Source organism: Ischnura elegans, chromosome 9 (genome assembly GCF_921293095.1).
Source record: "Ischnura elegans chromosome 9, ioIscEleg1.1, whole genome shotgun sequence".
Classification (NCBI taxonomy): Eukaryota; Metazoa; Arthropoda; class Insecta; order Odonata; family Coenagrionidae; genus Ischnura; species Ischnura elegans.
This window is the reverse complement of record NC_060254.1, coordinates 6,770,006-6,914,184: the sequence shown is the minus strand read 5'-3', so window position 1 is coordinate 6,914,184 and position 144,179 is coordinate 6,770,006. Positions and strand designations below refer to the sequence as shown.

Below are 144,179 nucleotides of genomic sequence, written 5' to 3'. Positions count from 1 at the left end.
TCTAAGCAGATTAAATTTGATATGTCTCATCTCCTTAACTCAACTCAAACCTGGATTGACAATCTTAATCGACCTTAATTTTATGCTGTTATAAAGTCATACTCTGGATGAGTTTACATCAACCAATTTTAGTTTCCAATTTATCAATGAGTTATTCGACTTTAAATTCATTTTTTTGCCACATCCTAAAGAGTTGTTTTAATCGTATTGCATGTTATGCCATTTATAATTTTTAAATTATTTTTTTGACTCATTTGCCTCAATACCAGGTGATTCTACTAGTTATAAATGAACTTACATTTATTCCTTTATTCTACAAATCTCTTTGTTTTGAATCATTCGTTAATTAATTCAATTATTTCCTTAAATTTCTCCCAAAGCGTTTCGTAATTCAAATTGTGTGAATACATTCTTTGTAGTTTCTTTCAATTGTATATTTTTAATTTGAAATTCATCATGACAGAAAGTGATTTTCGTCACTTGATAGATATATATATATATATATAGTGCTCTTCTTATTAATTGATCAATTTCAATGTGAATATTATTTGTTTCGGAATTCTAGTTCAATATTTACTCAGAAAATCCTAATTTGATAATAATATAGATATTCTTCCGCTTCTTTGCCAACGATAGCGGTCCCTTCCATTTTATCATTTTATTTGGAAAACATGTTGTTCTTTTAGCGGATGAACATCATGGCACTGCAATTGATTTTATGAATATCTACGAGAGAAATTCAAATATGTACCATTTTTCTCTCCTCAGCTGCAATTCATCTAGAAGGATGTTGTCAGCAAGCATGTGGACTAATCACGCGAATCCGGATTCTGACTGTGCGCTGACCTCACCAAACGGTAAGAAAATCATTTCATTTACTCTTTTCTGTAGATTCGTTCACTATTTAAAAAGTTTCTCATAATTATGAAACATTGAAAAGATTATATTTTCGTTAAACTCAGTTGCATTATGTTGTTGGATTTGTTTTTTTTTTCCTGTTGTTTCGCTATTGTGCTGCTACCGTTAGAACGAGAAGTAAAGTGTTTCTGGCAATAGTGGTTTATCTCTAGTTTTTTTTCTCGTTTTTTTGAGGTAACGGCAACTCGATAAATTAATTAAATAATAATATTAAAAATCCCAATTGCTCATTCAATGCTTCTTGAGTATCCTTTATGATTACAGTTAATGTTACTATATTTTCATTCAGACAGGGTCGATATCCGAAAAGCTATTTTCAATAATGTTCGTAATATTACAATCAGCTGCTCCAGCAATCTCAGAATCATTTCCTATTATTAATGAATGTGAGAAAAAGAAAAGAAAAGTATGAATTTTCATTGAACCGTAAAATTTCTGTTACTTTTTTTCCATTTGTTTTCTTTTAGGATTGATTGATCAAGTGCCTAATACTGGTCATAATGTCTACAGCATGATTTACTTTTTTATTGAGAGTATCACTTCGAATCATATTTAATTATTTCACAAAGCCCGGATCGCACGCATTTTTACAGCCATTCTTACTTCGTAATGGATAGAAAATTATAGTAAATTGCTGTCCAGTCACGAGAGTACTTTTTCTAATTTGCAATAGTAAAAGGAATAGGACTGAATAAGCTAAGCATATATTCGACTTCTATTATATCCATTTCTAAGACGTGTAATCCGTCGATCAAAAATCACACTGCTTTTCCATTGGTTTCATCGCAATTATGATCACAATCAATTTGAATATTGGTTTCACGCAATTCCGCTCTCCTATCCTGTATTCTCTTCATGGTGATGATTTTCATCCCCCTTACTTCCTTCACTTCAGGACACCATCCCTTCTATTTTATCCAGTCTACTCTACCCACTTCTTTTTCGAAATCCTCATACCTTGCATACACACGTCTCCGTTATTTTCTAGATTCGTCTCCACTAGTAATCGCGCTACCATTATTCCATTACGAGGTTTATTACAGAGACTCTTCTTGAGACATTTCTTCTATGAAATGAAGCTGATATTCGCCCAAATATTCGTTTGCCCTCACTTCTATTCATCTGTGTAATATTCTCATTGCAACTTTCGCCTTGTCTTGCATTGAGCTAATAGTCCCACAGTGTCCGCATTCTAGAGCCTTCTTCTGTTTTGGTAGCAGACTTGGATAAGTTTTCATTAAATCCTCCGGTCAACATCCCTCCTCATAGATCCTATGTCCTAGTTTTCATCGAAATTCGATCTCTCCGGCCTGTTCCTGCTGTCATTCAGGTTCTCTTCACGTTCCTTCATCTACTCTACAGCTCGTATCACTCGATAAGCATCCTTCCACCCTTAGCCTTAATTTAGGCTTGACCTTTTTTGCCGCCCCTTGGTGACTTAGCCTTGTCGTATGTAGAGATTACTGATCAGGCAGTGGATATTTTTGCGCTTGTAACAGAGTCAAAAAGAAACGCACTAACTTAAGTAACCATCACCGGGAGACGATAGTCTTTTTTTTCTACCAACACTCATAGTATATAGGTGAGAAGAGCGCCAAAGTTCAAGCAACACATTAGCAACTCGATTTCATGAATAAATACTCGCTTTTGCCCGTTGGCATACCCCCTCGCAAAAGACCTGCGGCCTGTTATGGCCACTATAGAAGGTCTTACACTTCCAATATTTCACTAACACCAGAAATATTTCCACTTTCAAGTTAAACGAGCGCATGGTACATAAGTTACGATATGAAAATAAATTTTTATAGAAGAGCAATGATTTTCTGAGGGACTTAAAAAAACATAGTCGGACATAGTCGCTAAATAATTCAATTCAAACTCGAAAAGTTCAGTGGATATTCCACAGTAATACTAATTTATACTTAATATCATAACATACAGAATTTACGAAATACAATGAAGTACAGTTACCTAAATTTTAATTTATAAGGCATCCCATACAAAAAAATCTGTGCTGCGACGGTACTAAAGCTGCACTGTAACTGTGCTAAAGGAATTGTACTGTGACTCTACTTAGACTGCACTTAAATTGAAACATCACAGTACAGTTATAGCACAGTCACAGTGGAGTTGTCATAGCACAGTCACAGTGGAGTTGTCATAGCACAGTCACAGTACAGTTGCCTTAGCACAGTCATAGTGAAGTTGCCATAGCACAGTCATAGTTCAGTTACCATAGCACAGCCATAGTGCAGCTGCCATAGCACAGTTTTTACTGTAATACTCTTTCCATGAATCAATAATTGACAGTCTTGATGTGGCTATTGCATTCCCTGTAGATCTTATTGAAAACAAGAAGCAGATTAAATCAAGATAGGCCAATTAGCAAATATATATAATTCCCTTTTTAGGGGTGCGTTCCGAATCACGCATCATGTGCATCGATGCGCATCAGGCCGTTCCGAATCAAGCATTGATGCGCATTGATGCGGCCCTGCAACGAGCATATTTCGAGGTTTCGGAAGCATCAACTCGCATCGGCTCGCATCAGAAATTCTTGATGCAGTTGATGCGAAGGCGAAAATGGGCGCAACCTTTAAAATTTTGACTGGTGTTTTGTGTTTGCATAGGGTGTTTACACGACTATATTGTGCTTCTATTATCGTAGGAAAGAGTTTAAGGAGTTATAGATATTAGTTTTTGAAATAATTAGTCCATATAAAATTGAATATGGGAAAATGTATATCCGTTGCGTTGAAGTGTGCGTGTATGTAACTTGTTTACAACCGTTATTAATTTAATTGGTGGTAAAAAAATGCAAAATACGATCTTTAATTTCACACACTGATATGCAGGCGTGGTAGTTTTAACCGTAATTTTGCTTCTGTACACTAACTTGTGGAAATTTTCGACACTCTAACGTTATATTGTGAAAAGATAAGTTGAAAAGCTACATCAGGGAGTGTTTATAGCATAGAGACTGTGGTTTATAGTATAATAGTATCTAAGACTTTGTTCGTCGGAATATTAGAATTGCTTACGCTTTGCATAATCTCACTGGTCTATCATTTGAAGGCATATATGTTGCAAATTATTGCCATTTTGCCAAACGTTTATTAGCTATTTAATGTGCGAAACTATACATTCATTGCAAGTGAATTTGCTCGGTAGGTACTAAAATTATTTTCCCCTGCTAAAGAGATCAGTTCACGTTATGGTACCACACGTAAAGGGACATTCAGGGTAGTGATGCCGTGATAAATTAACATCATCAATTAGTTTATTTATGCAAGGATCATGGATGTGTGCTTGATTTACATGTACACTGCAGTGATGTGTGCTTGAAGAACCCCATCGAGTTGATTGAGTATTCAGTGCAATTGTTTTGTTCATAGCGTGTGATTTGGTAAGCCCGGATAAATACGTATTGCAGTACTGCAGTTAGTTTATAAATTGGCTCCAAATACTCTTTAATCGACGCATTGATGACGCGGCCAACTTATTTTCAGTGTCCTCCTAAATGCTATCCAACTAAAGGCACACTTCTATCAATGTTTTCAAAAGTAATGGGTTTCCGAAATGGTTCTCAGTTGAACTTGGGTATTTGTCTTAAGAAGCTGCATCATATGATATCAAACATTGAAAAGTAAACAAAAACATTGAAAATCGGAAATCGCCATAACTATATAGTGATTACCGGTTTTCAATGTTTACGTTCAATTTTCAGTCATAATTACACCGTATAAAATTTTGTAAAATCAGGAGGAAATGCTAAATTCTATTTGATGAATGCCACTCTAAGTTAATGGACAATGCCCAGCTGCCTAACTTACATACTCGCCTTCTATTGTATACATAGCCACTGCACAGCACTGCTTTTTGTTTTCCCAAGCTACTGCTCCATTAACTAACATCTGTTCTGCAACATTTGATCTGTCATCTGTTCAATCTATTTTGTCAATGGCAAAGTCAGCATTTTTGTATCCCTCCAGAAACTTTCCTTACTAAGAATAAGATAATTTATAGTTCCCATTAAAATATCTTAATATACTCTTTGCATATGCCCAGTATTGCATTGTAAAATCATCAATAAACCTTCTTAAGTTCGACACTGCAAAGACGCGATCTGGCCTTGTACAAATCATTGCATACATAAGAAAACCAATCAAAATTAGAAATGGAGCATCAGGAAAAGTTTTTGGGTCACTGCAGGAGCTACATTCAAACCTGCTTCTATGAGACAAAGGTTGATTGCAGGTCAAGTTAGTAGATGACAAGGAGATTATGTGATCTGGTAATTTTCGAGCCACTCCATTTTTTAAAGAAAACATCTCTTCTGCTTCCTCGCTTCCAAACACTGACTCATTTTCTTGATTACTCTCAAAAATACTGTCTACATTAGTTGGAACTTTGTCATTACCCTCACAACTTGATTCAGGGATGGAGTCTTCATTACTTGATATTCTGATATTCCCCTCACTACTTGGGTACCTTTGTGAGTTCAGCTCTGCCATTCTCTCCACTGCCAGGTTGAGGCTAGTACCTAATTATCCCTTATCCCCTAAGAGCCTAGGTAGAATAAAAGAGTTACCAAGAGATATTTGGACTGGTTTAAGCTCCCTAAACATATTTACAAAGAATACTATATCACATGCTTCGATGAATCTTCCCGCAATATCAGGGTCAGTCAAAAAATACCATTTTTGACTCCTCACAATTGCCAATACTTTTTGCATTTGGCATCCAGCATCTTTCATTGCTCTGTAGCCACATAAGCATAGAAAATACATCCAAATACTTTTAGATGTCTTCGATTAAATTTTCGTTCAGACCATCTCTCCTCAGGTAATGCATTCCCTCCTGCTTTGGATGTTACTGTTTCGAGATATACAGCTTCTCAACAAGCTTCAACCCAATAATATTTTAGTAAATTGATGCCAGAGAGTTTGTACCTAGCTTTCTATTTGCTCAGCGAATCATTTCTGCTTGAAGATTATAAGATTTTGTAGTTTAATCTTTTATCACACATGCCCTTAACCTCCCCTGTTATGCCTGTCCCATATATTCACCCCCATTATCTGTATGCAGGCATTTCATATTGTCCCCTGTCTCATTCTCCATGCTTGCCTCAAAAATTGTATAGCATTGTAGGACTAAATGAGACTCCTTACTTTTAATAAAGAAAACAAAAACCTTTCTTGTGCAGTCATCAGTTAAGGTGAGCATACATTGTCCTCGTCCTTTTTCTATTCCATGTTCCTATCCCTTTCTTTCCTTACCCCTGAATTTATATGTATATTTTGCATAAATAATATAAATATATTTTCACCTATAATACCATCAGACCACACAATTCTGAGAGGATCAGACTTAATTTATTACATACAGCTTCCATTCTAGCACTTATCTTGAATCATTTCTTTGCTAACATGCCATCAACATATGCTATACAAGGCTGAAATTAATTATTAGGGGTACAATCCACACCACTGACAACCACATTATAACCTGCATGTTACTCTGTCACAAGTCTGCTACTCTTGTGCCACAGACTTAGTAAACAGTCCTCTACTGCTTTGACAGTCAATCCTACGTAACAAGTTGCATTACTTTTACTTTATGAATTATATTGTTTCAAATCTTGACAACATATACCATTTTCTTCATAACTAGTGGCTAGATCACTCCTTTTACTTCCAAAGATCTGGCGTCAAATAAGCTGTACCCAGATGCATTAAACAAGACAGCTGTGTCTTTTTAACTAGCTTGCTTACAGAAAGTACATTGGTTGATAAATTTGTAACATTTTGATCTGGAGTATAGCACCTTACAGTGTGGGAACATGGGCACTTAGGGAGGAGAATGGGAGAGGCTGGAGGTGTTCGAGATGTGTGTTAAGGAGAAAGTGAAGTGGACTGAGAGAAGAAAGAAGGTCAAAGTGCGAGACATGTTGAGTGAGGAGAGACAGCTTCTGGATAGCATTCAAAGGAGACAGGAAGTATGGATTAGGCGAGTACTGAGTTGGGAGTGGATGTTGAAAACACTATTAGGGGATAGAATGTTGGGTAAACAAAGGAGAGAATAGGATTTTTAGATAGCATGAAAAGGGTGAAGTTGTGAATTCAGGAGGGAAGTCAACGAGGGCAAGGGGGACTTTTGGAATGCTCCATGCAAACCTACCTTAATAAAAAGCGGTAGAATACTTAAATAAAAATATCTTGGAGTTAATTTTTAAGCATTATATATGCAGTATGACAAAGTATTTGTGAAAATTTTATCGATGTATTAAGTATTCCTTCCCGATTTTTATGAAAAAAATTTGTTTTCAAGTCGGAAAGCCATAAATTGATGTCTAGCAGCTAAATCTACGTACTATTGATCGTAAAAATCGTCTCTTCAAAACAATTTGACCCGTAAAACTCACTGATGGCTGAGATATACTATACACTACGCTTCCTTATTGACCGTTTTTCGAGTTAGCTGCAAAAATTCCCGTCAATTCGCTCAGTCTATCGCTATTTTAAGTAAATATGAGTTGCAAGTTACGACTTGGAACTTTCGATCGACCGTAATGAATATAATTAAGTTTTAACATACGCATCAATAAACGTTTTTCGTCATCATAAGTACTATGCACATTAAATTTTGGCATATCAATCATTGTGTTATCGCTTAACCCGAACTATCTTCCAGCACGGGTGCCTGCGGGTATTTTGAACGGGGGAATACTTCCCGCTCATATCGCATCAAGCCGTTCCGAATCACGCATCAGCATAAGCGCATCAATGCCTTGATGCAATTTCGGAACGGCTGCATCAAGGTCATGCGTTGATGCGCATGATGCGTGATTCGGAACGCACCCTAGGTGTTTGTGAAGATTGGTTGCCTGATCCAATCAGAAAACGGCAGAGATATAACATTGGCCAAAACGACTACACCCAATCGCATGTTGACTAGTCCTAGACCATATTCCTAACAGACACTCACTGAATTTGTTACGTTCCATTTCCTTAATATAAACAAAGTTGATGGTACTAAAAACATTGCTATCGAAGCACTTAGGTTCTATGAGAAAAATTGACAAATCCTATTCTGCACATCAACGGGCACTTAACATAAAAACTACCAACATTTACTTCAGTGCTATTTGTCTAGTTGACACACATATGCCCACCTCGATAGTTTTTGTTGATGAAGTTCTAACGCCGTGGAGATAAATGACAATAAGATGTGAAAATAGAAGAAATTTATTAAATACAAATATACTCATGATTATAAACATAAAAATGAAAGTCTTGTTAAGGCATGGCCGCTCAATTCATTTGCCTCATTGGCTTCCTTCCTGAAATTAAAAGGAAAACACATTACATACTTATATCTAATAAAATGTTATGTCAAAATTTGACTGTTTAAATTTGTCTGAATTTAATTTTAGAGAAGTTCAGTACTTACCCCCAGCAGCCACGACGGAAACTGCACACCATCGTGATAACATAATGTCATAATATGCTATTCACCCAATTTGAGGTCAGTTTTAATAGAATACCGAAGGTCTTTAGTCGTTGATGTGCTCTTCACAGAGTAAATAAAAGATCCGCCTTTTTTCAACTCTATCGTGCTTCGCAAGGAGTAGATAGCGAGTCGTCGGAATCAATCGTGGAAAGTTGATTCATCGCTAACCACACGGATTTCAGCATAATCGACAACACTTCACCCGCAAGAAAAACTCCCGGCTAACTACCTAATTTTGATGCAATTGATGTTACGTTCACTTCTTCACGTTCTTATCGATCGATCTTACATCGACGCATCCATCATACATCGTAGAATTCAGAGGATGAGAGCACGTAACCAAGTAATGGTACAACCGGTACAACACCAATGCTGTCCAACAAAGATGGCTGAGTATCGGCGGAAGTTGTTCTTTTGACCATACTTTACCAAAATAATAAGCAAGCTGGAGCTATGCATTGCCGCAGTAATGTCAATATAATTTTTTTAATATAATTTACGCATTTATTTTCTCATGGAAATGATAGTTGATCGTAGTATGAAATAATATAAGAAATACTTCCTCCCGTCAATGACTAATAAAAGTCCAGCCCTGTCACAGTGCAGTTTGAGCCATAGTACAGTTCCAGTCATGTTATCTAGCCCTGTCACAGTGCAGTTTGAGCCATAGTACAGTTCCAGTCATGTTATCTAGCCCTATCACAGTCCAGTTTGAGCCATAGTACAGCTCCAGTCATGTTACCCAGCCCAGTCACAGTGCAGTCTGAGCTCTAGCACAGTTCCAGCACAGTGATTCAGCTCTGTTACAGTACAGTTCTTCTCAAATTCTAGCTGCCATAGTAATATTACATAAAGGGAGTAAACATTGCAAAAGGTGTAGTTAGAAACACAAGTTTCTGATCGGGCTCATCGTAATTTGGATTCAAATGGACCATTGAATATTTCTGTTACAACTGTTAAATCAACAAAGATCTAACGCATAATAAACCCGACGTAGCGTGAGAATATGAAAGATTTTCCTCCCAGAAAAACGTTGCTCTGATTGAAAATCATAAAATTATGAGTTAAATGTAGGGGATCTCAAAATAAATACAAAAAAAGGAGAAGAAATGTTAATGCATAGGGTATTGAACACGGGCACCCCACGTGTAATAACTGACTGCATCAAATCATCAAATCCGCTCATCTAGTGCTATAAGGGCTATCTAGATGAACGGATTCTATTCGGTGGGCGATTGTTGAGCGTTTGTGCAAATGAGGTATCGAAATTCTATCGACCAGACTAATCGGTTGCCATGATAAAAAGCACGTTTATTAATTAGTTTTCTCATAACTCAACCAAAATCTTAAAATATGAATGAGATGTGGCTGCAGTTTCCCATCGTAAGCTTAAAGCCCGTATGACACTTCCCAATTTATTGGCCAATCCATTGGATATTGGATTGTGGACCCACTGACACACACCAATTTCCAGCCCAATCTCCGTTTCACAATATTGGGCACAATTTCTTGGCCAATCTAGATTTTAGAACGGGTTCTATTTTCTCGAGGCCAATCTCCAATCAGAACTCAGTCTTGTCGACTCCTAGTGGCCAAATCTAGAAGCTCTTTGCAAAACATCTTTCACCTCGGAATTTTAATATCATATATAAAAACTTTAGAAGCATAGCAATCCATGGAATATCTCAAATAATTAATATGTACTTTGAGAGAACATAAATTCACAAACATCAACTGTCTAAAGTGGGTAATTCGGAAATAACATTTCGGATATTTAATGAATAAAAACGTCGTGATTCTCCTCGATTGCGTCTATATTTTGTTTAAATTACAATTATTAAACTATTTTTCATGATTTGAGCGCTAAAGTTTCGGGTGAAAGTCCCAATTGATGACACAATCTCTGTTTATTCGATGAACATATTCCAGCCAAAACGAGCCGCTACGTTATCTTGGCTCACCTATGAGATCACAATATTTCCTATCTCTCATCATTCAAGGAACTCACCCGAATGAAATTTCGAGCAATTCGAAAATATCTTTGCAGCCCCTCGAAATAGTTATTAAATTTACAATTATTATGCCACCTCCCATTCTGTAGCTCATTTCTGCGTCTTGAGATGCTCTTTTGTCATTTTGTGTTATGTGGCGTTCTCTAGTGGGGTATTAGAACACTATAACGGCCAATATTGGTGTAAATATTGGTACGTGTCATACGATGCCTAAAGCCCAATATTTTAACCAATATTGCGCGCCGATATATTGGCCAATAAATTGGCAAGTGTCAAACGGGCTTAAGAGAGGATGATGCGCGCTACAGATTTACGTAGGAGCTGAATTTCAATATCTAGTGCAAATGCGGAAAGTGGAGATCCTTAGCATGAATTGGGGCTTGTGTGACGAATTTCATCGACACATTATTTCTCATGACCGCGGAAGATACCAGCTCAGGAATATTTCTCTTTTAAGTTTTGTAGGAGTCGTTGTAAACAAACAACTCCTTGCAGCTATAATATCCAATATAATGCGCAGTAAAATCATTAGATGAGTAGCAGATGACAACTTTTGATGAACATGACATTATAAATATCATGATTTCGAAGATGTTAAATAACTAAGTTATTCAATGTGTAATATTTCTAAACCTGCTGCGTGAACGACGGTGAAATATACAACAATTGCCATGAGAAAAAAAAAATAAAAAATAATTGCCATGGGAATTAAAGAACCTGGATAGCGTAGTGGTCTGCGCAGTGGCCCGGAAAGCCAAAGGTCCGTGGTTAGATTCCCGGTCCAGGGAATTTTTTCTCATGGCAATTGTTGTATAAGTAATTCAATGAAACGCGATTTTCGTAAGACAGTAAGATAATTGAATATGAAATTCCTATAATTTCACTTATCCTCCGTATTCCATTATTCACTGCCTTTGATGCACCACCTCACGGATAACAGTGCACATTAAATTGGATAATAACAGAAAAAATAACGTAAACAAAAATAAAACGTTGTGGCCATCACAAACAGTGAAAATAAAATAATTTTACGTACCTATCTCTTAAGCCTTCTGACAAGCCATATGGCTTAGAAGGACCAAGTTGGTATATGCAAATAAAGGCAATTAAAATAGGAAACAAAGGAAATTTTTCCTTAGATGTTTCTCTACTGCAATCGTGTATAGGCAACAAGTCAGGAACTACAGTCAACAGCACGAATCATCTTTTAAAAATGACATTATGTGCACTTGTTAACTGTTGAATTAATAACAACAACGCCCTCGATTTGCACAACACCGAAATTTTATATACAGAATGTAATTTTTCAAAAATAATATGTAATTTCTATCTTATCTTTATCCTCTTTTTGTTTTAGTACACTTTCATATAAAGACATTTTTCTTCACATGGAAAGAAGCCATGAAGAAATTGACTTTTCAAAAATTACATTGTAAATTTCCTACCTTAGATTTGTCATCTTTTTGTCTTAATTCGTTCTTTATCAAGTATCATCCTCTCGTCTTAATTTTCTTTTCCAACTTCGCTCCTTTTGTTTGCATAAAAAATATGCTGCTGTGATTATTTGTTTTTATCTTCCTTCCAACGATCGCCGCACCGTTATTGTATTTTGGTGACCATTTTTTGAACTAATCCCACACTCAATTAAATGAATAGACAGATAAACATTGGGAAATTAAGTGCTTTGACAGTTTTTTCCTGGGGGTTTCAGACAATTTTAAAGGGTACCGTTGCAAGATTTTTTGTCGTATCTCGTCTCGTTCACCCCACAAATTTGTATGAGTGAGTGGTCGGAAGAGGGCTTTATAGTTTATCTACCCTCTCATATATTCGGGATTTATGTTTAGTATTTGAGGGCATGAACATTGTACATGCCCTCAATATTTTCAGATGTTTGACTTTAACTAGTCCTGCGGTCATTATATCGAATACCACATGACTTGTAGGAGAATATTTCACCATCACATTATCGTACACGTAATTTTTTTGCAAAATGATACTTGATGTCTAGGTGCATCTCTCTCTGATATCTGGAGAGTTGGCATATTTCATGGCAGGCCGATTGTCTTTTTATAACACAAACTTTCCACATAACGCTCGGTGCTCATCATGACAATTTTTTGGTTCACGTTGTATGTAAGTTGAAGAATATTACACGGAAAAAGAGATTTCATTAAAACTATCAAACTGGTGTGATAGGGAGTATTTACGTTAAATATACTTAAACTTCGATGTAAATTAATAAGCTATTGATATATTTCATCATTTTGATATTTCATAATTTGGTAAACAGTACGAAAGAGTTTGGTAAAAATAACTGAATTAATTCAATACTATTCAGAGTTTGGCAACTCTTATCGAATTTATGATTAATTTTACTAAGGTGCTAGCTTGTTTGGTAAAAATTATCAAACTCTACATTGTTATGCAAATTAAGTTTCCCATGCTCATCAACTCGGAGTCAATCTCCGTGAAATGATTCACTAATTCCTCCATATCATCGAAATTCACGAACTTAATATCGAACAACTGACCAATGAGAGAGCTATATGCCGGTTGACATTTTTTATCGTAAGTGGCCTCCTGGTGCATTCACATTACATAGGCCATCTGCTCTCCCGTCACCTCCAGAAGTTGTCTGACTCAATAAGCATGTAAATCTTTGCTCTCGCTTTTTGAGCTACCTTTTTTCTGCCCCAGTGGCACTTGTAGAAAATGGTCCACTTACAAAGTCCAACATTTCCTCATGGATGAAGTACATCTCCATATCCATGGCCCATGTGTCGTAATTCGTTGTACCACGCAACTTATCCATCTGCGGCAACGGCGCAGTTCGTGATGGATGTCCTTCGCCCATTTTTTGATGCATAGATAGAAAAAACATAAGTTCGCCGCAAAGTGTTCTCGCGACGCAGGCTTAAAAAGTTATTGTTATAAAAAAACTCACACTAACTTTTCATTACATAGAAAAGAAACAACAGCGTCAAACGTGCATACCTCTCCTTCCTACTGAAAAATTTCCATTTCCTCACACTGTCTTTTCCTCCACCCTCTTGCTCGGCTCTCTACCCTCTTTATTTCACTTCATTCTGTCCTCCATTTCACTTAGCATTTGCTCCATTGTCCACGGTTTCTTCGTCCTTTTACGGTCAGCCTAGCAAATTGACTTCTCGGTTGCTTTCACTATTCCTGCTTTAATATTATCCCAGCACCTCTACGGTCTGCACATCTCTCGGATTATATTTTCCACTAGTTTCAGGTATTCCCTCCCCGTAGTCTCCTTCAGAGCTTTTGCATTCCATTTCCTCTCCTTTCTAATCTTAAGTTGCATTTCTTAAGTATTAGGTTGTGTTCTGAATCCGCATCCGCTGCAGGGAAGCTGCGCGACTTTTTCACATCATTAATATACCACTGACTTACCATATTGTAGTCTACCTAAGTACCCTGGAATCTTCCATACTATGCTCTTTTGAACTTTATAATGATCTCACCGTGAGTGTGATGAATAGCTTTATTGGATATAATTCTTCTTCTGCTCCATACATAACTATTAGACACAGTATTGATGTATATAATGATCTTATTAATCTCAAATGATACACGCCTTTCTCGTCTCTTTGACTGATTCATCTTATCATGTAACTAATCAACAACTATTTACCCTTGGAAACCCTTTTGCTTATTTCTTTTGATTAAAATTAGCAATTGGTTAATTCACTAACTTCAACAAGCTTGTATCTCCTGCGTAATTCCGCTCCTTTCTCTTCCCTCTTGTTCCCTATTACTAATCCATATTCTTCAATTTCGTTTCCATCCCTCTCTTCTCCAACAGAGCCGTTCCAAACCCACATCACAACTAGATTTACTTATTCTGCATTTCCCTTATTATTTCTTACCGCCGTCAACATACCTCATCTACTTCCACCCTATAATTACAAGAGGCCATGTAAACTTCAGCTACCACAGGGTTGGTGGGTCGCGAATCAATTTATAACACCAGAACCCTAATACTACCTACCACTCCCTTACCCATCTTCCCATTGAATACTAACTACCTCGTAGAATTTATTCTTCACCGAAATATGTATAAACAAATATTCTACTCTTCAGTATTCTCCACAATCTTTCCGTCACACTTCATATCGTTGGCGTGACTGGATATATGCTTTGGGGGGATGGGGTCACAAGGTGGTGACCCTCAGGCCCCCAAAAAATTTTGGAAAAATGACATTTTCCTTGAAAATACATTTCACATCAAATTGGAACCTAAAGTTTTCCTTTCCCACGTTATTTTTCGCGGTAAATAACCACAAGAGGAAAAAATAGTACACTATTCGAGACTCAAATCACCGATGGCGGCGCTGCAGGCGCTGACAATATGGCCGACGCAGCGAGGTTAGGGTTCTGATAATAGCATAGGCGTAGTAGGAGCACAACTCTGTGGTATTAAGTATCGTCGAGGCATCCCGCTGTATCAATTGAAATATGTCGAGGAAGATTTTTCTTGGTTATGAAGAGGTATATAGATACCTAGGGGCAACAACGAATAGCGGCTGTGCCACGCAGGGAGAGTGTATTTTAAATGAGGGCGGAATTGTTAATTTCCGTTGGTTGCCTTAGCCAGCAAGGCGGTGAATTGAAAGTATTGGCTATTGGTAACGCATAACATATATTACTTACAACGTTATCATAATACTAACAAAATAACACTGGACGGCATGATTATCGGCCCTGACACCATTCCTGCTGCTTCTACTGTAAAATGACCTCCTAAATCCGAATATGAACTCCGTTTTTTCCCATCACCCACCATTTTCGGGGGAGCTCCCCCTCCATTTTTTATCACTTTTCAGTCATTTGGAGGAATTAAAACGATTACTTTAGCATTTAAATTTTTTCTAAGGGTTTTGAGGGGTACAAATATGGTAAGGAGGTAAATTCGGGGGGAATAAGTCTCCGTAAATTGTGTGAAAACGCATTAAGAATTATCAATTTTGCCATTTTTTCGCAAGTTTTCACGTATTTTTTTAATTTTCCAGCTCCCATTTCACGTCTTCCTCCACCGAATGATAAAAATATATATAAAATAGAAACAGCAGCAATAATAAAAATATTTTGCTGCATAGCAACAATGATTAAAATTTGTATCAATACCTCGGAAGGTTCACTTTACTACGCTGGCCCTCACAATGCCTCGCCCGCTTAGCCTTGGACGGCAATTCTCTTAGCTTTCGCAGCCAAAAAGGAAAAGTAATACTTCCTTATTCCACGGAAAATATAAGACTAAGATTTTATATTCTCATTTCAGTTAAAAAGTATTCTTTCTCCTTAAGAATGGAGTTGCACAAAGTATCAGCCTCTCTAATCAATTGTGTGTATTGAAGTTGTCGTAATCTTCCCTCGGTATCTCTAGCAATCGCAGAGTCAACATTTTTCGCTGTTTCGGACAAGGATGATCCTTTTTTTCCAAGTAGTTAAAATTGTGCAAAACAGTAGAAGTTCAGCGTGGAGGTTTTCGGGGTTACATAGATTCATCTCTGCAGACAAATCTGATCGCAAATCAATCTACAGAATCTACGCGGTAGTAACCCCGAAAACCTCCACGCTGAATCCTCACCACACCGCGAAAGCCTACACAAGGATTACAGTAGAAGTTTTTTCACTCCGGCTTTTTCCAAGTGAATGTCAGTATATGGGCTTGGGTTGTGATCATTACCGAGATTAAATGTGTAAAAATTATCCTCATCGCTTCTACTATGTTTGCGGTGAATTGACTTAAGCATCGCAACAATTACCTCTTCTTTTAATTTTTAAAACTGCTTATAAATTTTACTTTGGCGGCCAAGTTGGCGGTCAGGACTAGGATTAAGCTCCAAGTGTTTGTTGCACCACTTGTTACAGTAATTTAAACAAATATTTGGTCATACCACTGTAGCATATGGCACATAGTTTCGCGTAAATGAATGACAATCCCTTAGAAAAGGCATAAAAATCTTTTCCTGTCAGTCAGCACTGAAATTACTTTTATGGAAGGTAAAGGCTTGTTTTTTTCTGTAATTAAATGCATTATTGATAGAACTGATGATGCCATGTGACCCAAAAAATGGAGACTGTTTATGGATTCGTCAAAGACAAGCTTTAAAGTGGACCTGTTGGCCAATGGGAATGAGTTACCTTCTGTCCTGTCTGCATACTCTGCTGATATGAAGGAGACGTACAGATATTTCAGTTGAATCCTTGAAAGAATTAATTATCGTGATTATAATTGGTAAGTTTGCGCTGATCTGAAAGTTGTCGCTCTACTCATGGGACTGCAATCAGGCTTCACGAAATGGTGCTGCTGTTTTTGTGAATACAACAGCCGCGCCCGTGAAAATTCATTACATAGTACGGAATTGGCCTCTGCGAGAAAGCTTTACTCATGGTTATAAAAATGTTGCTTATGTTTCCCTGGTTTCGACAGAAAATATTCACTTGCCACCATTGCACATCAAATTAAGACAGATGAAATACTTTGTGAAGGCAATCGAAAAGACAGGAGCTGAATTTCAATTTCTAACTTAATTTCCTCGTCTTACAATTAGTGAGGCTAAAACCAAGGAAGGAACTCGTGGACCCCCAGATTAGGAAACTTTTCAAAGATTCGACGTGCATGAAACACCTGAATTATAAATAAAATCGAGCTTGGCTTGGATTCTGAAACGTGTGTTAGCTGTGAGAATGAGCTCAGAAACGTGTGAACTGCTGTCAGCGTATTAGGCCACGGGGTTTAACGTGTCACTAAAAATGCATTTCCTTCATTCACACCTGGATATTTTCATAGAATATTTAGGAGCAGTTTCAGATTAACACAGGGAAAGGTTCTATAAAGACATCATCAAATTTGTGAGGAGATTTTCAGGGATTTTGAATGCGGGCATGTTGATATATTAGGCCTACTGCTGTTTTTGCATGAGAAACTTCTACTTCACTTCACACTGGTTATTTTTTTCTTTGTTGATGCGCGTGTGGTATTGAGGGCACCAGCATGGTAGCGTACCTTCTCAACAGTTGGCACACATTTTCATTATTTTTTCTATGCCGTGTACCTAAATATTTTTATTATTGCTGATATAATCTGTTGATATGTATATTTTTCCATCATTGTAGGATATTTGGGGTATGGGAAAATAAAATAGGAGCTGAAAAATGAAAAAAATAAGTGAAAAAATTGCGAAAAAAGGAAAGGTTCATCATTTTAATGGGTTTTTTAAATCATTAACGGAAATCAATCCCCCCAAATCTACAACCTTACCATTAATTATCATGTTTTAGAACTTTTCACCTCTAAAAAACCTAATAAGAAATATAAATTCTAATATAATCCTTTTCATTCCTCCAAGACATATGAAAGTGATGAAAATTAGAGTGGGGGCTTCCCCCTGAAAATGGTAGGTGATGGATGAAAGCGGATGTCATGTTCGGATTCAGGAGGTCATTTTGCGTAATAATTAGCAGGAATGGTATCAGGGCTCAAAATAATTGTTTTTGCCGTCGAGTGTAATTAGAGAAAACACAATATACCCAACAATGCCAAAGATTTCTCAACGTGGTTTCCCACCGTCGGGGTTTACCGTCAAGGGGAATGATGAATTCCAGTGATCAAAATCAATTAAAAGACCTCACACACATTTATATAAATGCATAAAATACATTACTAACGAAGTTATCGAAGCTTAACACTAACAATTTATCCAGAGAAAACTGACTACCTACCCTACAATGCCTATGATTTCGCAACGTGTTTCTATATTACCAACGTTGTGTAGTTGAGTAGAAATTCTCTGAGGCTTTGGGGGGGGGGGGGGGGGATCTATCCCCCCATCCACCACAATCATACCACTGCTTAGCAATCCCAAGATATCTATCTTACCATTCTTCATTTCCTTTTTAATGTTTTCTAGCTTGCCTGCTCTTATCATAATCTTACATTCATTGTTGTCTTCTTCTCCATCTTCGTGGTCTTCTTTTCTCTTCTGTTGGATGCTGCTAATTAAGTCTCTCCAAGGGTTTCGCATGTTGACGATCTCGAGGACCCGTTTGAAAGGTTGTAAAATATAAACACCAAGGTTGATGTACACAATGAAAAATTATTGACCTAACCGGGAAATCCGGGTTCGAATTCCAACTAAGTCAAATATTTTTTCATGGCGATCTTCACCCTTGGTGTATGTAAAGTTGCACCTGCACGCGTGACTGCGTACTAAATATCTTGATCAGGCAGTGCTGTTGTAAAATAATTATCTCTCCCAAGTTTTACGAACTATGATTAATTTTTTGAGGGATGTTCAGGTAAAATATCTTTCGTAGATAAAACCATAATCATTTAATATCATAAACGATGAGTATTCGTGGCAACTTAAAGTAGTTTGAAGCGAAATGGGGCGATAATAAAACCTTTGCCACACCGCAACATAAAATCCATTTTAGGCACATTTAGGGTTGTTTTCAAACAGGTATTGTAAGTCTTTAAAACTCAGCACTCCGCGGAAATCTATTCTCGGGGTCATTACAATCCCGTATGCAGTCCTTGTCTCTCTCCTTCGCTTAAGTGATGAAGTGCTCAAATGGCTGGACTATAAAAAATGAGATATATTTTTAAGGCAACCATGTTTTCCATACCTTCTTTGAGCCGGGAAGATGTTTCACTCCATATGGTTTAGCAAAGAAATGAATTACGGTGCTCAAAATGTGATTTCGTTGAATTGACGTTTGCCCCATCTGGGTGCTCAAAGGTGGATGTGGTTTTATCAGCATGTTCACATTCCTCATTTAATATATATAAAAAAATGGATTTATCATTGAATTTTTTAATGTTATCATCAGTATGTTATTAGTGTCACATTATCTCACTGTGTATCAGTGAGTGTTCAGTTTCTTCGTCAGTATACTCCAAAATACGTTTTATAGATTTGCACGCTTATAAGTGCTAATTATGCATTTCTTCAAGCCCTTTAAATGGTGAAAATTTACACTCGCGCTCGTCAAATTTGTTTTCTACTTCATTTTATAAACCCATACGTTATGGCATCGATGTAAATGTAATCTCAGATACCTTCCCATCGAAGACCTCCAGTTATAAAGCTCTGTCTCATGGTAGCGTGCTCATGTTATATCGAGAGTTATTTATTTTTACGTCATAATCCTTCGCATGCAAAACCCATTCGATAAAATTGGATCTTTGAAATTGCGTTTTCTCCCTGTTTTTTGAATAATGATTTTTTCATTTTGGGAAATCTACTATAGTTATACTTTAATAGAGATACTTTTACTTGCCTTGCCATGAACCTAATATACAGCAACTTTGGCGCATCAAATGTCTTTATTACTGATCGGTGTAATCATTTAAATCAAAAACCTATATTATTGTTAGTTCGTAAGTTGCTTTTTTCATGAATTAAAACTTTTTATGCCCGACAAAGAGACGTTTCTATCTTATTGTTGAGTACATTCGATGTTGTTTTTACAATAGGGAGAGTACGGCAGCTTGCAATCATGGACCTTGAAACAGCAGCATAGGAATAACATAGAAGTAGACTGCCTCTACAGTGAAGTGATACAGGAACTCGGAAAACTGAAGAATGAAACAAAAACATTGTAAGATTTGAAGAGCTGAAGCCTCAAGAGTTGAAGACACAAGAGGAACAATCACTTCTTAGCATCAAGACGTGAAGAATGGCAATCTGAGGAACTTGATTTTATTTTGTGCTTGATATTTTGTGCCTATTTCAATTGTATATGCCTTTCTGTATTTTTTTGATGATTGTGGCTTTGTGTGATATGGAAAATGTGGTTTTGTGTGAATATGATTTGTATGAGCTTGAGAATGTGAAATGGTTTGAATGTGAGAATGTTATTTGGTGTGATTGAGAGAGCGTATTTTAGTTTAAGTCGGATAAATTTATTTCGCGTGAATGAGGATGATTTATTTCGCGTGAATGAGGATGTGTTATTTGGTGTGAATGTAAGATGTAATTTGGTGTGCTTGGAAGAGTGTATTTAAGTTTAAGTTGCTGAATGCGGTTATGTGTGAATGCTATTTTATGCTATGGTATGCTACTTTGTGTGAATGAGGGTATATCATTAAGTGCGAATATTACAGCGTAATGTGGCGTGAATGGTGGTATTAATTTAGTATGAAGGTGTGTTATTTTGTTTGAATGAGAATGCTATCTAGTGCGAATGAGTAAGGTATTACGTGTGAATGACAGTATGTTGAGTGTTAGTGTGGGTATGTTATTATGCGAGAGTATTAAAAAGTAATTTTGTATGAATGAGGGTATTCATCTAGTGTGATTGAGAGTATGTTGCTTAGTGTGAATTTTAGTGTATAATTTAGTGTGATTGAGTGGTTATGTTCCTTCGTATGAATGAGAGAGTGTTATTTGGTGTATTTGATTATGCTATGTGGCGTGAATGAAGGTATTTATAATGTGAATGTTAGAGCATAATTTTGTGTGAATGATACAATAGAATTTAGTGTGAATGAGGCTATATGATTTAGTTTGAATGAGAGTTATTTTTCTTGAGTTTTAGTGTGTATTACAGAGTGAATGAGTGTCTCTGGTTATTTAATATAGTGTGAATATGAGTGTGCTATTTAGTGTGAATGACTATGGGGGTATGTAATTTAGTGTGACTGAGATAAAGTGCGTATATATTTTTGTGTGAATGTACGTGATATCTAGTGTACATTTGAATGAGTGAATTTACGTAGTTGACAAGAGTTAATTTTAGATCAATTGTCGAATGTGATTTATTTTGCATTTTAATGCTTGTTTTGGTATGCTTAGCATTGGATTTTGGGATTATGAATGAGTGTAATATGGTCTAATATAGAAAACTTGGTATGAATGAGAGAATTTTAGTATGACATCAAGTATTGTTATTTAGTATGAGTGATGGTGTGATTTGGAATGTATTTATGAATGGTGGAAATTGGCGTGTTTGATCATATCGTAGAATTTTGGTAGTGTTGTGTAGAAAGTAGTGTAGTGCATGTCCCCCTCAAATCCAACTGCGTCCTCAACGTGGAGAGGGGGTGTAACAGCGGACAGTCATGCTTAACTGAAGTTGCCAAGGAGATTCATTCCAAACTGCCACATTATGTTCGGTGGTTTATTGCTTATTTTCACAGCGTTAGCTAAGTATACAATGAAAACGGCTTGGACGTTTCCCAAATGTAAAACTGGCTAATTAATTACATGACTTTCCGCTGGCTAATGCAGTTGGTCTTTATGTGTCAGAGTGGATGCTTATGTATCAGAATTATCAGTGTCTTTTTTTAAATGTAGATTTTATCTATTTGTGTAATCATATAATTTTAGTAAATCTACGTGTGAAATCAGTCTGTAATAATTTTTTTGTCGATTAAATTTGCAATAAATTATTTTTTTTAATGTGCCTCTTGGTCAGTAACGCGGTGTTTCAATTTTGGAATTCCATTTGCATTATATGCCGATATTTAAACTTAAACATCCTCTTAGTTCGTGTGTTACCGAGAGAAATTAAAGTTTAAAATAAAATATTTATATTATGTATTTGTCGTAGAAATATCGTATTGCCATGTTTCTATTTACTATATTGAATTCACTAATCAATATTATTTTTATTCCAGAAACTTTGTGTATCCATTATTTTAATATATTATAACTTGTTACTTTCGATGTATTTTACTTTTAATACATACCTATTCTATATGCTACTGTGGAAAATAAAACTTGAAAAGATGGTATATTTTTATTCTTTGCGTGTACGAAAACCAGTGACACTCTTATCTTTCAAATATTTGAATATTGAGTGATATATAGTTTGTGCTGAATGTCATAATGTGCAAATATGGTGTTGTAATTTCGTTTGTTGAATATCTGTTGTTAAGTGGGAATGGCTTTGCGACTTGGTGTGATAGAAGTATGCTGTTTACAGTGACTACTACGTTGTAATTAAGTGTGAATGAGGGTATGAAATTTAATGTGGTGAGAATGTGTAATTGAGTGTGAAATGAGATTGAGTTTAGTGTGAATGAGTATGTTATTTAGTTTTATGCAATTTTGTGTGGTGTAAGTGTGTTTTCTTATGTGTCAATGATCATATTATTTAGCGTAATGAGTGTGTGTTACTTAACGTAAATTTGTGAATGTAATTTTGTGTAAATGAGAGAGTTCCTGTTGTTGTTAAATGTAAATGTATAGCAAATCCTTCCCCATCCCCCTCGTATAATTACACGTTTCTTTTAACACCTACATTTTATAACATAGAAAAACAAAAAAATGGGACACTAACAAATATTGTTCGGACCTTTCCCCAGTCTTCTAGAACTAGAGTCTGAGAGAGTGAACTGGTGCAGGCCACTCTTGTAGCAGTCTTCAGCGAAGTAGAGTAAATGTATGTGTGGCGCATTCTTCAATGCAATGGGCAGGGAAAAATTGCAGGATAGGCGGTACACCTCATTGGAGGATATGGGGCAGAGAGAAGAGTATGAAATATTAATCCCTGGTAAGTAGGAGGAGTGGAACAAGAGGCAGCATTTGCATCTTTAGCGGTTACAGGGATGGAGAAAGGAGGAGACGAGCGGGTGGATCTGAAAATGTTCCGCAGGTAGGGTGCCCGTCTGTATGTGGTGGGAGGGAGGACATTGGATGTAGTATGGTTTGTGTTAATGATTGGATAGAGGTCTGTGAGGTTATATTGTATTTTTTGGGTGCCAGGAAAGAATGTTGTTGAGAGGAAACACTTCTGAGCTCATCCCGTGCCTCCCGCATAATTTCCTCAGTATAAAAATGAAAAATCTGGATGGAAAGAGGGCAGCCTTGCCTCACACTTCGACCACTCCGATTCTCCTTTGACTTCCATAACTTGTGCAGCCTTGGCCATTCACATATTGCGAATGCATCGCCTATCCCAATTCAATATACGCCTATTTACTGAAGAATGCCATTGAATTTCTCTCAGTGAAAGGACTAAGCAAATCATTAAGTGGTGGGGAATAAATTATACCATATTTTGAGTAATAGCTTTTGGAGTTGGTGCATCCTCTCTGTATTCAAGCAGTCTTCCAATGATATATTTTCCGGCGCACAGAATCTTGGAAGTCTACTCGGGTTTTCCACCGTGTAATTTTTGACATTGCTCACGTCGCGTGATAAGAATTTCAGTTTCATGTTTCGGAATGGCACTTTTAGTATGTAGGTACTTGAAGTAAACTTTGGAGTGATTTGAATTACAAGTGTTATAGAGATATAGCAATTAATATTAGTTTTGTGTTCTTATTTAATAAATCTGCACTGTAAGTTGCCCAACTTGACCTTAGGTGTTGGTGGGCGTCTACTCATCCTCCATCACAATGCTTTATATACCATTGTCTGGCGAGGTATCAGAGAAAAGACCTCCTGAGAATATGCCTCCTGATATATCATACGACACTAAGAGCTGGCTTAGAAAATGCCCTCTTCAAAGAATAAATGACGCCTCAGAGGTGAATAAATGACGCCTCAGAGGTAAATATCTGATAGATTTGAATCTTTTACGTCCACGGCGAGAATAACTTATAAGGAGGTACCCCTGTAAGTTGCCCTACTTGACGTAGGGTGTTGGTGGACGACTACTCATCCTCCATCACAATGCTCTATATGCCTCTCAGCGAAAAGACGATAACCGGAGGGGTTGCATTACGACTGGCCATCTGTTCATGGGAGAGAAAATCAAGTCAGCTGTTCGACAGGCAGTCAACAATCACGAAATACGCTGGAAGAACGTAAACAAATTCTAATGATACCATTTACGAAGATACCTCCTGATATAACATACGACACTAATAGCCGGCTTCGAAAATGTCCTCTTTTGAGTAAAAATGAAGTCCGAAGGTCAAAAACATCGAGATTTGAGGCTTTTACCTCCACGGCGAGAATAACTTATAAGGAGGTATCCCTGTAGGTTGGAAGACCCTACTTGACGTTAGGTGTTGGTGGACGACTGCTCATCCTCCTTTACAATGCTCTGTATGGCTTTGTCTGGTAAGGTACTCACTAGGGGAGACCACGTACCTTTCTCCGCCTTTTTCAGTGCCGTATTTTTTATGGCATTCGGGATGGTGAACACATCTTTGAACTGATAGTGGTTTCATTGCATTTCAAAACAGTTCAAAACAAACAGTTCAAAGCCTCTGCCATCGCGGAGCACGCCTGGAGTGAATCCGGACATTCAATTTTATTTGACGACGCCAAAATAATTGCGAGAGAAGACAAGTACTTCCCGAGAATAATAAGAGAGGCCATTGAGATAGTCAAAAGACCAGCGAACTTTAACAGGGAGGATGGCTATCCTTTGCACAGCGCGTGGAAAAGGTATATTCGACGCAAATACGAGGACGTTCCCTGATTGGTCGAAAGAAATCCACCGAATTGGCGCCAAAAATTGGCTATATAAGAGAGGACTAAAAGCTTCACTTCATCCTTCACCTGAAGACGCTGGCAGGAGAGCCGGCGAAACTGTTGTGGTTCTTCGACAACGGACGCGGATGCAGCCCGAAAGAATGCTGAACTCACTTACATCAAAGGTCACCTCTTTCATTAAGTTCCCTATTAGCATTTTTGACCGACCTTAGAATTTGAAATATAGTAATTATCGATTTTTTTTTCTTTTCATCAAGTTCATATAAACCACTAAATCCGAAGAACCTGGGCTCATTTTTTTAACAACTAAGTTGAATTTAGCAATAGGGTGGTTTCCTGTTATTTTTTTATTGCCTAGGTCGAAAGATTATTACTCATGGAGTACGTATTTCACGCTTTTTGATTTTTAAATAACGATATCTATTTTTCGCGATTAAATGAAAAGTGAAAATTTTCAAGTGCGCGAAAACGGGACGGGTAAGTATGAATGCTGGGAAAACGCCGTGTGACGTCGTTCTGGTTCCCGCTACCGCAAGTGAGGTGACCTTGGGGCGAGGCTCTGAGCGCTGATACGACGCAGGATGCTAGCAGGTAGCAGAGTACCATGCTAGCTGGTAGCGCTTGGCTTAAATAAGGATTATTATTACCTTATCAAACGAGGAAAACTTTCCGACCTTAGCCAGTTTTAATAGGTGATTATTAAGACATGTTTCCCTGAGCTCTGTGCCTCATGCATGCATTGGTAACCTCAGACGATGTAAAACTCCTATCTACTCGTATAGAAACAAGGTCCCTGGGACGTCACGTGGAGTGGCATCGTATGGGCGCCAATCTGGCCTTTTTCAAATGAGGATAAAATTGACCGTTGCCCTTCGTCTAAACCGGTATTTCTAAAACCAAATAATTTTTATATTATGAATACACTAATGGTGGGTAACGAATCCCAATCAATGCCTTTCGTTTTCTTTGATGTAGGAAACTACCCTATTGTCGGACAAAATACTTAAAGAATTTTAGGAGAATGTTTCCCAAATTATTACGACTTTTTTGGAAAAATCAAGGGGAATTTTCTGTCCTCTATAAAAGTGCAAAAAACTTTATGACATGGGTGACTGCAACGCTGAGAAAATATCAGATAGACATTGAAGTATCACAGCAAAATACACCATTAAAAATAATACCAGTGGATGACAGAGGGAAGACAAAAAAGATACAATCAGTCGCTCTAGTAATACGACATGGAATCTGATTTTCTTTTCGCAAATGGCTCGAGAAGAAGGCGGATCTCAAAACGGAAAACTACGGGTCACTAAATCATTCAAATTATATCACGATTGGCGGTAAAATGTAATTGCTGAAGTGTCCAATCTTTGGAAAAGAATAAAAATTGAGCAAAATTATGGCTGGGACACACTAAATGGGAGCCATTAATTGAATAAAAATGGTAATATAAATATTGACTAAAAGTACTTCTCCAAAGTACTTTTTATTGGTGGTGAAACCGGTTTCACTACGCAGGGGCATCTTCAACTACAATCAATCTAAAATCGATGAAATCATACAAATCATTTTTAAGTATTTAAATATACATCTGCACAGTAGATGATATATTTAAGACGCCGTATGTAATACACCATGAATAATCGCTCGCAGGTGGAATTGCGAAAATGACGAAACAATGTAATGCATGATTAGATTAGATTAGATTAGTTTAGTTTATGTGGTGGGAGATCAGCTCCCAGGACACTTAGACCTGTAGGTCCATTGTGCTAACTACCGATAATGGATCACCCAAAGAGGCCAATGTCCTTGACGATGGACAAAAGGTCCCCAATGTGAAGATCTCTTACTTCCTCGGGCTCTATAAAAGGTGAGCCCAGATGTCTGTATCGAGTCCTCATGATTGCGGGGCACTCGCATATTAGATGGGTGGTTGTTTCCTCTCCCATCTCGCACCATCTGCACCTATCTGAGTCTGTTACCCCCAGCAGGTGCATATGTCTCATTACGTGATAGTGACCCGTAAGCAGGCCTACTACCGTCCGCACTTGACTTCTGTTCATAAGGAGAAGTCTTCTCTCGAGTCTAGGAGGGAGCTCTCCTATAAGAGTTTTTGCCTGACGTAGTCCCGGTGTTTCTCGCCAGATCTTTGAGTGTTGGGTAGATCCCCACACTTTGATTGCAGCCATCCCCATTGAGGGGGCAACTGGCACAATTGGTTCTGGGCCAAATGGGTTCTGTTCAGCGCCGGCCTTGGTCAGTTCATCTGCCTTCTCGTTTCCGGTGATATCTGAATGTCCCGGTACCCAGAAAAGTTCTATTTTGCAACGGCTGCCCAAAATATTGAGTGCATTGTAGCATTCAGCCAATAATTTAGACTTGCACCAAGGTGAGTTCAGGGCTTTTAGAGCAGCCTGACTATCGGTGCATATATGGATTGGATTAGTCTCTTGTAAAGACCTGTCTCCTCAATGGCGTGCACACAGGTTAGGATAGCAAAAATTTCTGCCTGAAACACTGTGGCATATCTTCCTAGGGGAACATGTATGCTCCTAGGGGGGGATTGGCTGTAAACACCTGCCCCTGCTTTCCCTTCTTTCATGGAACCATCCGTGAACCACACTTGGGCTCCACTATGAAGGATTTTCCCCTCTTCTTTTGGCCAGCTTTCCCTGTTTGGAAAGTGGGTTTTAAAAAGAGACGGTGAAGAATTGAACGTAGCCATCATGGAATCCAACCCCATCTCAAAAATGGTGCCAGACTCCCTCAGTTTTCCGTGTCCACAGTTGTCTGTGTCCAGAGAAACTTCCTCTGTCATACCACATACCTAGATTTCTTAATCCGTGTATAACGTGGCTTTTGCATGAACCTCCACTTCCACATAGAGTGGGGGTAGGTTCAGCAGAGTTTCGATCGCCAAGGTTGGAGTCGTCCTCATTGCTCCTGTGATGTCCATACAGACCATTCTTTGTAGGTGGTTAAGCTTGTTACTAACAGTAATTTGTTTGGTCTTCTTCCACCATACAATTGAGCAGTGGAGGAAACTGGGTTTCACCACTACATTATATAACCAGCTAATGGCTCTGGATTGAAGGCCCCATGATTTACCAAGGGCTCCTCTACATGTCCATAGTGAGGCACATGCTTTTTTGAGTTTGCTATCCATGTGCTCTCTCCAGTTGAGCTTGGAATCTAGAGTGACTCCAAGATATTTGACCGATGAGGACGGCGTTAGTCTCTTTCCCAAGAGGTAAGGGGAAGTAAATCCCTCTCTCTTCCTCTTCTTAGTGAAGAGAACAAGATTGGTCTTCTCTGGATTAACAGAGAGTCCTGTTTCGGAACACCACTGGGCTGTTCTGTCCAGGGCTTTCTGCAAAAGCTCACATACTGTGTCTAGGAATCTGCCTGAAACCAAGATCACTATATCATCATCATATCCTTGTGTGAATACCCCAGCGTTGTGGAGGTTTGACAGTAAACTGTCAACTACCATATTCCATAGTAATGGGGACAACACCCCACCCTGTGGACACCCTCTAGTCAAAGTCACCGTCAGCGAGCTCCCTCCAAGGCTGGCGGTAACAGTTCTCTGCTCAAGCATGTATCTAATCCAACTCACAATGTGTGTATGGATTCCATGCCTGTCTGCTGCCAGGCAGATTTGTTCAAAGGATGTATTGTTGAAGGCTCCTTCTATATCTAGAAAGGCTCCAAATCCATACAAACCATGTTTCAGTACGTTCTCTAACCTGCAGACTAGGTTGTGGAGTGCAGTTTCCACAGACCTGCCCTTCTGGTAGGCGTGCTCATGTGGATGCAGAGGATCATCCCTAAGGGGACCATCTCTGATATATCTATCAACTATCTTCTCCAGCGTTTTCAGCAGGAAAGACATTAAGCTAATGCCCCTAAATGAGCTGGCCAAAGTGTAGTCCGTCTTCCCTGATTTTGGGATAAAGACAACTTTGGTGGCTCTCCACTTCTTTGGGATATACCCATATGCAAGGCAGGAGCGGAATATCCTTACCATGAGGAGCAACACCAGCTCCTGTCCCTCTTGTAGAAGTGCCGGGAAAATTCCATCTTCGCCGGCCGATTTGTAAGGGCTAAAACTCATTATAGTCCATCTTGTTATATCATATTTAACGATGCTGGAGGCCAATCTCCAGTCCGTCCAAGCCGGACGGGTGGGAGGCTTCCTTTCTTGCATCTCCTCCGACTCTTTGGAGCCAGGAAAGTGAGTCTCCAACAGAAGTTTTAATGCTTCCTTGTCAGAAGATGTATATTCTCCCGAGGGAAGCAAAAGAGACCCTACTCCGGCTTCTGGGTCTTTTGCAATGAATTTATGAAATCTTGAGAGTTGTGGAACTGACTCCACATTCTCGCAAAAGCGCCTCCAAGGTTTCTTTTTAGTGCTTTAAATCGCTGATTTGTACCTACGTTGGGTGTCCTTAAAGGTTTCCCAATTTTGCGGTAACCTGGTTCTCTTTGATTTATTAAAGAGTTTTCTTGTCTCCTATCGGAGACTTTCTAACTCTGCTCCCCACCAGGGTGGATTACCACTCTCTTTCCTGGTTTTTAACGGGCAGCTGACTTCATAAGAGGTGATGATGCACTTCTGCAGATGTTCCGCAGCAGCATCAATCTCCTCCACTTTGTTAAATTTATTGGCAATACACTGTACACAAGCTGCCCCTTAAATAGTCTCGGTACATTACCCAGTTCGTGCTCCTGGGAATCCGGTATGTGGTTTGCTTTTCAGCGGCGAACATAAGAGTTAAGAGAATATGCCTGTGGTCTGACAATGAGACCTCGTTGGACACTCCATTTAACCACTGAGCTCACCAGTGTATTGGTGCAAAAAGTGATGTCTAGCACCTCCTCCCTCAAACTATTTGGGAATGTGGGTAAGGAGCCCCTGTTGAGCACCTGCAGGTTTGTTGACATGAGGTACTCCACTAGGGCTCTACCTCTACCGTTGGAGTCACTGCTCCCCCACACAAAATGATGTGAGTTATCATCACACCCCACTAGTAATGCTATACCATTAGATCTGCAATAACTTACCAACCTCTCCAACTCCGCAGTCGGTGGCAGCTCCGGAGAGTCATACGGTAGGTAGGAGGAACAGGTCACAATCCTCCTCATGCTGACACCAGTCCCCAGAGTCAGCAGGACTGCTGTCTGGTCCCTGGAGGTAAATTGAGGTAAAAGCATGGCTCTCAACCCATTAACAAAGACACATGTCCTTGGTCTATCAACATTGGTACAATGAAACATTTTACCAGATGTTGTACTCAGGCCTCTGATCATCCCTTGGAAAACCCATGCTTCTTGGATCAGAGCAACTTTGACCTTACCTTCATAAAGGATCCTTCGCAGGACCCCTGAGGCGGTCTTGGAGTGCTGGAGATTGGCCTGGAGCATAGGGATGCCTGCCATGGCTACGTCTTCACTCCCTCCTTGCTGGTTGAGGCAGCTTCTTCATCAGGGGGTTTCGGTTTATCCGTCCCCCCTGCAGTTCCCAAGAAAGCAACCTCGACTTTGCTGAGGCCGATATGCTTTTGGAAGTTGGGCCCAGATATAATGTCGGCAGATGGCTCATCGACACCCAAAATGAATCGGGTGCCCTTTGCCAACACCTGCCTGTCGTATGTTCTCCAAAGGCTGATGTTAAGCCCAGTATTGACACGTTTAAGTCTCTCTTGTAGAGGCTTGACCTCTGGCTTGCTGTGTCCCGGGACCCAGACCATATGTCTCCTCCTCTTTATGAGGGTGTCCGCCTCAACACATTCACAGATGGTCCCTTCTACAGGTCCCATCTGTTCCGTGGCGGTCACCAGCCACGACGCCGAATGGCCGTTGCAGCAGGCAACCTCCATGGCACCGTTGATAAGTCTGGTGCCCATGAAGATCGGGAGCTCCTGGCCCTCTGGGACAGCGTCCCAGAGTTTTTCCAGCCGCCTCTCAATCTCCGACATCCATTCCTCCGTCACCACCCCTGTCGGGTAGTTGTGAGGAAGGATGGACATCCTCTCTAGGTCCTTGGTGACCTCAGCATATGAGGGTTTAACCCTCTTGTTTTCTCTCACCTCGCCTGAAGGAGTGTCGCCAGGGGTTCGGCTCCGTTTTGCCGCGGCCTTCGGGGTCTCCGCACCAACCGCACCCCGCTCGGGGCCCCTGCTGGGTACATTGTCCCCAGCAGTACACCCTTTCGCAGGGGGTGCGCAGATCCCACGGCAGCCTTAGCAGCCCTTCGCCTCTCCCTCTTCCGCAACCTCTTATCCCTCTTAGCGGTGTTCTTGCTCTCGGTGAAGAGCCTCCTCATATCAGAGGCCACACTCCCTAAAGTGGAGTGACCAGGGTCGGACTCCACTGCCATGGGAGTATGGGGTGCCTCTTTAAGTGTCGACTCCGAGGAGTCTGATAATAAGCCCTCCTCCTCCCCAAAGGGGTTGGAAGTAGGGCCAGCTTTGGTGGGGATCCCCGAAGGGCCCCCCGTTGTCAGGGTGGTTGAGTTGCTCCCATCTCGATCCCCACAGGGGCTCATCAACAGGGCCTTCTCCTCCTGCCCAGATAAAGGCAGAGACCGCCTTGCGGCAGCCTCCGATGAATTTTTAGATTTTGATTTTGTATCCATATAAATCCCACGAGTAGCTAGGGAATCAAAGGTCCACCCATACAGAGCCCCGCTTGTATGAGTAAGGCTAAATAAAACCGCAGGTCGCCTGGTTTCCGGAGTCGCCCCTGCTAGAGACTTCTCACCCTCCGCCCCACCTACCGTGGTCACCTTGGCGCAGGGGCCCACCGTAGTGAAGGGAGCAGTTTATCGACCAGCCAGGTCTAGATCCGTCATGTTCTGCGAAAACCAGGGGCACCTCGCGGAGGATGTGGCTCTACACCACGCATGACGGTCTTGGCAGTCAGCAATTCCGATGGCCCGCTAGCCTCCCCTAGGATCACTTATCCTTCGCCCCCTTGTAATGCATGACTATTTGTCAAAAGGACTGTTAAAGGAGTACAATTTTATCATTATTTATACTTCCATGAAGTCACACTAATTATGGTACATTAAAAGGAAAAACTTCTCCATCTCACCGAGGCTGATGAAACATTCTGAAAATCTTTATAAAAAGGGTATTTATAATAACAATAAAGTCAATATTTATCTATCTTAGCTAATTTTACCATGAAAAAATATGGGCACATTTTCAAAACAGACGAAAAAAGGTGGAAATGATTTATTTGATTTCAATTATGAAATGTGTTTATGAATAAATACATTCAAACTCACATTACCCCCCATTCCAGACGGCACAGGAATTTTTCGTATCCGAATACGAGGGTTGACCATCAAGATACAAAAATCGCTCTTAGGAAGTTACTAAAAAGGTTTTGTTTCTTTATTTCCTTTAATGACGAAAAAAGATGCAAGAGGACTGGCAAATTCATATGCATCGATAAAATTGTATCTCATCGATAAAACTGTATTCGGTCTGGGACTACCCGATCCAGCCCGATCACATGCCTGCACAAGCTGGCACAAGCCTTTGATGATCGCGCTGTTTACGTTACGTCTCACCACATTTCAGGGGTTTTTGTGGTTAAGTTGGTGAAAAATAGAGTGTCTGGTAATGGTGAAGTTTCCCTTATTCTTTAATTTCATTCACTGGGCTTCAGAAAAGTGTTTGTGAGGTATTTTTGTTAAAAATGCCTTTCGTGTGTGTATTGTCGGGATGTAATGGAAACTCCGGGACATGGTTCAAGTTTTTAGCTTTCCAAAAGATCCTGAGTTGAAGAAGAAGTGCATTTGGGCGATAAGAAGAAAACATTTCACCCCTACGAAAATCTGTAAGGTATATACTCTTTCTCGCCGTAATTATTTGGATGTAATTTTAAGTTAAAAGTGACTTCGGGATGTTGATGCATTACTTCGGTACTGAAAATGGTGATTCAAAATATTGTAGCAGCAATTCATTTGAAAATTCTTGCATTTTAGTCGTCTTTGTTGTATTAATTCATTCGGTAAACGTGTGGTTAAAGTAGAAACTAGGAATAAGCAGCCAAGTTAATAGAATCGAATATTGTTTCTTAGCTTGCCCTATCGTGTGTTATACGTCGGCTTTCATCATTTCAAATAATCTTATGCTATAGTTCATAATAAAAAAATATTCAGGTATACAATTATTTACTATATTTACGAGCTTAGTAATTTGATTTCTCATGCAAAAATACCAAAAATTGGAAATGATGTGACCTAGTAAGTGGCATGGTATTTTATTATTTTTTAATTTTAGGTGTGTGAGCTTCACATCACAGTTTGTGATATCAGAAAATAATCTGTGGCCTTGAACGAGAAGACTGGGAGAAAATTCTTGTTGAATTGAAGGTGCCCTAATTGGAGTAAGGTACCATTGCTTCACTGTTACCTGTCGTCAAGAAGATAGACATTGTGGCAGAAGTTTTTAATCCTTGCAACGCTAAAAATTGATGTAGTGTCAGCCGTAAAACCAAAACGCAATATTTACCTATTTGATAAATGTAACTTCACTAAATTTGGCGAGATGTTTAATGACTCCTTCAAAAAATTCGTTGTTACATCAAAGGACCAAAGCACAGATGTAATATGGACACGTTTCTTAGAAATTCTGCGCCAACGAATCAACGAACATTTTCCGCAAAAACTGAAATGTGATAATAAGGAACCTCGCTGGTACAACAACGATGTCAGAAGAGAATTTAGGAAACAGAGAAAACTATACAATTTGTACAGAAAGTCCATTACGTCACGTAATAAATCGAAGGAACTTGAAGCTAGAGAAATTTACGCTGCACAACGCTCAATAACCAAGAAATCAATGCGAACTGCAATGCGAAAGTTTAAGAAAAAAGTTCTCGGTGAATTACTCGAAGAAAATCCGAAATCCTTTTGGTCGTACGCGAGAGAGCTTCAGGGAAAACATTCCACCGTAGATTCGTTATTTGATAAAGATGGTAAACTTGTCACCGAAATTATTGACAAAGCTAACACTTTAAATTCCCACTTCGAAAGTGTATACACTACTAACGATTCTCAATTCAATTTAGACATCCCACATTCTGACGAATCGATGGAAGAAATATCTATACAACGTGATGGGATAACTAAACTACAATCGATTAAGAATAGTAAATCTCCGGGTCCGAAGGGAATACCCGCGCGTGTCCTCAAGGATTTAGCTCCACAGATCGCACCTTACTTAGAGATCATATTCAAGAAGTCACTCTCCGAAGGGAAGTTACCGCCAGACTGGAAAATTGCAAGCGTTACACCCATATTCAAAAAGGGAAACATACATGACCCAGGGAACTACCGTCCGATTTCATTAACATCGATTATAGGCAAGATACTCGAGCATATCATCGTTAGCAATATCATGACTTTCTTGGACAGACGTAACTTCCTCCATGACTGTCAGCACGGATTCCGAAAAGGTATATATCATGCGAAACTCAGCTCGCGCTCTTTCTTCACGACGTTTTGAAATCTGGTGAATCAAAAAGACAAGTTGACGCACTATTTCTAGATTTTAAGAAAGCTTTCGACACTGTACCTCACAACAAACTTTTATACAAATTGCAGTCATGCGGATTAAACGAGACAGTTGTAAACTGGATACGCGACTTTCTCAGAGATCGTAAAGAAAAAGTAGTTCTTGACGGAATTAGCTCTGATGTTGTAAAAGTTACATCAGGTGTTCCACAAGGAAGCGTAATCGGCCCCCAGTTGTTCATAATATACATTAATGATCTCTGCCCCCGCATTAGTAGTAAAATACGTTTATTTGCTGACGACGCTGTCATCTACCGCGAAATTATTGATCACTCTGACTATGAAATTCTATCATCTGACTTAAACAGCGTACATTTGTGGAGCCAAGAGTGGGGAGTCGAACTTAATCTGAGCAAATGCATGGCGGTACATTTCTTGCGGAATTCGTCCAATTCTAACCATGTTTATGCAGTGGATGGTATTAACATAAAGGCAACAGACGAAGTGAAGTACCTGGGAGTTACGATAACCTCGAACCTCACGTGGGGAACACACATAAAGAATATTTGCGGCATAGCCCTGAAGAAATTAGGATTCGTCAAGCGTATTATGGGAAGATTTTCGGATGGCAGAGTAAAAGAAATGTGCTATTTCGCTCTCGTCCGACCGCACCTTGAATATGCATCGAGCGTATGGGATCCGGTGCAGAAAGACTTAATCCGCGAAATGAATAAAATACAAAGGAAGGCTGCGCGTTTCGTCAAAAACTGCTACGGGCGTACAGACAGTGTTACCCAGATGTTAAGTGAATTAGGCTGGGAGCCGTTGGAGACTCGGAATGATATCTTTAAGAGAGACACAGAGAACATATTATTAGAGCCACACTATATCTCCAGGTCCGATAGAAGCGATAAATTAATAGAGATGTTTTGCCGAACGGATAGATATGGGAATTCGTTTTTCCCCCGAACCATAAAGGACTTTAATAAACGCTAGTCCCAACCTCGTTAGAGCACTTCTTTTTTTATAGTTGTAAACGGCTGGTGTCCTAATACCCCCTGCCACACGCCTTTTAGGCGGCTTGCGGGGTGTTGTGTAGATGTAGATGTACATACTGCCATCAAGTCACTTTAAGTTCTTCCCACGTGTCTTATTCAAAGAACAACTCGATGAGCTGTTATTATTGGCTATTGGTTATCAACAACACGTGAATACCGAATCATTAAGCTTCCGCCCAAGTCTGTTTTCCACACGAGTTGAGTCTCAAAAGGTAAACACAAAGTCGGCCGGATGTTATTTGAATGCATTGCACGTGTGTGGTACACTACGTATAGTTGATGCACAGATCCTTCCACGACCACGATCCACGACAGACAAAGTTTTTGTTGGTCGTGAGTTTTTCATGTTAATTAGAATTCATGATATAGTATTATTTACATATTGAAAACTTACAATTCATAACGTTCTCGCTACGGTCGGTAGCTATCGATTGTGTTGCGTTCGATACATTTTTCGATCGTGCCAGTTACGATATATCTAATTTTCGACCTAATCGATTGAGATTAGCCTGAGGTCTGTGTTCCTGCGCGCTTCGTATCCTTTCGTACGCGCTTCGTCAACAGGCCGTGAATGGTTATTATCCATTGACGAAAAGCGACGGAGCGGCACAGTATCCCCGTAGTCAATGGATACTGTCTACATACGAATTAGATACGGAGGGTTCTGTGCCGTCTGGAATAAAGTATTCATTTCTACCCTCAAGCAAATGTTTTCAGCCCTATCGTAAGAATTTCCTGTACACATGCATCTCTTCACTTCATGCTTATATGACTTCCTTGAAACATTTAAAATCTTACCAATCTTAAACTATTACGTATCCGCAGCGAGTGGTGTTGTCATGGATGGATTTCGGGAGTAACTGCGTCGTATTCGAGATTTCACGTCAATGGAAAATGCCAGAATTTTTAATGCAATTTAGTGTACAAAAAGTCTTCAGCTGTAATGGATTACAAAGACCAGAAAATATTTTATGCATTAAATAATGCAGGCATGAATGAACTATTGAAAACATAGCCAGCCAAAGACGAAAGAGGCAATGAGTCGCTGTAATAATACGTCTGGGAATATTTTGATCGGCCACGGAAGCGACATTCATGACGTCCCAGTGGCGGATACATATATATTACCGAGGGTGCAGGGGGTGCAGCATCTTGCGGGGCCGCCCGCATTGCCTAACATGGAAGAACCACCATTGTAACACCATTATATCATAAAATGGCATTGTCTTGTATGTGTGTATAATCAGTTTGAATAAAACTTTGCATGTGACTTGATTATTTTTAATTACGACAAAAGTACTTACAAAAGTCGTCTCTCGCATCGCTGACGGTTACATTGATCCGAGTGTCACGAAGAAATGATCTGAAACTAAGCCTGTTCACCCAAATTCATTTTCTTGATAATATGATCTACCACATTCATAACTATTCAGTGATATTAATCGCTATCACGTACAATAGGTAATGATATCAATGGGAAAGAATGAATCGCCCTATACTCATCTCCTCTCCACAGACATTTTTGAAAACCGATTAAAATGTGCTCAAAGTGGCAGCAGCTTCATCGGAACAGAGTGGTGCCTCATCTAAGCAGTTCATTTGTACCATAGATTATAAATCACGTTCAAAATGGACGCGGGTAATCAGTTTTGTATATTTTTCTTGAGTTACAGCATTAACTGCGATAATTTATCATTTTAGAGCCTACTAGGTGATTCATCCAAGCAGTCAGCCTCCTGAAAATGGAAACATGAGAAGGGGTCGGAGGAAATATTTCTACTTCCTGTTGCTCTCATGTAACCTGATAACTAAGGGAACTTTCTCACGTCCCCATTCCAACAGATGTATCCTTCTCCTCCAGCTCCAACACCCCCTTCCACCTCCAATAGAGGCAACGCAAACTGTAGGTATCTCCTCCACGGCGTTACAAAAACCGTTGAAAACGTAATTTCAAATCCTGTCGCTCTCGCTGAAGCGGCAGGGGGTGGCTGTGCTCCCTCGTGGCGGCCGATTGCATGGTCAATCAGCAACGACAATATATTTCATCCCTGCTGCGTGCATTTCCGCTAACCCCTCAACTTCGCTTACCCATTCGCATTATTGTCCTTGGCGGATGATCATGGAAGACCCGATGCTGCTACTACATCAATTTGTTGGGTGATCATGTTTATGTTGCGGCCTTCGACATTTGCGAATTATACGATATTTAATTAAAGCATTTTCCAATTCATTACATTTTTCGTTTGAACAATTGATATCGATTTTCTTATAGCAAATTTGATTTCTCGCGTGATCGATCTCGTGTTTTAGCAGGGTGAATGTGAAAGTATTTCAATTACTCAAATAAAACGTGTTCGAACACCAAAAAAATTAGACGGCGAAGCCAGACCCGGAAATTTAGGGGGCGTAAATCCTTTGAGGACCCGCGCGAAGCGACTCGAGTTGAAGCTACAACCTTCTCTCTAGTGATGGACTTAGTCGGTCATTCTCGTGATCCCAATCACGGTGACCATTCATTTGAGTGACTCTGTCATGAACGGGAGGTCATGATTGAATGGGTCATGATTGTGGAAAGTGGACGGCAATCACGACCGAGTGGGCAATCACGACCGAGGGGGCAATCACTACTCTGTTGTCAATCATGACCCGCTGATCGCTCTCTACTTAAGGGCAATATCTATGTAGATTGTTAAACGAGAGATGAGTTGTTATTATTATCATTAATCTATAAAGTTTTTTCATTTGTTAAAACCAGAAACTAGTTAATTTTTATCTTAATTACTTCCAAAACATTTGCAAATACAGAATGTGCCTTAAATGTTGTTTATTACACTCCTTTTATTGTTTTTCAAGATACAGAATCAATGATAATTTCCAATCATTCGTGGGGCATGGGGTTAGTGATCAATATTTTATTATGGAAAGGCAATATAAATAATGGAACTGATTGAAAGGCATGAGAGATAAATGGGCTCTTTCAAGATTTTCGGCATATTCCTGAGATATGAAGGCCATAGGTACCCTGAAATGTCGATTATAGAAAACTTTACAATTATTACGAACATTGCCCTTAAAAGTGATTGCAATACCATGCCATTCATCACCACGAGTGAAAGAGCAGTCAAAAACGGTCAATTCAGGTCGCGAGTGACGATCATCAACCGCGACATCTTCGAAGAATGATAGCGATTGGACTGTGTTTGAGAACGACCTATGCAATGAACAATCACGAATGACCTAAAGGCTAGCGATTGACGGAGAACGACCACGATCACGAATGACCTGCGTCTAGAACAATCATGAATGACCGACGATCGCGACTGATGGAGAACGTCCACGGTCACGAACGAACGACGTGAGGAAATGACCCTCTCGGTCATCTAAATGATTCCGTTCACCGATCAATCTCGGAGATGACCCTGGTCACATGATTCGATCGTTCATGACCGACCCATCACTACTTCTCTCTGCTTTAATCCATACGAAACTGCGCCTCGGCTCCATTTCTCCCCCGTGATCACATTTGACCCTGAAGGCTGTAGGCCCTACAGTGTAGGGTGGACCCTGTAACAAAAAAATGTTGTGATGTTCACTAATATATTTTTTTAAATTACCCTATGTTTGGTAGTTTGTCAACGGTATGGTGTTTTTTATATATTCACGGTCCTTGGTGCTATTTTAAATATATTATTGAACCTTAAAATGTTTATCCTTAAAAATTTAGGCCTGAAGATATCAGTTAGATTTTTTTATTTTCTCCATTTAAAAGGTAAGTATACACCAATGCAGACAGCAGAGGAGAGCAGAGGAATCTTAACACCTTAAATTCAGCTAGTAGGAAAGTAAATTGCGTTGAAATAGCAGTAATTCAAAACATAATTCACCCTCCACAAACACAAAAAGTAGTTACTTCATTGATTCACTGCTGTGAAAATACTTTCAAATTTAATCTTCAACTGCTATTTAATGCAAATAAAAAAACGACAACAGAATTTTTTACCAAAATTAACACCCATGTACTCAATTTTTAAATGATAGGATCAAGGATAGTGTAATAATTCCATGCAGCAGAGGCAACATTACCATTTAGAAGAATACTTCATAATACGACTCTCAGAGGATGCCATATTTAGAGGATATTTTGGGTCCAATGGAAAAAATTCTGTGAGATTTGAGGCTTGTACCTCCATAACAAGAATAACGTGTAAGGAGGTCAGTGGCGGATACAGAAAAAACTCAAGGGGGGCGCAACATATCTTGAGTTGTCTTTACTTTTATCGTAGATAATAAAAGATGATCAAGTCGCAGGCAAAGTATATGAAAATTTTATTTAAAGTGATTATAAACATGTAAAAGACAATGCCATCTTATGATATAAAAATGTTACAATTGTGGTTTTGCAATGTTCGGCAATACAAGCGGACCCGCAAGGGGGGGGCGCGCGCCCCCTGCGCCCCCCATCTGTATCCGCCACTGAAGGAGGTATCCCTGTATATTGCCCCGCTTGATTTCAGCTTGTTGTTGCTTGCGTTCGACCACTCATCCTACTCTAAAATGCTGTGATAATCTTTGGCTGGTGTAGTATCCAGCAGAGGGAGGCAAGGCATGAGGGATACATTACGAGAAGCCAGCCGTTAAAGTCGTCAGTCGACAGACAAAAGCTGCATAGGTCGACGCAATAACGTAAACAAATTCTAATGACAACATTTACGACCATACCACCTGATATATCATACGAAACTAATAGCTGGACTCGATAATGTCCATCTTGGAGTAAGATCTGCCATATCAAAAGCAAGTAACGGCGAAATTCGAGGCTTTTCCCTCCACGACGAGAATAACTTATAAGGTATCCCTGTAAGTTGCCCTAATGGACTTGACCTGTTAGTGGACGACTACTCACCCTACTTCACAATCTCGCAGTTCTACTTGACTTGAGCTACTACTCGCCCTTCTTCTTAATCCTCTATATGCCACTGTCATGCGAGGTACTCTGCGAAAAGAGGATAAAAGCGGAGGGGTTGCATTACGACTAGCCATCTGTCCATGGGAGAGACGATAAGTCAGCCGTTCAAAGGGCAGTCAACAATCACGAAAGAGGCAGGAAGAACGTAAACAAATTCTAATGACACCATTCACGAATATGCCTCCTGATATATCATACGACACTAAGAGCTGGCTTAGAAAATGCCCTCTTCAAAGAATAAATGACGCCTCAGAGGTGAATAAATGACGCCTCAGAGGTAAATCTGATAGATTTGAATCTTTTACGTCCACGGCGAGAATAACTTATAAGGAGGTACCCCTGTAAGTTGCCCTACTTGACGTAGGGTGTTGGTGGACGACTACTCATCCTCCATCACAATGCTCTATATGCCTCTCAGCGAAAAGACGATAACCGGAGGGGTTCTATTACGACTAGCCAGACGTTCACGGGAGAGACGATAAGTCAGCCGTTCAAAGGTCATCAACAATCACGAAAGATGAAGGAAGAACGTAAACAAATTCTAATGATGTCATTTACGAAGATACCTCCTGATATATCATACGACACTAATAGCCGGCTTCGAAAATGTCCTCTTCAGAGCAAAAATGACGCCCCAGAGGCAAAAATCTGATAGATTTGAGGCTTTTACCTCCACGGCGAGAATAACTTATGAGGAGGTATCCCTGTAGGTTGCCCTACTTGACGTTAGGTGTTGGTGGACGACTGCTCATCCTCCTTTAGAATGCTCTGTATGGCTTTGTCTGGTAAGGTACTCACTAGGGGAGACCACGTACCTTTCTCCGCCTTTTTCAGTGCCGTATTTTTTATGGCATTCGGGATGGTGAACACATCTCTGAACTGATAGTGGTTCCATTGAATCGGCCTTAGTTTGGCTGTAATTAATCAATTTCGAGCTGTATTTTTAACAAGCGTTGTATCTTCCCAAATGAAGACTGCTCCATACAGATGGGTTTGTTGGTCTAGAGGTGAGCGTCTTCAGCTTTCACCCGGGAGGCAAGGGTTCGAGGGTTCGTCACGGTAATACATTTTGTAGTCTTCATGTTGATAATGCGGCGACACGTATTTCACTAATTTTAATTGCAGCAAACATGGGCGTGAGAAATTTTTTATCATCATAACGGCGATTAGGTATTTTAACTGAGCCATTTATACGCGGTGATATGAAGGTTATACTTGTGTTTGTTAATTGAACTAATGTTTTGGGAATGGCTCTTTTTGTATGTAGGTTCTCGAAGTAAACATTGCAGTAATGTGAATTATAAGCGTTAGAGAAATATGGCAATTTATATCTGTTTTGTGTTCTTATTTAATACATCTGCACTCACACTGCTGCTCCCGCGGGCCTTATTGGCATGTTGCAGAAAAGTTTCTCGGGTTTTCCACCGGTTGATGTCGTCCATGTCCCCCTCGTCTCATTGGGAGACATGGACGACATCAACCGGTGGAAAACCCGAGAAACTTTTCTGCAACTGATACGCCGGGAAAACCTAAGCTTATTGGCACGTGCTTTCGCAAGAAAAGATTTTCATTTTTAATTTGGCAGTTTATCATAATAAGTAATACAAAAAATTAACATTTTAGCGCACACTTACCCTTACTAGTCGTCATATCTCTGCGCCCGTAATGACATTGCTGGAATACCTAATCGCCGTTATAATGATAAAAATAATGTCTCACGCCTATGTTTGCTAAAATTAAAATTAGTGAAATACTTGTCGCTGCATGATCAAAATGGAGACTACAAAATATACTTGCGTGGCGAAGACTCGAACCCTGGCTGCCGCGGTACCATCTGAAGACGCTCACGTATACACCAAACAACCCAACTATTGGGAGCCGCCTTATTTTGGGAAGATAAAACGCTTGTTCGAATACCGGTCGAAAATTAATTAATTACTGCCAAACTAAGGCCCATTCAATGGAACCACTATCTTTTCCGAGATGTGTTCGCCATTCCGAATGCCATGAAAAATATGGCACTGAAAAAGGCGGAGCAAGGTATGTGGTCCCCTTTGTCAGCGAAATGTAATTGGCAATTCCAGTGAATTCCAACGAAAAAGGACTTGATGAAGCAGTTTACCTGACTGAAATATTTTCCACATTATTGATGCATTGATATTTCGATAAAAACGAATAATGATATTTGCTGAAAGCAAAACGAGAATTTTCACTATTAAAAATTTTATAACGACAGCAGTGTGTAACTAAGTTAATATGTGTTAAAGTGGATTTAAAAAATTGTTACTGTCAAACCATGTAACTGAAAAAAAATTATTGCAGAGAGGCTCGAAGTACCGACTTCGGCTTACTGCCGCAGTAATTATTCTTCTTAACCAATACTCCATCTCATTCGTTGATTCCGAAGGGGATTCATTACGACCTTGTCACGAGTCTTAAGACTGGTTCATTCCTTTTCGCGACAACCTTAGCGACACTAGAATTCTAGTGTCGCTAAATGAAACTGAATTTTAACACTCAGTGGCATTATTTCCTGTGATATTGCGGCGGTTATTTCATGTGTATGTTTTGTTCGCTATCGCTGATCGAAAAATATACTTCGACGGATCGGCCAACTTACGAGAGGAAGTAAAGTGACATTCTGGGCGTAGATTTATTATCTAGCATGAGCTGCACAATTTATGTGGTATTAAACATTGCACATATTCCACATACATTACCCTTTAATGATGTTGTTATAAAAATATTGCGGGAAGTGGGAATGTTGTTCAAATTTCCCTCCCACTGGTGTAATAGAAAATACCGAAACTCGATTTCAAAACTGCGGCGAAAGTGGCGCTGCTCCATTTGTTGCAATACTTTTGAATCCGACTGTAAACCAATGCTGAGGTCGGAGTAGCAAAAATTTCTTTACTAATACCTTGTATATACTATCCTTTTTGTATTGATTACCCACCCTCTCCCCCCGTCACAATCATGGATCCGCTACTGCGAAAAAGTAATCAATGGAGAGGACGATTTATGCAAAACTATTGTTTTGTTCTATAAACGCAAAATTTATTCGTATTTATCTGTTGTTTTTTTTCAGAAATACCCGCAATATTTATCTAAAACCGTGAAATCTAAGAATTTAGGTGGGTTACAGTATTGGTAAAAGGTACTAAGGAAAAATAATTGGGCTGATTTCTAGTTTAAAAAAGTAATCAATTACGAGTGCAATAAATTACTGATTTTAAAAAAGTAATCACAAAATTACAATTTCAATAACAATTACTTATTGTACGATTGTGTACTCCAGAAACCACCTGGGAACTGTCGAATACTCCAGTAAAAGGGTGGAATAATTGAGTTACGTAAATTGCGCAATTAATCACTTGCAATACATACAATTATCACTGTTGTAACAGCTCAATGGATGCCATACTTTGTACCCGTAATTAGCTGGCTACTACGTATGAGTGGCTGAACATAGGAAATAATGGTGCTCGCAAGGACTCTAATTAGAACTTAGGGCCCCCACGCACTGGCAACTTTTACAAAGCAACTATTTAGTTGCTCTGTGGATGTTCAAATGAAACACACGAAATTGACTGTGGCCCCGCGCACGGGCAACTTTTTAGTTGCCGCAACTGCTGTGTGTTCCATAGGGACTTCCTCAAAGCAACTAAATAGTTGCTTCGTAAAAGTTGCCAGTGCGCGGGGGCCCTTAGTGAATCTGTGAAATCAGTAAATTAATCGTCGATTATTAGCGAGTAACGATTCCTCTTTCATCGTATAAGGAGTGAATTACAAATAAAAATGATATTCAGTAACAATTAATCATTAATAGCAATCCTATTACTTTTAATTCATTACTTACCAACACTAGTGGGCTACGACGAATTCAATTTGTGCGCCATTTTGCAAGGAGCTGGAAGTTGCGGTGGTTGCGGGCGCTTCGACACACTTCATTTATTCCGGTACAGCTGATGGTGGCACTTCAAGTTATGCGATGAGAAGTGAAACATAAACAGTGTACCGGAATGTGACTTAGAAGGCGGTGATAGGAGTTTTCAGTTGAACTGGCACATCTTTTTCAAAACTATTAATTCTCATCATGGATTCGTGCGGTCGTGTGTGCGACCGCAGCGAAGAATCGGGCGAACGGAGCTCGCATTCCTGTTACCGCGAAATGTACAAAAAGAGAAATGTCCTCAGTCAAGAAGAGAGACGAAGGAGAACGTTGGAATCCCAAAAGAAGTAATTTTTTATTATTAGTGTTAAAATAAATTAATCTATCTCAGTTTTCTCAAACGTTTCTTGTATTGAAGGGCGAATGATTCTTTTTAAAAAAGCCATTCCCATTCATTTATATTGAATCATTTTAGGAGAAGAAATGACATTTTTGATCTCAACAGAAGTTTGGATTTCAATGAGGAAACCGAATCTATGGTTGAAAATATGGAAACGGAGAGTGCACCGGTAATATCTACCTAAATAATGTTTTTGTGATAGGATGACAGTTTATTAAAAAGATTATATGTAATCATGGTTTTTTGCCATTTACTTTATTTCCTTCATAAGTGCGAGAGAGGAAAAAGAGTTGGAATAAGGAAAATTTTGATGCATTCTGAATGGATGACTGAAACTCCTGAAGACCTGCAGGACTCCTGGTGTTTTGTTCCGTCCCCTGTGGGAAAAAGATGTGTCCTTATCGCTCAAAAGGTATGCCTGATTTTACGCTCTATCAATGCACCAATTATTTTTTCCCAGAATTCACCTGTTGATGTTCCTCTCTAGGGTATCACGAAGATTTTCTCTAAATGGGGTAGTTTCTTGAGAAAATTCCAGTCTTCCTTGCCGTCTGGCTTCAAGGGAGAGTACAGATATGGACCTACAATTCTAGACTGCATATGGAGTGAATCAAAATCAATTTGCTATATTCTGGACGTGATATTTTGGAAAGGACAATCTTTTAATGAGTGTGAGGTAAGATGCATCTCTTAATTATTGGGATTTACCAATCAATAGGTAATCTGGGATTTCTAAAACCAAATAATTTGTATATTATGAATACACTAATGGTGGGTAACGAATCACAATAAATGCCTTTTGTTTTCTTCGATGAAGGAAACTACCCTATTCCATTCAATTTTAAAGTGACAAATTTCATTTGAATGTATGGAAATTCAATTGAATTTTCTCATATGCAATCGAATTTCCATATATTCAATTGAAAGTTGTCACTTTTCCTTTTAACGGCATTGAATATTTCCAATAGGGCTAGTTTGTATTCTGATATGTTGTCATATGCAAGATTTATACTGTTAAATAAAAAGTTTTGGGCTATGTTGCCGCATCTAGTTTTGGGTGGCCCCAACATTTCCCGACCGATGCTGGTCGCTCTTCCAAGGGAATCTGATGAAGTGGGAATTTAAATTTATGTATGTAGCTGTATTGGTGTCCGAGGGTGTAGGGAGGGCCCTGACCCGGGTACCTGACACGGATACCTATTTATTTGAATTTAAATTCCCACCTCATCAGATTCCTTTGACAAAGCATCCAGCAACGGTCGGGAAACATTGGGTCCACCCAAAAATTTACGTGGTGTATTAGCCCAAAAGTTTTTATTTAACATGACTAGTACCCGCAATAGTTTTAACGAGGAATTAAGATTTATACTATTTTTATTATTTTATATTCAGCTCTTATGCACATTAGCTGTTTTTAGTACTCATGTAAATTAAGGTGTAAAATTTAAATACTGTTATTATCATAAATAAAACTAATTTGACTAAATTTCCATATTATTTCATAATTAACAAAAAATGCCAAAAAATATCTATATACTTACATAACCTAAGGTAAAAGTTGATTTCTCAAGAATGGTTAAACGTAATTTGGTACTTTAAAAAGCAATGTAAAGCTGAATTTCTGGGCGAATCGCACTCACCCCATGTTCCCTGTAATAATATTGCAAATCAGCCATGGGACGCACTTGCCCCATGTACAGGGAAAGTGCACTCCCTTGATGAGTTTATAAGAAAATATATATAAAAGTGACCACTTTACAGAGAGAGGAATTTAAATCTAATTATCTTTTACAGTGATTCACAGATATATTATGTATTGAATCTCATGTTTTTAGCGAGCCTGGAAATTTTTCCAAAGTTAGTTATTTTGTTATAAGCTATTTTTGGGTTGCACTTACCCCACCTTACCTTACTTAGGTTTTCTTTGTATATATATTTTTTTCGGGATATGCCTAGCCATAATCTTTCCATATTGACTAGAATTTCCCTCAGATACTTCTGTTTCTGCTGTAACTGTTTTGTCATAAGCTTTTTGCAGCCTGTTAATACTTTCACCATAGATAAATCGTTTCAGGCATTGTTTTGTGTAAGTTTTTAATTCTCATAATGAATCACAATCATACACTCAGCCCTTAATTTATTATTAGCTAACACAGGTTTTGGGAACTTAGTGTCCTTTTGTCATTTGATGAGTAGAATGATGGAAGGGGGAGTTGATGTAGAGGGTGAGGGATAATGGGGAAATGGAGGGCGACGCTCATTTTGATGATGTAGTTTTTTTGTGTTCAGTATGAGCAACCAGGGTGAACTTATGTGAGAGGTTGTTTGGGAGAGGTAAGGGGGGTGGGGGAAAATTACCTACGTGGTTGTTGTATAAAATATTATCATGTCTAACAATTTCAAATTGTTATAAAAAATCATGTTAAAAGCCTTTCTTAATCAAAGTATGTCAAATTTTGTGATTAAAATTGCTATATATATGTATTAAAACTTAAATTCTCTGTGATTTACATAGCCCGGGAAAAAAATCTGTGATATTGATGAAATGCAGTTGAGTTGATGATGCCCTACTGGAAGTTGGTGTAAATTGTCCAAAATCAACTTGTCCGCAAACAATATATATATATATAATATATGTATATATATTCTTGCTGAAGTTTGAAAAGGTATTATTCATTTCATCCAGACATATTTTAACTAAGGAGAATAAAATAACATCAATTTAACTGAAACAATTGGAACAATTTCAGTTTTCCGATGACTTGACTTCTTATCACAGGCATTACTAATTTTTTTGATTCATTCATGTGATGAATCTGCTCTTAATGTCAACTGGTTTGGATCATGTATCCTTTCATTTTGATTTAATCTTTTTCTTTGCCCTGAAAACAAGTACAAATGAAGATTGCTAGCCATAAAGGAAGTGTGCTCACAGAAGAGGGTTCCCTGCTAACCAAGTTTTCTCACACCACTCCATCATACTAATGATATAACTCAGGGCAAAACAGTACATGGCTAAACACTTAATTTCAGAGCATGAGGGAGCACCTAGTGACTGCATGAGGCATTTAGGGCATGGGGGTGGGGAAGTGGTTTGCTCTCATTCTCACTCAGTCTTACATGTGGGATCATGGAAAATACCGCATTTGGTTTATTTTCTGCAAGAAGCAGTAAAATGTTGTGTCCAAAAACTTAATTAAATTAAGCACAACATGTATCAAGCCTAAAATATGGCCTAATATGATGAAATAAAAATTATTGAGGTTGGGAAAACCTCAGTAAATATTATAAGTAACAATTTTATGAGCACGCAGTTGCCTCTCGATTGTTGAGCTCCCTCTAGCCTGACAATCTCGAGACTCATAGTATGCTTTGGCACTCGAGCTGACTTGTAGCAATGTGTAGACAGGTATCAACCTGCTGTGTTTACACCCATAAATATTTTGTTACTCGATAGCTCATTCAACACTGTCACTCATTCAGAATAAGTCATCATGCTCATTATGATGTACCTACTCGTGACAAGATAAAGCTATAAAGATGAAGATGTATGTATGTACTAGGAAAAGTGACTTAGTGCTGCATTTTCAGTTTGAAAATTAGCTGCTCTTATTTGTTCTAAATAGAAATAACTAAGCAAATATTGGTTTTTTAATAAATCCAATGCAATCAAGCCCAGATTAACGTATTATTTCCACATCTTCCATCACTTCTAGCAATCCTGAATAGTTATCAAAAAGCTGTACAGTTTTGTCATGATTATCAGAACAACTAAGGTCAACAAAGTGCTTTAAAAATATAAAACCCATGATAGTTCAGTACATAGCTCTTGTCAGGAGCAGGTTGGAGTACTGCAGTGTAGAGTGGTCTCCATACAGTAAGAGATATATTGAAGCTATTGAGAAGGTTCAAAAACGTTTTTTGAGAGCTTTATATGTGGAAGAATATGGGATTTATCCTGTGATGGATAACCATGTACCATCCAATAAATTGTCACTAATGTATGACTTAGAGAGACTTGAAAATAGGAGGCACATGAATGATCTCATGTATTTACATAAAATTGTGAGTTGTGCGAGTGACTCCCAAATGTTAGAGATGATAGACTTTTATGTTCCCAAAGTGTGTTGCAGGAATAATAGACTGTTTCAGATAAAGGGAGTTAACACCAAGTATGGTGAAAATTCACCTCTAAGCAGAATGTGCGAGAGGTATAATAGACATTCCAGGGAACTGGACATATTTGGACCAAGGTCAAAGTATATCGACTATGTATGAAGGCCTGCTGTAAATAATGGTTTCTGAACTTTTAATTTTTCTTTAAACTGTAGTAATACTGGGTACATTTATGGTTTTTCCTGTTATTGATGTTGATTGTTGGGTAAACAAAAATAAATGAATAAATAAACAATTGTACCATGAGAGCAACAACTTTCTAGATTTCCAACAACATTGAAGAGCTATCGAAAAGCAAAAGTTCTGCTGTGATTAGCGATAACAACTTTATCAACAAATATCTCACATGTCTTTATCTAAGAAAGACTTCTTTAAAATACCAATAAATATAATTCTGGTTGTGCATTAAGCCAACATATTATGTGTGTTTCACAACAGAAACATGTGACTCATATTTATACAAGAACACGGGGATTACACTTCAAACAAACAAACCTGCGTGATACACACTATTCCGACAATGCCTGTACATATAGTTTCGTCAGTGACGTAACGCACGCATGCATAATTAAGTTAAATACATATGCTTACATGTTAAATACAAATAACAGTATAATCGCTCAAAAAACTGAAGGCAAGCGATAAAATACTAAAAGAACACGCTAAGGCACAACAATCACATCAAGATTTTCACTATATCACTGATAAGACACACAAATGACCTAACTCAGCGGATTAAGGGGATTAAGCATAGATTAAATAATACCGATATTTATAAATATTTTCTCCACAAGCAACAACTTAACCACAATTCAGTCAACCATGTGCACGTAAACATATGAATAACAGCATCATGGTATTTTTGAGATTTCCAATTGGATATTTGGGAATTTTAATTGAATTTTTGGATTTTCTATTGAATATAAAGAAACAAGGGCATACCCAGGATCATAACTGGGGGGGGGGGGGGGGGCAAGCCATGGTCTAGGGGGGAGGGGGCAAACCAAGTTGTGACAAATAGTTTTATTTTAGTTACATATCTTGTATGTACTAATATGTTTCATTTTTCGTGGGTTCAAAGAAAATTTGTTGAATGCTTTTGTTTCAATTCAGTACTGATTTTGCTTAAAGACTTTTGCGATTTTCGCTTTTAGAGGGGGCAGCTGCCACCCCCCTGCCTCTCGCTGGGTATGCCCATGTAAGGAAATCAAATCGAAAATTGGCATATTCAATTTAATAAGTTTACAGCAATGAAGCCAACAACTCAGCAACTGGGGGGAGGGAGCGAACTGCCAATTTACCTTCTTGTCACCACCATTAATTAAAGCAACATCCATCCTAATTAGGAATGGAGTGGCATCAAAAAGTGATCACTCTGTAACAAATATTTGTTTTGCATGGAAAATATATCACGTTTCCCATATAATGATGAAATGAGGGTAGGTACATGTTTCAATTTATTGAGTATCACAATCAGTGATCAACCCTTTCACTGCTGCACACTCTCCGCAAACATACCGTCACATGCACTGCGAAAGCACTGAGCACATGTAAGGCTCAAAGAAAAGGTACATTCGCAGCAGCCTGCCATTCTAACATACTAGGTACCTTCAGAGCAGCGAAAGAGTACTTACAATCTTGACGTTGGTCTCACAAGCTCTCCTGTTGCCTTATCTATCTTCTTTTTCTTCCTGTTTTGTTCATCTGCTACGTTTCATTCCCTTTGAATCATTTCAATATTCTGATGAAAATGAGGATATCAGTTGAGGTTTCTGAAATCTTGTATTTGTAGATGGAAGAGGTTTTGTAAATCTTAATTGGACCTCCTTAGGTGAACAAATTGCCTCACAATGGGGTTTTCTAGAGGATTCCCAGAGGTACAAGGAGATTTGAAGAGTTTTTCTAAACCTTGAGAAACCATAGAGAACCCCATTTCAAATTCTCTGTGCAAATTTATAATGAAATATTTATTTTTTTGATGCTATGGAGATGTTTTCAACAGGATTGGGGGATGTTCTGCAACAGTTGATGAAGTGAGGATTTCATTACAGGTCTTAGAAACCTATGAAGAAATTTCTCTTGGCAATCCCAGAGGTTTTCATTGTGAGCATTGCATTGGGGTTTTCGAATGTTGGGCATAGCTTTTAAGATGCATCTTCAATTATAGTCTGTTCACTTTATGTTTGCGGGTGAGCTTTTGTGCAAACTCTCGGATGGCTTCGCTGATTGGGGAGGGGTAGTTCCGAGAGAGGGAGAGAGAGGAGTGAACATAACGTTGCCAAATGCACATAGCCTCCCCACTTTGTCACTTAAAACGTGCGAGCCATGGGGTGGCCACTATTATTTTGGCCCCGGCACCGAGACAATATACCTGCTCATTTGGATGGCATTGGGGATAATCCTTTCACGAAAGCCCATGACATTGTCAGCTACCGTGCTGAATGAGGCACCGTGGGTGGTTGGCACTCTTAGTCACATACAGGGAGAATGCGTGAGGTTTGGCAATGCTGCTCCGAGAGCGGATTCACGATGTTCACTCGGCAGAGGTCTGAGAGCGACTCACTGAGGCCACGCCCAATGGCGGCTTGCCCATGAGGACTCTCGGGCACCCCCTCCCCCCCCAAAGATTTGAAAAAGGAAAAAAATGAAATACCCATTCAATTAACCAAAGTGTTATGCATCTAATTAATCAGTGTTTTTTCAATCGCAAACATCGAAAATGTAGGAAAACACTCAAAAATAGTGCGAGAAGTTCACATTTGTGGCCACGGGGCACTGACCAGAACGTCCCAATCCATATTAACATGCAGTTATACAAAGAGTGGTTGTGGTGGAGGCTGCTGGTGCTTTGACGCGTCTAAGCTTGTGCCTTATGGAAGTCTTGGGACGCCGCGCGAGCATGCGCAGAATGACTTATCTAGTGAGTTGACATCGCGGGGCCAGCCGGCGGCCGTATAATCTTGGTGTTGCAGTGTTGCAGAATACCTTGTTTTGGTGACCAGTCGACTTATTATGTGTAAATTGTTTTAAGGTAAATAGGCCTAGTTGTAGTTGAGTTAATCGAGCTAGTGTTTTAGTGTTAGTGATTGTTTTGTGTATTAGTGAGTCATAATGGTCTCTAGAATGCCTTAAAAACTATCTAAAATATACAAAATTTTCAAAACTTTTTGTCCCCCTGGTGGAGTGTGCCCCTCCCAGCATTTGACTCACGAGCCGTCGCTGGCCACGCCAGCTGTTTGCTGATTGGCCAAGGGAAAGTCACGTGTCGAGAGACTTTCCCTCCCCTCATCTCCACTCGCTTTGGCCACACCAGCTCACCCGCAGAGATAAAATGAACAGAGTATAGTTTGCTAGAGAATGTTGAGGAAAAATTGTGGATTGCAATACTGTTGAAAACCTAACCAACATCTCTTAATATTGCCTTATGATTCCCTTCAGGGTAATATTGAGGCAGTGTGTCATTTAATTTTACTCTGCTTAAAAGTAATGACTGGACTATTAACTGCTTATTTTCAGGCAGAATTTCGTTTTTTCTGGCTGAAGAACAAGTTTGAGGAAATGCCACTTATGCCAGAAACTGCACAGAAGGAAATTCAACTTCAAGTACTTCCCAGCTCCCCCTACAGTCCGTCTGATTTGGCCAGTGAAATCGGCATCCTCTCTCCATGGGCCTCTCAGACTTCAACTCTGGATGGCATCTTATTCTATCATAAAAATGGGCACTACCACTCCGGTAAAACTACGCCTCTAGTCACTTGGCTGAAGCCTTTTATGCTGCCAGAAGCTCTTGGAGTTGAGGTAGGTGTACAGTGCCTTTCTTGCTCTCCAAGTATTCTACTGTTCGAAAACTCTTCTGCTGCACTAAAATATTGCACAATGATGAATAAAACTATGCACCAAGTGTGCTTGATGTTAATTTTATTGTGAAATAATTGCCATGGAGCTGTTAGTGCAAGGTGTGTTAAATCCCTGCCAAACATATTCTGTTTCAAAATTTGTTGCGATCTCAAACTATATTTCTGTCAGTAGTAGTCTTGTAATTATTTGCAGTGAAGGGGGGTGCCTTTAATCAGTCTCACTCTTCTGTTGTAGCAGAACAAGTACCACTTATTCAGCATGACTTAATGGTAGTGGAGCTGACTTTGTGCATTGTCAGCCTTATGAAATAAACTAATTACAATAGCCTCTTTCATGGTTATGAAGTAGTATACTTGTGCTCTTTGTTCATTAATTTAGGTGTACATTCAATGTTTCAATGCATGCGCTCAGAAATAGCACACTATTACAGTATTTGTTTGCTGTTCTTATTCATTAGATGAGTGAGTTGGTTGTGAAAAGTTAAGAGGTTGGATGGTTGTGAGGTCAAATCTTCTCTTAGTCTAATTTTGTACACCTTTTAATTGTTTTTATTTTCAGTGGGTAAGTTTTTAAACCCATGTCAATATAATAATAATAATAATATCGTTTATTTTCGTAGGCACTGGGGCCCATGAGAAAATATAAGTACAGCTTTCTACATTTCACATTGAGATAGATAAATAAAAGAAAAAAAGTAAATAAATATATATACATATACAGACAAATGTGAACAGTGCATATCGTCTAGTGCATGAAAAAAAAAACAATACAATATTTTCGACAAAAAATAAATAATCGCACTCAGATATAACACACTAATTACAAAATTTAAGGTGACAAACAAAAGAAATACGAACAAGAGATATGAACATAAAAAAGTGAATATAAACAAGAAATATGAACATAAGAAAGTGAATATAAACAAAAGAGATTTAACTTGGGGATAAGGAGGCATTCTTCAGAAACCCATATGTGCTGTGTTTAAACCTATTGATGTTTGTACTGCTTCTTATTTGGGCTGGGAGAGAGTTCCATATTCGTGAGGCGGTTACTATGAATGATTTGTTCATATGAGGCGTGTGATGTTTTGGAATATGGAGGTCAATGTTATGATTACGGGTAGGTATATTATGAACCTCAGATTTTCTAACGAATTTCTCGTACAAGTATGGCGGGTAACCGGTCGTTAAGACACTAAAGGCTAGAGTTATTATGTGAAGGGTGCGACGCTCTTTATACTTAAGCCAGTTAAGGCGGTTGTAATAATTACTAATATGGTCCCATTTTTTTAAATCGTAAATAAATCTTACTGCCGAATTCATGGCCAATTGGAGTCTGTTATTGTTTGCGTCGTCTTGGTTAGTGAATAAGGCTGTACAATAATCCAAGTGGGGGAAGACTAGTGTTTTAACTAATGAAATTCGTATGTCGGGTGTAAGTATTTCTCTGGCTCTGACAAGTTGATGCAGTGATCCCAAAAATTTACGCCTCGCATAATTTGTTTGAGGCTTCCAGCTAAGGGTTCGATCGAATATGACTCCAAGGTTTTTTACCGTTTCCTCATAAGGTATATTGTGGCTACCAAGTCTTATTTTTGGTAGATTTTCATGGTCTAATTGGGAAAAGAAATAATTGCTCCCTATAATTATTGCTGTTGTTTTCTTGTCATTGAGAACCAAATGATTGGCCTGCGCCCAACTGTTAATTCTCTCGATGTCCTCATTGATAAGTGCTATTGAATTAATGATATTGGACGGCGATGAATGACGATAAATTTGAAAATCGTCGGCGTAAAGGTGGTAGTCACAATGCATGAGGACATCAGGGAGGTCGTTTATAAAGAGAGAAAAAAGAAGTGGGCTAAGAACTGAGCCTTGTACCATCCCCACGGGATTAGGGATCCAGTTTGACTGTAGGTTACTACTGACCACCACTGCTTGAGTGCGACCGCTGAGGTAAGATCTAAGCCAGTCAACAGCACTCTTTGAGAAATATAGGCTGAAGCACTTTGCTACAGTCGCATACCATTATGTATTTGCTGTGTTTTTTGATTGTACAGCAAATATTCACAGTTCCCCACCGAATTTCACATAGAATTCACAACTTCCCAGTGTCTTTCACCCGAAAAATTCACTTTGATATCACAAATTGTGGGTTTGTGACATACCTTGGGAAAGTGTCTCTTTATGCAGACTTTTCAAATGCAGGCGATGTGATCAGTGACAGAGGGGTTTGCTGGGTTGAAAGCCCCCCGTTGAGCCTTCAAAAGAGAATCCCCTTTTTGTTTTCCATACACCCTGGAAGGGCCCTTAAATCTCCGCTAAACTCTTCCCCTCCATTTCAAAATCCTGGCTACGCCACTGGTTCACTTTCGTCATAAAAATCAAGGGAAATACTTGGGCTAGTTTACTTCCACTGTAGACTTTCTCATGCACTGTGCACTTTCTCATCCTTCTTGGAGCTTTAGAAGAGTGAAGAAGGTGAGTGCAAATGTACGGATGGGCTGATCCACCAGATCTTGATCCTGGAACTCCAATACTCAGAACCATAGTTACATATAATTAACGGGCTTTCACCTATGTTATTTTACTTTCAGTTGCAATAGAGATCCATATTTTTTTTCATTTTTCAATACTCACATTACCTCCTGAGATATTTGTAGTGCATATGAATGATCTTAACCCTTTTGCAGTTAAGTTGATGATGTCACCAAATCCTGCCGTGCTGGTCTCTGCGCCTCCCCTACTCCCATACAATGCAGGGTTCATTTTTGCTTGTGAGCATTCCCCCCACTCAATGAGCGATTCTCCCTGAACAACTTCATGGAGTGGAACTCTTATGACATCCCTAACTCATGAAAAGTGAACGGTGACTTCTTGCATTTTTTTACTTTTTCACATTATGGGTGAATGAGGAAGATTTTGGAGTGACGTGTGATCCTTTCCATGCTGAAATAGCACCGAGGCAATTTGTAAAATTTTCACTCAAGGAAAATGAAGGCTAAATCCTCGGATGAAATGTTATTACATGTTTTTAAGAAAAGCATAAATGAGATCCTTTGGCATAAATATGTATGACTGGGTGTAGTGCTACATTATATTTAATATTAGTTTAACCTGTGAATTTACCAGAAATAGTGTTTGGGGAACATGCTCTAGCAGCTACTTATCTTTTATTCATTTAACCTGGAACTAAATCAGTATTCTACCTCCCTACCTAGGCACTGGTCTTCTGTAAATAAAAAATTCACAAATTAATTCCCAGTCATTTGAAATTATCCCTGCGTGAATTAGCCAGAAGAAGTGACTGAGGAGGACACGATGCCAGTCCCTCATTTTGGCCATAGATTCTATTGTCGAATGTGAAATAATATTTTGTGTTGCGCACGCATCCATTGAGGAGCATGTGTTTCATCATCCGCCTGAGCCATCATTCTCTCATTCACCAGCTGTGGTACTTGCGCTAACAAAACGGCACTGTCTTTGCATGGAGCATTGGTGAACACGCCAAATGATACCAGGATGCACTTCTGAAGATTGGTTAGATGCAAGAATAATGTAAATCTTATGTCTGAAAGCTATGGTAAAGGGAACAGATGGAAAGAATGTCCACGTTTGTTCTTTGTGAGTGAAAACAGTTTCAAAAGCCATTCCACTTTCGTCTTCAGGTCAAAGGTGATAACCCTTGATTGTTTGCCATAGCGCAGCTCTGGCTGTCCTTCTGATGAGGGCTGAATGGTCAGCACTCTCTCTTCCACACGTTGCTGATTGGTTAGCCATGGTCTCTGTTAATGTTAGGAATATGTATCTTATTATTATTACGATGTCTCTGAAAGTAACAAGATTTTGTCATGACAAGAGTGACAAAACTATAGTAATGTTCCACTCAATTTTTATCATATCAGCCAGTTTTGAAATTAAAGTCTCCCAATGAATACATAGCATCATTACTCATTAGTATTGAGGCTTCGAAGAAATTCCTCAGCAGTTTTTTATGGAGTGTGCCCTGACACCCTATGGATGTGAGTGAGGCCCCAAGGAAGAGTGAAATGGCAAAAGATTGATTGTATCTTCAGAAATGTGATTTTGGAGGAGGAGGGTTACAAGAACTCAACTAGCAAAAACTAGTGAGCAAATTTCTCACAAAGTCCATGCAGAAGGTGAACTATTGGAAACGTTTAAAACAAGAAAAGGAAAGCTCATGGGACATTTACTCGAGCATGAAAACTTCATATGAAATATTATGGTAGAATGGAATATAATATTTTTATTATGCTCTAGGTAAAACCTATGAGAGCAAGAAAAAAGGGAAAATACAGGAAATGTTCTAAATCTTAATAAAGGCATTTTGACAAGTAGTAGATATTTATACAAAAGATGTAAAATATTCAATACTAATAACACAGAAATATAAGTTTTAACGTAGACAGTAATGAACACACACATACATATGCATATTTATGTAGAAAGTTTTGTTAACATACACAACTTTAAGATAATAACTCTAATGAGTTTAGGAGACTGAATTAAGCCCCAGACTTCAAATACGAGTACAGCCTTCTTTTAAACGACTGAAGTGATTGTGACGACTTTATATTTGGCGGAAGAGAGTTCCAGAATCTAGACGCAGTTGGATGAAAAGATTTGAAATGTATATTGGTGCGGGCTTGGGGAATTTGAAGGTCAGAAACACGGCGGGTGGAAATTCCAGTAACTTTTTTGCGGGAGATGAATAATTCGTACAGGTATGCAGGAGTCTGTTTTTGGAATAAGGAGAACAGAAAATATCCCAGGATATAATCCCTTCGGCTGTGAAGAGGTAACCAATTCAGATCAGTGTAGAATTTGGACAAAAGTTCATCTCTACGTAAATCAAATATAAATCTAATACAGGAGTTAATTAACTGTTGCAGACACATTTCAAATACACTAGGTAAGTCATTATAGACCAGTATACAATAATCAATAATGGGGAAGATAACACATGTGACTAGCATAATTCTCGTGGAAATAGGGAGGTTTTTCTTTTGTAGTTTCAATAAATAAAGAGCCTTATTCCCTTTATTACATATTTCAAGCACATGCTGATCCCATGATAGATTGCAGGTGAGCGTGAGTCCAAGATATCTTACAGTCTTGGTAACCGGCGCAGTGGTGGAAGCGACACTTAAATTTGGGAGGCTGTCATAAGCAATTGTGTTTAGAAGTCTTTTATTACCAAAAATTATAGCTTGGGTTTTGTTTGGGTTCAACTGAGGGCAGTTCAATTTAGCCCAGCTGCATATTGAGCGATGCAAATGCAGAGCGAGCGAATGCAGATGGTAGGGAGAATTCTTGGCACTAGACAAAGAGAGGACAACTGTGAACTTTGTTTGTAGTAGCATTGGCGATGGAAATGGCGTACACCTCATACGTGCAAGAGAGGAAGGCTTTGACTGAGAAAAAGAGATTGCTGGAAGTTGTGGCTGCAACAATATGAAGAACTGGTTTAGTGTTTAGTCAGTCGATGTCAAGAATGCAACTCATCAGAGTCCCACCATGGTGAAATTCCACAAAATAGAGCTGGAGGCCATAGTTGATGGGTTTTTTTTCACAGTAATACGGAAGAATAAACATGAGTTTCCTTGCAATTCATCATTTACGCATTACAGAGCATTCTCTCTCTCATTTCTTGATTTAAATGTATGACACTGTTGACTGTACGCACTGTCAATTATTATATATTGCAATTTATCTGATATATTTTAATTTATAAATGTTAATTATTGACATTAGATTTCACTCTCTCTGATCTTAGATACCTGATGTCTATTTACAAGAGCAACCTGAGAATTACGAGTCAATGGAGAAATATATAGCCGAGAATATTCTGAAGAGTAAAGAGAGGCGTAAGAAGAGGATTTCGATGGAAGTGGATGATGAAGCTGCTCTTGCAGGAGAAGAGATGAAGGTTGATGCCAGTGATCCAGAGGAAATAGAACCCATGGCTCGAGGAAACTCTCCCACGGAATGGTAATACATACATACTACTTAATGACATTCATGTAAAAGACGTTTTATTTTTCCATAGGGGATCTACATCTACATAATACCCTGCAAGCAGCCTCTAGGGTGTTTGGCAGGGGGTTACATATTACAATCGATTAAATGAATGAAAATTAAAGAATCTAAAATACGTATACTTCAGAATAAAGTACATATATATTTAGGTCCAGAAGCCTCTTAACACTGCTGCAATGAAGCTGGAGCAGGCAACAAATTGGAGGAAATACTAGGGAACAGTACATTCAGCATAACATATGTATGTCACTTTAAAAAAAGGCAAGTGTCTGCTTGAAGCAACTATTATCAGCAACCGACTTAATGCAAGGCCCTATCTGTTGTTTTCCTGAGAACCCGCGCAGTCATTGTGGAGTGAGTCACTTGCTGGCGCTATCGATGACCGAATCTCCGAATTCCAGTGCGAGGCAATTTTCCTGCGACGTGAGCGAGTACACAGGAAACAGACGGAGTAATTAGTCGTGTTCAACTCGGGTAAATAATAATAATAATAATAAATTTATTTCACCATTGGCAAATTACACATCAGCAAGGCTAAAGTCAATATGAGATTTACAACTAATTACATACATACATGAATACATGTTTGAAAATTGCCAGGTTCTTGGGAATTCTCAAGATAATCATTTCACTCTGATATATACAAACATTAGAAACAGAGCCGAGAAGGTTATAAAATACTAACAGAAAGCATGGAAATATATAGGCATTCAAGTTGCCATCTAGAAAATTTCCTTTATAATGCATCCTCCAGATATTCATTAGTACTGTAATAGCATTTTTCAGCTAGGAGGATATATAGTCTCTTTTTAAATTCGGAAAGTGATTTGCTATATTTTATTTCTTCGGGAATTTTATTGTAAAGGAACGAGGCAGAGTAGTAGGGACCTTTTAGGCAGAGAGAGCTGACTGGTTTGAATGGATGTTATTTCTAGAACGGGTGAGGTGATCATGGTAGGTAGAATTTTGAAGAAAATGGGAAGGGTTTGCTTTAACAAAGCAGGCGCATGTAAGGATATACAAAGAAGGGAGGGTGAGGATTTTAGATTTAGCAAAGAAGATTTTACCAGGAGTGCAAAAAGGGACATGGTACACAGCTTGTTTTTGGGCTGAAAAGGCTATTTTAGCCACAGGTGAGTTTCCCCAAAACAGAATGCCATAAGAAATATGAGAATGGATTTTAGCGTAGTATACCATTTTTAAAGTATCCACCGATACAATCGGATACAACCTTCTAATCATAAATATACCCACGGAGATTTTTTTGAGTACGACCTGTACGTGAGGTGCCCAATCAAGGTTGGTGGAGATTTTAAGTCCGAGGAACATTGTGAAAAAACCGCTTTTATGAAATTAAATATGTGAAATTTACTGACTTATTTTACATGAAGCAATTTCATCTTTTGGTGAAATTATATACTTAATAAATACTTAACTTTAATGCATAACTAACTTCATATTAAAACTTTAGTAACACTTGAAACTATTGATTATGCCCACAAGGTATGGTGAGTTCTCCAGAATTTTTAGTTTGAGCATGAGGATATCCAATAAATTTTATTTCCTAGTGTTGTGATCATGATGGGTTGGGCCGTTACAGAACATGTCCAAATTAGTATTAGCATGCCATGGATTTATAATGATGGTGGAATTATATTTTAAGCTTTCTTAATATAGGTGTACAAAATTCTCTGTTACAGCTGTATGTGATGAGGCAGAATTGTTTTTTGCGAAGTTAAAAATTTCTTCATTGAGTTAGATGACGAAATCGTTCTCTATGTCCACAATGATATTATTTTTTCTTTTGTAATTTTTTTTTTGTGTGCACATTTTTCTTTGTATAGTGAGGGAGCAGTTGGTGGTGAAGGAGCGTGATTCATTTGGTAAGTGAACTGCCATTACCCACGGCCTTTGCGTGAGAGAGAGGGTGCTCCTTCGTTGGATGGGATAGAGACCATGGCTCAGCACGGCATTGACTCTTGCATGTGTCATTTCTCTCACAATAATCATCCACCAATTCACATTTTTACTTTTGCTGTGTTTTTTGTTGTAATAAATGCTTTTCATATTTTATGCAGTACATCATTTCAAACTATCTCAAAGACCTGTGCATGCTACATGTCATGAAGCTCAACTGCTCAAGTGGCCTACACAAGGTGAGGTCTCAAAAGATAGTCTTCATAGTCAAAACAGCTAAAATACATGTAGTTGAATTAATGGGTTAAAACTTTATAACTTCTACACAACTTTTATTTGGATTGATGTAAGTTTTTTAAATTATTTTTTACCTTATGACAAGGCACCTTTTCCCAAGTAGCTGTACATGATGATATGGATTTTAAGTTTTAATGTCAATTATTATTAACCCCGAATGGTTTTAGCACTCATGTCACCCTTAGAAATATATGTATAAATATTTGTGAAATCTATACATGCGTACAATAGCACACTCCCGATCATCCTAATGGGATAATAATGGGGAGAGGTAGCACGAATAATCCAAACTTCTGCTTCAATTTCTTGTAATTTTCATAATTTACGTAAATCAAACAATCTACAAATATACTGAGCAAGGATTGGATTACGTAAACCAACTGGCCTGTCAGTTCTCTATCCAAGAATGTGACAGAAAAACTTGCATTAGGGTGGAAAAAGTTAAAGCTAAGGTAAGTAAAAGTAAAAACTAAGGAGGGGGAAAGGGTACAACCCAACTGAGTTGAAACTTAATAAACCACATTAAATTGAATATAATCAAATGACCGTTTCTATTCACTACAGTGATTGGACTTTATTTGTGCTCCTTATTATCAATTCATACTTTTTGTTAATGTGAAAGGCATTTTCGATGCAATGGGGTACACGCAACTTGTGTCCTATTATTTTGTATTCAGTCATTTCTATGTTACTGTGTAACCCTACAGGAATAAATCTACTGCTATTATATTGTCTTGAATGGTTCTGGTGAGCACTATCTATTTTGGACAACATTTTCAAGATTGTGTACCCCAATAACCATTATATGCACTTACCTGGGTACTTAGACGAAATGTCATGTAATCAGATCTGAGCTCATTTGCAAGCTTTAGTAGGAAGTTTCTTCTTGAAATCCTCTCTTTTGTAACTTCTTTAAAGAGAATCCACGCACTTATGCTGCATAGCTCTAGAATATTTTTGAAAATATGCAATGGCCTACGCCTTCTGGCAGATCTTTTGGAGTATTTTCATGCTGCAGAGACCTCTACATCAACGCCACATTTTGTTGTGTTGTAAAACTTAACTGACTTGGAGAGTTTCATCTCTGCTGGCAAAATGTCAATGGAAGGGTGTAGAGTACTCCGGACCAATACATTTTTTTTAAACTTTTTCCAGAAATATTGTTAAAGTCATATCATCCTTCTTAAGAAGTTTGGTGTCATACAGCTAAAAATGTGAATTTTTGGCAATTTGGGGTATTTTTCGTAGTATTCTGTTTACTGTCCCAACAAGAGTTGTGCCTGCCTCCTTTAATCTTTGGGCTAGTTTGACGGATGTGAAATAAATATGTGGTAAAGTTCCGTTTCATTTTCCAGAACAGCTCAGCCAGCATTATTACCACATGCTCTGACAGAGAAATATCATTAGGACATGTATCATCTTTACCAAGGTATGGGAAACTATTACAAACATATTTGTACTCAAAATCTGCAAGAAGCCAAAATATTTATGCCAAAACTTATCCAGTTTACAATCCATGTATTGAATGAACCTATTATTGCTTTTGATGGAAATAACTGTCCATCAACAGTAAGATATGCCCCAAATTCGTAACAATTTACTATTTTCAATGTAACTACTCCATATCTCTGATATTAAGGTTGACCTCTTGGATTTCAAATGACGAGCTCTTGTGAATTTCATGTTGAGCCTCATAATTTCTCGAAATCTGTTTCTGCCCATAGTATCACCAAATATCGGTGGTCCCCATTTCGCTGACCAGTGTTCATTAAGCTCTACGGTTCTGACACAGAGAGAACCTCCAACATTAAGGAGAACTATTAAGGTTAGACTCCAATTATCATTTTCCAGTTGTCCTTATACCTCAGCAACTGTGCATTTCTGAATATGTTTTAACATTCTTTCATCAAAAAGTAATTTCCAAGCACTGCTGTGGCATTCCTTACAGACAAATTGTAGGGCATAAGAAGATGGGCCTTGGGATGCCTTCAGTAAATTTTGCTACGAATTGCTGCCTCCATTATGGGAGGAAACAACTTGCACAGTTCACTCACCAATCCTCTCCTATCAATTTATTGCCAAATATGAAAGCATCTCTCTGAGGCATAAACCTGAGTTGTACCATACCTGAAGTCAGTGGAAAGATGAAGAGCGATGATGAGCATTAGTGGGTTCATCACCGGAAGAATGCACAGTCAACACTTCTGCATGTCCACTGTATCCTCTTCCTGTGCATCCTTCGGCAAATCTTTCAGCCTTTGAATGATCCTGTTAACTCTCATCAACGAACATTAATGGAGTGAATGCAGTTTCAATTAAATATTATAGTAGTTAACGATAGCTCTGGCTGCTATTCGTGAAATTTCCTAGGAAGAGGGCCCTCGCCGGGTTGGGAATGAAGCTCATGAGCAGCAGCACGTTTGTAGCCAGTCAATGCCGCCATGGGCGTACCCAACCGTACCCTAAATTTTATCAGCAGCTGCCCCCCCTAAGGAAGCTTAAGTAAATTTAGTTCAAAATAAAATTTTTGAAAAAATATTCTTTTAATCCAAGAAAAGTGACATTAGTATAAAATATGTAATTTAAGGTGGCTATAATTTTCTTGAAATTTTGGTTTCTTAACCTTATCTGTGTTATATCTTGAACGACCGCGGCTTGCCCCCTCTAGTTTTGATCCTGGGTACGCCCTTGAATGCCGCATTTCCATCATTGAATAAACACTTGGTGCGCTATTATATAATGATGGCATTTACTGATACATTGAATAAATAAAAAGTAACGTTCAAAGAATCCTTATGAGAATGAGCGTATACCTAAATTTTATCAACAACAATGAAAATTATGACCAAAGAGTAGTCAGCACTGCTATGAATAACTTTGTATGAGATGGAAAAGTGTCATTTTCCGGACTAAGTAGTGCCTAGTTTTAGCGTGTGCTCATTCAAATGTACTACCTTATAAAAAATAGGCAGTGTTGAATGCTACAAAGGTGAAATCATAGAGTGGTAAACTCAAAGTTGCAAGGAGTGCTCAAGGTTGCTAGGATGTCTCTTTGATTTGCTCTTACTTTGCCAAGACAAATAAACGTGAATTCTGCCACTGTTACGTTGGACAAGGGAAAATTGTATTACCTGTAAAATTTGCATTATAGGTTCTAGAACGAGGAAAATAAATGTCTCAAAGATTCCACGGAAAAATCAAAAAACTTATGCAATCAGCGATGACATGTTCAGAGCCTAAATATATAGCCGTCATTTTGTCCGGTCAGCGGTTTAAGGAGGAATGAGAAAAATTTTTTGAACCCAGAGTCGCTGGTGAAAGAAAATTGTCTGGTACATATTTTCCTTTCATAAAATTAGGAAAAGTAATAAAATGACATACTTTTATTCGTGTTTATACTTTATTGGCAACTGTTATGACAGTAGGGGAAAGAAAGAAAGAAATAGGAAAAACAGCACAAAATGGACAAGGACAAAGGTGAAGTGGAAGAAGCCAAAAATCAGAAGGTAAATAAGTGGGCAGATTATGTATCATGTATTTGTCATCATCTTTGCCATCATATTGCGATTGGAGCATCAAAGTTCACTTCCCATTAGCTCCTCAATACCCCACCGGAATGAACTTGCATGTCGAGGGGCATCACAAGTTGCTAAAATAATCAATGATATAAGGGCATGAAGTGGAACATAATACAATGACAACAAAAATTATCATTTGTGTCAACTGCGATAACTTTGTGCAACTACACCCAGTTAAAAATATCTTTGCAGCAAAGCAAGAGGGAGGGCCTTAAATGAGAGAGACTGTGCAGTGGGGTTTGCTGAAGGGGGAGGGCGAGTAGCGAGACAGAGAGAGAAGTTAACGTTACGAAATGTGCATGTGTCTTTGGTGGCCACAGGCATTTTAAGCCCAGCACCTAGAAAGTATACCTTATAACTCTGGAGGGGATTGAGGACAATCCCTTCAGGGAAGGTAATGGTCAGGTAGGTACCATGCCAAATCCAGTAGCAGTCTCTGCTGGTGAAAAGCATAACGGTGCAAGACATAACCTAATTTTCATAGAAAAGTATGGAAAGGGTTCGTGGGATAGGTACTCAAGGGATTGGAAAAGGTGCAAAAAAAAATAATAGAAAGATTAGAAGAAAAAAGGTCTGAGATGGAGGATCAGAAAGTAAAAGTATAAGTCAATAAGTTGCACTTGAATCAAAGAAGTCAAGAGCACAAGAGAAGTGCATCATTGGTTTCATCCATACTTTAATTAATTCTCCTCTATCTCTTTCATAAAATGTATGTGACTCAATTTCCAATGCACTACTGATCACCACACGGCCCCTTGAGGTTACAACTATGAGGACCAGGAACCAAGTTCTGAAGATTTATTTGCCCGGTCACCTTAGGAGGGGGGTGGATAGGAAAGGAAAAGAGGCATCGCCGCAATAGGGGAGGAGTGGAAGGGTGGGATGAGAGAATCACTAAGGTGACACGACCTACCACAAACAAAACCAGATTTAATGTGCCTACAGAAATGAAAGATTACTCTAAGAGGAAGAACAATCCTATGAACTCAATGTAGAATCCCTGCCTTCCACAAGAATGAGATCCCAAGGGAGGTTCTTAGAAGATTGTTCTTTCAAGTGACAACACACCGGAGCCAGGAACCAGTAATACTACTGATACACCCCCGCACTTCCTGGGAGGGGAGTGGAATGGGAAGGAAAAAGGATGAGAGGCACCGCCATGATAGGAGCCCGTCGATGCCTCCGGGATAGGGTAATACCCTCGCTGCTACGAAAGCAACCAGGGCCGTCTACAGTGAGATCAACACCCACTTCCCCATCCCATCCTAATTCTTCATTCTCTTCCACAGCCCTAATTAAAGCAATGCAACGCTGATGGTGCCAAAATAAACTCTAGGAGACATTACATTTTCTTTGAACATTCTTAGACATACAAAAGTTCGATAGCCTAACATGGTTCTTTAAATCCAATATGAAATCATCACTATCATACACTTGGATCAACCATGAAGATGACATTGACTCTTGCTTAAAGCATATGTATTTAGGATTAAACTAAAGGCATAGATGAATAATTTTGTAAAAGAATTATAATCATCACCTCACTTTTTCATTTCAGCAAAATTAGCTGGTTGCATTTCAGGGGTTTAAAAAAAATAATGATAAAAATGGATTTCAGGGATATTATCTTCATTTTTCATAAGCAATTCCAATAATACGTAACAATTTTTCTCTCGATATATACTTTCCTCTGAGGATCTCATAATCATATTCTGCTTAAGTTATATCTATATACAGCAAGAGGTGTGCAACTCAAATAATGCAGTACCCCAAAATATATTACCATCAAATATACCCATGAATGATGAGGATAATTTTGATACAGAGGATGTCAGCATAATGCAAATGCTAGCATATTTAATCAGTTGACACTATTAAAGGATCGTTGAAATCAGAGCAAAATATGAACACCGCTTAGAACTTAAGGCTTCAATTAATATTACCCAAACTCAATTGTATAATAAAGAGAGGAAAATTAACACTGTAGTCGCGAATTATAACGATTTCGTGAGCTATTACACAAGCACAAATAAACGGAGTATTTTGCCATGCAGAGAGTCTTCACTTTAATTATCTAATCCACTCATTCCCTTTATGATTGAATTCAGGCGGTTGCATTACATAAGGATTTAATGAAAAACGCAAATATTTTATGATGGATGTATAATAATAACAAACTATCGCGTAAAATACACACATCTTATCGACAGGTTACACAATTAGACAATGATTAAGGAAAATAACTGCGAATTCTCTCGAAATGGATCGCCGCGGATCACATCAAGGGGATTTACGAGCAATAAATAATTCAATAAACAAGGGGGCACCAACACCAATTCGGGAGAAAACACTGCCAAACGTAAAACGCTAAAGTAATCTCACCTCGACGATTTAGCCAATTCCAAAAATTGAATTAGAGCTCCCACCGCGACCGAGGATTTACCAAGCCCTGTGTTACATCATTCACATTCCCTGTCACACCCCTAACTAAATTCGCAAGTCAAACTCACATTCCAACCTTATTCATAACATTGGCGAGGGTGTTTACTAAAATAATGAACGAAGGTCATAAAATAATACACGTTCTCTATCAGTAAACATATTTATTAGTTCACCTGCAAATGCGAATTTACTCACAACTTTTACATGTTCACAAAAATCGTTCACATCATGATTCTTGCATAGTAATTATATATTGATAACACAGAGTATCAGCAACGGCCACGAGTCGGAATTTATGTGACACAAATCATACACCCGTCCTCTACGGTGAGGCTGATACTTTCGATCGCTAGGAAAATATAATAACTTTTGATTTCCGGATATTTGCACAAAATATAAGCCACTAAAGAACCACAATAATTAAACATTCGAAATCATATACATGGAAAATTCCTAGAGATAAGGCACAAAAAATAATACGCGACAACTACATGGCATGCCTCCCTCAAAACCCTTTTCCACCGCTCTTCCAGCAAGCTAATTTTTATACAAAGAGACATTAACGCCAAACAAACGATGTTACCATGAACGGTTTAGAGGAGGTAATTAATGGTTCTTTGACAAGCCCAAACACGGCTCCGCCGGAGGCAGAAATAAGCTCAGCAAACATTATTGAACATGTTTATTACTTCCAGCGATAAATACAAGGCAAATGCCAGCAACGAATTTGTTGGTGAGGATAAAACTTCTGGGACTAAATTTACGGAAATGGATAAGTGCACAACCAGCCACGACGCACGTGATTATATTAAGTTTTATAAAACAAGCCATAAAGCAGAATGACGAGAAAGGATAATGACATACCAACTAGCCACTAAGAGGTAAAATTGTAAGTAACATTTAAAGTTAAGCTTTCATAGTTAACTACAGAAACTTAAACGGCCACATCATGTCATCAGGGATGAGACGTTACACTTATTTTTCAGCTTGAAATAAACCTAACAAACTTATTCCATGTACTCCATAAGAACTTAGGCTTAGAATTTCCAAAACAACATGCGCATTATAACATGGGTCTTTCATAATAGAATGAAAATAACGAAGTACACTCTATAAACATTTTCTGGAAGGCGACATTTCACACCTATTCTAAAAGTATTTCTTAACAGATACAATTGCATTTTCAACTAAAATGCGTATTTGCAGACATTACCTTTTGCTTAAAAAAGTTACAGCATTAAAACTTACTGCACTCGGTGATACAAGACATAGCTGAAGGAGAATATATGAATGGTCAATCACTCAGTCCACATCTCAAAGCCTTCTTCAAACAATCCAAACCAGCTAAACATATCTGGTGTTGGAAATAAACACGATACTGGACACATTCCTTTCACGTTCACATATTAGGAATTTCTTGAGCAGTTTATTTTCAGTTGTCCATAGCGTATCTCCTGGTCCACTCCCGTGCATTTCGAATGGCCTCCGCCTCGTTTACCTTCCACAATTCAGCAACATCATTCGCCAAAGGATCATCTGGATTCGGTGCACTGAGGAGGGCTTGGATCGAAAGTAGCACCGTTCTAATTTGAAGAGCTGGACTCCACTTATCTTTTAAAATGTCTAGACAAATTCTCCCGAGTCTATCAATATTTGGATGGTATATTTTGGTAATGAAACGGACCTTTGGGGCTGACATTGGATAATCTTCCGGCAAGAACAACTCCAGTTTGAACAGTCCCCCTTCAAAAGGAGAATCTTCAGGGCCGGTGACAATCACATGGAAGTACCGTGCATTACTCTCATCTGGAACCGCGCTAATGCCAGGAACAGGTTCCTGCATCAAACGCTGCGTTTCTTTAATGATTCTCCTCGGTAAAGCGGCCATATCACAGAGCTAAAATTATCACAGTTTCCAATAATTATCCAAAACTTCAGCAGAGAAAAAAAACAGACAATGTAATTAAGGAAGGAATCCTTACCAACCCCCTGTAGTTCCACGATTATCGATGTTGAGGATTAAGAACGATAACGGTTGGCATTTGTTCGACCGTGTCAAAAAGTTTAGTCGATAGATGTCCTTCTAAGCTTTGGTGGCTTTCGAATTTGGCATTACATCGGCTCGGTAGCTCATTGAAATTTTGTTATTAACATTCAATCTCGGAAAGTCTATCAAAGATATTCATTCCATGTTTTCATCAATTTTCCACAAACTATTTTTGTATTTTAAATTCATAGTAATTCAGTTTGGATTATTTTCGGATTGAAAAAAGCATTACGATTGAGTGTGGTGTTAATTCCAACATATAAATGATGTTTACATTTAAACCAAATTAAGTAAGTAACCCTCGCAAACAAAGCGTTTTCATAAATACTAATTACTCGAAAATATACAATCATAAACGCATAATTACTCGAAAATATACCATCATATTTTTTCAAACTGCTTGCACGATAATATTACATCAATAATATAATGAGACGACTGGAAAACTCCACCGTCGCTGCAGGTATTGGCTGCTTATTTACTTTGCTTTCCTCATTCATTGAATTCTTAAACTAGATACACGAAGGGCGTACCCGCAGGATCATAACTGGGGGGGGGTGGAGGCCAAGCCAAGTTGTGACATCAGTTTATGAGATCATTTCCTTGAACAATAGTTTTATTTTAGTTACATATCTTATACTAATACATATCATTTTTCGTGGGTTTAAAGACAATTTGTTGAATACTTTTATTCCAATTGACTACTGAGTTTTCTTAAAGACCTTTTCTGCTTCTAGGGGGGGGGGGGGGGGAACAGCTGCCCCTCGCTGGGTACGCCGATGAGATACACATTAGAATACTTCAAACATCCAATTTCGTTGGTTAAACCTCGGTTACAGCTGTTGGATTAGACGTCCGCACTGGTAAGATTACATGAAATTCATGGGTGAGCATGAATCCGACTAGCCGCCCACCCACAATTCTCCCTCAAAAGGCACTCACTCTTCCCATCCACTGATCGCTCCACTTCTGCACATTCAGGGGCAAACAAGTTTTCACTGGGTGGTAACATCTGCGTAGTCAAACCCAGTATTTCCCATCAGTAATCTTACCTTGGCAGGTTTTCCATCTAAACCCCATTATTATACCTATTTCTTCAGCTAAGTTTTGTGCAGGTAAATAAGCCTTTCAATCATTCTGGGGACAGGAGGCCAGAATGGCTTTTCATTCTTTCCTGGGCCTCAGCAATCCTCAGATTACCCTCAATCTTCTCCTGGGTAAGACACTTGTAAAGCGATTTGGAACTGGATACTTATTTACCTTCAATAATTATAGATGTGTCGAGTATGCACATTAGGCCAGCCCTTATTTTTCATAATTGCGAAAAGTTATGTTTTCCTGGTCTCAAAATGATCCAAATGAGGTTTATATTCACGTGTTAAAATGTGGTTACTTTAAAATAACGGCAACCCGTGCCCCAAGGGCCCTAAGTACTAAGGACCCTTAATTGAGTTTTTTGGGGTCGAAAAAGTGCTATTCCTATGTAAAACGTAAAAGTAAAGTTCTTTGAGGCCAATTTTCTGTTTGTTTTGACCTATCTCTAAGCGTTTAGGGGATATCGTCCGTCTTAATGCAGTCCCCCCCAGGGCGCCTCCCCGCACCGCGGCGCCGCTGAGGTACGGCCCGCACCACTTACTACAGACTTCCCCTCAACCCCCTCCACGCCCTCGGCAAAGACTTTGCTCACACTGGCAAGATCTAGCCTCTGAAGAAATGTGCTTACCTTAGAAAGAATTTAATTGCCATAACAATACTTCCAATCCAAGAGACCAATTTATTTTCACTCTGTCGATGAATTTCGGTACATTATCCAAAATAAAATACATTTTCATTGTATTTCTAATTTTTCACTGACATCCCATGTTTGGCAATTAATGTGCCTTTCCGCACGTAAGGGTTGTATTGCGATGAAAAGTCACACTTAGTAATAAATTTTGAAAGCCCTTTTCCCTCAACGTGACTGCCTAAAAATCTTGAATCAGTTTCACCCCTCTCGCTGCGCTATCATTTCCCACTTGATGACCCCGAATAATTTGCAAATCGTTGTTGTATGTTCATCCCATTCTCGAATGTGCGCATTATAAAATGCAATGCATCTTTACAATGCATTAAATAGCTTTCTCGAATTAGTAGTGACAAAATTTGGTATAGATACCTTAGCCATGTCTTTATGTTTATAGAATGCCTTCTTCGGTGGATCATATTTTCCTTTACATGACCACATACGGCGTATCACGTTTTTCTTTTCACGCCTAGAAATGGAGCCGTCAAAAAATGACAGGCCTACCAACTCCTCACTCATGTACCACAAGTGGTTTGAAAACCTCTTTTGTGCTGCTTTCGCTATATCCAGGCTAACACTTTCGTAATTAACAAGTCTTTTTATGAACTGCGGGTCACTGTTGGAAGCTAATGCAGCACATGGTGCGGATAACCACATCTTTTCCTTCCTTCTTGAATATATTGAAATCTATTCAACCAATAACTGCATTTCGTTCTCCTCTTTATGTGCGTAAGAACTTAATTTCTTCAGCCCAAGCACATTTATCCGTGAGATTAACTGCACTTTCCTCCTCGTGCGTCATAAATTCAATGGTACCGCTCCTTGAAATTTTAAACGTATCATCAAGTTTTGTTACGAAAGATTCTCTTCTCTTCATCTCTACTGTAGTTCGTGCTCTCTTTATGTCGTTGCACGTTCATCCATTCTTTGCGTCATTTTCTCACTTTTCAATCGCCTTATTTTCCGTAATAACAGGAATTCTAGTTTTGTACCATGTATGAGACGCATTTCTCACGGTTTTTCTCGCACTAAGTCTTACAAATTTCGAACCCATTAGGTGATAAAGAAAACACACAGTACTTCTCTCACTGTAGGTAAATTTGAGCTGAGTATTTCTTCACTTTTTTTCCAACCAGTTCAATGCATGGATTTATTCTTGTTTACATGTCTTTCCTTGTTGGTCTATTCTTAAAATGAACGTCAAGTTCATGATAAAGTATTTATTTCACCACTTTTCTCCTTACATCCTAAAAAACTTAGCACCTTCTAACCTTTGTACGCTATACACAAGAACTATCTCTCCATAGTGATCTGCATCCGTGAACTGACTACCCCGTTTCTTCTTCCTTGAATATTTCTATCTACTGCTGGAGCACTGGAAGCCCTGCTGATTCCCTTCATTCCTTTATAATTCATCGACACAATTGTATCGCATGCTTATAATATTTTTTACATAAGGAGGACTTTGGAACAAAGCCTGCTGGAATGGTTCGCGGCCGTAAGGCGGCAAAAAATTAAGATTTAAGGGGTCGGTACCCAGTGCAAAGGACGGCGTTGAAGGGTTAAAATTGACATTATAGGCTTTAACAACATTAATCATTACACAAGAGGACAACCTATCCAATACTGTACCACTAGCATGTAAATATTGTCATCAGGAGCAAAGTCTTGCCGAGGGAGGGGAGGGGGTTGAGGGGAAGTCTGTAGTAAGTGGTGCGGGCCGTACCTCAGTGGCACCGCGGTGCGGGGAGGCGCCCTGGGGGGGACTGCATTAAGACGGACGATATCCCCTAAACGCTTAGAGATAGGTCAAAACAAACAGAAAATTGGCCCTAAAGGGCTTTACTTTTACGTTTTACATAGGAATAGCACTTTTTCGACCCCAAAAAACTCAATTAAGGGTCCTTAGTACTTAGGGCCCTTGGGGCACGGGTTGCCGTTATTTTAAAGTAACCACATTTTAAAACGTGAATATAAACCTCATTTGGATCATTTTGAGACCAGGAAAACATAACTTTTCGCAATTATGAAAAATAAGGGCCGGCCTAATGCACATTTGCCAATGTCACATTTGCTCTGTGTCTCACTAATGATAATACCAATAATAATAATTTTTTATTGTTCCTAGAGATCACATGCACAGGTGTCAATGGAAGTCATCAAAAAATAAAACTAATGATAATAGTTACGATAAATGAGGTAAAGGAACACATAGTTACAAGTTTTAGTAGCGTAAGAACAATAATTAATCAGTGTCCAACATGAAATCCTTCAGGCTATAGTAATTGTTGCTCAGTAAATATTTCTTCAGAGCATTCTTAAATGGTGCAAGTTGAAGACATTTGATATTATGAGGTAGTTTGTTGTAGATTTTTGTTTATGAGAATAAGGTTCCTTTTCGGCAGAAAGTGCTGGGGTAGTCATGCAACCAGAACCACCAATGACGTTCACCTCAAAGACTACCCTAGCACTTTCTGCCAAAAATGACCCTTCTTCTCCCTATCAAAAATATACAACAAATTACCATATGATATCAAACGTCTTCCACCTACACCATTCAAGAATGCTTTGAAGAAATATTTAATGGAAAACAACTACATACTATAGTCTGAAGGATTTTATGTTGGGCTCTTGAGTAATATTTGCCCATCAGCCACAAAAATTGTAACTTTTCCGTTAAACTGTAAAAATTGTAAATATTATATCACTTCATTTATTTGTAACTATTACTTTTTATTTTGACGACTTCCAATGTCACCGGTACATGTGTGATCTCTAGGAACAATAAAAATTATTATTATTATTTTGACCACTCTTGCAGTACCTACCTTAGGCCATACGTCATTGTACCATTGAGATACTTCAATACTCTCTTCGCATAGCTCCAGTGCATATCTGCGTAGTTGCTGTTAAATTGACTTAAAACACTAGTTACATGAACCATACCCAGTCGGGTATTAGTGAAAAGGTACAGCAGACAACCATATGCATGCTATTAAATACTGATACAGCACATCCACCGATCTTTCACCATTAGTACCATACAATTCAGAATAAATATTTGTTCCTAATGGTGTACTCACAGATTTACGATTGGTCATCTTAAACCTCTCAAGGACATCTTGTATGAACCTCTCTTGATCAAGAGAGGTTCACACAAGATGATAGCAATGTATAAAAAAAATTATAGCATTGGAATTTTCACCAATTTAATTTATAAATTTTTTAAATGGATATTCTTAAGTTCATTTGTCATACTATTTTCCAAAATATCAAGATTTTTTGGAAACTCTAAAACATGTTAATACAGGTGAAGAAAAAACAGAAATAATAACAAACATTCTAAAAAAAAAAGAAAAACCAACAATTTTTTTCTCTCACTGCTGGTACGGCAGCTTTGAGTGACCAATGATCAAACAGCTGTGCATATTATGCATTTCTGATAAATGTCAAGAGTGGCAAGGATAAATAAAAGAGGAATTCATAGCAGTATAGAATATGACAGGAAGCCATTGTCACACCATTTCAAGGTGAAGAAAGAAAGGTATATCACGATGGAAAAACCTGAAATTCAACCCAACCATTTATTGATAACACAAATAGGTAAGTGCGAAACACTAACCCCATAGAAAAGAACAGGATAAGAGATGAAAGAAGTGGGGTCCTGTTACTACAAAAAAATATCCATACACTGAAATTAATTGATGTTTTATTTAACAAAAAATAATTCCACTAACATCTACGAGGTATTCCAGCTGTGGGTTCACTACACATGATGGTCATGGAGTAACATAATTTACTTATCCCAGTGTAGTAAATAAGAGAGTGTGTTTGATTATTAATAAAATATTCTACCAGTGAATACATGTTTACATGGAGCATATTTTGTGGATCATTCAAGAAACCATTTGCAAAATTGAGCTACAATTCAGAGGGAGAGTTGCCCTTTCATTCCCTCCCTTCTTGCATGATACGCGGCACCATGTGTCGGAAGTTCTAAACATCTCTTCTTCCTTGCATTCATCCTCTGCCCATCTCAATCCTTCCATTCTCCCCTAAAACTAATTTTGAATGCCTTCTATGGAAGTTTTTATGTATGGATTTTATATGCTATATAGTTACAGCTCAGCGTCAAAGTTTCCAAACCGCTAAGGGCTACACTCTTGATCACTGTATTTGGCAGCTACACATATAATAATAATTACTTTTGCTGAAATAGTCAACAGCAGACCCACACGATATATGTTTATGGGATGAATATGATGCATGCATATAGTTATGAGGTGTTTTTAGCCTAATAAGAAGCATTTGTTTACCCATATTTACAACTGTCACAGAGTATTCATCTGGTGCGTTCAAGTACTATTATTGACAGTAAAACCACTTATGTATAATTACTTGGAAGACATTGGCATGCGTGATATAACAAAGCACTAAGAACAACTGATTCTTAAAAAAAAAACAATCAAAAAGGGAAAACGCGTAATAAAATTAAGGATGCGTCGGTTCTTAAATTTTTTCGGTTCTCGGTAACGGTCCGGTTCTCCCCCATCGGTACTTGGTTCTCAATTACCCGTTCATGATGATAAAATAAAATAAAATGGTTAATTTCCACACACTTTTTTATTAACGAACTACCGACCCGGTTTCGACACGTAGTGTCATTATCAAGGTACCCATTTTGGCTTCCCAAGGTCTATATATACCGTCCAGCGGGGGAAAGGTGGGGTGGAAAGGCTAGCAAGGGAGGGGGGGGGGACAGTTTGACTAAAGGAGCGCAATAAGGAAGGTCTTTGGAGGAGGGGTTGGGAATAGGGATTACGTAAATTAGTGAATCGGTGAGGAAGGAAGAGAAGTCATGACAACCAGGAGAGGAGCGGGTGTTGGCGAAGGTCAGAGATTAAAAACATCTAAGAGCGGGCAGGAATTTTCAGGGATAAAAGAGGCGATTGGGTAAAATACACTTCGTCGTTACAAAGATTATGCGGGCTATATCATCAGTTTCAAATCTGATGGAAATCAGGAGAGGAGCCGTTCACCGTTCTATATCATCATGAACATTAAACATTTCCACCATATATCGCCGGACACTGTGAATTATGTTCTCAATTACCCGGTTCTAAGGATGAACTCTTATTATTTGAATTAATGGCAAATTTAAATGAACAACCACAAGAAGTGAATGAAAATAATTTCACTAAAGACGCAAATAAGCAGGAAAGCTCTGTAAAAAAAACTCCATTTTTTTCCCAGTAAAACAGTTGAAATAACTTGTTATTGAAGAATGCATGATCGACCAATACGTTACATTACATCAGGCAGCCACTTGGTGTTTCTCCAGGTTTTGATTTTAGCTTGCTTTTTTTGGTAGAAATATTGCCTGCAGTACCCCAGCAAAGAAAAACTGATTTCCATCAGATTTGAAACTGATTTCCAACAGGTTTGACGCACTGATTTGAATCATTTTGAAAATTGAAACAGCTGGAAAGCAGTTGGAAAGGTCCAATATGGCGGCTGTTTTCCCACTCATTTCCTCCACGGGGGGTTTGAATCTGGTTTCCACCGTTCAACAGATTTTAATCTGATTTCCACCGTTCAACAGATTTGAATCTCGTTTCCCCATGTTAACTACTTTGAATCTGATTTTCACCTTCTTACCGAGTTGAATCTAGTTTACAACGACTAGATTCTCACCACCTACGATCCGCTGTCGAGTTGCTTACACTTGTAAAATTCACAGATGAACTAAGCAGTACTCACCCAACTTTCATATAGAATGTCTGCCTTCAATCTATAATTACACTCGGCAAAACAATCACGCCTTAACGATAAGGGAGTAACTTGACTGCATTAACTTAACGCAAGTATTGCATTACAATAAAATAACATACTCTCGTTACACATTTATTCGGAAATACCAAAGTAAACACTGAAAACATAATACGATACAAGTAGTCACAATTTACACATTTTATACAATTTACTAAGCATTCTCGCAGTCCTCCTCCTCCAACCCCTCTCATATCCTCCGCACGTCCACAGGGATGTCGGCTACCTTAATGGTGGCTGCATCAGAACTTAAATAACAAAACACCCAATTAATTTCAAATTTGGATAAAACGGACTTTGGCTTGCGGCAAGCAAGACCTTAATCCCTTCTATTACCAGTCATTTTGAATGAACTGTACTTCTTACAATGTATAACGTAATGAGTAATAATTCTTCTTGAAATATAAATTACTTTGTCGATTTTCGGGGGTAGCTATATACTTCTTTCCCTCCCTCCGCTGAGCATACATTCTCAGGTTTCCAGCCAATTTGTTTAACGTGGAAGCCACCGCCGGAATAGGCACCCCCGGACATTTGAACTTCACAAACACTGTGAAATAAAGTAGAGTTGCGTAAACACCACAAACAAAATCGCATGCATCTTTATGATTGGGAAATAATACCTAATTAACATTTAACAATTGAATAAGTGGCAACCTCATATGGCTGAAAAATAGGAAGTCCTCACGTTCCACGGCACTGGAGGTGTCGTTCCTTGTCCGTGGCCGGGAGTCCACCTTTCTCTGCCCCAAACCTCTGGCCGGCGGCCGAGTGGCTCATTATATGCTCCCTCCCTTTCAATTCCAGCAGCAACTGCCGCTGCATTTTAGCGGGATTCCCCACTGCGGAGTGCACGATTCTCGCCTTCGCATTTCTTCCGATGTTTACTTTGTAGCCTGAGTACAGAACAACCTGAAAGATAGGCATGAGTAATTGAGTAAATTCATTTTAAGGCACTAAATACGACAATATGCCTTAAAAAGGGAGGTCCAAGACAATGACTTGCTGCCATGATCGTGTTACGTGGGGAGAATAAAAACCTTCGCAATATGGAAAATAGGTATCTAACTAGACTAACCACAGTGGGGTCATAATATCTACCTCGCTCGCTAAGGAGAAGGATAGCAAGGCAGACAGCACATGATCATCACAATGACAATGCCTCTGACAAGGTTACACGATAATTCCACCAGATTTGCAACAGAATTGAGCACTTCACCCAGACCCCATAAATGACATGATTCTTACTTTTTCCTCTCCACCACCATGGAATAAGGCTGCACGTTTTAGGCAGATATCCCCTTTCTGCGCGTCACTTCCTAAAATAGGATAGAATAATGAAAACATAAATGGAATAGGAAAAAATTTGTAAATGATCTACGTTTAATTTTGCCGATTATATTTCACTTACCCGCATTCCGCAATTCCTGCATCAGCTCCGAAATAACGCCGCTGGCTGGCTTTGGAAGCGGCACGGGGCTCCCAATTATTGCATCCCCGGCCGGTATTGCCACCACACACTCCTGCCGTCTCGCATTTAGGGGTTAATGCTTTGCTTTCTCCCTCCTAATACGCAAATTCACGTGGGCGGAATAGCAGCATAGCTCAACTGCCTCCTTTATCGGTACATTGACGGCCATCAGCCTCTCAAAACGCCTGTTCAGTACTGAGCAGGCGTTCACTGAAAACAGTAGTGGTCAATGTTGATTTTGAAGGCCCGCACAAAATATGCTTGGACCACAGTTTACATTCTGCATAGCATCAGGATCAATTCTGAAACTCCCCCAACTCATTACGACATCATGCATTAATTTCTTGTAACTTTTGAGTCTGTTCAAAATCATCATCATTAGTCAACAATCCTAAGATTGGTTTGACGCAGCTCTCCATTTCTCTCTCCTATCCCCTAATCTCTTCATAGCTACATATTTATTCTCTTTTACATCCTTTATAACCTGTCCTATATAACTCATTCGGGGCCGTCCCTTGCCCTTTTTCCCTTCCACTTGTCCTTCAACGATTGTCTTCATCAGACCATTGTGCCTCAAAATGTGGCCAACTAAGTTGTCCCTTCTTCTGCTTAATGTTTTTAGGAGGCTTCTCTTTTCTCCTACTCTCCATAGCACTTCCTGGTTACTCACACGATCAATCCATTTTATCTTCATCATTCTTCGGTAGCACCACATTTCGAATGCTTCCACTCTTGACTTCTCTGCTACTGTCAACGTCCAAGCCTCGCTTCCATAGAGAAACATACTCCATATGTAGCATCTGATGAATTGTTTCTTTACTTCTATGCTGGTATTTTCAGCTGTAAGAAGATTCTTCTTTTTGTAGAAAGCCCTCTTCGCCTGCGCTATTCTACAGTGTATTTCTTTCTTGCTCCGTCCATCGCTGGTAATTCGGCTTCCCAGGTAAGAGAACTCGTTCACCTCTTCAAGCTTATGCTTTCCTAGGTTGATGTTTGTTTTAGCCTCCTCTCTTTTGCTGCAAATTAATATCTTAGTCTTCCAACTGTTCAAAATATATTCCGTTATCTGCAATGTAGCTTAAATTGCTACTTCAACCATTAAAGGACGGCTTTAAATCACAGATGTATGACTGCATGGCGGGGCATTTAAATGGCCGAGGTTTAAAATATAAGCACCTCTCCAGTGAGCTCTCGAGCGATGGAACTCATTATAAGCCAATTTTAAACTAAGTGTGTCTCAGAGGGGACCGCAAAGCCATAAATGAAAACATTACTTGGTCCCCTTAGAGACTGCAAGGACGATAAAAGTTAATTGACAACTTATTCGCATCCCTCACTGTCACAGTTCTTATAACCTCAACACTAAACTGCTCAACACGCCGGTACAGCGACACCATGAATAAACTGAGTGGTTGCAGCTTAGCCTGTGCAGTAGAAACATCCGCCACCGGCGTCGAATGTGCCAACATTTTCGAGAACACAGTACGAAACACGTTCAAGGCAGGCAAGTTCACCGTCTCAACCTTGGTTGCTGAAAGACCATATTTGAATTTCCCTCGATTCATTCCAACGATTACTATAATTCTCCAAATATAGTCCCCCTCTGAATATAGTCCCGCCCCTTAATTTTGAGGCTTCAGTTTCAGGAAAAATTTTTAAAATGTGTTTGAATATAGTCTCCCATTTACGTTTACCGTGGGCATTTTTGGAAAAAAAGGGGGGCATATATATCCAGATAAATGCTGTATTATGACTGCAAAGAGGGAATCCATTCTCCTGCAAAGCAACGGTGGCAGCACATATTTTGTTGGGATACTTTTTTCCCCCATACGTAAATGGTGCCAATTACATAGCTTCTTATTCCCGCATTTCAAAGAAAGATACCGGACATTTCCTATCTTCTCCCTGTTTTCTAATTCTGCAGCATTTCATTCCCAGATTGTGGGCACCCAGCAAGTGGGCTAATTGCGTGCTGATAACTGAAATATATTTTGACAGTGCATTTATGTTACCATGAATGGAATAAATATCTTGCCTAAGCAAGCATTATAAATCATCATATTATAAGTTTAAATTTCATCCAAGGTGAGATAAATGAAATGTAAGGTAATAAATATCCCAAGCAAATCCTTAAGGATTAATGAATTTGACTATCGTAGTGGATGTCATCAAGATGGCTACAGTGAGAAAGCTCCCTCTCCTATGCTTTTTTTTGCATTTGTGCCTTGAGTTTTGCACTCCCCATGAACATTGTTGTGTGTGCCTCTACTGTTGCATGTGCTGACCTATCACAGCCTTTCTAGGATTCATTACCAATAGAGATGTTTGGCTACAGAAGTTTTTCCTTTTCAACTTTTGCCGCGAGTGGTTTCTCTCCCTGTGACCTCCGTCACTCGGGTGCCCAAGCCTCGGCCACTCTCTTGCTGCCTCGACGCCTTACTCTCGGTGTGCAGTTGTGGTGCTGCTGCTAGTGATTCCCTCAGGAGACTTAAACCTTAACTCTGGCCTTCCCAGTGCTTCCCAAGTGCACAAGTACTACCAAAATGTGAGAACTATAGAAAAGAAATTATCTATCCCTGATTCTCATGCACAAGAATTCTCTCAGTTGGATACCTATTATTGCAATTGTGAGCCCTGTCTTAATCTTGCTGATAGTAATTGTGAGTCATCCTTCTCCCACTCAGAGTTCCGTCGGGATCAACTACACAGAGGTGGTGGTGTGCTCTTTGCCATCAGCTCACCCTTCCCCTCGAAAAGACCTCGACACAGATTGTAAAATAGTTTGGTGTGAAGTTCATCTACCCACTAACAAATGTGCATAATAAACAAATTTGCATAATTTTCAATTTTCTTGAGGTATCTTTACAAAATTTATTTTTCTTATTATTGAACCTTTAATTCAAATTTTACAGGACACATACTTAATTTTCCCGAGTCCAATGCACCAGGAGCAGAATTTACGTTCATTTGTCTTTCTTGAGTCAGTAAGAGCGATTGCACACCTTTCAACTTTGAGTTTACTGCTCGATGATTTCACCTTCATAGCACTCTACCCTGCCTGTGTTTTATGGGGCAGTACATTTGAAAAAGTAAAAGCTAAAACAAGGCAGCTATTCAGTCTAGAAAATGAGACTCTTACCCCTCATAGAAAGTTGTTCATGGCAGTGCTGACTATTCTCTGGTCATCATTTTCATTGCTGTTTATAAAATTTTGACTATGCTCATTCTCATACGGATTCTTTGAATGTTACTTTTAATTTATATAATGTAGCAGTAAATGCCGTCACACTGTAGCGGTGCAAAAAGTGGTTATTAAATGCTGCAAATGCAGCATCGCCTGACTCCAACGTGCAGCTCATAAGATTCATTCTCAAATCGGTGAGGGACCTCTTGCGAGTAAACTTAAAGAATAGCAGCCAAAAATATTACTTACAAATATTGCATTTAAATTCAAACGGCAACCACTCCAGCAATGTCGCTTTGTACACGAGAGTTAACCCCGGACAAGATCATTCAAATGCTGACTGTTTTACCGGAGGACACATCTGAAGAGGAAACAAACTCAGATATAAGTGAGAGCAATGAAGACTTCGTTCCATATCATGGTGACCTAATTTCATCAGAAGGTGAAGATGTTTCCAGTGATCAAGAAGCTGACTCTCAGAGCACGTAATCATTTACTCATCTTTAATAATTTTATTTACAAGTCAAAAGTGGCTCATAGTCGGTTTGATTTAGTTGCAGCACCTAATCCAGAACGAGGGCTAGAGCACATTCTCAGGCAGCATGCACCGAATGCTAATGGGGTTCATAGTTATAAGCCTGGCATAGAATTTTAGTTACATCCACGGCACGAGAAAGAGGAACAGGCATCCAAGGACGTGTACCATGACATCTTGCTGGACGTGATCATGGGTGTCGTAGACAAGGTTGTGGGCACGTGGAAGCATTGAGTGTGCATTCTTCTGATGATGAACCCACTAATACTCATCAAAACACAGCCTCTTCATCTCTTCCCCAAGCGATTTACAGTAGAAGCCCAGTTTAACGAGTGCTCATAATTACTCACAAAACCAAGCACTCATTGTATCCAAAGGTGTTGAATAAACCCACCAAAGTCTCATAATCGTTCATATTTATAGTTTTTATTCTATTTCTGCGGTATTTAACAAAGTTAAACAGCTTAAGAGTCATTTTTAGGCAATATTTAGTTGAGCATCAATATATTTAAAGAAGGAAAGGGGGATTTTCAATTTTATAGAATATTAATTCCCCCAGTTTCGGTGATTTTATTCCATTCTTATATTTTTTGATCGCCAAAGAAAGCTGTAAAAACAGCATAACTAGTCTGAATCAATATGTTTGGTAAGCGGTGGAAGTTTTGCGAATACATCATGTCGACAATATCAGTTTTGTCGAGTTTTCCAATGTTTATCCAGTACGTCAGTCGGTAGGGAAAATTGGCCGTGAGGTTCACCGAAACACAGCATGATTTGGTGGTCAAAGATATTTCTTGCCAAGATAATTCTCCCCATTGGAAATGTAGTCAAATGTAGTCTTTAACAATGCACCGTTTATGGACAATCCTGCAGACCTTTGTTGACAAAACCACTTGAATAGTGCAGATTCCATTTATGGATGTACACCCTGCTGCAAATATTTTTGGCTGCTAGGTAGGTGTTCCTAGTTCATTCACTGCTGCACGATTTTATCTTTCTTAAATATTGTGAACAACATAATTGACGAGACACCAAACCGCCTCCTGATATCAGTCTTTAAAGTCCAGCTACTTTCGCACTCATTTATAATTTTAATTTTGGTATTACGGCCCAAATATTTACGTTTCCCGGACATAATGCACTGGTGCAAATCACCTGACACTACTACGCCCCTGAGATTGAGTACACTCTGTCCCTCCAAGTGAGTAAACGCAACCCCTTACCCACACCCTAACTCTCCGTTGTCGTGTGATTGGGTGCATCCAGTCGACGGGATGGTAGAAGTTTTTCAATCGCTTTCTTCTGCTGAATGCTGAGGCTCCGTCAGCCCTCTGCCTTGGATCGTGCTCAAAGGATCGAGGGCATTGAGTTCACCCCTCTATACAGTCCGGCCAACGAGAATTGTCCGATGACAGGCAGAAGGGCCTAGTTTGGGGTAGGGGGTAAGGTTGCCTGATAAGAAAGGGAAACACCCACGTTACATGTTAACAAAATGCTTCTGTGAAGAAAGGAGCTAGAAGGGACGACGACCTTGACGGACCAATCCCTTGTTTTGATGATTCAGAGAAAGGGATTGTGTTGGTTTTTCAGGCTTGTTTCTACGCCTCATATGCCTGTGACAACGTTGTATGACTCGGTGAGGGTGTGAGGTGCATTTTGGTGCAGGGCAGTGACAGGGCTGCAATCCGTGCTAGCGGAGGGCTCTCCACCCCTCCTTTTTGGCTGTCAACATCGTACAACTCTCTCTCGACGGACGGACTCAAGTCGGAGGGTTTTCTGGAGAGATATTGCGATGATATAAATATTTTACTTAATGTACAAAATCTTCAGTTCCTCCGAAAAAAAATAACCGTGGGCGTTTTACAAACCTATGAAAAAAGCACCGCATGGGAATGGATTAGCGAGGACGCATGTGCTGCATCGCAAAATTTGGAGCGGAATATTATTTTTGACATAAGAGTCAGCATATAGGAGCTTTTAATCATTGCCAAGAGATTCAACGGATCTGGTGTTGGAAATGGCAATTTATAAATTGGGCTCGCATAGTACATAGCCCTTGAGGGTAACCGAAATATAAGTTAAGCCATTCGTTTAAACAAATTTAAGGGATTGCACGGAAGTGCGTCACAGTTTTGCTGATATGATGTTAAAATTTTGAATCATGCAGAATTTTGGAGAGTATGAAGAAGAAATAATGAAGATTCACTATGATTGGTCACTAAGCAGAGGATTTCTGCTATCAGCACAGTAATTATGCTTTTACAAATTTTTTTAGTTGATTACTCAGCGGTTCCTCGTTTGCTAACCTATGGTTGATTTTTATTTTACCATCATGGCAATAACTGTGATTTTCCTACATGGCAATTGCTGATGATGTCTTGATCAAACTACATTCCTGTGCACAAATGAAATACCTAAATGTACATCGCTGGATAGCATGCAACGGCAGGTAACGTTGCTCTAGCTTTTCAAAAGTCAAAAGGCAATGTAAGGGCGCTGATCTAACGACGACAATGCGCTTCCTTACTTGACATGGGAAAAAATGGAGGGGATTTAACTATAATGTAAGTTCCTGCGCTTAAGACGAAGCCTATTGTAATATTGTATTGACAAAGCCAGCCAAAGAAGACGAGGGGGAACTAACTCCCTCTCTTGCTGTCATCTTTTCCCTTTCCCCTCCCATTGATCGCTGGGCGTAACAAAAGAAGAACGTAAAATGGGAGCACTCGGAGTGTACTCAAGGCTGTAAATCACAAAAATGCTTGGAGATAACTGGCTTTAGGTGTAATAGATCAGACACACATCTAGTATTTTTAGTTTAATAAACAGATAATGCAAAACATAATAGCTAATGCTTGCTCAATGGTGCATCACCCTCAAGAAATATCTGCCGTAATACCAAGCGTACACTGTGAAAGGAAATTTTTGACCTCGCTACATCCGAATTATTTTACATGTAAAACATAGGTCGTTTGGCTGTACAATGACTATTACTCGCTAAAATGCGATTCTCGTAAAATGCCGAACTCACTAAACCGGGCTTCCACTGTATATGTAAGGATAGCCATAGCAGTGCTTGGCAGCAACTTTTCAATGAAGGAATGTTTATAATAATAATATGTCTTTATTGGGTGAGATTGGGACTAGAAAGTTCCATCTTCCATCTAACCCCTAAATACATTCAGAAATGCACAGTTGCTGAGGCAAAAAGACAAAAACTGGAAAATGATGATTGAAGTCTACCCTCAATGAACTTGATACCTGCATAGCTCTCCTTAACATCAGAGTTGCTCTTGGTGCCAGAACCATAGAACTTGAAGAACTATGGTCAACGAAATGGGGGCCACCGATATTTGGCAGAAACAGATTTAGAGAAATAATGAGATATATTATGGTCCGTGGACAGAGGACTTTGACCCGCTCACCAACCCCAATAGGAAAACTTTCCCATTACTCCAAAACAATCCACATCTTAAAATACAAAAACCATGCTTTTTAAGCCATGTCTCAATGCTCACACTCGGCACTCCTTTTCTGAACTGTGCCGTTACTCCAACATTTAATATGTTAATACATATTATGAAGAATGTGTACGAAACTATTCCTTATTCATTATGTCCAATCCCAAGATTTTCTGGTCCTTTGTCAATCGTCATTGCAATCAGCCTCGCATTCTGGATGCCATTTCATGCAATGATCTCACAAAATCTTCATTTTTTGGGACATTCGTGAATAAACTGTTGACCTTCATTTTTTGGGACATTCGTCGTTTGGGACAGTGTTAAGATCAGAGTGAGTGAGCATCACAACTGCTTCAAAAAGAAGAAAGAAAACTCAATGTACTCGGCTAATCCTCTCTTTCTTCCCCAACACCGCCTCCTTCTTTAGCTCTCGTCCACTCACCCACTTTAACCCCACCCTCCCCTGGCTGGTCAGATACCTATCGTCACAGGAAAAACCCTCGTCCCAAATCAAGGCTGCCCCTTTCCCCCTCACCCCCCCCCCCTTCTCCCCTTTCCATTCCGTGTTTAACCCTCACCCCCGCCCTTTCAACCAGTCCTTTTCCTTTCCGATAGATGTCCTCACTGTCACTTGTGTACTTTGTGTATAAATGTATGATGCATTCAAGATCAGTCACCTGACGATGTAACCAAGTTACGAAACCCGGGTCGTGCCCATAATTAAATAACAATGAACCTTACAAAGTTTTATTTCCTTACTTCCAAGATTCTAATCTATTTCTTTTCTGAATGATTTAATCCTCCATCCAGTTACTCTCTTACTCACTCTTACTAAAGCACTTATTCCAAACACCAATCACCGCCTATCCCAAATACAAACCAATCATCAGGCAGTCTACTCATATCCTTGCAAGATTTCCCCCATCCCATCGTTACCCTGGTCCCAACAGTCTCCTCAACCCTATCCTCATAGGAAACTGCAGTGCTCACTACCTCGTACTACCCTCATCCATAATATTTAACTGACTTCTTTTCTCTCGATTTTTTTCCCACCACAGTTTAAATTTGCTAATGTCATTCCGAATCTAAATCTGGGTCGAAAAGCAATGTCTCCAATAACCGTCTCATCACTCTACTTCCAATAGGGTAGTTCCCTTCATCAAAGAAAACGAAAGGCATTGACTGCGACTCGTTACCCACCAATAGTGCATTCATTACATACAAATTACATATTTGGTTTTATAATCCCCAGTTTAGACAAATGTTAATGGTCAATTTTAACATCATTTCAAAAGGCCAGATTGGCACCCATGCAATGCCACTCCATGTGACATCACAGGGGCCCAGATGCCTTACGAGTAGTCAGGAGTTTTACATTGTCTGAGATTACCAATGCATGCATGAGGCACAGAGCTCAGGGAAACATTTCTTAATAATCACCTATTAAAATTGCCTACAATCGGAAAGTTTCCTTCGTTTGATACGGTATTAATAATCCTTATTTAAGCCAAGTTTTACATGCTAGCAAGGTACTCCCGTTACCTGCATCACAGCGGCACTAATAGCCTTGCACTAAGGTGGCCTCACACAGTGGCATCTGAAACCAGAATGACATCACGCAGGCTCTTCCCAGCATTCATACTTAGCCGCCGCACTTTCGTGCACTTGAAAATTTTCAATTTTCAATTAATTGCGACAAATAGATATCTTCATTTAAAAATTTAAAAGCGTGAAATACATACTCCAGGAGTAATAATCTTTTGGTTAAGGCCATAAAAAAAATAGGAAACCACCCTATTCTCTCATCCCTTTGTGATAGAATCATTCCAAACAGGCTTTATTGTTTCATGTCCCCTTGCTTTTATCCACCAGCCATCAAGGCTTTCTCCCACGGTGATCATGCTTAACCAATCTATACAACACCATGCTGTTGACTCAATATCCAAGAAATCCCAACTTAGAACTGTATTTCTTGACTTCTCAAAAACTTTCAATTGCCCCAATCATAGCCTCCTCCTTCATAAACTCAGTCATAGGCAGGGGTGCCGACTTACAAAAAATATTGGGGGGGCCCAAAACAGGGATCTTGCCCCAGGAAAGTTTATAAGTAGTGAGTTTTCAGTTTTTTAAGCATTTTAGAAGAGTCATATGATCAGCATTAGAACCCTGATAACTCGAATCCTGATATCTGGACACTTCGGGGAAAATCAACAAGCCTGGCATATTTTTTCGTCACACTCATAACCAATTTTTGAGGGGGCTCGGGCCCCCTCAGGCCCCATGGAGTCGGCGCCACTGGTCATAGGTTTAATATCCATGGTGAATTTTTCAGCCTCTTGTTTAGCTTCCTTAGTAATAGAAATCAGTGCATTATTCTTCCTGGCATCTCATCTCGTTGGTCTCCTGTGACATCAGGAGTTCCCCAAGGCAGTGATCTAGGGCCATATTTATTTAATTTATACATTTGATAACTTAGACTCCCTAATTCCCACCTCCTAAACTCACAGGCTGTTATTTGCTGATGACTGCAAAATTTTCAAAACCACCAGCACTCTTCACCAGTCTTCCACTGACTGCAAAATGCCTCAGATACTTATTTCCTATACATTTTTCCCTTTCTCCTTATTTTTATGAACTTGTTTTTGGTATAGGTATTTATGCATTTGATTCTGTCATATTTTAAGTATCTGATTCTCTTATATTTTATACATCTGACTCCCATTATATTTCAAGTATTTGCTTGTTATTGGGCAACTACACATTGGCAATATTGCTGTATGTGGACATTTTTTTAAAGACAAAGAAATAGGGAAATTCAAATTATGTAGAGCATTGAACACTGCGATTAAGTAATCATGTGTTCAAGACATTATATGCAGTGGAAAAAAATTTTGCCTAAAATTTCAACCCTGCTAGTGAGAACCAAAATTACTGATGATGTTTCGGTTCAAAATGCACCAAATTTTTGTAACTACAGAAACTTTGATCCAATTGCTCTAATTGGCCACAAGTTTGTCCTGTTGCTGGATGGTATCTAGACAACCCATGACTTCAAATGCTTTTCCTGCTGGAGACCTTGATGAATTCTAGGCATTTGCCAACAGGGCAAACTCAACGCCAATGGAAGTGCTTGGCTCAAAGTTTCTCAAATTAAAAAATGGTGCATTTTTGACCAAAACATCATTGGTAATTTTGGCTCCCACTCGCATCACCTATATTTAGGGTTAAAATTTCACAACACCATTTTTCTCGGCCATGTACAGATGATTATTATGGGAGTAACTTTGGAATCCTCTTTCAGATGGAAATTCCAACTTTTGTTCCTTCCATGAATGTGCATTGTGATGCCGATATATCTCAGTAGTTTTGAAGAAATGCCAGACTACTTATCAGAGTGAGACCACATAGCTGGGAATATTGCCTTGGGAGGTTGGAGAGAATTGTGATGGGGATTTTATTTATAAGATTTTAGTGGTGGTACGAGTAAGTCAAACTGGCCCTTACAAGGCACAGAGGGCATGCGCAACACCTTAAGTTGAAGTGCAGAGGAAAACGTAGTCGCTCTTGCTGGCCATGGGGATAAATTGAAAGTGACTATGACATGTTTAAAAAGTTAATATATGTAAAGAATGTAATACTGTGGACATCAATATAAAGAAAAGTAATGTCACATTATATTAATTACATCTCTATTTACAGAGATTATTCGACACCAATCACTATCATCCAACCAAGTTTGATCAAACGTTGCTCAAAGTAAAACGAGGTGACATGCCCCTTGAATGCACTCATGTAGCTTGAAATATATAATTTTAACTACTGATAATAACATTAGAATAAGATAATTAGAGTGAATAAGATAACTCCCAACATCTGAGTGACCGTATACTTGTCTCAAGGTGAGTTCCTTTGCATCGTGTGAAAACTTGGTTTCACATTCAATGCAACTCAAGTTTGAAAGCTTGTAGCTCTATCCGCAAGAGGACGAAACCTGCGTCATTGATGTGGGCAAGTACTCTTTTTCTGCGCGCTGTGCAGGACAGTATGGCCTTCCTAAGGCAGCGAAGTGCCTCACCATCAGTTACTCCTAGTTATGTGAATTAAAAAATCCAGTATTGGTCATCAAACCTTGCTTGGGGTAAATATTTTAATGCTTGGCTAAAACTTTCGCTGGTGTTTCTCATTACAAAAAAAAATTGAGATAGCTCTTGTTGAATGAGTTACCGAGGGTCATTGGATTCTGCTCCATGCCTCCAGGAAAGAGACAGTTTCCCACGGCCATTCCCTCAGTTTCTTTGACGCGACACCCTAACGTGAACTGCTTTTCGTCTGGATCTCTTCCTTCCATCCATCTGTAATGTGTGGCCCTACCAGAGGTTACTTAGGGTCACTAGTGTGCAGCGTTTACTATGTATGAGCGCGCTCGACGTTCCACCGCAAAGGCTATTGACCAAGAGAAAGCGCAAATAACGAATACTTAAAGGCACTTGCAAAAATGAAAAGATTTCCTCGAGGACGTAAGCATTTGGGTTCAGTCATTTCGTCTTCAAGTATAATTTTAGAGGTCTTTGGTTGCATGTCCTCCATAACATAAAGGAATACAAACCAATAAAAAGAAGCTCCAATATTCCTTGTAGCCGACACGCTGCCACCTTCGCTTTGATGTGCTTCAAGCATTACAAGTATCGCTGTAGTTCCCTGGCCCACTTCCTTGCAGTACATTGCAGTATTAAATACTAGCAGAGTTCAATGTGATTGATTGTGATTTATCAATTTCGTTATTCTTCTCTAGTTACATGCGCCCGTAGCCGGCGTTGCCGGCAGTTCGGCAGTCAACTATCAACAAATATCCAAAATGTCGGACGTGGAGGACGATTTTATGTGCGAAGAAGAGGAAGATTATGGATTGGTGAGTTCATGCGTATGAACATGAAACAATGTGGTATAGTACTCCTCTCAGTCGTAGTTGTATACTATCAAATTTAAGGGAAGAAATACGGTTCTCTTGAGCCATATTTATTACTTAAGTTGTTGCGAGGCTTTTTGTTTGGCGTGTATTTGGAACCAATTTTGACCGTTTATGGTCGTCAAAGAAGTTGAATTACTTCACCAATCTTTCGCATGTTTAATGTGTAAGCCGAGCTCGCTTTAACTTTTTCTCTCATGATTTATTTTGTACTGAATTATGCTATCAAGATTAGGTCATTTGTTTACATGCCGCGAGTGAGACTTAACAGTCATTCGGGCGCATGTAACTGGAGAATGCTGTCATTTATTCTTTGATACTTGGCTGAAGTAAGTATTTATTCCTTCAGGAGTATTCGGAAGATAGTAACTCGGAACCTGACGTTGATTTAGAAAACCAGTACTATAATTCTAAAGCCCTAAAAGAAGATGACCCGAAAGCAGCTCTTGCATCTTTCCACAAAGTATTGGATTTGGAAGGAGGCGAGAAAGGAGAATGGGGTTTCAAGGCCCTTAAACAAATGATCAAAATAAATTTCAGATTAGTAAGTAGTTCTAGTTATCGTTATTTAGCTATCATCTCATTTCCTCGTTGTAATGGCATATGTAGTTATTTTATTACCATTATGTCATACGTTACATGTATTTACAAATATTTCAGGGTAACTATAAAGAGATGATGGAGCGATACAAGCAATTGTTAACGTACATTAAAAGTGCTGTAACGCGTAACCACAGTGAGAAGTCCATAAATTCCATCCTGGATTACATATCAACATCAAAAAATGTGAGTGTTTTAGTTCAATAATTTCAGTACAAAGATTGGGTTCAGGTGACCTATATTATTTTGATAAAATTTAATTTTTTCTTAATTCATGCCTATGTTGTTGTGTTTGTCTCATTGTATCATTCGATTTGTGTAGCCCATGATGACTAGTAAAAGGTTTGATTGGAGATACTGTGATGTGTTGAATGGGATTTTCATGCACCTTGAGCAATTCGTTGCAGGTATCAAACTGAAGGCAAACTAAAATTGAGGAGTGTATATCATGTGAGAGGCATGGTCTTAGTTTGTCGTGTTTCTTGTGCACCCTCAACACAGTCCCAGCTGCAATGTACCCAACCCTAATTTTTTCTTCAGTTTGACAGCGTCTTGATTCCCTCCACATCCTGCTTCTCCCACATGATTAAAACTGTGTCTGAGGCTACCTTATTTTTAGTTAATCACTGTAGGATAATTGGTTGTGTTTAATCAACCTTTCATTCATTAATGAATTTTACCAAATATTATGCATTGCAGCCACAAGTTACCTGTTTATCACAGTGGGTACTCTTATGTACTACTGTCTGTTAAATTAGTGGTTGTTTGCAAATAGTATTTGGTTAACATGTGAAAATGAAAACACACAATAGGCAATGCACTTGTAATAAAATAAATACCCTCATCCCAAATCAAGGCTGCCCCTTCCCCTCCCTTCCATTCCGTGCTTAACCCCCACCCCCGCCCTCTCAACCAGTCCTTTCCCTTTCATGTCCTCACTGTCATATGAATGTATAAATATAAAATGCAAGTAAGATTAGTCACCTGAAGATGTAACCACGTTACAAAACTCGGGCAGTGCCCATGTTAAAATAATAGTGAACCTTACAAAGTTTTATTTCTTTATTTCCAATAAAATAAATAGCTTGGTTAGAACAAATCACTGAAGAACTGACACACTATAGGGATACACCACAGTCCACGAAAACAACGGAAATACATTCATGCCGGTATTTTTAATTTTTGTTAAAAATAATGGGCTTACTGGGCAGTGCATGCTAGTGGAAGTGCAAAATTTAGCTGAAGTTCATTGTTCAGGGGTAGTGCTATAATAGCCTCGTCACCATGCAGGTAATAGACATGGCAGTGCTTCGTGGCTTAGCGCACTCATTTCTCCTGCTTGCTTCTCTCTTGAGCCGCTTGCGAGTGAAATGGCAGTCTATCGCCTTCACTTGCTGAGAAGTATCTGATTCACGGACGTTTCAGTTTCGGTGACCCACTGGAGGATTGTGCATAAATACATGTATGGCCATCATACGTTAAAAACATGAAATGAAATTCCTGAATTGTCAAAGTGAAGTACGTGCAGTAGGAGGAATGAAAATAAAGTAAGCAGTGATTAAATAACTATCACTTGTGTGATTTGAATATTTTAATGGCTAACATGAACTAAATTGAGAATTACATGGCGTCTGTTTTATGGAATGTACTACCAGCCGACGAGAGTTCTAAAGGAGAACCCTGTGCCAGCACAGTTTGCAGCCGATCACTGTCCCCCAAACGTACCTCACACCCTCATGTAGTCATGCAATGTTGTCACATGCATGTGAAGCACTGAAACAGGCCTGAGTCACCATTGAAACAAAAGATTCTTCCTTTGGACCCTCCACGCTCGTCGTCCCTTCTGGCTCCTTTCTTCACGGAACCCTTTTGTTTACATGTGAAGTGGGCGTTTCCCTTTCTTACCAGGCAACCGTGCCCCCTACCCCTTCTGCCTGTCATTGGACAACTCTCGGCGGCCAGACTGTAGGTTGATTTTTCTTGGAGTGAAGTGACTGGCGAGAAGAAATTATAAATTTTACTTTGAGATGACTTTTTGAATTCCTTTCCAGTTACCATTTCTCTCAAACTTTGAGTTTTCCCCTTAATATGTATTCTTGAATGTCTGTATCCTGCTGCTACAGGTCAAAGTAGTCTTTTATAGTATCCAGACTTCCACGAACCTTTTAGAGTTTCATTGACTTTTCAGGAGACTCACCATCATATTCAGAAGAAATGCAGTCTTTAATAGAAACAAAATCGGCAATCTATTCTGCTATCAATTCCCAGCAACTGAGATCTTTTTCGTCTACAGAAAGCAAGCCCTCAATATCTTTAATCGAAGTAGCTATCCTTACAATAGACTGCAAAGGAAAGAGGTAATTGTCAGTTTCAAAACTTAAAAAATCAAAGTCTACCTTATCTCCACTCACAATCTTATGCCATACATTGCCAATGGTAGATTGTTTTGAATCCTTCCACGCTTCAACCCAGTTAAAGTATTTGGCCTTTAAGTAATGTATTTTTTTAAATGTCCTCTCTCCTCTGGCATCTTCAACTTCATCTTCTCCTGTCTCCTAAACTACCAGAATATCATTTGAAAACTCATACCTATATGTATAGCCTCTTGAAGGTGACAATTACCCCTTGATCCATCGGTTGAGACAACAAAGTAGTGTTTAAAGGCATAGCTACATGCTTAATCTTACTATCTCCGCTGCATAAAAGGTTAACATCTCTGTGGGAGGGGGCTTTTTTCCAAAATTACAAGAGCTATTATTTTGTCCTTAGGAATCCCAAGGACTTCACGATGATATTTTCTAACCTGGGTAATGAAGTGATTGAGAAACTAGTCTGCAGTTATTGCAGAGGTGAACCATGCATTTGCCGAGTATTGGTAAATAACATAAAGACCATCAGTTGAATTTTTTAGAGCATGAGGATGTTTATACTATCCTATGATTTCTGTTTTTAACTTACGACCACCATCTGCATTAGTGCATAGAAGAGCCGACACCTTCGCCTCTCTGATTTTTCATCCAGGACCAGCGACTCTCCTTTTGAAGCCTGAGAATTTTCCAGTAACGCTCTCCAATACAAAGCCGTTTAATATGCTGTGAAAATTTGGGTCAACTATGAATTATGTATTCATTGATAATGGAACGTATTTTATCTTTGGACGGGTCAGTATCGGCACTCTTCGATTCACCTGATACTCTTTTGTTGCAAATGTTATGCCTTCTCTGATTTGCCAAAGCCAACAGCCACTGCTTGCTGTAAAGTTCTCTATCCATGGATGCTTTGCCAGTTGTTGAGCTGCATTTTGTAATTCTAAGCTGTGGATGTCAACATCTTTTGATTGGAGCTGCATGAAACTCTGGTAAATAGCTCCTTCTAGTCTTTTATCTCCAGGCAACTTGAAAGTCCTTTGCACTTGAGTAACAGTACTTGTCCAGGGGTTGGTATCAAACTTTAGGGTGAACTGCCTTATTTTATCTTTGTTCTTTTTGATACCAGACACAGTTTGATAGGCTATACCAAACTCTAAAACTGCGCTGGCTCCTATAGCCTCGATATCAAACTTTTCCAGAATCTTTTTCTTATCAACAACATTCAAAGTGACATGTTTCATTTTAATACCACACTCTTTTGATGACATTGTTTTCTTTGTGTGTTGCGTTTTTGTCCCAACAAAGCTAATAACCTGTAACTATTGCATAGTATGTTCATGCAAACATGGAACGTGCACTCAATCAGCCACCTGCTGTTAACAAACAAACTCGGACATGCTGAAAACCTCAGATATTAAAATGAACTTGGTGTGGTTGAAAGAAATTCTAACTGGTACTGCCATCTAACTAGCCACTAGAATAACTTCCGGCATTACACAGCCGAGACATGTTCTGATTAGCGAGGGGGTATTGCGTGTGACTGCTTTGATGTTGATTTGTAGTTAGGGGAATTTTTGTAAATTTCAGAATGAATCACGGAAATGTGAGGAAAATGGAAATGGAAAGTTGGTATGAACCATGATATTGCAAAATTGTCGAGCGTGGTGCTTTGAGGTATGTTGTAAACTTATGTTTAATGTAAAATGCCTCATTTCAGATGGAATTGCTGCAAGATTTTTATGAAACCACCCTTGAAGCATTGAAGGATGCCAAGAATGACAGGCTGTGGTTCAAGACAAATACGAAATTAGGGAAGCTGTATTTTGATCGAGGCGACTTCAACAAGCTGGCGAAAATCTTAAAGCAGCTCCATCAGTCCTGCCAAGTAGGCCCTTTGTATGAGTTGATTCCTTTCGGATGTATCTTGCAAAATCTATATCTTCTAATTGTATTGTGAGACATACATATTCATATCTAGTATTGGCATTTGGATTTCATACCTTTGGAACATTCCACTTGACCAATTACTTGCTCAACTCAGTTATTCTAACTATTTTTTCTTATAGACTGATGATGGTGAAGATGATCTGAAGAAAGGCACTCAATTACTCGAAATTTATGCTTTAGAAATACAAATGTACACAGCCCAAAAAAATAACAAAAAATTGAAAACTCTATATGAACAGTCATTACATATAAAGTCTGCTATCCCCCACCCTTTGATTATGGGAGTGATCCGAGGTAGGTGTCATTTTACATAAGTTAGGATAATTTTAATTTTGTGCAGTGAATGCTTTGGTCACCCAAGTATGCCCAGTGATTGCATTGTTGACAATGTGTCTTTTTTCCAGAGTGTGGGGGCAAAATGCACTTGCGTGAGACTGAATTTGAAAAGGCTCACACGGATTTCTTCGAAGCCTTTAAGAACTATGATGAATCCGGAAGTCCGAGGCGAACAACATGTTTGAAGTACTTGGTCTTGGCCAACATGTAAAATCAATCTTCCATGTCTCTCCTTAAATTTTTTATCAGATGTGCTGTCTCGTGAAAGCTATTACTGTCTTAATTTTTCAGGTTGATGAAATCAGGAATTAATCCATTTGACTCGCAAGAAGCCAAGCCGTATAAAAATGATCCTGAAATTTTAGCTATGACCAATTTGGTGTCAGCATATCAAAATAATGATATCAATGAATTTGAAAAAATATTAAAACAAAATAGAAAGAATATAATGGATGATCCATTCATACGAGAACATATAGAAGGTGTGTATATGAGAGTGGCTCCTTGTTTCAATGTCCCCAAGTGTCTGATTGCTGTTGACTTGTGTTTCTGAATTTTTTAAAGTAATTCCTTTCTACATACTCTCAATCTCCTCATTGATGCAATGCATTCTTTCAGATTCAAGTTACACTTTCACTCTTGAATAAATGTCTCTCATGACCTCTCCTCCTCATACTATTTATAAAACTGACTGGCAATGTCCCTCTAGGAGTTCAATGACTCAACAGATTTCACTACATTTTGCATCATCTTCAGGTGGATTACCATCTACCTACATATTTCAAAATGTCTCATTTGATTCCCATATTGTCTGGCGGATGGGGAGGGTAAGGGTGTGTTGTGGATGTAAGGGTCAAGGGCTCAAGACAAGCACAAAATAATCATACTGCTCCCTGGAAATTCTCTTGTTGGTGTCGTTGTTTGGCATATGTCCTCCCATGTAGCTTCACCAATCACCATGAACTCAATTAATTCGATACTTAGTGGACAAGAATGCATACACTGGTGCGTTCAAGAACTTCTTATGAATAAAAATGGTAACGTTAAAATGCATTGCCTCCACTTAATTATAACCCCACAGTCAAACATGCACAATTAAGTCCTGGTAAGCAATCGCCTAGGGTTACGTTAATTACGTTGGGGTTCGGATGGGCGTGAGGGAAAGAGGAATCCAATGGAACGCGCAGGATGCAAGTGACACCATACCTCATTTGCTCTCATCTTTTTTCCTTGTACTATTAACTGAAGGAATTTTTCAGTACGTGGCATTCAAAAAGCAAAACTATAAAAACCTTTTGCTAGCAGAAGACAACCAAAAATGAAATGTCATGTAAATTAGATCAACACATAATTACCAGTTAATTTATAGCAGATATTTTATATTAATCTAAAGATTCAGGAAAAATATTTCAACCGCTTGTACCGTGTTGATTTCAAAACATTCTACCAATCCTTACTATTGACTGAACAACTGTGGCCAGTGGCTTAAAATCCTCTATTAAGTACCAAATATGTTGTTCATTTATCAACTTTTAATTTGCTGTCGCTGAAGCAAACTCATCTGAGCATTCGAGTCATCAAAAGATCCTTCAAGAATGCTCCCTGCTGTGACTTCACATGCCAGCACGCTTTTTAATTCAGACCAGGGATATTCCTCCTGAATATTTTGGGGGGGTTTGAACTCCCAGATTCCCTCCTGCTTGCTATGACCTATAAATGTTCATGAATTATTGGTCTGAATTCTGAGAAGTTGATGTTATGTTTTTATCTCGGGAAGTGAATTGAAATTGCCCAATTTTTACAGATCTGCTGAGGAACATCAGGACGCAAGTGCTTATCAAACTCATAAAGCCTTACACGAGGATTCATATTCCGTTCATTTCAAAGGAATTGAACATTGATGCCACAGAAGTGGAGTCTCTCCTCGTTTCATGCATTTTGGACAGGTGAGTGGCTTATTTATTTGTCTTGGTAATTGATTTGTACTGGATAAACCACTTGTCTCTATCTATGGACCTCTTCTTAGTAGCATGTTTCTTTCCTTTGATGTGATCGAGCATTTACCATCATCTTTCTCCTCTTACCCTTTCGCCATTCCTCCTATCAAAATGCCAGATCCACTCAATTTTTCTTTATTTTGTGACATTTTCAAAGGCCCTCTCCCCTTGTTCCCACCTTCCTTGCGTCTTTACTCTCCTTGCACATTTAGCTCCTGGACTTAGTTGTAAGGCATGGAGCGAAGGACGTCAAAAAATGGGCCTCTGACTGAAGTGGCCAGAGGCTACACATGGCCATCGCTACTTCTTGTAGAACCGACTTCCCTTCTTACCAGTTTACCTGGTACTTGGCCTGACCTCTTGCGTTCCAAGTGGCAAGAATTTGTCATTGCTATGGCCTACCTCAATGGTCCTCTCTCAAACCACGTCATGTCTACCAAAGAGGCCTCCTCATCGAAAGATATGAAGAGGAGGTGTTACTTACCTTTACAACCACATGCCTACTGTACTTACTTAATTTGAGCTAATGCTCGGTGGTACACATCTTGTGGAGTTCATCCAACTATAACCATGTTTACTCTGTGGATGGTATTGACTTAAAGACAACACACAAAGTGAAGTACTTGGGAGTTATGATAACCTCGAACCTCTCATGGGGAACACATCTAAGAAATATTTGCTGTATAGCCCTGAAGAAATTAGGATTCATCAAGCATATTGTGGAAAGATTTACGGATGAGAAATTAAAAGTAAGGTGTCATTTCACACTTGTCCAACCGTACCTTGAATATGCAGCGAGCGTATGGGATGCGGTGCAGAAAAACTTAATCCACAAATTGAACAAAATACAAAGAAAGGCTGTGCAGTTCGTCAAAAACTGCCACGGGCATACAGACAGAGTTAGCCAAAAAATTATCTTTCCTCGAAAAATTATCTTCTCATTGATTTGGCAAAACTCCTTGCAGCACTGAACAGGGGTTTTACTCCAAAACAGCCACATACAGTGGAGTTTGATTTGGGTTTTCTGCTGGGCAACTGACCACGTGTCTTTTCATCCTTATTTTAGCCTCAACTTTCCTTTTAACTAGCAATTGCCATCCTTTTTGTGCTTGTGCATGTGGTGTTTCAGTTCTGAGTTCTTACGATGAGCTTAGGTTCCTTGAAAGACCATTGGAAGATCAAATAGTGCAGCTGTCTTATGAGGGGGTGATCTCTCAGGAGAATAGCTACTTGGTGGAAACATGACTGAGACTGAATAGCCTTGCCTTATCACTGAGAGGAAATAACGAGTGCACTCGGAGGTACAAACTGTGAGTGAGTTTACCTGTGTTTTCCACAGGACGGACAGAGAGTACTCTTGATGAAATTAAAATCGTTTAGAGAGTACATACTCTTGTTTGCGGCTGCGTTGGAGTGAAACCCATTGTTCAATGTTTCAGCTGTGAGAGCTCACTTCCCCCTCTCTATATCCTTGCAGCACAATTCGAGGCAGAATAGACCAAGTGAACCAGGTGCTGGAGCTGGACAAGCAGGCGCTGGGTGCAGCTCGCTACAATGCGCTTGACAAGTGGACTAATCAGTTGGCCAGCTTGCACCAAGCAGTCGTCAACAAAATGGCCTGATCCTGTGCCCTAGGATGTGATTACAGCTGCGGAGAATTTTTTTAAATGCTCCTTTGTTATGCGCTTGAAGTTTTTACAGTGATGCATTGCAGACACTTGATGTGCTGGATGGACAGTTGATGGAGAGGACATGTGAGTGCAGTGACACCTGTGTGAATAATACGTATTGAATTGCTGTTTCGTTTGGCCCTCCCTCCTGTGTATGCTGTGAAATGATAACTCCTCAATTGGTGCACGTTTTGGCCAGCTGACTAAATTGAGACACATAGTCCTTGCATCACAGTTACGGAGCCGTTGCTCTCAGCATAGTGGTATTATTCTGAATGCGTAATGCATTCCCTTGTAATTTAAAGAGCGGTGACACACGTCACCAATGCCCAAAGAAAATAAACACATATTATGCTGTCATTTATTTGAAGGTGATTATTTGTTTGTATTACACATTGGTGATGTATGAGCAGGTTTGCCTTGCTTAACATATGTACTAGATATATGTTCCTAAAAATTGTGTGAAGTAAGAGGTGTATTGCTATTGGTATCCTTTACACTTTCGGGCCTTATAGTCTGACCTTTCTTGAGGTGGTTGCAACTAGCCTAATACTGCCTGAATCACGCAATCGATTCTTCATCTCTTTTCAAGGATATCACAAAGTCATCGCTGGAAAAAAAATCCTGTGTGTATCTATTATTTAGCATCTATAAAGTTTAAAGCTCAATACATACTACTATTCATATGATTTTATGTAAATTTTGTTGTTCTTCTTGTTGGTAATGTTACTTCTTAGTAGACCTTCAAGACATGGAAAGTGTTGTTTGCACTTATAGTAAGTTGACACTGTGTTACAGAGTTTATTTTTCTATTTTAAATTACATACGTACACCTATGCGCTTCATTACAGTTTTTTATGGCACGGTGATCAATTAGTCCAAATGATTATTATCTCAATAGAGTCAAGGAATTCATGAATACATTTAGGCGAATGGTGTTTAATCATTTGTTTTTGCTTATCCATAGCGTATAAAGAGGTTATGTCTAGACTGGTTCCGTAGCTGAGGTTCTGCAGACAGTTGATTCTGAGTTGTGTTCTTTTATTTGTTTACTAATTTTGTTCTTGTTCACTCTTTTCTGCTGTTGAAGGAATTAGGTATGTATTATGGTTTTTGCAGTGCATTACATTAATGCATCAAGTAAGGTGAATATTTATCTATCTAATTAATGGGGCTGATTTTATCTCAAATGCAAAATAATGCTCTCATCTCTGTACACAAATGCTATGTGCAGCATCAACTACTCTTATATTAGCTTGTTGTGCCATGTGGATCATCATAAATCCACTTTGAACAAAGTTGTAATTCAGAACATACTGTATGACCGCGTGTAAGAGGCGCACCCCTATTTTGAGCATTGGAGCTAAAGAAAAAAACTTTTCAGCATTTTTTTTATACTATCACACTGTGTTGCAGACTTATGCCTGAACTTCCGACAGTCAACAAAATTTCCACTTACAATACTAATAATTTAGAGATATGCGAATAGTATCCGCGAATACCTCGAATACTTTGAATTTCGCGTCATACACTGTCGCACACACGTCGTTGGTAGTTGACTCGGAAAAATGTACAGAACTCTTGTCGTTTAGTGCATGCAGCGCCGTTATTGGCAAGTTGACGAACTACATCAAATTCGCGGGTCAGAGCAGTGAAAAGAGTTCGACGTGGGGAACCTAAGTTGATCCGGGTGAAAAAATCCGAAAATCCCCGGTTTCCCCCACCAGGAAACTCCAGTGCCGTGGGATAGTAACATCGGCTCATTTCCCACGATCTGCTATCCCCCTCCATTCAGCATTCGCCTCACCCACTCTGACGCTTTCATCTTCTCCGAAATCAAACAAAAGGTCCTCGCTCAGGCAGGGGTCGTATTACGAAGACCTTAGATTCGAAAAAAATATCAAGTTACACGAGAACAATAAAGACGTGCCTCACGCCCCCCTTTTCTAACCCACTGACCTTTTTCTGCCTACCTGCTTCGAAGTTCCTCATTTCTGGAGCTCAACTGCTGCATGAGTACCGTGGGATAGTAACATTAGTGCATTTCCCAAGATCTGCTATCCCCCTCTGAGGCTTTCCTCTTCTCCGAAATAAAAAAAAGGTCCCAGCTCGCGCAGGAATCATATTACGAAGACCTTAGCTTCGAAAAAAATATCAAGTTCCGCGAGAAAAATAAAAACGTGTCTCGCGCCTACCCCCTTTTCTCACCCACTGACCTTTTTCAGCCTACCTGCTTCAAATTTCCCCCTTTCTGGAGGTCAACTACGGCATGAGTCATCTACTAGCCCGAAAGGTGTCTAACAATGACTTTCGGCAATTATTATTACACCTTTATTGGATTGAAATATTAGTAATGTGCGCGTAATTTAAAAAAGAACAAGACCAAAGGCGACGCATTTCTGACTTTATTTAAGCATTTTACGCGAGGAAATAAATGTCAAAATAGGACGGAGGCTTGGCATTCTGGTGAGACTCGATATGAGCAGCAGCGCTTCTCGGAAGTTTGTGGTATTTTTTTCCGAAAACATATATCAAGTTACAATTTATGAGTGGTGCTATAAATCTTTATTGTTACAGTCCCAGACGAAGGAATATTTTCTCAGGATATTTGGTTTCTCCCTGATAGCAATTCCAATTCATCTTCTTATCTCGTGAGAACTCCCAAAGATGGACTGAAAATAATTGAAGAAAATCCGGTGGAGAAGAGCTTGTATTTTACAAAATGCCTCAGATTGTCAGCTAGCACTTGGCAGCAGGAGTGGGGGTAAAGCGATGTTAGTTGAATTAATTATATGCCCAATTGTTTCCATAAAATTAAAATATTCCATTAATCAGCTAAATTCCTGTTCGAATCCTTTGAAGGAAATCAAAATTACTCCCCAAAATCTTGTGTACCTGCTGCATAGGCAACCGAGTCAAACATTCCAGCATTCATCATTTAGTATTCGAGCAATGATTTAATATTCGAATTCGATATTCGAGTTCGAGAAATCTGCTATTCGACCCATCTCTATAATAATTCACCCGGTGTTTTTCAGCAAAATTTACACAATATGTATGGTGGCCAGAGATGATTAGGTATTCACTTGTAGGCTTAACCTTATGATACTTACCAGGGACGGTCGGATCGGATACCTCAGATCCAAATATCCACGAATAATGCCCTTCACCTTAATGTGCTTCAGATCCAAATTCGTCAAAAAAATTGAATCTGAATCCGAAATTTCCAATCAATGCTTTCGTGAATGCAACATCCCATAAGAGGGATTAGAAAGAGTTCCAATCTTCTCTTCGCATATGCCGTTGCGCTACGATGCTTGCCCTACTGATGAACATTTTTTTTAAAGCTCTCATAGGAGTATTCCAATAGAATTTCAGCTGTGGGAAATTTTAAAGCAAAACACGACAGGCAAATGGCATGAATCTTCCTAAGAGATTGGACAGCAATCAGGGAAATCTCAGTGCCTTAAGATAATAGCCACGGCATAGATTTCACAAAATTACCCCCGGCCCTCCATCAGCCCATGTCTGTGACTTTTTTTCCTTTCCGAGACTCCACGGACCATAAATCACTCGCCTCAAAGGAAAATATCAAGTTATGCGGGAGCAATCAAAACTTGTTTCATCCCTACCCCGTCTCACCAGCTGACCTTGTTCGGTCTCCCAGTTTCTGGAGCCCAAATGCTTGGTGAGTCACCTACTGAGCCCGAAGATATCTCGATAGCTTTCAGCAGTTGTATGATTGTATGACACGCACGAGGTTCAAAAAAGAATGACACCTAACACGATGCGTATCTGACAGCATTTAAGTTTTTTAAGCTCTAATTGATTGACAGAAAGATTTATAGTTACAATAAGGCTACTAATATTCAAAATAGTCCAAACAGCATAATTTCGGAAGAAACAAGCATAGCATGAGCGCATTCAAACAAGACAAGAGGGACTGGAAACTTCAGGCAACTCAAACTGCGTACATCACATTGCTGTTCCTTTGCCCCTTTGCTTTGAAGGCAACAACGTCACATGGAAGATCTGACGTGTTCTACCCTTTCTCCTTCGCCTGTAGCCTCGTTGCGTGTAAGACAGAGGGAGCGCACTCCTTCCCCTCGACCCCTCCTTCAGCGCTCTCCACTTATAAGCGTTTCCGATTTCTTCTATCCACCTTTTAGTCCAACAATGTACACACTCGTTTGAATTTTTTTAAACAGCAGGTTTAGACACAAATATAATTTTCAATTGTAATAACCCTTAAATAGCGTCTGAAGATGATTTTTGAGAAAAATCAGGCCCTTAGCGTAATGGAAATTACTCGGCAAAACAGTTGTGGACTATTGACCAGGAATTGTCCTTCAAAATTGCGTGTTTCTCTACGCTTGATAAGCGATTACTATATGCTTTATAAATGCTACGGTATGCCCACTCGTAGCACGTAGCATTAAATTCAGCGTGCCCTCCGGAGCGAAATACCCCACGCGATCTTTTCCATGTTCACCACTGAGGTACCAATATGATGGCACGATGCTTACGAGTAAGAAATGCAAGCAGGAGCATTGTAAAAATACGTCACTAAGGGAGAAATTCCCCTGCCTCCTGCTTGTTTTTGACCTTGGTTTTTAGATGACTGACTCACGCTGTAAACCAAGGCCACTCGGTTCCTCTTGGGCTTGCGACCGGGGAAAGGGAGGAGGGGAAGATAAGAAGTTTGTGTAAGAGGCGCACCCCCAATTCCGGCTGCAATTTCTGGGAAAAACTGTGCACCTCTTACGCTAGCTTATACGGTAGTTTTCAATTAAAGTTTATTTTTCTCATTTTTAAATTATATATGAGCAGTTTTTTTGTTAGGGTTCATGCCAACTTTCCATTTTTGATATTCTGCATTTTCAGTTTGAATTTTTTTTACTTCTCTGACTTTATATGAATCACAAAGCACTTGAACTCAGGGAAATAATGTAGTAAAGTGCAAATAGGTACTCTGTGAAATAGAATTTATTTATTCGAGCTGTGAAACAATCTCCAATCACAATTCAAAGAGAAAAGAAAGTGTAAAATATAAGCAGTCTTTGCTGAAAATTTTGAGATTATTAAAAATCACATAAATCAGCATAAATATTGGAACCTATGCTTGGCTTGCCATTATTGCAGTGCGCTGCCCTAATTTCCACACCCTTCTCACTTGCTCACCTGGTTCTGGTTGGCCAAGTTTTGCCAAATCTATGCCATGTCGCTCTCATTCTGTAGAATGTATAAAAAAAAAACAGGCCACCTCACCACACAAACGCAGCAATGCAGTCAACTACTCTTTTCACCTTTTTGCTGTGCCTCTGAAGTTTTTCTCATACTTCCTAGTCCCTAGTCTTAATTCCCTGACTGATGTGAAACATGTCAATACAGTAGACCTCAATTACCTCAAGGGGACAAAATTTTGGCACTAAAAAGTATAGCAGGTGGAATTGAAGAGTTTAAAAAGCCTGGGATTTCCCAATGGATAATTGAATAATTGTGTCAACTCAAAAGAGTAATCCTGTATTTAGCCATACATATATGCCACCACACAGTACTCAACTGCAAGCAAGTCATCTAAATGAATTTTTAAGTGTTGTTGAGCATTAAAAGAATTAAGAATTAGGATTTAATCCTCTATACAAAACAATTTAAGATGCTCTAATATTTGATTGCTAATTTCTTTTGATGTGTGGTTTTCATATCAAAGCATGGTGGTTACGTGATTATTGCATTTCAAAAACAGGTCCGAGTGGGAATGTTAAGATTTCTATGAAAAAATTAGTAACTTTTAGGTTTTAGCAGACAATGTCGGTTTTTCCCATTTTGACAGTGCAGGTGGTGCCATCCTTTAGCCTACACAGTACTACATATATGCAATGTGAAGTGTTTTATATTCCTTAGTTGATTTTTTTAACAAACAAAAAGAGTTGTTAAGGTTGATTGAATGGAGTGAGGAATAAAGAATAATTCCTTACTTATTTTAATTAATTAGTAACTTAATTCATTAAGCATTTTAGTCTACATCAAATTACGGTCTCAACATTTTTCTTCCCCTTAAAAAATAGGTGTTCCAAAAATGGAAATATAATTCTTTCACAGAAATACCTAAATAAATTCTCTGCAATGATAGAATAATAACAATATCTGGGGTTGTGCTGAAATTTTGGTCTCAGTTCTACTATTACTCTTCTGGATGTCAACCCATACAATATGGCTAAACAGCTTTCATATGAGCAGCTTCACCATTATATCCCTTGATTACCTAAATGACTAAAATTATACTGAACGAGAAGTCTACTCGGCCACGTAGCATAGACTTATTAGTCTGTGACCAGTATTTTTCTTTTAAAAATAGAAAGTGTGTGTTTTTACATCATTGATGGGAATATTTTGTAGAAGCCAGGAGATTCAATTGTAATGGTTTAAGCAGAGGTGGGCAAAGGATTTTTTCATAAATTACATCTGCCCAATAAATTAATCTATTACATGAAGGATTATAAAGCAAGTGTTAAAATGGATTCTGAATTGAAAAAATTATTACCAATGCTAAGAATAAGAGTTCTATAACATATCTTGAGATTTTATGATAAAAGTTTGCGTTTACATTTGATTTTTCAGTGATTGGGTCTTTGAAGCCAATGAGTAAGCATGCGCAGTGACAATAGTTTTTGTGACAAAGTGATCACCAAACTCTCTTCCTTTCAATTTTGATTTGTGGGGATGAGAGCAATGAGGAACACAAAATATGTGAGTGCAAAGATGAGAAAGGCAAGACGATCGATAACGACGAGAAACATGGCCCTCTCGCCAAAGACTCCTTGGTCCTCCTCGTTCGATTCCTTCCCATTGTCAATGAGGGTGGCACCATCTCCCCTCACCACAGCACTCTGAAAAACAGATAAAAGATCATCCAATCAAATTCCTCATCTTTCTTGGAACATAAGCAGAGAGCCTAGCATGCTGGAACATTCATCAAGTAACCGTGCTTTCATATTCATTTAATTAAGAGAGGACTTCTCAGACCTAATTCAGCAAGATCCAATAATGATGCAATTTAAGACCCCACTCACTGTGGTTCCATTTGTTGCCTCAAGAGTCAATGAAATCGTGCTATGAATGACCATGATATGTGACTGGGAATTTTGAAACCAACACTCACTTTGGAGTTGAGTTGTCCGAGACACAGGATCAGTTGAATCCTTTGATTCTGGATGACATCAAATAGCTTGCTATACCAAGTGGGATTCCTCGGAGTGGTGCTTGGAGTTGAGGTTGGCAAGGAGAGTCTCAAGAGGATAACACTCAGAATCAAGGCAGCGCCTGTGAGCACCAGGGAATCACGGAAAAAGAGAACTGTCGGGGAGAAAGGATTAAATTTAATTACTGTCCGGTTGAATTCATGCTGAAACCCAGCTAGCCCATTTATGTATTTAAAATGCACTTCTTTTCCATGAAAATGTGCCCCACTAAAGATATAATACATACACATATTTTACGCAAACGTGGATTTTACATTGGCATTTGATATACCGTATTTGCACGAATCTAAGATGAACACGATTCTAAGATTCTTTTTGGAACTCCACTATGGGGAAAAATTTTTTCTAGGGGAAAACGTTCGATGCGGGGATGTTTGGCTAGGTTGTCTATGTCCCAGGAACCGCAGGATTTTTGGCGCATAAAGACAGGAATAGTGGTACTTTATCGAGACTCTTAGGTCTTATTGTTGATTCGACTAATAGTTTCTTCGGAGGGGCCATGGTCCGAAGACAAATAAAATTAAACTAGTGAAAATGAAACCTGACTTCATTAAACCCACACGGAAAACACTCGGTGGTATAAAGGCAAGCCACCCTGGAAAGTATGTAACCACTCATACGAGCTATGCTATCGCGTTCGGCGTACACAGAGCATACTGCAGAGGGTGAAGCATGACCATATGACTGCGCCATGAAATTTTTTGTCCCAAAGATACCCATTCTTTTCTAATTAGCGTAGCGCCAGATGGGCGGATGAATTCGGATTGTTAGTAGGGAGGAACAAAATATCCTGAGAAGATATCCCTTCGTCAGTAACTCTGACAAGTGAGACTTATGGTGTAACTCGTAAATTGACAACTGATAATAACCTGATATCCTGTTTTCGGAAAAAATGCCGCATTAACTGCCGAGAAGCTCACCTACGAGGATATAGACTCCCCACAAATCACCATCGTATGTTTCTAGCTAGTTCCTTGCTTAAAAATACTTAAATAACGTTAGAAATGCGTCGTGTTTGGCCTCGTTCTTTTTTGAATTACGAGCACATTGCAAATATTTCAGCCTAATAAAAGTGTAATACCAATTGCCGAAATTCATTGTTAGACACCTTTTGAGCTATAGGTGATTCATGCTGCGGTTGACCTCCAGAAACTGGGAACTTTGAAGCAGGTAGGCTGAAAAAGGTCAGTGAGTGAGAAAAAGGGGGGGGGCGTAAAACACGTTTCCATTGTTCTCATGTAACTTGATATTTTTTCGAAGCTAAGGTCTTCGTAATACGATCCCTGCGCTAGCTGGGACCTTTTGTTTGATTTTGGAGAAGAGGAAAGCATCAGAGGGGGGAGGCGAGTGCTGAATGGAGGGGGATAGCGGATCTTGGGAAATGCGCTTATGTTACTATCCCGCGGCTTTGAGCTTCTCCCAATGGTAGTTTCATTTCGTGGGGAAGATTTAATCTATGTGCCTGTCGTTATTAGCCATAAATTTGTATTTATTTCGTCTCATTTTCGTCAAAAGATGGATGCGGGAAAATTATACATCGGGACCACGATCTTCAAACGATCAATGCAGGAAAACGATACTTCGGAGATGCGAGAAAAAATTACATTGCCTTTATAGAACTTTATTTGGCACCAGAAACGGCGAACGATGAATGCGGGAAAATGATCAATACGGGTACGATAGATTGGGGTTCCACTGAGTAACTTTTCTTTTGAAAGCGGCAGTCTAATAACTTCTTTTCTCTGCCATCGTAATACTCTGAAAGGCACGGAATCACAACTGAATCAATCTCTCTAATCAGAGGCAAATCATGTTGCCTTCTTACCGTTGCTCTGAGAAAAATGCAACGACTTTGTAGCAGTTCATTCCGCGATGCCATTGAGGCTTTAACGTTACAATTTAGGTAAATTGTAACCAATCACACAAACATTTTGTGAGTTGATCGAGCTTTAACTTGAATGGAGCCGAACCCAGGGTAAAGCAGGCAATCTCGCGGACACGGCAGAAATGCACCCGGCAACTGATCGGCACGCACCGAATCTTTGCCTGCTGCCCAAAAATAGAAAATGTTTTTTTTTTACTTGAACGCAAAATTAAATATGCTAAATTACTGTGTCAGCTATTTTATGACGTTGATTTTTCGTTGTATAGCTATCAGGTGGCAAACTCAGGTGTCCATAATTTTTCCAACGTAAATTATGCAACCCGATTGACGTCGAGAATTTTGCATCCGATTGTAAGACGAACCCTCTTTTCTGCAGGAGTTGGGAGGGAAAAAAACCTCGTCTTAGATTCGTGCAAATACGGTAATCTCTCTACAGAGTATGGGATTGCTGTGGAATCCAATTAAATTATATGATAATGTGTCCACTATAAGAATAATAATATATATTTATTCATCACATTTCAAATGAAATGTATTGCACAATTATTCAATGTACTACAACAGACATCCTTAACATAGAATACATGTTAAGAGAATAAATACATTATAGAACAATAATACAAAGAAGTATGAATAGTTATTTGAAACACAGAGAGTCAAACATATGGAATGAAAATCAAATATGTACCAACAATTTATAATTTAAATATTTAAATGAAAAATATTTAATTATTAATGGTAACATACACTGAAATTTGTACCATAAAGATGTAAAACATGCTGGTTGGGCACAACAGGACATTCTGTAAGAAATTTTCTACACTTGAAAAATATCAATACCTGTGGATATATGTATTATTAAAATCTCCAGGTACCCTGCACATGGCAGATATAAGTGAAGGTAATAGGGAAGTGCACTAATTTTTTTTTATTGCTGAATTTGAAAGTTTAGCCTAAAAAAGAAACATTAGTGTAGCCACTTTTATTTCCTGCATCTGGGGTATGCACTTTAAAACGTTTTGAAAGTCTGAAAATTTCATGTTGCGCTGAAACACAGTGCCTCCATCTTGATTGAGATGTGACGTCACAAGGCAGTAGTCACCAGTGGAGTATCGCTGTATTCCGTCGACTTATTTAGTGCGGCGAGAGTTTCCGGGAATCGGTGGAGTTTGCTTCCTAAAAATGTCGTCTAGTACGGAAAACATGAATTCAAAATATAATTATAAATGATTTTTTGTTCCAAATTTCATCTCGACATCGAAACAAAAGCCTGGAGAAGATATTCATTCCCGTGCCTTAAGCACAAGCCATACGGAATAAATGGGTCAAGGCTGCTCCTGACTCTTACCTATCGATGATATTCTGTTTTGAAGATCATTTGAAGGTATTGTAAGATCAAATTGATATTTATATTATAATAATTTACGTAATAGGTACCTCAGTCACATCATAAAGTGTGTTGAGTCAAAATATAGCGTCTTCCGCGTAGACCTACGTAATTTATAAACTGAAAGTAGTTTGGTTAAAGAATTATGGCGCGACTGTTTTTTTTACACGACCGGGCAAAATGCGTACTTTGCCCATGATATGTGCATATATGATAACAAACGATTTTTGTTAAAGTTAATCTTTATTTGTTGAAATTAGTACATTTATTGGTGATACAGATATAAAGGTACACGGCAGGTCACGCGGCGTAATTTGTACTCCACTGGTGACGGGTTCATCTTGCTGATCTAAAAAATTAGCTACAATACCTCAAACTTTGAAAACTCGCAATATAGGCAGTCAAAGTAAATTGTAGGAATACACGATACCATTCTAGCCCAGAATGTACGTACAATGTTGAAATCCTTGGTTTTCAAAGATTGACGTATTTTATACGCCAGCTCGCCCGGTCCAGGGTTATCAACTTTTATTTCATCCTATTTGTTAATTGAAATTATATTTCGGAATGGTTCTTCTAGCACTGCTACTGAGGTAAACTGGTAGGTACTGAGTACAAGGTACTGAGGTAGGTACTGAGTAAGTAAACTCCCTTTGGAGTAATTTGAATTACAAGTGTTCGAGATATATGACATTTTATATTTGTTTTGTGTTCTTATTAATTATGTCTGTACGCATATTGTTGCTTGCCGCGAGTCTTTAATGGTATGTGCTCTTGCAAGAGTGGTTTTCATTTTTAATGTGGAAGTTTGTCAGTATAAGCAAAGAAAAAATTAACATTTTAGCGCACACCAACCCTTGTAGTCATCGTATCTCTGCGTTTGTAATGACACTGCTAAAATACCTAAACGCCATTATGATGATAAAAAACTCATGTCAATGATTGCTGCAATTATAATTGATGATAGACTTGATGCCGTATGATCACAATGAAGACAACAAAAAATAATGCCATGACGTAGTCTTGAACCCTGGTCCTTAGGGTGGGAATCTTTCCTTGAAATCGTACACGCTACTACTACCTCAACCGACCCATTGGAGAACGGAGGATATTTTGAATTTATATATATGACTTGTGAAAAGTAACGCATGAAAATTAATTAATTACAGCCTAACTAAGGCCCTAATTGAAAAAGATGGAGCAAGGTATGTGGTCTCCCCTTGTTAGCCTTAATGTCTCGCATTTCTATGGAGCGTTGAACCTGTCCTCCTTTTTAAAAAATTCAGTGACCATAAATACATCAAAGTTTGGTATACCATTTATAAATCGTTGGAATTTTCCGTCTCCGAACCAAGATTATCTTTTCTTGAACCCATCCTGGACAGCGAACCATTGCAACAACCAGCCAGCACGGAAATAAGGCTAACATCCCATGATTCTAGTTGCGAAGGGCGAACGTTCCGGCCGGCGTGAATACATACGCAACGAATAGGTCTTGCAGCAAACGTCTGAAATAGGTTTATTAGTTTGACTCGGTTCTTGCAAAAAAAGTTTTGGCATGATAAACGGCATTGCGCCAAAATATACCCAGCGAAAAATAAATACCATCATCTATTTATTAAAGATTCAATGTGCTAATCGTACTACTCTTTCCAAACTTGAAGTTGACACGTAAATGAATATTAATATATTACGCAATGATGAAGTCATTTACTCAAAAGAGAAGCAGCCACATATATATTCTGAAGATATTTTATGACAGCAAAAAACGGATACCCTCAAATTCTGTAATTTTTCTATGCAATAATAGTGGTAGAACTAAACGGCGTAGAAGCTGCCTTCTGCTACTACCTTGTGACGTCACGGCCAATATTCAACATGGACACCCGTTTTAGCGGCCTTTGAATTTTTCCATATTTTGGACGGTCATCTCGAATCAAGTATTCACTATTAGGATTTAAACTGTAGTTTTACGACATTATGTTATTCTGAACTCTAATTTAAAAAATGTGTTTGGTGCATTTGAAACACTAGTGTACTTCCCTATTGCAACAACTAAGTGGAAGATAAAATGGGTTCCGAGACCAAGAGTTCAAGTCAAGAACTTTTATACGATTAAATTTGACAGATTTGATCATTGACATGTTTTTTTAATTAGGCAAACTAGAACTATAATCTGTTTTCTCTTGTTATATAGTAAATTAAGATTAAGAATATATAGCATTTCTGCTTATGATCCACTCTTTCTTTCAATGTCAAATCTAAAAGCAAGCAAACCTATTATACAAGCTGGTGACAGTTCACTCTTATTCACAAACATTTCCATTGGTCATACAACCAGTTTCATTAGACAGCAGACATTTCAGGTAAAATATTAGCTAATTGGAATGATTATCTTTTGCTTCATCTTTGCCTTAATTCTAGAAACTATGAAGGTAAATATTTTGTAAAACAATCAAAAAATGTTAATGAATAAAATCATTAATGCATAAATTAATAACTTCCATAACTAATTGGAAATAAAGGAGTAAAACTTTGTCAGGTTCACTATTACATTATTATGGGCACGACCCGGGTTTCATAACACAGTTACATCTTCAGGTGACTGATCTTGCAAAATCAAGCCTTAAGTTATCTGTGATATTCCATAACTAAAGCAACACTGAATGCAAATAACAAACATTTCGAAAGTCTTATCTACCATGACAAAATTCATTCCTTTTTAGACTATGGAATTGTCATCTGGAGAAATGCTAGTGCAGCTACCAAGGCATTTTCTGTGCAAAAGAGGCTGCCAAATAATGTTAAGGGCTTACATAAGAATGGCAGGATGAGCATTATTCAGGGAACTCATGATAGTCAAAGCACACAGTGCATAGTTTCAAAACCACATGCTCCAGTCCACTAGAGTCATTCATGCTGTGTGGTATTCTTTCAGGCAGTGTGTTGTAATTCTCGCTGGGTGTACTTCCTGTATGTGGTTATTTTTATAATTGAGGATCCCAACAATGGCTTAAACAAGTAGAAAAAGGTTACAATGTCCAAGTGATGACAAAATATCGAAGAATTACTTGCAAGTGATTCAGATGAAAGTGTAAGTTTGGCAAGTGACAGAGAAGATTATATCAGTTAACTCTCTTACATGGACACACTATGGTTGATCCACTACTAAATCAAGGACGCTGTATTTGAATGGACAATCTTTTTTATTCTCCTGCTCTTGAAAGACTGCTGAAATGTAAATACAAGACTGACTTTGTTGGGATGTTGAAGTTGAACCGAAAGGACGTCCCAAAATAAGTAAAGGAGAAGAAACTGCAGAGGGACGAAACATGTGGCTACCATTCTGGGTTGTTTTCAAATGGAGGGGCAAAAAAATTGTCTCATTGAGCTTCACATACCACAATGATGAAACTGGAACAATATTGAAAGGCAAAAAGAGTCAGAAACGTGTTTGTGTGTTACATGGGTGGGGTGGACCTCAAGGACCAGTTACCTTATAGAAATAAAATGCCACAACAATTGGTATATCAAGTTATTTAGGAGAATATTGAATGCCACAGCCCTAAATTCATATGTAAATCATATTGTGTGCAGCTAGGGGAGGGAATATTGTTGAAATACGCAACTCCATATGACAATTTGTACAAGGCCATCACTCCTTAAACAATTGAGTGCCAAAACTCACTGAGAGACATTTTCTAACGAGAATTCCTGCAAACGGGAAGAAGTCAAAGCCTCGAGAAAGATGAGCATTTGAGTCTTCGTACATGGGAAAAGAGGAGAGAGCGTGCACTGACCGTGTGAGCAGTGTTCAGTGGCCTTATATGCTTGGAGTGCTTGGAAATATATCACACAAACCGGAATTACTAACGTAAAGTCATTTTAATATTTCCATATTGACTTTTGAAACAACAGACATAAGTACCTTTATGAAATGATTTGGTAATAATGGAAAACGGTCATAAAAATGGCTGAAGTCATGAATTTCCACGCAGGCAAAACGGGTACTCATATCCAATCAGTTATGAAATTATTAATCCTTTATCACTGAACTATATTTTATAATTATTTTTTTTTAAATACATGGCATATTAGAGATCTTGCAGTTCAATTGAAGCAAAATGTGAAACTGAAAATTTATCCATTGTGTTTAGAGAATGAGATACAAAAAAAATTAATATTTGTTCAAATTGTTTGAAAACTTAACATATAGTAATGCATTATTTTAAATACGATTACAAAAATTTGCAACAATACTGAGCATATATCATGAAATTAATAAATAATCGAATTGTAGCTTGCAAGGATGAGTCAGTTGTTAAATTTTTTCGGTTCTCGGTACCGGTCCGGTCCTCCCCCATCAGTTCTCGGTTCTTGATTACCTGGTTCTAAGGATGATTTCTTATTATCTGAATTAATGGTCAATTTAAATGAGCAACCACCAGAAATGAATGAAAATAATTTCACTTAAGATGCAAATTAGCAGGATAGCTCTGTATCCATAGTTTTATTTGCCAACAAAAAAGTTTAAATAACATGTTGTTAAAGAATGCATGGTCGAGAAATATGTCACATTACATCAGTCAGCCATTGGTTCTTTGGTTAAAAATTCAACATTTTTATCCCATCTGGATCTAATCTATTCCTTTTTTGGCAGAAATATTTCCTGCAGTACTGAAGAGGCGTTCACTGAAAACAGTAGTGGTCATAATGTCGATTTTGAAGGGCCGCATTATAATGGAGCAAGAGTGAAACTCCACCCAACTTCTGTCTGTTGGGGTTTCATTTTGTGTCGGCCATCAGCCTGACAAGGTTGGCAAGCGTTAGAAGGCATTGTTAAATGATCTTCTGTTCCTACACAATGACTATGTCCAACTGGTGCTTGTACACACCTTTATTAGAACTTAGCACACCATAACGACATGCTCTCCTCACAACAGGAAAAAACTAACTGTGTCAAACTTACACAACAAAAGACGCACGCTTTTACAATACAAAAAAAATGACTGCTCTCCAAGCAGAGAAAAACATTAGTTCTTCGATCTTGGATACACTATTAACAGGCATTGTTCATTTTTTTATTGTGTGAGTCAGTCGCGCAGTCGCACCAAGTAATGTAATGTGTGGTTCATAAAAGTTGTTCGCTCCTGCTTATTGTGTATTTTCATTGCCCACATCAACGCTACACTGCTAATCAGCCCACACTGTCGACATCATTCGTTAATTTGATGTAACTTGTGAGTCAGTTCAAAATATATTCTGAATTTTGCGATGCAGCTTGAATTGCTACTTTAATTGACAGCTTATTCACATGCTTCACTGCCACAGTTCTTATGACCTCAACAATAAACTGCTCAACACACTGGTACAGCGACATCATGGATAAACTGTGCTGCTGTGAGCTAATGCAAAATTGTAATGCAGTGTTGCATTCCGCAGGATCACTTTACAATACCTTATAAAAGGTTTTTCAACTTACGAACAAGTTCTCGGAACGTATCTTGCTCGTATGTCTAAGAATTACTGTATGTGTACGTTCAATGGTAAGATCACTTACACACGAAACAATATTCCGCCAGCCGCCATTCATGGCACGGCACACGGCGTTTCAGAGTCGTCTCATCTAAAAGCCGCCTGAATTTCACGCGTACAGTGACTGGCGAAAAGTCGTTCCGTTTGAAAGCAGTCCCAATGTAGCATTGAGTGTATTACATGCCTTACAAGGCCCATTGCCGGGCCGGATTGAAATGGGCGCCATGCCGTCAATTGCGCGATTCGACTCGTTTGAAGACATTCATAAAGACCACTGGTAAGTTAAAGATTGGCACTGTGCCATGGATTGGGCAGGCAAAAAGTTATTGGCTCGTTTGAAAGTGGCTACGGCTACATAAATGTTACTATGTTGGCAAGAGTGACAAACAGACAAACCCTTAGATGCATGTGGTAGTCAGCAACTCTCATAAGAAAAAAATGTGAATGCCATGAAATCGGAAAGTAATATATGTATATGCGTTTAAAATTTTTTTTTTTCACTTTTTGGCCTTTAATGCGCTGCAGACCATTTCAGCTTTGAGCACCAAATTCAAATCCTGGTCACTGTTCCGAGCCGGTTCCAAAGTACCAACTGCATGCAATCGGTTCTCCATACCAGTTCCACAGGCCAAGAACCAGCGGAACTGAGAACCGGGTACCGGAACCGACACATCTCTAGTAGCATGCCAAAAAGGCGAATCTCATCCTACCACTGGGATGGGATTCAATTAAATGTCTGCTGCGCTTGAGGGGTTAATGACTTTGGTACCATGGACAACTGAAACACAAAAGGAAGAAAAAAAAGGAGCACTTTATGCTTGGGGGTGGTTGTCCTAAGTGAATGCACAAGTTGAGAGAGGAGTGAGTGTCATCTCCTCTGGGAGATAATTCACAGTGTCTGGCGATCAAAACCGGGTCAGTATTTTGTAAATAAAATTGTGTGGAAATTTACCATTTTATTTTATCCCCTGGGAGGCTCCACGCTTTTCAGGGGAAGTCCTGCCTTTGGCCACACGAAGGTGGTTAATTTTTTTGTGAAAGACTGCTTGTGAACTCTGTATAGGTATTATACCCACCTATGAGTGGAGTGATGTCTCCATTGGAGGGAAGTTTTGCACCCAAATACTGCAAGTAGAGACAGTGGCAGAGGACAGAGACGGAGCACACAGCCAAACGCTCAGGAGCTTTCGGATCCAGCCAAAATGTTGAAAGAGTCAGAAGCGCCATAACTATACGAGAAAGATGAAACATGTGAGAAATTAGTGCTGCATCACTGGTAAGACTTTTCCTCATTATATTTTTAGGGCACTGATATTTCTAGGGTTGTCACAAGCCCCATTATGTGAATAGAAAGTTGAAAATTGGCCCGTTCAGTTCATCACATCCCCTTGGTTCCACTGGTATGTGAGCTTAAGTCTCAATCACACCATCATTTTTTCCATCCCTTGCAAATACCCTCCCATGATGGTGCAAAAATAACCACTTCATGTGATCATTTTCCCCAATGGCTCCGTTACATTCCGTTTCCATCATTTCAGCCAATCAGAATACACAGCCTCTAACAGCGATAGTACTGCCAAGTTTGGCTATTGATGGAATGAGAGTTGTAATCAGCGAGCAATATGGAAAAAGCGATCGATACAGGGGCGGCAGGGTGATTCAGAAAATGATGGGTGGACTGATCATTCTTTTTTGTACGTGAAGACCTGTCACTCCGAGGGATGATCAGAGGATTCAGCCTTTATAATAATCAGAAACAGACTGAAGCCAAAAGGAATTTGAGCATTGATAATTTTCTGTAAGTATGTACGCAGCAGTCAGCGCTCACATTGGCTTGGTGTTCATGCTTAGAGGGTGCTTAATGGTGCCAGCGTATACAAGGAATCACATTCAGTTGTGCCTCTCCACTGACATGCCTTGCCATGCTCCATGGGAAGTTGCACAGGCAATGTGAAATACAGCTACCATTCCCAGGCAATAGGAAGGCCTCGAGGGTGTCACAGGGTGACATGGACAGAGTGAAATAGATTTTCGATGAAGTAAGGGGTCGGATGGAAGGAAAAGTTGGACAAGGTTTTAGTCAGGGATATCTCTTGGCATTAGAAAGAATGAATATGGAACAGGGGACAAGTATTAAAATCAGTTTTTTATACGCTAAATGAACAGGATCTCCACCGAATTGAGGAGATAATTGCTAAATTAGAGCAGGATGGGGAGAGTTAAACAATCAAATCGAAATTATGACAGGATTAGAGGAGAGGGTGACCAACAACACACAATTCTTATGAAATTTAGTTTCAGATTTGTTCCAAGAAAATGGATTTGAAATGGATTTTTATTTCAAATAAATGCCATTTAAAGCATTCCACGCTCTTAGAAAGTATTTGTAATAATATTTTAAACATAGGGGTGATAATTATGCATCATGGTGGTTAGTAAGGGTTGAAACTTTCAAATATGTTGTACACCATATTGGAGAACATGGAACATTGATGGCTCTTTATGTTTAGATGCATAATGCTCGAGAACTTGATGGTTAAAATGTTTAGCTAAAGGGTATCTTTCCCCCAAAATAATTAAAGGCTCATGCCACCTCTCAACATGAGGGTAGGATGAACAAAATTGTCACGCAGGTATATCAGTGCAGTTTCAAAGAATTTGGAGGAGTCATCCAATTTTCAGATTCCATGACTTTGACTTTGAAAACTGTTATTGGGGAAAAAGATAGGATTAATTCTTTGTGAAAGAAGTCGTTGTAAAATATGAATATGTGCATACACGGAAGAGGAAGCATTCTGAAATCTCTAAATATCAGACGGCAAGGAGTTCTAATGGACACAGACCTGACCATGGCTTTCATTGCTTTTCTTTGCAATGAAAAACCAAAAGAGTTCCTGAAATTATCATTATGAATTATTCTCTTCATAACAGTATACATGTTAGCCATTAGCCATTGATGCTGCTCTGACTGACGGAATATTGAATGTTCAAATTCAAGTCGATACAAAACATATTAATAAGTAGATGCAAAGGCTTCTATGATGCGATGATAATGAAGGCTGCATTTTCCTGGTTTCACCAACAGGTTTAGGTTTCACCATGGAATGAATGGAATGTGTTTTTCAGGTGGATGGTACTTACTAGTTTACACACATCAGATCACCCTACCAAGGATATGTTATAAAGTGTTTTGCATAAAACCCAAGTAGGGTGGGCAAACCACTGCGATGAAGGGTTGCACCCATATTTTATGCAGAAAAATTACCAGTCAGTTACCATTGGATGTCTGTGCTGGGGTAACAGAATCATAGCACCTGCCACACTAATGGGTGGCAGGTTTTAGAAATGCTGCATGATGGGACAGTGTGAATGAAGTTGTAGGATATGGTCGATAAAGATATTGAGCATTTAGTTTCACATGTCAAACATCTCCCAAAAAAATTATCAGATACTCCGTGAGGCACACAACCATGGGGGTGGTTACATTTGGATTTTTTATCTTTCCATTTTAATTCTCATGGACAGCTTTTCGAGGTGGATAAGCCTGGGTGATGGAGGGTACCAAGACTCAGAATACCATTGACACTCCTGAGGAGCTGCATGACAATATTTGGGATTCCCCAGAAAATAGAGGCTGATTATGGGACCCCATTCCAGTCTGGTGAGTTAGAGTCATTTTGTTCAAAGAATGGTATCAAAGTTACTAAAAGTCCCCCTTACTACCCATCCTACCTCAAATGGGCTTGCCAAACGGAGTACGTGTGCATATGGTAAAGGAAAACCTAGCGAAGCGGTACTTAGATGTATTGAAGGCACACCTGAGGGGGGAGACTTCAAACCAATATCGGTCTGTGGTAGAACATCTCCTGAAGAACACTTTAATGTCGCTTCGGAACAAACCATGTTCTGTGACAGGCGTCACCCCAGCATTCTTACAATGTTGTCATTTCTCAACTCTGTGACCTTGCCTCAAACCCAGTACTATGCAGGGGAAGCAAAGCTGGCTATCCTAGTTTTAAGTTGTCCGAAAAGGTTTTAGAGCAAAATCCCTGGGAGGGCGGAGCAAAAACCAAACTTCTTAGGGACAAATCATGGGTATGAGGTAAACAAAGCTGCGTACAGGGTCTGCCTACAAAATGGGAAGCAGCTAGAGCATGTGGACCAGATGAGAAAGTTTGGACCCCAGCAAAATACCACCGAGCTCAGAGAAGGGACAAGTTGGGGAATTCCAGACAGATATCGACTACCGCCTCATGGGAGAAGAAATGCCAACCACGGCTCCCCAATTGATCAGCAAAAGGAGCAAACTTTAATTACAATTTTGGCACATCAGCAAAATAGCTGGCTCACCACTTACCATTCTGAAATATATTTTGTGATGCTTACTGATATTATACTTGTGTTCAGTGGATCATTAAAAAAAGCTTAATATTATGTGGTAGGAACCATTGGCTACTTCACAGAAATATGAGCAACCTAATATCCTGATGCCAGTGATCCTGGAAGACAGCAGGTGTGTGTGTGTGTTAACTATTTATCAAGATGTGAATTGGCTTTTTATGTGTGAGTCGGGATGGAGCATCGTCGAAGGGATTATTTGAAAGTGGTGGTGGAACTAACAGGGTGCAACTGTTTGCTGCACTGCACCAGGAGCATGGCCTCATACCACAGCAAAGGACCATACTATCATGGAGAAGGTATTCAAATACAAGGTAGCTGCAATTAGTGCATTCAGGATGAGACAATAAATCACCTTTCTCTCGAGATAATTCACAACTGTACATGTATAGTAGGCCAAGAGCACTTCAAAACGTTTTCAAGTCTTTAAACAATGACAATGACTGAGCTTTCCTTAACGACAATTTTTGGTGCTAATACAATTCTTACACATTTCCATCTGTATTCATATAGGTCTGTTCTTTCATTTCATGGACTCTCATGGAAAAAAAGTTCTTGAAAAAAATGAAGTTCCACAAGGAGAGATAGATAGTTTTTTCTGAGTGTCATAAACCTTAACTTTTTCCATGCAAACCATCAAAAAACTGTTACTGCAAGAATGAATTCCTGATGATACTGAGCAAATGTAAAAATAAATTTCTCGCATTACAACTGATCAATTATAGTTATCAACATTCCACACTTCAAATTCTGGTATCTCGACTTTTTGCAAGAAAGTAAAAATAATTTTTGAAGTGCATAATTTTCACTATTTTTCCTAATGACTTAGATGTTAAGAGCGATTAATGGTTGTATAAGAGGACTCTCCTCATTCCCATCGATTATTGGGACAATGGCAAACATAATTAGTGGGGATTCGGCTGAAAATGATGCCCACACCTCATCACAAAATGGAAAACCATGTAAAAAGTAAGAGTGGAGATTTCAGATGTGGCCTCACAGCCACCATAGGATATTTCATTCAGATAAACTTGAAAAAAGTGATATTTCCAACTCTTTGGTACAACAAGCTGTATTTTGTGATACGAGATGCATCAGGGAGACTATAAAGCTGTCTCAATGCATATTCATGGCCATCACATCTCAACATGCTCTCAGTGACAAAATAATCATCCAATCCTCAAGTCATAATACATACTTGTGTACCATTCAAGCCCGCCCATGAAATTTTCAAGCCCCAATCCCTCCCATAAGAAATTCCCTAATGCCACACTAAGCCTCAGCATTTCCAGTAGTAATGTCATACTTCCAGAGGTGAAAGTGACTGACATTATGACTGTAAGGCAAGAAAGTAGTACAGACCTGTGAAGCTGCCCTCAATAAGAATCTCCACCCCAAGAACTCTTGAAAAGATAATTTTCTCTTATTATGAAACGTAACCACTCTGTTCATACATACCACACCCTTCAGTTATACACGTTGCCATTCTCTTAAATTTTTGTTTTAGTCGACGTTATACTCTGTGTCAATATAAGATTTGATTCTTTTCTTTTTGTGAGCACAAGTCAATATGAGATTGTTTCTCATCAATATTTTTTTCAATTCAACTATGTATCTTGTGTCAAGCTTATTTTTTAGTTATCTACACTGGGCCAAAAACAGTGAATTTATCAGCCCATATAATAGCCCTATTTTTCAAACCTTTCATATTGTTTTTCTTTGTGTAAACCATGCCATGCAAAGGTCCTAATTTATTTTAGTCCAGTTAAAATAAACTTCATTTCATTTGATAAGGTCATCTCACCTTGCCATCTAATTGCACGATCACCATGCCAACCAAAGTCAAACACTCACATGCCACACTGGACCACCCATTTCATTCATATCCCGACCCTGTAGAACTCAAGCTTATTGTCAATTTGAGCAATTCCTTTCCCCCCCCCCCCATCACGGATGAGACAGGCCTGTGGTGGCCATCAATAATGCCACTCCATCATCCTCCCCCAATGACCACATACACACACTCCTTCCAAGCAATGCAACCAAGTCAACCGGGGGAGAGGGTGACAAAGACATGCAGGTATAATCCATGGACACATAGATTACACCACCAAACAAAGGCTAGGTTCAGCACACTCACTCATTGAAGGAATGACCACAGTGGCTAAGTAGGCGCTGGCATGTCTTTTAAGGATGAATTTGTACATCACAAGCGGGTAAGTCTGATTTGGACAGCAATCATATGTTTTGACTTCTTTCACAGCAGACACATTCTTCAGTTCCCATTCTCTGTTTCCCAGGAAATCATCTAAAGTAATCTAGTTAAAACAGATTGCATAAACAGAAAAAATGCTTATTATGGCTTAAATTAAAATGCAGTAAATTACCTAGTGGTTTAATAATATGTAACAAATATGTTAGTAAATCTCATTACCTCAGTGGCCAATGTTTAGAGAAAGAAATATAAGGTAAGTCAATAAAATACAATTAAGAGTAGATTAAAAAATTATGAAAAAAATCACATTTTAAATCAAAAGATGTATACTAATTGTAAAAATTCCTAGAAGAAAATAAATTCCAGAGAAATGCACAGAACACTACCCTAAGACCTTAATTCCAATTGACCTTTTTACCAATACATATTATAATATACTTAATATACTTTCTGCAACCTCCTGATGTCACATTATTGGTCCAATAATTTGTTTCCCCATGAGCTCATTCGAGGATGGTTTTAACCGTTTTTATTCTAATCATGTACCCTATTTTGATTGATGTTTTCCTGTATTACCTGTTAGAAATAAAAATTCCTCTCTATCTGTGAGCAGAAAGCCATGAGTCACTGACAAAGTTCAGTATGCATCTAGATTCATGAAAAACATGGCCCTCTATCACGAAAACTGTTTGGACCCTATTGAAATTCTCAAATACATATATAAGAACTTTTAAACTCACGTTACAAATGTGTAGTACTCAATGAAAAAGAAGCATAAACATCTGCTTCAAAATGCTCAAAGAACTTTTAAAGATTACAGAATATGTAATGCTAGAAACAGATCAAAAGAAATCTGGAAAATTATGAAGGAGTAAAAATTTCAAGAGCTCTGAGCCGACTGCTGAATGTTCCCAGGGCTTTCTTAGAGTCCCTTCCACCACCTGCAACCCAGAAAACTCCCGTCCGACCATCCGCGTGTGTGGGAAAAAATCATTCCCACTACTTTCAGGACACACCCTGTATAATAATGTACCTCAAAGGAATACCAGATAGGATGTTACCTAATTTTTAATTAGCTACTGCAATATGTATTTGATTGTCTTTATTATGATATTTTTATGACATTTTATAAAGAATTTTGCTTTGTAATTGGGCCTTGGCCCGTTAATAAATAAAATATGAAATCTTTCACAAACTGGCAAATGAATACACCACTGGTCCAGATGGCATTCCTTTCATCATCCTTAAAAAATCATTTGATGTCATTACACCCCCTCTTTTATTCTTAATCAATGAAGCTCTAAGGCTTGGCCAATTTCCATCACTCCTCAAGAGTACCCAAGTCATCCTCTTCATAAAGGTAAGGGCCATAAGCAACTTATGACCTCATTCATATCGACCAATATCTATACTGAATCCATTTTGTACAATTTTTAAAATAGTTTTTATGCTCAATTGATAAGAGCTCCTTGAAATTTGCGAGATGAGATATCGCAAAATAATGCAAAATCTGTAAATAAAAACGAAATTTCGCGTTTTTTGCAATTTTAGGTGAATTAGCGAAAAAATCACATCTACCGAGTCATAATCCATTAAAGCCTAAGCATTCATTGTTTAACGCTGGCGATACTCATTCCCTTCATCTCATTACGATTCCAAGGTCAATTGGCTCGTTTAGTCTCGCGCAAAACGCATCCGTGTATTATCGCGCACTGTAGTGATTTCTCCGCCAGAATTTGCCGTTAAATTTATCGCAGCCTCTCTCTTCGATTCAATCAAACAGTGCAGAAAGAAATTCAACGCGGCCGTAGAAGAGCGGAAATAGAAGCTCACGCGCCCAGCACGTGTTAATGTCAAGCAGTAACTCCTGCCATTGATTTGTATACTACCTACCAATTATAGCATCCACAAATACACAATATACCAGGACCTTAGGTAATCTACATATAAACTTCATCAGAACCAGTAAAACCAGTTTTTCCCTCATAACATCCCAGACGGCACAGGAAGTTTTCGTACCTGAATACGAGGGTGGACCATCAAGATACAAAAATCGCGCTTAGGAAGTTACTAAAAAGGTTTTGTTTCTTTATTTCCTTTAATGACGAAAAAAGATGCAAGAGGACTGGCAAATTCATATGCATCGATAAAATTGTATCTCATCGATAAAACTGTATTCGGTCTGGGACTATTTTCTTTCGCGGGTGGTGCCATCGTGCCATATCTTCCTAGAAAGATCACATGCCTTCACAAGCCGTTGGAGATCGCATCGTTTACGTCACGTCTCACCACATTTCAGGGATTTTTGTGGTTAAGTTTGTGAAAAATAGAGTGTCTGGTAATGGTGAAGTTTCCCTTATTCTTTAATTTCATTCTCTGGGCTTCAGAAACGTGTTTGTGAGATATTTTTGTTAAAAATGCCTTTCGTGTGTGTATTGTCGGGATGTAATGGAAACTCCGGGACATGGATCAAGTTTTTAGCTTTCCAAACGATCCTGAGTTGAAGAAGAAGTGCATTTGGGCGATAAGAAGAAAACATTTCACCCCTACGAAAAACTGTGAGGTATGTACTCTTTCTCGCTGTAATTATTTGGATGTAATTTCAAGTTAGAAGTGGCTTCGGGATGTTGATGCATCAACATCCCGAACTATTCAGTACTGAAGTACTATAGTACTATTCAGTACTAAAAATGGTGATTCAAAATATTGTAGCAGCAATTCTTTTGAAAATTCTTGCATTTTAGTTGTCTTTTTTGTATTAATTCATTCGGTAAACGTGTGGTTAAAGGAGAAACTAGGAATAACCTGCCAAGTTTATAGGATCGAATATTGCTTCTTAGCTTGCCCTATGGTGTATTACACGTCGGCTTTCATCATTTCAAATTATCTTATGCTATAGTTTAAAACAATAAAAATATCAGGCATACAAATATTTACGAGCCTAGTAATTTGATTTCTCATGCAGAAATACCAAAAATTGGAAATGATTTGACCTAATAAGTTACATGGTATTTTATTATTTATTAATTTTAGGTGTGTGAGCTTCACATCGCACCTTGTGATATCAGAAAATAATCTGTGGCCTTGGACGAGAAGACGAGGAGAAAATTCTTGCTGAATTGAAGGTGCCCAGATTGGAGGAAGGTACCATTGCTTCACTGTTACCTACCTGTCGCCAAGAAGACAGACATTGTGGCAGAAGTGACATATTTGTGGATGTGGATTTGATTTGTGCAAGATGCTGTGATAGTGGACGTTCATCGGAGAAAGTATTGAAGATAGTTTTTATGTATCGACCAGTCTTCTTTTAAATAATTTTCTATTCGAAAGAGAATAAGAGTAATTGTTTCGCTAAATTAGATGTGGGATAGAAGAGAAAATTGGAAATATTATTGTGGTTGACAATAGAAAATACATAATATATGTATTGTATTTCTGTGGGTTTTTTCTTTCCTGCCTCTTTAAAATTTCTTGTGGTGGTGACTTCATGCAAAGTTAGTATAAAATCGGAGGTGTGATCTAAGAGATACCATGTTTTATTTTACAAGTGTTTATGCTGGTGATTTGGCAGGACTTTGATATTTTTAATAGGTTGATACATTTACTGCAGTGACCTAGAGACTTTTACTCATCCCAAATAATTTTTCAAATACTTTAGCGCCTGATATGGGTAAGTTTTAGTAGCTGAGACTGAACTATACGTTAATTTTTGCTTACATTTTGATGAATTCGATCATACTAATAGCAGATGTGTCAGCAATCCTGTTTCATCGGCAATTTTTATTTAAAAATTTCATTTCGTCAGGCTTTAGGGTAAGCTTTTTAATGCTTGTGGGCTATGTGATGTCTTATTTAGTGTCAAAATTAATAAGAATTTACTCTTATTAACATCTCAAGGTTTCCAAGTAAGTAGGAGCCACTTAAGAATGCTGGATGCTGGGGATGCGTGAATTAGCCTTGAGAATCTCATTTTTCGCAGTTATTTAAGTGGCCGAATAAGTTTTGTAAGTTCTCAATAGGTAAATAATACTGTATCATGAATTCTAAATACCATGATATAGTATTATTTACCTGTTGAGAACTTACAATTCATAATGATTCGTATTAAGGTTCTCGCAACGGTCAGTAGCTATTGATTGTGTTGCGTTCGATACATTTTTCGATCGTGCGAGTTACGATATATCTAATTTTCGACCTAATCGATTGAGATTAGCCTGAGTGCTGTGTTCCTGCGCGCTTCGTATCCTATCGTACGTGCTTCGTAGCGGACATTCACATGCTGCGTACGCGCTTCCTCAACAGGCCGCGAATGGAAATTATCCATTGACGAAAAGCGACGAAGCGGCACAGTATCCCCGTAGTCAATGGGTACTATGTACATACGAATTAGATACGGAGGGTTCTGTGCCGTCTGGGATGAGACTCATCCCACCTATAACAAGCTACCTAGAAACATTAAGAGTGTGGAAGAACTTTCTATTTTTAAATTTAAGCTGAACTAGGAGTTTTTTATGGTACATTTATTTTATTCTGTTGATGAATATGTATTTGATTATGTCAATATGTTCTGATTGGGTATTGTATTATACATTGTAACTAAACATTGACATGCCGTATATCATGGAACATGCATGTACCAAGATCCTCAGGCAAATAAATACATATTATTAATATTATTTCCAGACATAGACTCCAGAAAAGATGCGGAATTGTGGTAAGGAAAGTGTTGTTAAGTAAATCATAAATACTGAGCATATAGGTACTAACCCCTTGATGAAGCAAATCAAAGTCAAGCAGCTCTCCAGTGTAAGACCAAGATCCGAGGATCATGCTGCACTCATGCAGATCGTACGGCCACTCTCGAAGATTGGGTGTGCAGTGGACGGGCCACTTGGCCACTGGCACGCACTGAACATGCCCCTTGTCATCCACAATACAATCAGTGCGCTTGAAAGTCATGTCAGAGTTCATGTCACCACTAAAAAGATGAAAAATACTCTAAAGGATAAAGACTCTGCTTCTTAGATTAATACCTCAGTAAATTTCATTTTTATTTACTGACCATGAATCCTTTTATAGGAAGAAATCAAGAAAGTCATCATCTACTCTCTCCTAAGTGTTGCGCCCATTTATTTGTAGCAAATTCACTCTTATTATATAAAATGTAAATGCATATGTGATAAATGTATTAGCTCGGCAGAGTAAACATTTTTAACTCTTCAGTGAGGTTTATAAGATTTCCGTGCCTGTACTTTAATTATATAGTAGTATAATATATACATACATATGTATCTGTATCTAATACCTCTCCTTTGCGTTACAAAAACCGTTTAAAACCAGGAGAGGATCCCAAGAAAATAATGCTATAAATTAGATGCGACTGGAGGATACCAAAATATGCCATTTTTTTGCACTCCTGCGATGACAACATTGGCAAGATTTCTCAAAACATAACCACATTTGGCAAAGTTAAGGCATAATTGATTATTGAAACTGAAGGCATACGGATCTTCCAAGTCAAGGACTCATTAATTATTAATCCTAAGAACTATGCACTAGTTACTCTTTCAACAGATTTCCTATTTAGACGAAGATCTAAATGTGGGACTTCTCCTAATGAATAGCTTGTCACTTTTGAACCAGTTTTCTAGATGCTTTAAAGATCCTGGATTGTAACTAATGAGGATCCTTTGTGTCCTATAGTTGAAGTTGTATCACCTGCACATAAGTGTTTTTGTTTGCAGAGCTGTTTGCCAAATTGTTGATGTACAATAGACAAAAGAGAATTCCAAGGCTGCTACCCTGTGATATTCCAACATTTATGATTTCAGCTGGAGATAAGTAGCCTGGTCAAATTAGCTCAAAAAATAGGGGTACTCTTGCATAAATTCCTAACAAGCTGAAAATTTGCATGAACCTCAAGGATACCACTCTAATGAAATACTGAAAAATCAATCCTGTGAGTGCAAAAAATTTTATTCAAGGTCAAAGGTCACAAAAATGGGTTTTCTGCATTTTTTGCCAAACGGTTAGTTTTATGATAAAAATTGCTCAGACCGAAATTGAAGATCGGAAAATTATCTACAAAATTGTCATTTCACTTTTTTCTCTAAGATTTACCGTTTCTGAGAAAAAGCCATTCGAAAGTTAGCTGGAAGTGTATTCTCCGTAATATGCATGACTATATAGTTGCGCTCTCCGAACATTATTGGACGCGTGACTCGCATATTGGTTGCTTGCTCTCACCCGTCCATCCGCCAACAATCGGGACAGAGGGTTTAGTATTCTCCATAATATGCGCATGTTTCCTCGCCACCTATTAGGTAGTGTACGAGGCCTTGTGGAGTGATAATAACCTTATTACCATATTTAATATCAATCACAGTTTAACACTTCTATTATCAAGATATGAATTTTTGCAAACATATTTTTATTCTTCCAGTGTAGACTGACAGTCGTCACTACTCTCGATGTATGCAAATATTTCTTCCATGGCCAGACTCAATGCTTCATCTCGGGGACGACCAGTTTTACTTCCAGTAGGCAGTTTTAAAAGAGAAACTTCAATCATGATGATAACTAGCCTCAGCAGCCACTAAATTATGTTTAAACCTTATGCGAGCCATAATATTTTTAAAATTATTATCAGAACGAATAATTATGTGCTATATAGAGAACAGATTCTTTGAATGAAAAAGTAGTAACTTAAGAAATTCCAAGCCGATATTTCTCAACTCGTTTCGTTTCCATTCTTCATACCGTTCATCGCCGCAAAAGAAGGAATGATTTTTTTAAACAAAAAGCTGAGTCATTTACATGTGCTCTTGCACGAGGAGGACTTACTTTCGACGTACTGAACTTTCTTTCTTTCCACTGAAGCAATGCTACTTCTCCAAGTGTAGTTTTTCCAACGTAGCACATGTTTTGCTGCTGACTCTTTGCTTTTCTTTGTAGTTAATGATTTCATTGCCTCTTGCAGCACTTGCACCAATCAACGTCTTTGAGTCAATTTCAGGGGACAATTTTAATGGTATTGGTTCAAACCCTACAACATCATGGTTGTGTCATTCTTGAAGCTATGAGCTATTTGGGCTCCTAAATCGCCCTTCCAATCGTTTCGTCGCAATGCTATGCCAACTGAGTGCAATTGACAAACAGACCACTGCAAGGGACGTCGGAATTGTGCTTGTAGCAGAGGGATGAAGCCTCCTCCTTTTTAGGCAGAATTCACTCGGTACCATCATATCCAATTCCTTTTGAATTTGGCATTTCTACTTTTTCTTTTGCATAGAAATATATAATCACAGATTTTATAACATTTGCTAACCCTCCAACAGGGGTGGCAAACCCCAAAAAGTGGGACCCTGTTCCTTAAACGAACACCACATATTCCTCTCCAAACTTGGATTGATAAGTCCATTTGTCTTTTTTCATCAGACAAAAGAATAGTCTTTCATTTCATCAAAATGGAACCCATTGATGACACCTTTTGATTCCTCTCATTTCGTTTTCACAGTAATTAGCATCTTTTTCTGTCTAATTCCGGTACACTACCTTGGATGTATCTTTCGAAGTTATGATTATTACGTCAGCTAAAGTTGCGGGGGCGATTATTGCTGCTGATTGGTTCTTGCATATACCTCTATCACCATTGGCAGATGCATTTTCCCCGCAAAAGTTCCAGTTTGAGTTTATGCCTTCATATTTATTTCATGAGGAATGTAGAGATACAAATCAGCTGATCTCTCGTCAGATTCAATCCAGCAACCATCATCTTTCGTTTCGTCTGCTGGTCTCTCAAAATACTTTTTCATTAGGGGGAACATCATACTCCTCCTTGCACTAACATGCTCAAACAAAACATGCTCAACAAACATTTCAAATGCTCCTGTAAAAGTGTTTGAGTTTTGTTTTTCAATGTAACCCTCTTTTGGCCTATTTGCATTTTTCCGTAAATTTTAGTACCTCCTGTGGTACCGCAAAATCCATTTAGTCGAAGATATGGAAGAAAATTATGTTTCCAAAGTCCGCACACCTTTCTATCCACTCGAGCGGCCTCTTCATAGACCAAAGGCTCCATGCCTACATTCTCAGATCCAAAAATATTGCGAACAATGCAAAAATATTTCATCACTTCTCTAAAGGTTGGTAACGTCGATTTGTTAACGCCGACAAGACACCAAAAAGGGACAAGTCGTCTCGCTATGCATCTTTTTATACCTTCTACCATCTCCCAAATTATATTATCAAAGATGAGCACCCTCCTAGCAGCACACGCACGATGAATTTTGCTGTATTTGAGGTGTGGGAGGGGGAGATACGAGTGGGGAGGGGTGGGAGCCTCTTGCCACTTTTTTATCTGTGACACTGTGTGGGCATTGGAATATTATCTTTGCAGACACACACTCAAATTTGGCATTTTGTGGCTTAACGGTGGCAGATATGTCAAAATGCTCAAATTTTTTGCCCTAAAAGATCAATAACTCGGCGAAATCTCTAGGGAATGACCATAAAATATGAAACGTTTCGATTTTTGATCCTCCCCCCCATAAGTGAAATTTGAGTGAGGGTCAGGGATTCACGTAGAGGCCACTGATTATTTAGGCCTTATTTCTGATCTGTCGACTTTTTTTAATTAGGCCAGATGATTTGAAAAAAAAATCGATTTTTCCAACCTGCCCTAGTATCCAAGTCTTTTACACAACTCTAATGTTCTGAAACTAGAGCAATGCAGCGAGAGACCTTTCAACAGAAGGTTTTGAAAAGTTACAAAATAGAGAAGAAAAAAGGAGCCGGTAATTCATTTAGATTTCACAATTCCTGTGCATTCCTTATTCTAATAAACTGAAATGAACTTGCCTGTTATAAATGGAGAGGTCAGGCACCCAAATTTCCCTAGTGTTGACATCAAGTTGGCTTATATTTCCATAATCAGCAGGAGTCCAAGTTAAGTGTGAATCATTCCAAGACTAGAACAGCATCACAACCAATTATGTCATCACATGCATATTTCACTGCATCCCATTATTAAATCAAAGCAATATCCACAAAGCATTACCAGATACATCCAGGAATTGAGTTGGAGCACGTTGCTAACTTCCTCCTGAAAAAAAAGAAATTAACAGATATTTAACATCTCGTGAATTCATAATTGTAATCACATAAATTGTTAGGAAATAATAAATATGGTAATTTTTAATGTTCCAGCTTACATGGTAAGAGAATTTTTGTGTTCTACCACAATTACTCCTTCCAGGTTTCTGTCTATCCTGGAATTGGTAACATTCTCATTCAGGTTGTATGGCCTGAATATGTGCCATTAGGGTGGTTCTTATTTCAAAAGTTTTCGAATTTCTTTTGGGACGCCCCCCAGTTTTGTTCCATTTGGTGAGAAAATAAATCATGAAAATTATTTTTGCATTCAGATATCAGCGAAAACATACCGTACTGTACCTAAAGTTTTGAAATTTTGGTATTTTTCGGATATAAATGAAGGTGATGTCACTCTTGGATTATACTCACTTTTTTGTCTTCTAAGACTCGTTAGACATTTGAAGAGTATTACTTCGAATTTCTTTCATTTCTGTCCTTTGGTTCCTGAGATATCGCAATGAGAGTGAGCGCGCACCACCCCAGTCAGACACGCGTGGCACGCAGGTTGCATGCGCTCAAGATTTGTTGATCATTCTCACTCATTGTAAAAGCACAAAATTCTTTAGATAAACTTTAAACTTCATCAATATAACCTTGAATGCTATATTTATCACTGTTTATTTCTCAAACGGGGTTAGTAGCAGTGCTTTATTCTCCATATCTAAATATTATATCTAAGTGCTTCTATCTAAATTCAGTGAATCATTTCTGAGAGCTAACCCCCTTTATGGTATGTGAAGGTGCTTCTTCTTGCATGTATTTCTTTGTCATTGTACAAGCTCTGGGTTTCAACTTAGGACATTTTATTTCTTTGCATTGGGAAAAGGTAGGGTTAATAGAGAGTTAATAGGTGGGGGAGGAGTAGCCATAGGTTGGGTGGATTTCCAGTTTTGATGGATCTTTGAGCAGCATAGGGAGAAGTAGGAGAGGAACTGAGGGGCTAATGAGGGTAGGAGTGCAGGAGGAGAGAGGAAGGATTGGCGTGGGCACAATGGTAAATGGTACTTCATGCGTTGACGATTCAGGTATAGGATAATGAAATCCAGCAAATGAATCCCCCCTCTTTTCCAATCCCATTAAGGAACTTTCACAGTGATATTGCCCAGTGATCATCCACCTGTGTGCATTGACATATTCCTGGAATTTGTTTCAATCAGTGCCACTTGAGAGAAAATTCCGCTGAGATCCAATTGCACCAATGCAAATCCTGTGATGAATATGGAAAACTACATGTAAGGCATCCAGGATATGTGTTCTCGAGAAGATTACCGGACGCAGTTGCAGATATTATGAAATTTGCATTAGAGCAAAAAGAAGAAAATCACCCGAAAAAGGATTACAGAGGACTCTTGGAATTAACTGCAATATTTTTGGGCAGTGTTCCTCTGGGAGGAAAGTCATTTTGCCCTCCCAGGGCTTTGCTACAGTAGCGGATCCACGATAGGAACAAGGGGGGGGCTAAGGCCTGTGTTCTTAGTCGACCCTACATAACAAGAGGCCCCTTCATGCATTTCTCAGTCGACCCTACATAAGTGGTGGTTGATTCCGTCGTCAAGTTCTCTGAAATGACGTAGATGATGGCACAGAGCCAGTTTTTCACTCTGGTGGCATAATGAGACCTAACTATGAAACTAAGAAAAGACGTTCGATAATTTTCGGGCATATTGTTAGGGCAACGGCTCAAGGTAAATAAAAAATCGGTGTCGTCCGCCATGTTGTGTCGTTACATTAATTATCGCTATAAATACTATCATATCGAGCCAAAAGTAGAATCATATTGTCTTTAAAATACTTCAAAAGCGGTATGTACAAGATAGTGATAAGTACAGGGCAAGTATGATCATTGATGAGAGAACTTACGTTGCATAATCATGGTTCGTCATTCGCTTTTACCTTCTGAAGTTAAGTTTATCATGTGGCAAATAGCGGAATGAAAATATGTTTTCTATGGTTGTATGTAAACGCTATTGGTTTCTCAAAAGCATACCAAGTGTCAAACGTGAAAAATATAAATATATAGAATAGAATAGAATAGCTTATTTGCCCAAAAGATACAAATACCAAAGTGAGTACATAGGGCATGTCATGAAAAAAATATATATACACAAATACGATCAATGTATAGATGCCAGATATTCATTCACTGAGTAAAAACATTTATCTTGAAGATAAGAGCTAACTTTTTGTTTGAACACGGAAAATATTTCTTCCTTTTTTATATTTAGTGGCAGACCATTATATAACCTTACACACATTGCATGAGGCCCTTTCGAAGTTGCACTTAGATTAGACATTGAAACGTGCACATCATCACAACTCCTTGTCATGTATGAATGATAAAATTTATTAGTTTTAAAATCAGTAAGGTGTTTCTTAGTATACAGCACGGCATTATAAATATACACAGAAAGAAAATTTTTAATTCCCAGTCTCTGAAAAAGAGGTTTACAATGTGCCCTATAAGACTCGTTGCACATGGACCTAATTAACTTTTTTTGAATTAAGAATATATTCTTTGCTCTAGAGGAATTTCCCTAGAGTATGATGCCATAAGAGATCTGGGAATAGAAGATACCGTAGTAGAGAGTTTTGAGCACATTTAGGCTGACAGTATGCTTCAAAACAGATAGAAGATAAAACACTGAGTTCAACTTTTTGGAAATCCACAGAAACAAGGTGATGGACTATATTGGACTTATTATACTTCAGACAATTTTATTATTTATTTCACTTGATGGGTATAATGCGGTAGTATTATTACCTTTCTGCTGTGTTTCTGTACATTTTAAAATGATTTGTGTGAGCTCGTCTCCCTTAATATCCATTGTAACATAGATTCTTTAATCGAAGTGATCAGCAGACGAAATTTGGCAGCCATATTTTTGTAGAGTGTAGGGCTGGTTCGGGTACCCTACATCAAGAGTTTAGTTCCAAAAACAGCCATATGTAGGGCTTGATGTGGAGTATGTAGGGCGAGATCGCTTTATGTAGGGGCTGATGACGTATCCAGGGTCGGTTGGCCCTACAGGGTCGACTAAGAATACGGGCCTAAGTATGGGGTAAACACCCAGAAGTACTGCGGGTCCGAACAAAAATTGCTATTCTATTTAGTGTAAATTGGTTGTCCATGGGGGGGGCTATAGCCTCCCTCCAATAGATCCGCCACTGCTTTGCACCATGTTAGATGGATGTCCAAAGCTTTGTATTACCTGATAATATATTTTTTCTCTGCAAACAGTTCCCTTTATCGGCATTAGAGGAGAAAATAACTCGTAATGTGTGCTTGTTTGTTGTACGTCTTTACCTGGAGGCCTAGATTACGGCACCAAATGCAGAAGAGGCTCCTAGGCGAGATTTATAAGCCAACCATATACAGACAATTAATAAGCATGAACGAGGGCAGCAAAATTGTTGCCTAAATAGCTGCACTGCTGAATTTTTCCCGGAATACTGTTTATTACTGAGTAAGGTGTTTCAAGGAAGGCGACAAGTCGTTGATAGACGGGCGAAGGAGCGGCAGACGTCGAGCCACCCACAATTTCGAGGGCATCAGGATTTGCCAATTCACCATTTGAACGAGGAGAATCCTCTGGGTAGGTAGAGTAGTTGCCTTATCCGGAGATGCACAATTTTGACGCAGCTACGCAACAGTTAGAAGGCGGGTGATGAAGCATAGTATTCAACTTCACAAACCTGCCCTCGTGCCATTCTTAACAAACCAAGAAAAGCATTCGAGACTGTTATTCAGCGGGAACAATTTAGTTAGGAAATAGGCTTTTTTGAACTTCACCATTTTCGCTGACAAGAAAACATTTCGCAGCAATAAAAGGGATGAATAGAATTGTGTAGGATGAGGAATACACTGTATGAAACTAAGTCTTTCATCCCGTAAATTGATAAGAATGCTGTCCATTGTTTTATAAATTATGATTCGCGGTGTATTGGAGCACATTCGATATATCTATGAAGGACAGCCGGTGAACGAATGCATAGGCAAATTGAATAATATTTTATATTTTAGATCATCTAATTAGGCTTTTACATTTCCTATTTAAATTATTATTGCTCGTTGAATTTCATTAACGAGGCACAGCTAAATTTAAAGAAATAGTAAAAGCCTTATTTTTAAATTACTCAGAAAATAGTGTGGTTAGTAATAAAAGGAAAAGAGTGACTCTTTCTCACCAGTCTTTCAGGAGAACGTTAACGCCGAGGACAGGTTATTATCCAATCTTTAACACCGGCTAGCCCTCTGTGCTCCAAAACCCACCTCACAAGGTGTTCATTATGATTATGATTACAGAAAATCTTAAAAACAACAGCAATCAAAACCAATTGATAAATTTGCAATAATCAACTGATACGCAGGACCCTTTTTTGCCAGTATTAAACAATTATGTAAATACCGACGCATGGTTTTTATGCCCTCGTTCACCGCCGGGTTCCACTTACCCTATTTTGCAAATCCCTAGCCTTCAAAATGTAATATTTGAATAAATGATTCATAGAAATTGTATTCTAACCCTACCCCATTCTTAACTTTTATACGACTCGTTATCGTTACATAAGGTATATAAAGCTCTTGCAGCAAATTTTAAGTGATTTAAATCAATAAATAAATACAAAACGAGTGAGTGACCTGAAAAAAATTTAAGCAATGTTTTTCACGTTGGGGATTTGATCTCACAATCACCACTATCCCAGTCGCACGTTTACTCCACTAGGCCACCAGAACTGCTCACAGAGAAGGTTTTATAATATGCATAACACAAAACAACAGTCAAAACCAGGGTAAGTACGCAGTAAATACACACGAAATAATCATTAAATACGACATTAATCGAAACAGAATGATCAATTTGCAAATGACCTCTCCGTCTGAGTGCCTCTATCTTCACCCGCAAATGCAATATTATTGGTGAGCAACCAAGGAAAACGGGAAGAGTAAGGGAAACTAAATTTTCTCGAGAAGCAGAAGTGGCACCACAAACTTTGTCCTGAAACTTTTGAAAGTGACAGTACTTAGTTCCAGCTGTATCTGCTCCAAAATGGTAAACAAAAAATATATTATTATTATCATAGCAACAAAGCCAATAAAATATTTTTCTCTTACAAAAGTGAAAAACCTCAGCATCATGAGCACAGAAACTGTTAAGTTTTTGGAGTACTGGACCACTGGGCGAACATCTTTGTCATACGAACAAAATACATCTTGCCTTAGGCGCTGGTTAGGAGTTAAGTCTTTGGTGACACCTGCTCTACATGATCCTGAAAAATATAATTACAATAGCACATCAACAATAATGACAATTTCAGAGAGTTGGGAGTCTATGGCTGATGATGGCACACTGCTCATAACTTTTGAGATATGTACATAACAATGTTTTGCTCAAAACAAGTTTGAAAGTTTGCTGATACATACATACATGTGTACCTAGTTTTCCCCACTAGAAAGTTAAAATACAAAACACAAACATTCCATGTGGACAAGTATCAAACATTTCTCAAGATATCACTTGAAATTTTAAAAATCTGCAGCCTATAATTCATGGTCGATCCCTTTAGAGGAATCATACCTCCCCCGAGACCATTCTCTCCTCATTTGTGGTGACCTATCGCCCCCTCTAACACTCCACATTCACACTTCACAATGAAATTTTCAGAGTACCTACACAGAATACGCCAGTGTCAAAATTTTCCTGTGTCTCAAGAACAAAAGATTTATATCTGAGAAAATAAAGAGGCAACATTTCCAATTTGAAATACATACTCTGGCAAATGCTACCTCAGGTCTATTTTATCTACATAGCATGAAAATTTCAAGATATTATTATGGGTTTCAGGAGAGCGGCCAAAGAGAGTGGATTAGCATATATGTGAGAGGGAGGATTAATCCCAATGGAGACATAACACTTCATTCACAATTTATGAAAATGGAAAATACATTCAACAAGAATGTCAATGAGGAAATAGATCTATTGAAATACCTGGTTCACTTTTGACCAGCAAGCAGCACCAAATCAGCATCAATGTGAAAATAGCAAGAACTCGGCAAAATGATGAACTGTGGTGAGGTGCCATGGTCGCCATGAGGAGAGCATTAGAGTGGCCAAGAGACAAAGCCTGCCTCTCCTCAAAGCAGATAACACAACACCACCTCTGCCAGATGCCCCATAGAAAAAAACAAACAAAGATTAATCTTATCTGCACATAGTGAGATGCCCTTTTCCAAGCCAGTAGCCACCATTCAGTCAGGGAGGGAAGTGAACATTAATGTTCATCCCAAACAGGAGAGATGGAGACAGGTATAAACGTTTTATAAGCAAGCCACGGCCACTCTGAAGAAATCAGTAGATTTTACAGGCCTCTGAAAGTTTCTTTTTATAAATCAAAGAGGTTCAGTGAATATCAATGAAATCCACCCAGTGGCGCCGACTCCATGGGGCCTGAGGGGGCCGGAGCCCCCCCAAAAATTCTTTACAGATGTGAGGAAAAAATGTCAGGCTCGTCAATTTTCCCTAGAGTGTCCAGATATCGAGATTCGAGTGATCAGGGTTCTATTGTTGATAATATGACTCTTCTAAAATGCTTAAAAAACTTAAAATTCACTACTTATAAAATTTACCAGGGCAAGGTCCCCAGTTTGGGCCCCCCCAATATTTTTTGTAAGTCGGCACTCCTGAATCCACCATGGAGAGCAGACTGCTGCAAAAGGATTCCCAGAGAACTTGAAGAGGTCGAAGGGAATGAGAAACCTTCAAGAATGACATTCAAATACTCCACGTCTCCTTACAATGCAATCACAATTTCTCAGATGTTACGGAGAGTTTTGAACAGGGGTGATGGACAGACAATTTATAGGGCATGGAGGATATCGCCTTTGAGATTTCCATGAGACTTGCTTGAGGTTTTCGGTTTTGCCTTATCAAAAGATACCGGTTAGGGTTTGTAAATTTGCAGCTGGGATAAATGGGGCATCCGCTTTGTTGAGGCAAAAATAACCAGTCCCTATTGTGTCCAAATTAACTGAAATTTGCAGTTCTTTATTTTCCTAGTTTGGAAAGTGTAAGCATGTCCATGCTATTACTATCGAAGTATTCTGCAGATTTCTGAATTTAGCACTCTGCGAGTTAGCTCAGTCTGTCTGGATTACACCTCTCTTTCAAATCACAGCAATGCCTTCTACCTGTCACCCCACAAATATAAATCCTACTCTCTTCCTTCCTCTCCCTTGCTTACCCAACATTCCTCTCCAATTTAACACAGTTTTTTATTCATGAATGCCTTCTTTCCTAATTCAATTAAGATTTTATTAAACCTTTCACATAAATACATAAGGACTAGAATATGTACAATAATAGCTAACTCTTGTACGATTATCAGAGATTCTTTTAGGTATTATGTGACACAATGGGAGAAGTTTCTGTGTAAATAGATTTTTACCCTCAATTTGAACTATGTAATTAGGTTAAAAGACAGCTTTAATTTCATCAGGGATATTATTGGAAACAGTGGAGGAAGATTGGTAGTGACCCTTCACACAGAGAGATCTAGAGTACCGTTGCTGCTTACATGTGTTATTTCTGTAGTGAGTGGTGTTGCAGCGATGAAAAGCATTGGAAGGGAATTTGTCCAAATTGAATCATAAGAAGGCACCGATCAAAATTTATAAAGAAAGCAGTGAGAAGATTTTTATATTTGAAAAAAAAATGAGGATTATCGGGAGTTGGTATGGAATCATATGCTTCACGTCTTACTTTGGAGCAGAAAAAGCTCTTCTAGTGAGTCAGCCGAATTTCCCCATAGCAATATGCTACAGGATAAAAGAATGAATTATAGTAAAACTAGCCGACCCGGCGAACTTCGTGCCGCCTAACATTCAATGAACTTATAGTTTAGTTGCACCATTTATAAATAAAGAGCGGCTGTATCGTTTTAATCATATTTGATTTATTATAAATCAAATGAGAAAATATTGATGAAATAAAAATTATACGAATTCAGTTGTTGGCTATTTGTGTTATTAACCGTAAAAAAATGTTTTTAGGTCTAAGTCCGTAGCGTAAACTTGGCTCGTTCACGGGGCAGGTTAACGCAACGCTAGACCGACGCTTGACTGATGCACAAAATAGTGTAAGAAAAGCCCCTATGAAGCAGCATTCGTATCAAATGACTTTAGGCGCGCCAGTTATAGTATCTCTGTTTGGAAAAAATGCACTGCGTAAACGTGCTGCATGCATAAACACACATTCGGGTTTAATGTCTTGCGTCAAGCGCCTTCTGATAAACAACAGTTTTTGTTTTGTTATCAGGCGCAAGATAAAGCGAATGAAGCTAAATAAAAATAGCGAAGCGAAGCAGGGACGCAGCAAAGGGGTTTTAGGGGGTTAAAACCCCCCCAAAATCTCAGAGAATCTTTTTATAAAACATTTGGTTATTAATATTAGGGGGACGGATGAGTCACAAAATATTTAACTGTTCACACAGCCGCCTAACCTACCATTTTGAACCTTTTATCCTAAAAAATGTCTGGGGAGGGCCCCCCACACCTCTCGCTTACCTTGGCGAGTTTTCTATACCCTACAGACCCGCCAGTATTAGCTGCGCCTATCCTTAATTCCTAGCTGCGCCTATCCTTAATTCCTAGCTGCACCCTTGAAGCGAAGGAAGAAATACAGCGGATGGTTTACCGACTCGTAAACATACCACATATTATTTACAATGGGAAAATCATGGGTTTTCTTATCACGAATGCAACATGAATTGGAAATAGAATACGTTTAAGCTCAAAAGGGCATATAAGTTGGGATCATGTAATCTTCGGATTGAGAACTTCCTCATCTTTGAATTTTCCTTTGAGTATAGTGGCGTGAATCAATTTCATTATCAGTTTTTTTAATATCCAAACACGTTCCGTTGGATAGTTTTGGTTGGTTTAGGTTTCGAAAGATCATGAACACAGAGCCTACCTTTAGCTGTAAATCGTGCCGTGGTAAGCCAGGTGCGTCCAAGGACTTTAAATATTCAGATAGATGGTTGGTGACTTCGTCTTTGTTTATTACAAAGTTAAAAGATTTGAATTCATGCAGAGTACACAGACATTACTGATAATCAACAATTGCTTGGAGATTTGTTTACACACACGGTAGTTATGTGTTTGTTGACAACTCAATTCGAGCTGAGCTTACATCTACATTATTCAATTATTTTAATGCTATTTAAATATTACTTTAATGTTTTTAACATGTTTGAACATTTAATTTTTTTTAACATTGTTAAAAAGATCAGTCAATACATTAGTAAAAACGAAAAAAAAATCTTATATATTTGTAAGTTGCCGGGCGCTGTCGTTCTCGTCATCCGCAGGAGAATAAGGATAGTCGCGCAGAAAAAGGGAGACGCCACATGTCGGGGAAAATCACACTTTATTCTACCTTCGTTTGCTTACACCTGTCGAATGCCCCGCGAACTGCACTGCGAACTGCCGTCTCCCTCTGGTCAGCGTTTTTCTGTTGTTCTCTCAGGTGCGTAGCAGGCTCACGTTCTTAAGAAAGATCTCTTACCTTACATGGCCATGCGAGCGCATCCTGTCGGCGTTGAGTAGTAGTGGAATCATGGGAGCGAAAGGAAAGGAGTTATAGCTGAGCTGGTATGGGAAAGGAACTGAGGTAAGGAAGACGGCAGCCGCCTCTTGCAACCTTAACTATCAACTCCTAAAAACATATCTCTAAAATAAAGTTGAATTTTTTTGTGAACTTTTCCTATTTTTTAATGTCCTATATGTTATCCGGGGCTGAGACAAATCCAAAGAGCCTAATGTCACTAAAATCGGTGCAGCCGTTCTTGAGTTATAAGTGTTCTAACTAACACGATTTTTGTCTTTCTTTTATATATATAGATATAGCTTATCCAATGCATCAAGAGACACAATTAGTGATAGTTTCTTATTTCACGAAGTGTCAACAAATATATAGCTGATTATGGAATGAATTTGAGGCAAACACTCTAATATATCAGAGATGATAAACCCTAAGTTAAGTTGGTGTGGTATTCATGCGATCACTGTGTTGATTTATATCATTATTATTTAAATAGCATAGAAAGTTATCTGCATCATTTGACTTCTTTTCAAGGAATTGCAGAAAGTCTTTTTCTTCATTTAGCAATGCCACTCCTTGTTTTAATAAAATCAAAAAATATTTTTTTTAAATTTGCATCTTCCCTTTTATTCCAATGCTCTGTGAAATTTAAACATATGTACATTACATCCGTCCACCAATCACCTCTAAGCAACCACAGGACCATCATTATTGTATTGATCCAGGCACAAAATATACTTTCTCTGTGGTTTGCCAAAAATTGACTGCAGGCCAGAGAACCATCATGTACAGAAAGGATCATAAGTTACACTAAATCTCATACTCTGAATATGTAGCAGAAACAGACGAGCTGACAATCGGACCAAGTCTTAAAACATATTATGTATACTACTATTGACTAACAGAGACATACTTAGCAGCAAAATATATGTACTTAGATTTCTTTATGGATCGTCACACTGAATTCTAACCACCAATATGCCAAAGCATGAAAGCCATATGAATTTAAGGGCATAAAATGGGGATATTTGGAAATAACTGCACTTTGTAACAATTAAGTTCTCCCTTGAACATCACACCAAGTCAAAAGGATCTTTTGCCAAAATGACTGCGCTGAGGGAGCAATTCAACAGGCTCTGACAGCACTAATTGCATTGGCCACATTGTTCCTATGCAAAGATTTGCATGCAGATCTTTTCTGACTATGGAAAAGACGGATGGTGAGAGTAAAAACAAATAGTTTGCCGGCCTCGGTGGCGGCAGGGTCAACTCCTCGCCTGCCAAACCAAAGGTCGCGGGTTCGAGTCCCACCTGGGTAGGTTGGCCCAACCCAGGGAATGGTTGTGTGCGACAGTCATTGTTTCATATTATTTCCTCTGATGTAAAAGGCCTTGAATGAGCTGTTTTCGGGGCGACGAAAATAAATTTTTCTTTAATAAAAAAATATTTTTCAAATTTACTGACCTTATGTGAAGCCATAAAGAATTTCATTCATACAATCCACCAGGAAAGTACAACACAAATCATCACCATTAGAAAAAGAAGACTTGCTTCAATACCAAATGTTCTCTTTGATCTGCAACGATGATATCTACACCTAGGTAGGTTGTCTACACAAACACACCACCTAACAAGAAATCTTGGATCAACTGCAAACCAGTCTTAATGTGGGCCCTGTTGAGGAGAAACTAACTCACAAGATAGTCGTAGGAAATAGTCAAAATGGTGCCTTCAAAATTGTCATCTTCTCACCAAGAAAAAATGAAGTACTAAACATCGATCTCGGACCAATTAATATCATAATGAACCCTTTCTTCTTTCATAAAAGAGATTTACACGTAACATTGGCTGCACCTACTCCATCATTAGCATCAGATAAAGTATGATCAGGGCCGACCACAAGCTCAGCATCTATTAATCCTTAGAGCGCAGGGCCTTTTTATACGTTTTTAACACTAATGAGGCATTTACCCACAAATTTCATTGCTACCTGGATATCCAGCAGCCCAAGGGTTAAGGGTGCAGCCAATAAAGTTTCCTCGGTTATAACTATTTTTGTATTAATATAAAATCCCTCACAAGCAATTGATTACCACAAGAGCAATTTGCTCACGGCCAAGGGGTTGACATCCCTGTTCTCTGTGAGAACTGACTATAATCTAACGATGAAATCAATGCATATCAAATTAATGGATACAATCTAATCTCCTGTTATTGTTGTGATAGGTACTTTGAAATGTGGCGGTGCAGTGGCATAACTATGGGGGAGGATGGAGGGATGGATCCCCCCACTCCAAAGGCTCAGAGAAATATAAAAATACTTAAACCTCTCTGTCTCATTTTGAATGTATTAACTGCATCTGCTTATATTTAAAGATCATTTCATTCTTAAAGATCAAGTAAATAAGCTGAAATCTCCTGAAGAGTCTCTCATTCCGAAGCAATGAAAAACTGTTACTTTTTCGAATGCTGCAAAATCTACATCTGCATCTTCTAAAACCTCGTCACCCGTCGTAGCTTCCCACGAATGACCTGTAGCCCACAGTGAAAGTGAGCAGCAATCTCCTTTATTGTCCTGTGATTTCCGTGTAAAGGCTTTTAAAACCATCACCACCGATCCTGCTAGTCAAAGTGTGACACATTTACCCAGTGAGAAATGGGTGGTGGAATCCACGTGGAATCCACGTTGAGTGGTGGATATTTGGTGGTGGTGGATATTGAGTGGTTGGACCCACGTGGAATCCACGTTGATTTCAAGTGGATTTGTGGTGATTATCATAAAATGTTAAACAGAATTTCTAATTTGTGGAACTTAACTCTCTGGTGACATTGCGTCATTTATCATCCTGAAACCACGCTAGTTATGTGAAAATGTATCGCACATTCTATTTTTATATAATTCGTGGAAAGGCAGCCATGAGAGCACATGAAAAATCGTAGACACATATATAGAAGGTTTAGATATAGAGTGGTTGAGGTTTTAATGGTTTTAGGACAGCACCTACTGCTGTTTTAATTTTTCCACCAAATTTCCACGTGGGTTCCACGTTGATTCCACGACCAAAAACACGTGGTATCCACGTTAATTCTCCACGTGGGTTCCACGTGGATTCCACCACCCATTTCTCACTGGGTATGTGATGAATTGTGTAGTGATAGTGAGATACAAGCAACAGCTAACGAATCTGACGTGTTCACTACCGTCAAAGGTAGACCTAAACGTCGCCCAGCCCTGAGAATGGGCACTTCAATCAAGGAATCCTCGCTGAAGGGTATTCCCTAGCTCTCCCATATCTGGAGCCTTCTGTTAAATACCACGAAGGAAGGTGTGCTGCAGTATATTAAAGACGAATTGCCCGATCACACAAATGATACTCCCGAAATTGAACAGCTTGTGGTGGTCACTAGAGGGGAGTATGCCTCGTTTTGCTCAAGCGTAAGTCATGATTTGGGTGTTAAATTACTCACTCCTGGTTTTTGGCCTAAATATGCTTATTGGGGAAA

At 38.8% G+C, this 144,179-nt stretch overlaps 5 protein-coding genes across 8 annotated transcripts; 2 read left to right on the top strand and 3 right to left on the bottom strand.

Annotated features, from left to right (window-relative positions):
• Nucleotides 1–44,370: 44,370 nt before the first annotated feature.
• LOC124165801 (snurportin-1) lies at nt 44,371–60,885 on the top strand. Its single transcript, XM_046543324.1, has 7 exons — nt 44,371–44,666; nt 44,795–44,888; nt 44,991–45,131; nt 45,207–45,395; nt 52,412–52,693; nt 58,550–58,764; nt 60,657–60,885. Exons 1-7 carry the CDS (start codon nt 44,524–44,526, stop codon nt 60,685–60,687), a joined length of 1,095 nt encoding a protein of 364 aa, XP_046399280.1. The 5' UTR covers nt 44,371–44,523; the 3' UTR covers nt 60,688–60,885.
• A 6,307-nt stretch (nt 60,886–67,192) lies between these two features.
• LOC124165340 (ubiquitin-conjugating enzyme E2 N) lies at nt 67,193–69,125 on the bottom strand. Its single transcript, XM_046542698.1, has 2 exons — nt 69,029–69,125; nt 67,193–68,943 (listed from the first exon to the last, which is right to left on the bottom strand). The coding sequence occupies exon 2, from the start codon at nt 68,932–68,934 to the stop codon at nt 68,479–68,481; it is 456 nt and encodes a 151-aa protein (XP_046398654.1). The 5' UTR covers nt 68,935–68,943; nt 69,029–69,125; the 3' UTR covers nt 67,193–68,478.
• Nucleotides 69,126–76,766: 7,641 nt separating this feature from the next.
• LOC124165230 lies at nt 76,767–90,106 on the bottom strand. Of its 4 annotated transcripts, none has more exons than XM_046542534.1 (5): nt 89,963–90,106; nt 77,954–78,386; nt 77,394–77,617; nt 77,118–77,255; nt 76,767–76,953 (listed from the first exon to the last, which is right to left on the bottom strand). In XM_046542534.1, the coding sequence occupies exons 2-5, from the start codon at nt 78,050–78,052 to the stop codon at nt 76,896–76,898; spliced, it is 519 nt and encodes a 172-aa protein (XP_046398490.1). In that variant the 5' UTR covers nt 78,053–78,386; nt 89,963–90,106; the 3' UTR covers nt 76,767–76,895. The 4 variants fall into 4 exon arrangements, 3 of the variants coding, with proteins under 3 accessions (XP_046398490.1, XP_046398491.1, XP_046398489.1); XM_046542535.1 differs by lacking the exon at nt 89,963–90,106 and having other exon boundaries at nt 77,954–78,024; nt 78,117–78,616; XR_006866172.1 differs by lacking the exon at nt 89,963–90,106 and having other exon boundaries at nt 76,767–77,255; nt 77,363–77,617; nt 77,954–78,024; nt 78,117–78,616.
• A 54-nt stretch (nt 90,107–90,160) lies between these two features.
• On the top strand, nt 90,161–99,603 carry LOC124165229 (COP9 signalosome complex subunit 2). The gene is made up of 9 exons (XM_046542532.1): nt 90,161–90,265; nt 90,672–90,866; nt 90,983–91,108; nt 95,009–95,176; nt 95,358–95,532; nt 95,643–95,781; nt 95,866–96,056; nt 97,379–97,520; nt 99,049–99,603. Exons 1-9 carry the CDS (start codon nt 90,212–90,214, stop codon nt 99,191–99,193), a joined length of 1,335 nt encoding a protein of 444 aa, XP_046398488.1. The 5' UTR covers nt 90,161–90,211; the 3' UTR covers nt 99,194–99,603.
• A 4,606-nt stretch (nt 99,604–104,209) lies between these two features.
• Nucleotides 104,210–137,416, bottom strand: LOC124165639 (acetylcholine receptor subunit alpha-type acr-16-like). Its single transcript, XM_046543113.1, has 9 exons — nt 137,064–137,416; nt 136,190–136,344; nt 130,982–131,026; nt 130,783–130,892; nt 126,691–126,901; nt 121,849–122,026; nt 116,387–116,539; nt 106,404–106,597; nt 104,210–106,131 (listed from the first exon to the last, which is right to left on the bottom strand). The coding sequence occupies exons 1-9, from the start codon at nt 137,164–137,166 to the stop codon at nt 105,946–105,948; spliced, it is 1,335 nt and encodes a 444-aa protein (XP_046399069.1). The 5' UTR covers nt 137,167–137,416; the 3' UTR covers nt 104,210–105,945.
• Nucleotides 137,417–144,179: the final 6,763 nt, after the last annotated feature.

Bases quoted from the DNA above. Each gene is read 5' to 3' on its own strand.
- LOC124165801 (XM_046543324.1), top strand. From the start codon at position 44,524: ATGGATTCGTGCGGTCGTGTGTGCGACCGCAGCGAAGAATCGGGCGAA. The intron at 44,667-44,794 runs GTAATTTTTTAT...GAATCATTTTAG, and splicing joins ACGTTGGAATCCCAAAAGAA to GAGAAGAAATGACATTTTTG. The intron at 45,132-45,206 runs GTATGCCTGATT...GTTCCTCTCTAG, and splicing joins GTGTCCTTATCGCTCAAAAG to GGTATCACGAAGATTTTCTC.
- LOC124165340 (XM_046542698.1), bottom strand. From the start codon at position 68,934: ATGGCCGCTTTACCGAGGAGAATCATTAAAGAAACGCAGCGTTTGATG.
- LOC124165230 (XM_046542534.1), bottom strand. From the start codon at position 78,052: ATGTTTTCATTATTCTATCCTATTTTAGGAAGTGACGCGCAGAAAGGG. The intron at 77,618-77,953 runs GTAAGAATCATG...CCTATCTTTCAG, and splicing joins ATGGTGGTGGAGAGGAAAAA to GTTGTTCTGTACTCAGGCTA. The intron at 77,256-77,393 runs GTGAGGACTTCC...TTTATTTCACAG, and splicing joins CACCTCCAGTGCCGTGGAAC to TGTTTGTGAAGTTCAAATGT.
- LOC124165229 (XM_046542532.1), top strand. From the start codon at position 90,212: ATGTCGGACGTGGAGGACGATTTTATGTGCGAAGAAGAGGAAGATTAT. The intron at 90,266-90,671 runs GTGAGTTCATGC...TTATTCCTTCAG, and splicing joins AAGAGGAAGATTATGGATTG to GAGTATTCGGAAGATAGTAA. The intron at 97,521-99,048 runs GTGAGTGGCTTA...ATATCCTTGCAG, and splicing joins GTTTCATGCATTTTGGACAG to CACAATTCGAGGCAGAATAG.
- LOC124165639 (XM_046543113.1), bottom strand. From the start codon at position 137,166: ATGGCGACCATGGCACCTCACCACAGTTCATCATTTTGCCGAGTTCTT. The intron at 136,345-137,063 runs GTATTTCAATAG...TATATTTTTCAG, and splicing joins GCTGGTCAAAAGTGAACCAG to GATCATGTAGAGCAGGTGTC. The intron at 116,540-121,848 runs GTGAGTGTGCTG...TTTCTCGTATAG, and splicing joins TGTGGTCATTCCTTCAATGA to TTATGGCGCTTCTGACTCTT.